Source organism: Tyto alba, unplaced genomic scaffold (genome assembly GCF_018691265.1).
Source record: "Tyto alba isolate M040663 unplaced genomic scaffold, T.alba_DEE_v4.0 Super-Scaffold_11, whole genome shotgun sequence".
NCBI lineage: Eukaryota > Metazoa > Chordata > Aves > Strigiformes > Tytonidae > Tyto > Tyto alba.
Window position 1 is genome coordinate 6,393 of NW_024881273.1, and position 121,896 is coordinate 128,288.

At 40.6% G+C, this 121,896-nt stretch overlaps 5 protein-coding genes across 21 annotated transcripts; 2 read left to right on the forward strand and 3 right to left on the reverse strand.

The window, feature by feature from the left end:
- Positions 1 to 17,732: 17,732 nt before the first annotated feature.
- On the forward strand, positions 17,733 to 74,928 carry GARNL3 (GTPase activating Rap/RanGAP domain like 3). Of its 8 annotated transcripts, none has more exons than XM_042786773.1 (29): positions 17,733 to 17,847; positions 32,069 to 32,138; positions 34,514 to 34,588; positions 36,075 to 36,174; positions 36,634 to 36,752; positions 37,583 to 37,647; positions 40,106 to 40,169; positions 40,440 to 40,466; positions 40,871 to 40,946; positions 41,561 to 41,659; positions 42,218 to 42,321; positions 43,515 to 43,623; positions 45,610 to 45,655; positions 48,478 to 48,584; positions 49,395 to 49,516; positions 50,308 to 50,412; positions 52,908 to 52,982; positions 53,924 to 54,035; positions 54,745 to 54,843; positions 59,682 to 59,798; positions 60,493 to 60,665; positions 60,987 to 61,145; positions 63,150 to 63,216; positions 65,137 to 65,244; positions 65,706 to 65,824; positions 66,237 to 66,372; positions 67,477 to 67,686; positions 68,000 to 68,111; positions 68,843 to 74,928. In XM_042786773.1, exons 1-29 carry the CDS (start codon positions 17,774 to 17,776, stop codon positions 68,997 to 68,999), a joined length of 3,006 nt encoding a protein of 1,001 aa, XP_042642707.1. In that variant the 5' UTR covers positions 17,733 to 17,773; the 3' UTR covers positions 69,000 to 74,928. The 8 variants fall into 8 exon arrangements, with proteins under 8 accessions (XP_042642707.1, XP_042642708.1, XP_032838878.1 ...); XM_042786774.1 differs by having other exon boundaries at positions 49,395 to 49,510; XM_032982987.2 differs by lacking the exon at positions 17,733 to 17,847 and adding an exon at positions 24,826 to 25,039.
- Positions 74,929 to 75,745: 817 nt separating this feature from the next.
- SLC2A8 (solute carrier family 2 member 8) lies at positions 75,746 to 83,645 on the reverse strand. Of its 4 annotated transcripts, none has more exons than XM_042786778.1 (10): positions 83,356 to 83,645; positions 82,985 to 83,144; positions 81,909 to 82,115; positions 80,057 to 80,156; positions 79,702 to 79,913; positions 78,822 to 78,965; positions 78,125 to 78,233; positions 77,189 to 77,362; positions 76,405 to 76,550; positions 75,746 to 76,242 (listed from the first exon to the last, which is right to left on the reverse strand). In XM_042786778.1, the coding sequence occupies exons 1-10, from the start codon at positions 83,412 to 83,414 to the stop codon at positions 76,105 to 76,107; spliced, it is 1,449 nt and encodes a 482-aa protein (XP_042642712.1). In that variant the 5' UTR covers positions 83,415 to 83,645; the 3' UTR covers positions 75,746 to 76,104. The 4 variants fall into 4 exon arrangements, with proteins under 4 accessions (XP_042642712.1, XP_042642711.1, XP_042642714.1 ...); XM_042786777.1 differs by having other exon boundaries at positions 78,813 to 78,965; XM_042786780.1 differs by lacking the exon at positions 77,189 to 77,362.
- A 60-nt stretch (positions 83,646 to 83,705) lies between these two features.
- On the forward strand, positions 83,706 to 93,063 carry FBXW2 (F-box and WD repeat domain containing 2). 5 transcript variants are annotated; one of them, XM_009964513.3, is made up of 7 exons: positions 83,706 to 84,138; positions 85,577 to 86,086; positions 87,559 to 87,753; positions 88,547 to 88,680; positions 89,218 to 89,304; positions 89,931 to 90,100; positions 91,567 to 93,063. In XM_009964513.3, exons 2-7 carry the CDS (start codon positions 85,597 to 85,599, stop codon positions 91,853 to 91,855), a joined length of 1,365 nt encoding a protein of 454 aa, XP_009962815.1. In that variant the 5' UTR covers positions 83,706 to 84,138; positions 85,577 to 85,596; the 3' UTR covers positions 91,856 to 93,063. The 5 variants fall into 5 exon arrangements, with proteins under 5 accessions (XP_009962815.1, XP_032838995.1, XP_042642715.1 ...); XM_032983104.2 differs by having other exon boundaries at positions 83,706 to 84,119; XM_042786781.1 differs by having other exon boundaries at positions 83,706 to 84,036.
- Positions 91,952 to 105,363, reverse strand: LOC116959169. 3 transcript variants are annotated; one of them, XM_032983116.2, is made up of 2 exons: positions 104,512 to 105,363; positions 91,952 to 98,410 (listed from the first exon to the last, which is right to left on the reverse strand). In XM_032983116.2, the coding sequence occupies exon 2, from the start codon at positions 98,408 to 98,410 to the stop codon at positions 97,055 to 97,057; it is 1,356 nt and encodes a 451-aa protein (XP_032839007.2). In that variant the 5' UTR covers positions 104,512 to 105,363; the 3' UTR covers positions 91,952 to 97,054. The 3 variants fall into 3 exon arrangements, with proteins under 3 accessions (XP_032839007.2, XP_032839016.2, XP_042642719.1); XM_032983125.2 differs by lacking the exon at positions 104,512 to 105,363 and adding an exon at positions 100,900 to 101,038; XM_042786785.1 differs by lacking the exon at positions 104,512 to 105,363 and adding an exon at positions 98,564 to 98,985.
- A 466-nt stretch (positions 105,364 to 105,829) lies between these two features.
- Positions 105,830 to 111,955, reverse strand: LOC104367279. Its single transcript, XM_009974373.3, has 2 exons — positions 111,848 to 111,955; positions 105,830 to 107,875 (listed from the first exon to the last, which is right to left on the reverse strand). The coding sequence occupies exon 2, from the start codon at positions 107,812 to 107,814 to the stop codon at positions 106,495 to 106,497; it is 1,320 nt and encodes a 439-aa protein (XP_009972675.3). The 5' UTR covers positions 107,815 to 107,875; positions 111,848 to 111,955; the 3' UTR covers positions 105,830 to 106,494.
- Between the last annotated feature and the right edge of the window lie 9,941 nt (positions 111,956 to 121,896).

Below are 121,896 nucleotides of genomic sequence, written 5' to 3' on the forward strand. Positions count from 1 at the left end.
AGACACATCACCAATTGCCTTCGTACTTTACCATCATCCAGACCCGTGCATCAGCTGGGGAGTCCCGTCGCAGCGAAGGATCGGAGAGCCTTTCCCGGCAATTGGGAAGTCCCACGCAGTGCGTCCACTCGTAGGTAAGGTCTCCGTCTTTGCTGCGAGAGGGTCCGGCTTTTATACAGTTTAACGAGCAAGTCTATACAAAATGCACAGGAGATATCTGGGAGGTTGATACGCCTCACTCGGGCACGTCCAGATCTGGCCAGGATCCGGGCATGTCTGAGGAGTTACTCTTTTTCTGTACATTTGGGATTTATAGTTACTTCCTGTCGTTTACTGATTGTTCCCAGGGATCCTTCCCAGGGGTGCATTTTCACGCTGATAAGACGCTGGTTGCTGGTCGGGGGATTCACTCACAAGTCAACCTTGGTTTGAGGCCCATTGTTCGGCCCTTTTTTGTTTCACTGCCTTAAAAACACCAGCCTGAGACAGACCTGCGCCCAAACATAGGCGACAACAGTCGCCTCGCACACCGGCCGGGACCGGGGAGTAAAAACCCAGCCAGGGGACAGGAAAAGAAAAAATTTTTTGTCCCCCAGCCGTTTTGGGTTTTTTGCATTTTTGGTTTTGTGTGGTTTGGTTTTTCCTTTGGTTTTGGGTTGGTTTTTTTTTTTTTTAATTTCTATTTTGTCTGTCTACTGCCTCTAAACAAAGCTACACAACCTACAGCCCATAAGGAAAAAACAAAACATCAACCATTCAGGCACTGCAACACACATTTTAAACACCACAGAGCCAGCTACCACTCAAACCACCACGTGCTCTCCCCTCGGCCACCCTACCACCAAAACCGCCACAAGCCATCACCCTCCGTGATCCTCAGAAACACCAGGTACGGGGGGCCTCAAAAAATCATCCTCCCTGAAAAAACTCCAGCCTGAGCCTGACCTGCACCCAAATCCCGATAACGATCCTTGCATCGCACACCGGCCGGGACCAGGGAAAAACTACCCAGCCAGGAGACGGGAAAAACAGAAGTTTATTCCCCTGACAGAGGTTTTCATTAAATCCAGTCTACGTAGTCAAATTGAGCCCCGCCTACATCCTGCAAGAAAAGAGACGACAAATACTCTTACACAGCTAGACACCTTCTAAACGTGCCGCTATTCCACCTACCGCCAAAACCAACCCCCACTCTCCACCGGCCCATCCTTCCGCCCAACCGTCACGACGGGCAGTCACCCCCCGAATACTGTTCCTGGGGGACTCGAGCGCCGAGCCTGAGGAAATCCCGGCCCAAACCTGACCTTCACCCAGACGCCGACTGTGACCGTCACCCTCAGAGAGCATCTGCGACCGGGTGAAAATAAACCCCACCGGGGAGACAAAGATGTCGCCCGGTTGGAGGATTTGTTTTCTTATTTAAAACAAACCCATACAGTATACCCGTGAACTCTATTCCACCTAGCCCTGACTCCACACCCCCGGGCAGAGCAGCTCCGAGCCACACAGACACACACAAAGTACTACAAATGACGCGATTCAAAGAGGACTAAACGCTAAGCGATAAGGACACCCGGAAGGGTATGCCATAAGGCGAGAAGACTCGGAGGGCCACGACTGGTGACGCGAGGAGGCTATACGGCAGCCTACAAGAAGCACTAAGTGGAACGGCCCCTTACGAGAAGCTACCTTCAAAACGGAGACGATGGGTACGCAAGAAGACGGGCTTCAAGACCTAAGAATGTCAGGATACGGGAAAGAAGTCACCGGCAGGAACAACGGATGCCTAAATAGCAGAGCTGACGCCAGAGCCTGCGACGACGCTGCGTAAAAGACTCCCGACCGGAAACTTCCAAGACCTACCCACGCTTCAAGCTTATAACGCAAGAATAAAAAGCACCCGATCGGCAGCGTGCCGATGAAGATGGGCGTTCGATACCCTAGGGATGGCGCCTCAGGCACGAGCCGTGCTCCTCGAGCACAAAAGACACGCGAGGACATTTAGAGCCGAGGAAGGGCAAAGACACCGTAGACAGAAGAAACAAAACTACACGTTGACACACGCAGAGGCGGGAACTGCCCTGCCCGGGACACGCTAACATCGAGGGGAAAAGTAATCCGTTCCCTTTACCTGACCTTAGGGCCCCGCTCCCGTACAGCCTTCTCCCCCATGCTAACTTTCAAACACTTCCCTGCAATTCCCAACCTCGGCCCCTCCTCTCGGCCCCGTTCGCTCGACTTAGCTTTCACAGGGCCGGAGGTCCGATTCCATCCTCCACAAAAGCAGCACGGCAGCTAACTAGCACGTTCCTGCAGTTGACGCCTTCCTCTTCACCTGCAAGAAAACACCAACGGGAGAAAACACAACCGGCCGTTGCCATCGCGCTGCTCCGTGCCTACCTCTTCCACGACACCCGCCTATACTCAGAAGCGTCGCGGGGTTCCGCTCACCGGCTCTTTGCAGAGTCAGATGCTGCAGCCGTCGTCGCTGGCGTTACCTAAGATACCGAGAGACAAAGTTTCCCTTGCGCTTCTAACGAGTCACCCACGATCCTCCTTGCGACTACCCCGGCTCGCTTCAAACGCTCATCCGATCCCAAAGGCGACTCCCAAAGCACCTGCAAAAACAAGGCGAGCGCTCAACGGAGCGGTCCTACGATACTTCCGTATTAGACACCGACCTGGCTGACAACCGCCTCACCTTCTCAGACTGTCGGTCTGCGTGCGGCTCGGCCCCTCCGCGGCACCTGCAAAAAACTCAAGGAAAAGACACGTGCCGAGTTACCGCCTGAAACTGGGGTCTGCCCGCACGGATCCCCATCTCCCGCTCCCTTACCTCGGCCCTTCACCTGCCCAGCCGCTGCTGTTTCCAGTTGTCACGTCAAGGCTCGTGTGCCACCTGTAACACACTTACAACAAGGGATGCTTCTACTTTCACCGACAATTGGATGCCTAAAATAAGAACTGCTACTTTAACCCCCCTAGTCGTGGCTCACCTCGCCCAAGCTGCCTCCGGTGCCGAAATCCTACTTTGCTTGTGGCTCTCCATCTAAAAAACAAAAACAACAAACAAAAACACCACACACCGCTATCATCCCCTCAGATAGCACCGGTGCCATCTTCCCTGCCGCAGCGCTCAGTGACCCACCTTCTCACAGCCCTCCGCTCACCTCCTCCGTCACTCTTTGGTGCGCATCTCATCCATCTGCATGTCAAAACAGTCATGCGAGTCACCCGGATGCTTAACAAATCCGGAGGTGTCACTTCCGGCTAGGGATACTAGCCGGCATCCAACTACAGCCTGTTGTTAAAAAGAAAACCACGCGCCTCCCCGCAGAGAGTACGCTCCCACACCTACGAGCCTTAACACCTTTGAGATTCCATCTCATTTGCTTACTGCTGGACAGCCGCTCCCACACCGCTCCAACAGTCTCCATAAAACGCCCTAGAAATGACCGGCCGCACAGCCTGTGGTGGCTACTTCGAGGTGAACGTACGTCTGTCGCCTAGGCGGTCTAAGCGTATCAACATTTAAACCGTTGACTTCTACCGCTGTTCTACTTACTCCTGACCCTACACCCCCCAGGCAGGGCAGCTCTGAGCCAAACAGGCACACGCATACGGTAATGCTAAACGCTACAAAAGGTTTGATTCCAAGATAAACCCTAAGCGATAAGGACTCTCAGACAAGATACCATGTCAGGCGAGAAGACCTAGAGGGCCACAACCGGGAGGCGAGGAGGCTATACGGCAGCCCCAGGAAGAGTCACCCGTTATGGCCCGTTATAAGAACCTACCGTCAAAACCGAGACGGTGGATGAGAAGTAGGAGTCCGAATCCTAGGACGGAGGGATGCAGGGGAGACGTCGCAGTCCGTGAAAACGGATGCCTAAGGAGCAGAGCTGATGCCGCAGCCGGCGACGATGCTGCGCAAAAGACTCCCGACCGGAAACTTCCAAGACCTACCCACGCTTTAAGCTGATAACGCAAGAATAAAAAAGCACCCGATCGGCAGCGTGCCGATGAAGATGGGCGTTCGATAACCTTAGGGATGTCCCCTGAGACGCGTGCCGTGCTCCTCGAGCCCAAAGAGAAGTGAGGACATTTAGAGCCGAGGAAGGGCAAAGACACGGCAGACAGAAGAAACAAACTACACGATGACACACGCAGAGGCGGGAACTGCCCTGCCCGGGACACGCTAACATCGAGGGGAAAAGTAATCCGTTCCCTTTACCTGACCGGAGGGCCCCGCTCCCGTACAGCCTTCTCCCCCGTGCTAACTTTCAAACCCTTCCCTGCAATTCCCAACCTCGGCCCCTCCTCTCGGCCCCGTTCGCTCGACTCAGCTTTCAGAGGGCCGGAGGTCCGATTCCATCCTCGACAAAAGCAGCGCGGCAACTAACTAGCACCTTCCTGCAGTTGACGCCTTCCTCTTCACCTGCAAGAAAAAAAAACAAACGGGAGAAAACACAACCGGCTGTTCCCGGGGAGGCCACACCAAAAAATTTCTGCCTGCCTGTTTTGCCAATTGACGCGGTTAACACAAAGGACACATCACCAAGCTAAAGAAATAGGCTTATTTTACTTTGCTTTAAAGCAGCAGAAAGAATAAGCGAGGTAACGCAGCTAGTCATTACCACATAAAGCTAGCTCTAGGGATTAAGAAAGACACATCACCAATTGCCTTCGTACTTTACCATCATCCAGACCCGTGCATCAGCTGGGGAGTCCCCGTCGCAGCGAAGGATCGGAGAGCCTTTCCCGGCAATTGGGAAGTCCCACGCAGTGCGTCCACTCGTAGGTAAGGTCTCCGTCTTCGCTGCGAGAGGGTCCGGCTTTTATACAGTTTAACGAGCAAGTCTATACAAAATGCACAGGAGATATCTGAGAGGTTGATACGCCTCACTCGGGCACGTCCAGATCTGGCCAGGATCCGGGCATGTCTGAGGAGTTACTCTTTTTCTGTACATTTGGGATTTATAGTTACTTCCTGTCGTTTACTGATTGTTCCCAGGGATCCTTCCCAGGGGTGCATTTTCACGCTGATAAGACGCTGGTTGCTGGTCGGGGGATTCACTCACAAGTCAACCTTGGTTTGAGGCCCATTGTTCGGCCCTTTTTTGTTTCACTGCCTTAAAAACACCAGCCTGAGACAGACCTGCGCCCAAACATAGGCGACAACAGTCGCCTCGCACACCGGACGGGACCGGGGAGTAAAAACCCAGCCAGGGGACAGGAAAAGAAAAAATTTTTTGTCCCCCAGCCGTTTTGGGTTTTTTGCATTTTTGGTTTTGTGTGGTTTGGTTTTTCCTTTGGTTTTGGGTTGGTTTTTTTTTTTTTAATTTCTATTTTGTCTGTCTACTGCCTCTAAACAAAGCTACACAACCTACAGCCCGTAAGGAAAAAACAAAACATCAACCATTCAGGCACTGCTACACACATTTTAAACACCACACAGCCAGCTACCACTCAAACCACCACGTGCTCTCCCCTCGGCCACCCTACCACCAAAACCGCCACAAGCCATCACCCTCCGTGATCCTCAGAAACACCAGGTACGGGGGCCTCAAAAAATCATCCTCCCTGAAAAAACTCCATGCCTGAGCCTGACCTGCACCCAAATCCCGATAACGATCCTTGCATCGCACACCGGCCGGGACCAGGGAAAAACTACCCAGCCAGGAGACTGGGAAAAACAGAAGTTTATTCCCCTGACAGAGGTTTTCATTCAATCCAGTCTACGTAGTCAAATTGAGCCCCGCCTACATCCTGCAAGAAAAGAGACGACAAATACTCTTACACAGCTAGACACGTTCTAATCATGCCGCTATTCCACCTACCGCCAAAACCAACCCCCACTCTCCACCGGCCCGTCTTCCGCCCAACCGTCACGACGGGCAGTCACCCCCTGAATACTGTTCCTGGGGGAATCGAGCGCCTGAGCCTGAGGAAATCCCGGCCCAAACCTGACCTTCACCCAGACGCTGACCTGTGACCGTCACCCTCAGAGAGCATCTGCGACCTGGGTGAAAATAAACCCCACCGGGGAGACAAAGATGTCGCCCAGTTGGAGGATTTGTTTTCTTATTTAAAACAAACCCATACAGTATACCCGTGAACTCTATTCCACCTAGCCCTGACTCCACACCCCCGGGCAGAGCAGCTCCGAGCCACACAGACACACACAAAGTACTACAAATGACGCGATTCAAAGAGGACTAAACGCTAAGCGATAAGGACACCCGGAAGGGTATGCCGTAAGGCGAGAAGACTCGGAGGGCCACGACTGGTGACGCGAGGAGGCTATACGGCAGCCTACAAGAAGCACTAAGTGGAACGGCCCCTTACGAGAAGCTACCTTCAAAACGGAGACGATGGGTATGCAAGAAGACTGGGCTTCAAGACCTAAGAACGTCAGGATACGGGAAAGAAGTCACCGGCAGGAACAACGGATGCCTAAATAGCAGAGCTGACGCCAGAGCCTGCGACGACGCTGCGTAAAAGACTCCCGACCGGAAACTTCCAAGACCTACCCACGCTTCAAGCTTATAACGCAAGAATAAAAAGCACCCGATCGGCAGCGTGCCGATGAAGATGGGCGTTCGATACCCTAGGGATGGCGCCTCAGGCACGAGCCGTGCTCCTCGAGCACAAAAGACACGCGAGGACATTTAGAGCCGAGGAAGGGCAAAGACACCGTAGACAGAAGAAACAAAACTACACGTTGACACACGCAGAGGCGGGAACTGCCCTGCCCGGGACACGCTAACATCGAGGGGAAAAGTAATCCGTTCCCTTTACCTGACCTCAGGGCCCCGCTCCCGTACAGCCTTCTCCCCCGTGCTAACTTTCAAACACTTCCCTGCAATTCCCAACCTCGGCCCCTCCTCTCGGCCCCGTTCGCTCGACTTAGCTTTCAGAGGGCCGGAGGTCCGATTCCATCCTCGACAAAAGCAGCAGCGGCAGCTAACTAGCACGTTCCTGCAGTTGACGCCTTCCTCTTCACCTGCAAGAAAACACCAACGGGAGAAAACACAACCGGCCGTTGCCATCGCGCTGCTGCCGTGCCTACCTCTTCCACGACACCCGCCTATACTCAGAAGCGTCGCGGGGTTCCGCTCACCGGCTCTTTGCAGAGTCAGATGCTGCAGGCGTCGTCGCTGGCGTTACCTAAGATACCGAGAGACAAAGTTACCCTTGCGCTTCTAACGAGTCACCCACGATCCTCCTTGCGACTACCCCGGCTCGCTTCAAACGCTCATCCGATCCCAAAGGCGACTCCCAAAGCACCTGCAAAAACAAGGCGAGCGCTCAACGGAGCGGTCCTACGATACTTCCGTATTAGACACCGACCTGGCTGACAACCGCCTCACCTTCTCAGACTGTCGGTCTGCGTGCGGCTCGGCCCCTCCGCGGCACCTGCAAAAAACTCAAGGAAAAGACACGTGCCGAGTTACCGCCTGAAACTGGGGTCTGCCCGCACGGATCCCCATCTCCCGCTCCCTTACCTCGGCCCTTCACCTGCCCTGCCGCTGCTGTTTCCAGTTGTCACGTCAAGGCTCGTGTGCCACCTGTAACACACGCTACCACAAGGGATGCTTCTACTTTCACCGACAATTGGATGCTTAAAATAAGAACTGCTACTTTAACCCCCCTAGTCGTGGCTCACCTCGCCCAAGCTGCCTCCGGTGCCGAAATCCTACTTTGCTTGTGGCTCTCCATCTAAAAAACAAAAACAACAACAAAAACACCACAAACACACCACACACCGCTATCATCCCCTCAGATAGCACCGGTGCCATCTTCCCTGCCGCAGCGCTCAGTGACCCACCTTCTCACAGCCCTCCGCTCACCTCCTCCGTCACTCTTCGGTGCGCATCTCATCCGATCTGCATGTGCAAAACAGTTAGGCGAGTCACCCGGATGCTTAACAAATCCGGAGGTGTCACTTCCGGCTAGGGATACTAGCAGGCATCCAACTACAGCCTGTTGTTAAAAAGAAAACCACGCGCCTCCCCGCAAAGAGTACGCTCCCACACCTACGAGCCTTAACACCTTTGAGATTCCATCTCATTTGCTACTGCTGGACAGCCGCTCCCACACCGCTCCAACAGTCTCCATAAAACGCCCTAGAAACGACCGTCCGCAAAGCCTGTGGCGGCTACTGTCGAGGTGACCGTACGTCTGTCGCCTAGGCGGTCCTAAGCGTATCAACATTTAAACCGTTGACTTCTACTGCTGTTCTACTTACTCCTGACTCTACACCCCCAGGCAGGGCAGCTCTGAGCCAAACAGGCACACGCATACGGTAATGCTAAACGCTACAAAAGGTTTGATTCCAAGATAAACTCTAAGCGATAAGGACTCTCAGACAAGATACCATGTCAGGCGAGAAGACCTGGACGGCCACAACCGGGAGGCGAGGAGGCTATACGGCAGCCCACAGAAGAGTCACACGTTATGGCCCGTTGTAAGAAGCTACCGTCAAAACCGAGACGGTGGATGAGAAGTAGGAGTCCCGAATCCTAGGACGGAGGGATGCAGGGGAGACGTCGCGGTCCGTGAAAACGGATGCCTAAGGAGCAGAGCTGATGCCGCAGCCGGCGACGATGCTGCGCGAAAGACTCCCGACTGGAAACTTCCAAGACCTACCCACGCTTTAAGCTGATAACGCAAGAATAAAAAAGCACCCGATCGGCAGCGTGCCGATGAAGATGGGCGTTCGATACCCTAGGGACGGCCCCTGAGACGCGTGCCGTGCTCCTCGAGCCCAAAGAGAAGCGAGGACATTTAGAGCCGAGGAAGGGCAAAGACACGGCAGACAGAAGAAACAAACCACACCATGACACACGCAGAGGCTGGAACTGCCCTGCCCGGGACACGCTAACATCGAGGGGCAAAACTAATCCGTTCCCTTTACCTGACCGGAGGGCCCCGCTCCCGTACAGCCTTCTCCCCCGTGCTAACTTTCAAACACTTCCCTGCAATTCCCAACCTCGGCCCCTCCTCTCGGCCCCGTTCGCTCGACTCAGCTTTCAGAGGGCCGGAGGTCCGATTCCATCCTCGACAAAAGCAGCGCGGCAACTAACTAGCACGTTCCTGCAGTTGACACCTTCCTCTTCACCTGCAAGAAAAAACAGACGGGAGAAAACACAACCGGCTGTTCCCGGGGAGGCCGCACCCAAAAAATTTCTGCCTGCCTGTTCTGCCAGTTGACGGGGTTAACAAAAAGGACACATCACCAAGCTAAAGAAATAGGCTTATTTTACTTTCGTTTAAAGCAGCAGAAAGAATAAGCGAGGTAACGCATCTAGTCGTTACTACATAAAGCTAGCTCTAGGGATTAAGAAAGATACATCACCAATTGCCTTCGTACTTTACCATCATCCAGATCCGTGCATCAGCTGGGGAGTCCCGTCGCAGCGAAGGATCGGAGAGCCTTTCCCGGCAATTGGGAAGTCCCACGCAGTGCGTCCACTCGTAGGTAAGGTCTCCGTCTTTGCTGCGAGAGGGTCCGGCTTTTATACAGTTTAACGAGCAAGTCTATACAAAATGCACAGGAGATATCTGGGAGTTTGATATGCCTCACTCGGGCACGTCCAGATCTGGCCAGGATCCGGGCATGTCTGACGAGTTACTCTTTTTCTGTACATTTGGGATTTATAGTTACTTCCTGTCGTTTACTCATTGTTCCCAGGGATCGTTCCCAGGGGTGCATTTTCACGCGGATAAGATGCTGGTTGCTGGTCGGGGGATTCACTCAGAAGTCAACCTTGGTTTGAGGCCGATTGTTTGGCCCTTTCTTGTTTCACTGCCTTAAAAACGCCAGCCTGAGACAGACCTGCGCCCAAACATAGGCGACAACCGTCGCCTCGCACACCGGACGGGACAAGGGAGTAAAAACCCAGCCAGGGGACAGGAAACGAAAAACTTTTTTGTCCCCCAGCTGTTTTGGGTTTTTTGGATTTTTGGTTTTGTGTGGTTTTTTTTCTTTGTTTGTTTGGTTTTTTGTTTTTTTTTTTTGTTTTGTTTTTTTTTTAATTTCTATTTTGTCTGTCTACTGCCTCTAAACAAAGCTACACAACCTACAGCCCGTAAGGAAAAAAACAAAACATCAACCATTCAGGCACCGCTACACACATTTTAAACGCCACACAGCCAGCTGCCACTCAAACCACCACCTGCTCTCCCCTTCGCCACCCTACCACCAAAACCGCCACAAGCCATCACCCTCCGTGATCCTCAGAAACACCAGGTACGGGGGCCTCAAAAAATCATCCTGCCCGAAAAAAATCCAGCCTGAGCCTGACCCGCACCCAAATCTAGATAACGATCCTTGCATCACACACCGGCCGGGACCAGGGAAAAACTACCCAGCCAGGAGACGGGGAAATAAAGAAGAAGTTTATTCCCCTGACAGAGGTTTTCATTCAATCCAGTCTACGTAGTCAAATGGAGCCCCGCCTACATCCTGCAAGAAAAGAGACGACAAATACTCTTACACAGCTAGACACCTTCTAAACGTGCCGCTATTCCACCTACCGCCAAAACCAACCCCCGCTCTCCACCGGCCCGTCCTTCCGCCCAACCGTCACGACGGGCAGTCACCCCCTGAAGACTGTTCCTGGGGGACTCGAGCGCCTAGCCTGAGGAAATCCCGGCCCAAACCTGACCTTCACCCAGACGCCGACTGTGACCGTCACCCTCAGAGAGCATCTGCGACTGGGTGAAAATAAACCCCACCGGGGAGACAAAGATGTCGCCTGGTTGGAGGATTTGTTTTGTTATTTAAAACAAACCCATACGGTATACCCGTGAACTCTATTCCACCTAGCCCGGACTCCTCAGACCCAGGCAGAGCAGCTCCAAGCCACACAGACACACACAAAATACTACAAATGACACCGTTCAAAGATGACTAAACGCTAAGCGATAAGGACACCCAGAAGGGTATGCCATAAGGCGAGAAGACTCGGAGGGCCACGATGGTGACGCGAGGAGGCTATATGGCAGCCTACGAGAAGCACTAAGTGGAACGGCCCCTTACGAGAAGCTACCGTCAAAACAGAGACGATGGGTATGCAAGAAGATGGGCTTCAAGACCTAAGAATGTCAGGATACGGGAAAGAAGTCACCGGCAGGAACAACGGATGCCTAAATAGCAGAGCTGATGCCAGACCCTGCGACGACGCTGCGCAGAAGACTCCCGACTGGAAACTTCCAAGACCTACCCACGCTTCAAGCTTATTACGCAAGAATAAAAAAGCACCCGATCGGCAGTGTGCCGATGAAGATGGGCGTTCGATACCCTAGGGATGGCGCCTCAGGCACGTGCCGTGCTCCTCGAGCCCAAAGAGATGTGAGGACATTTAGAGCCGAGGAAGGGCAAAGACACGGCAGACAGAAGAAACAAAACTACACGATGACACATGCAGAGGCTGGAACTGCCCTGCCCGGGACACGCTAACATCGAGGGGCAAAGCAATCTGTTCCCTTTACCTGACCAGAGGGCCCTGCTCCTGTACAGCCTTGCTCCCCTATGCTAACTTTCAAACACTTCCCTGCAATTCCCAACCTCGGCCCCTCCTCTCGGCCCCATTTGCTCGACAGCCTTCAGAGGGCCGGAGGTCCGATTCCATCCTCGACAAAAGCAGCACGGCAGCTAACTAGCACGTTCCTGCAGTGGCCAGATTCCTTTATTGCCTGCAAGAAAGCACAGAAGAGCACAACTGCTGGTCAGTTTCACGCTGCTCCCTGCTTACCTCTTCCGCAACACCCCCCCCCCCCCCCATCCTCAGAAGCATTGCAGTGTTCCTCTCACCTGCTCCTTTTGGATTCAGGTGCTGCAGCCTTGCGGTTGTCGCTTGTGGTACCTAACTTATCGAGAGACAAAGTTTCCCTTATGCTTGTGAGTAGTCGCCGACCCCGTGCTCGTCCTTGCTACTACTCCGGCTGCTTTTCAATGCTCATATGATCCCAAAGGTGGCTCACTTGGCACCTGCAAAACCAAGGTTAGTGCTTAACTGAGTGGACATATAAGACTACGCTATTAAACTCGGACCTCGCTGACGACTGCCTCACCTTCTCAGATTGGTCATCGGTACGCTCCTTCACCATTCCGAGGCTACGTGCGTCACCTGCAAAAAAACAAATTAGCAGCACTTGCCAAGATGCTGCCCAAAACTGCACCCCACCCATACCAATAACCGTCTCCCTCGGTTTACATGCTCACCCGCTCCACCTCTACTGTTTACAGGTTGTCACGTTGAGGCTAGGGTACCGCTTGCAAGACGAGCAACAAGGCTTGCGTTACCTTCACCGATAGGACACCTGAAAAGTAGCTGCTGCTTCAGCCCGCTAGTCACATCTCTCCTCGCCCACATCCCCTTCGGTGCCGATACCTCGCTTTGCTCGACGCTTTGCACCTTCCAAGTAAAACGCACCGATCGGCTAGTCATATAGCCACCGGTCGTATCCTCCCCCGACGCTGCACGCCAACCTACCTTCTTAGACTGCTCCGTTCGTCTCCTCTGTTGCCGTTCGGTGAGCGAGTCATCCCTCTTCATCTGCAAAAGAGATATTGAGTGAGTCGCCTGGATGCGGAGCGATAGCTTAACTGTTCCAGAGATACCATTTTCATTTAGGTATACCATCCCAATTCTCTCTACAGCCTCCTGTCAATAAAACTCTGTGCATCCCCTGCGTGTCTGCGTAGTGCTATAGAAAGAACTCTCCTTGCCTGTTGGCTACATAATTAGTTGCTCTGAAATGGACGGTACACCCTTTCCCTACAAAGTCTAGGCTTATTGACATAGAACCTTACTGTATTTATTTGGCTGACTGTCACCTCTACGCACCCAGGCAGAGCAGCTCCGACAGAGACAAACACGCACAGACCGACACGGCACACAAACAAGACGAGAGACATAAAATAAGCTCTTTAAGAGGAAAGACTCAGATCGAAGAGGCTATCGGACAAGAAGACCTATGGGGCCGTGAGGAAGAATGGACGGCAGGCCGAGAACAGTCAAGTGTTGTGGCCTGAGAGAAAACCTTATAGCCTCCACAGGGATAAGGCATGCGCAAGTAACGTTGCTTCAAGACCTAAGAACATCAAGATGTGGGGAAGAACTCCCAGAAGAGATATTTGTGAAGATGGATCTCTCTAGATCAGAGATACTACCGCAGCCCGGAACGACGTTGCAAATGCAGCCTGACCAGAAACTTCTGACACCTAGCCACGCTTTAGGCTAGTAAAGCAAAAACAAGAACTGCCTGGTTGGCACCGTGCCGATGAGGGTGGGTGTTCCGGGCCCAAGGGAAGATGTCCGAGGCAACTACTGTGCTCCTTGAGCTCAAAGAGCCACGAGGATGTCGAGACCCAAGAAAGGTCTAAAGACACATGAGACAGACAACACAAACTACATGACAAGAAACACGGGCCGGAACTGTGCTGCCTGGCACGTGCTAACCTCGTGCTGAAAAGAAATGCCTTCCACCCCCGCTTCAGCCACCTAAAGAGCACTGTTCCTGGACAGCCCTCTCCCGTAAATTAACTTTAAAAGTTCTCCCTGCAATTCCCAACCTTGGGCTGCCCCCCAGAGCCTTCTCCCAAGCACCGGTCCCTCAACTTATCTTTTACGGTGGCGGGAGTCTGAATCCATTCTTGAAAAACAACACGCTGGGTAACCAGGTTATTTAGACAGTTGCTAGATTCCTCTTTGCCATCTGCATAAAACCAGGGTGAGCCGTAAGGACCTTACCGATTGATTTGCACCTCATCTGCAACACCCTCCTCCTCAAAAACAACATAGCTTTCCTCTCACCCCATCTCAAAACCATACAAAATCCTCCTCTCCTCAATTGACAACAAAGGAACCATGCTCCTTCCTAGAATTAAAATTAAACAATACGCTTTATTAAACTATCTTGCCCTCCCAAACAAAATTACTAATGTAAACTAAAAAAAAAAAAAAAAAAAAAACAACAACAACAAACCTACATATAAACATTCTATCTCCTATATTCGATGCTGAACCTTGACCGGTCCAGAAAATCTTACCTGAAATGGCTCTGTTCCTCTAGAGATCAAAACACATCTGTCTCAAAAGCTTAAATGGCTCAAAAGCTGACTGAAGGACTGAGAGAGTACTGACACCTGAGAAACCCAGGAGTGGAATGAGCTCCCTGTTGAGTGGCTGGAGCTCATATACCCCGGGCCCCGCCCACCAGCCTGCCCACAATCCCCTGGGAAAGGGGCGGGGCCAGCCCCCCACAGGTATAAAGTCAGCCAGAGGAGCAGAGGGGAATTTTCTCCTCTGCCTGAAGTTTGCAACATGTGTAGCGCTCTGTGGAGAAAGCGACTCTTACCAAAAATGACAATACCCGCTCTTTTACTGGACCTGTTGTGTCGGCGATGCGACCCGGTAGGGAGTTCTGCTTAATTTTTCCAGGGTATACATAGAAAAAGATGGATATTTTATTAGACTCTGTAACAAAAGAGTTGAATAAAGGCAATAGCGATACTCTTATCGACAACGATGTACTTTATTTTCCAAGAAAACAACCAAAATGCTATAGGGTTACGCTTCCTTTCTACCAAGAGTGCGCACGCTAGCTAGCTTTTACTGGAATTATGCTATGGATGGAACTAAATGACAAAGTGGGGGTAGATCCTACGAGAATCCCTCCTCTGGGAAGTCTGGAGGGGATCTGAATGGATTGCGCGTGCTCGCTGAGCACCAGGGATGGAACGGACGCGTCCTAGCTACCGTAGAGGAAGACGTGAACTTTCTGCAGACAAACTATAGCGTCCGGAAAGGTCCTCTTGGCACGCGGAGGGCACAAAGCGCGCCGCCGTTTTGCCAATCGATGGGGTTAACGCAAAGGGCGCAAGAGCTGAGTTAAAGAGATAGGCTTATTTTGCTGGCTGTCTCGAGGTAATAAGCGATAGGTAAGAAACGAGGTGCTTAAAAAAGAAGGCAATGTGTCCAGTCCTTACTATACCAGATGAGTCATAGCGATTAAGAAAGATACATTACCGATCGTCCTCGTGCTTTACCATCGCCTGGATCCGTGCTTCAGCCGGGGAGTCCCATCACAACAAAGGATCGGAGAGACTTTCCCGGCAACTGGCAAGTCCTACACGGTGCATCCACTCGTGGACGTGGTCTCCGTCTTTGCTGCGTGAGGGTTCTGGTTTTAGATGGGTTAACAAACAAATCTGTAAACGTGTAGAACTGACAAAATGCATGTAAGACATCAGGTGGAATGAGTCGCCTCGTCGTCCTCCTTTGAGATTCTTTCCCGAGCCTGGCCGAGGCTCGAGGAGGAACCGAGGGAGTTTGCGTATTCGACCTCGATAATGGGCTTCTAAACTAGGAAATGTCAACATAAGAGGAACCGAGGGAGTTTGCGTAATCAACCTCAATAATTGGCTCCTAAACTAGGAAATGTCGGTATATTCATGTATTGTTTTATCTAAGTTACTTATCTCGATAATGAGATGTTCTATCCAAGCTATGTATGTCACTAATGATTGGATACAGTCAGTATATAACGTTTGGTCATGAGATTCGTCTAGAGGGTGACTTTGGCTCGAGACCTGTCGTTCAGGCCTCGGTACTTTGACGGCAGAGCCGATAAAGGGCGGCGGAGCACGAGGATGGCCTCGGGAGGCACGCTGACATCGGGAGAAGAGCAAAACATAAAAGATGGCTCTCGCACGGGATGCTTAACTAGAGAAGGCATCCCCACGACGTACGGATGTTCTCGGGGGACGACCGACCAAACAGATGCATCCGAAATGGTGGTGATTAAGACGGCTCTGGGGTGTGGACAAAGCCTGAGGAAGGGATCTGTCCGCGTAAGAGATGTACGCAGAGAGCCGTGGAGCTCAAACGATGCTCTCAGATACGAGGATTGTCTCGAGAGACATCGTGACGAGAATGAGAGGGCTCCGAGGAGCAGAGGGAACGTGGGCGTGGAGACAAACAAAGGACAAAAAATAATTTGAAAAAAACGCGAACGGAATACAGGTAGCCAGGGTACATTAAAAGCGATGGTTAATAAAGAAATAATGAAATAAATAAGAAATATTGATGGCAAATTACAGGGGAGATGTAGAAATAAAATTTTAGGGGTCAGCAACGAGGAAAACTGAGACAGAATAATTTAAACACAAATGCGGTGACCGAGATACAAGCCAATTGTAAAAGCCCAGGGATGAAGAGACAAAAGAACTTTAAAATACTGACGGCAAACCGAAACACCGCTGTTGCAAAATAGCCAAGCAAAAATAATTGCATATCGTAGCGTAAAAACTTAAGCGATCGGTCAAACGCCTATGACGTGTCATCTGTCACACGGAGATCCATCAGCTAGGTGAGCGTAATAAACGCCTCCCCGGAAATGCGTATGTGGAGAGGCTCCATGTCAAATTGAGAGACTCCTAATCGGAAGCCCTCGTCCTTCAATATCAAGGCCCTCTGAAAAACAACAAACTAGCTGAAGGTAGGCGGGATGTAAGAAAGCACAGACGTAAACCGAAGAAAGGCCCATTCTAAAACCTAGACAAAGTTCGAGAAAGGATCCTCTCCAGAAACTGCTATAGACTGCCAAGGACCTCCGTGGAAGCCCCTCAAGGACCTAAATCGCACAGGTAATAGTTATATAACTATGATAATCAGTTAATGAATGGGCACATAAGGGTATGATACTTTGGGCGGGGCCAAGGGGTCTTTGGGCGGGGCCAAGAGGGGTGTTGGCAGGGCCAAGGGGTCTGTGGGTGGGGCCAGTGGCAGTATGGGGAGGCCAAGAGGAGTGTGGGATGGGCCAAGAGTGGGGGGGGGGTCAACAGGGCTGTGGGCATGGCCAAAGGGGCCGAGGGGCGGGGCCAATGGACGAGGGGCGGGGCCAAGGGACGGAGGTGCCAAATAAGGAGTGGGCGGGGCCAATAGGGGTTTGGGCGGGGCCAAGTGGGCTGTGGGCAGGGCCAGTGGCTGTATGGAGGGGCCAAGAGGGGTGTGGGAGTGGCCAAGAGCAGTGTGGAAGGGGCCAAGAGTTGTATGGGGGGGCCAAGAGGGGTGTGGGAGGGGCCAACAGCAGTGTGGGAGAGGCCAAGAGGGGTGTTGGCAGGGCCAAGGGTGCTGTGGGCGGGGCCAGTGGCGGTATGGGGGGGCCAAGAGCGGTAAGCAGCCTGGTGAGCTGCGTCTGGAATAGCCCCGTGTTCATGTCCACATCTCCCCATACAGTGCACACAAATCAGGCTTCTAGCCTGACAGCGAGGATTCTGGTAGTGAGTCTACCACCTAAGCATTACTGCCCATAAGGGCCTTTTAAAGTGCAGCCCTAAATGTTGGTCGATGAAGACGAGAGTAACTGGAATGACATTTCTAATTGTTTCCACAGTACTGCTCAAGGTTGTCACGGCTGTTCCTCATGTCACATTTAACATGGATCAGCCTCGCATTTTTTCCTTTGTTTAAATTACATTCTGCCTAACAATCAGCGCTTGCGTCCTCCCCGCCTACGGCGCCGCAGACTTGCGGGCTCTAGGACCCGGCGACCGGCGCGGGACGGGGCTCCGCGGCCTGCGCCCTGGTCTCTGCCGAGGGCCCCCGTGCTGCCGAGGCGCCGCGCTGCAGCGGAGGGGGCGAGGAGGCGGGAGAGCCGCCGCGCACTCCCAGCCACCGTGCGCTCGCCTGGACCGCGTCAGCAGGAGAGCGCCGAAACCGACGGGAGCGTGTGGGCGCCGCGGCGGGAGGGCGTCCCGATGCCCTTCTCAGGTGCGCCGGGCAGCTTCACCGCTAGCTGCTGCTGGTGCCCGGCGCCTCTGAGAGTCCTCTGGTAACTACCTGGCTCGGGAGCGTCCGAGAGACGCGGGCGCTCGGCCGGCGGGGTGGTGCTCGGAACCACCGCCGCTCCGGGAGCGCGGGCGGCAGGCGGGCCGCGGGCGTGGCGGTGCCGGGCGGCCCCTCAGCCGGGCGTCCTGAGGGGCAGCGAGGCTGGCTGGTGCCGAACCCGCCAGTCTGGGCGGGGCAAATGAGGTGCACGTTCTCCTCGTCCTTCGGCAGCGGCCTGCCCGACCTGATGGTGACCCTGAAACGTGAGAAAGCAGAGAAAAATGCCTTCAGAGACTTGTCTTAAATAAACCTACAGTCTCTGAAGAACTCTTCCCAGTGAGGTCTGGGTGAACCTCCAACCCTTGCTAAGGCTACATTTTCTTTTGTTGACATCTGTGTTTATATATATTCAGTGGTACTTATGTCTTTGTGTGTATGTACAGATAGGCATGCGCATGTATTCTCAGAAACATAAAGTCTTGCCAATGGGAAAAGAAATTCTTGTCCTTTGACTTAAAAATCACTCAAAACTGTACTAAAGAGCTGTAGAGATGAATTGTTACACTTGGGATTTAGAATTTTTAAAAAAGCATGGCAGTCTATTGTTTTCTTAAAAAGTGGTATCTTTTTTCTTGGTCCACTGCTTTGCTGAGGTATTTAAAATATTTTAATTACTGAGAATAGTTGCTTATATGGAAATGGCTGGCTCAAACAGTTACATGCAAAAATATCTAGAGTCTACTCAGTGACACTTTCAGTGCATTTAAAAAGATAATTACTTTATTTCTAGGTATGTAATACACCTTTTTTTCCCTCCAGAAGAAATACAGTTTAATGGTCATGGGGTTTTTTCTCCATGTTACACATTTTGTGCATTAGCCTTCTGAAACATCACTGAAGTTTTATCCCCATATTGGAGTTGCCTTTGGTTGTTGTTGTTTTTTTCCTAACAGCATTCTGGCTTGGGATATATTTGCTTTACTGGATTTGATTTGGGTTTTCACCCCTCTTTTGCTCAGCTATGCAACTGCAAGAACTTCTTCCTCATTTCTAGTAAGCCAGAACTGTCATTCATATACCAAATTATCCACTGCACACTGAGATTCTGCCTGTCTGCTTGGTGTCGAATGTGATGCTGACTACGCTTCAGAGAATGCTATTGTGAGACTTATAATTTCTTACTTATACGTAAAATTTTTATTTTTTCATCTGTGCACAAACCGTGATGACTGGCTTTTCGTGAATATTCAGTACAGTGCTGACTAGAGGTGTCATGAATTCCACTGCTTTTCATCTGGCAGGCAAGTCCCCATGTGAACCTACTATTCTAGTTGCATAGTGTGAATGGAAGTCATTCTGGTGTGGTATCTTGAGAGCAGCATTCCACAGCAAATCTCACCTATGTGCTTGGCTGTCTTGGAACTAACTAGTTTCTGCCACTTGCAGGCATGCTGAATTCAGGTGTACTTTCCACAGAAAACTCTCTGCAGATGGCTGAAATTATGTTATATCTTTACAATCCATTAAATGATGAGCACACAGCAAGGTAGTAAGAAGCAGCTGAGGGTCTGCACCTTCTGGGTCTCTTGCCTTGCTAGTACTGTAGGTTTTTATGGAAGTCTCTTCTGCTACCTCTGCATTGTAATTTTTAAGGTCTTTGTCCATTATTCCACCAAGCGAATATATATTTTTATATATATATATAGTTACAGAAAACTAGTTTAAGAGCTTACATGAAGTACTTTGTCTCTCATTCTGTGTGATTGTTTTGTAAGCAGGCTGAACTTTGGCGTTGTGAAAGCCTTCAGAGATGGCAAGTATGCTACACTGAGTGTAGAATCTCAGACTTGTACAAGTAGTGGCCAATCTGTGCCACTTCAGGTCTGCACAGATCCATTGAATGCACAGTGTGAAGGGGGAAATTTGGAAGTAGTAATGGTGAGTAAAGTTTGGCTGTGCACTAAAAATGTTTCGGTCTGGATGGAAGGTAATGCAGACATTCTGGTTGAGATTTGAGTGGTCTGAATTCTACCTATGTCCCTAACTAGCTAAATACATTTGAAGATTCAAAACCAGTGAGATGATAGAAAATGCAGGCTATGTGGACTTAAGTAGAATTTGAGCCGTCTTACCCTAGTCCTGTATGTGCCCAGAGTTTTCATGACCTCATTACTTCCTTCGCAAACATTAAAAACAAACAAACAAAAACAAACACAGAAAACCCTTTATTTTTTGTGGCTTTAGTCTGCTTTTGAGAATTTTGCTTCTAGACTTATCTTTTTTTTTTTTTTTTTTTTGGTAGCTATCCAGTTATGAAAAAGATAAGTGGCTTTGATTTTGTCTAATAAAAGGAAATCAAACATATATTTTCTTTTTGGATCATTGTATGCTATGTAAATACTTCATGCTTCAGAAGAATGTAAGAGATATACATCACCAATGGAGAGTTACAAAATGGTTTTGAGAGAAAGGGAAGGTTCATCCTTTTGAATTATCTCTAAAAGTGGGTTTGTGGTCTTTTGGGAAAGTCAATAAGATAAAATGAATGATAGAGTTATTTTGAAATCTTAACTGTAGTGTTATATGTCAGGATGAAATAGACCGGCTATATTCCTGTCTAAGAGTCTGCGATCATTTTCAAAGTATATTCCTTGTCTGCAAGGTGCTGAGGATCTCAGCTGTCCTGAAGTTTATTGGAAAGTAAACTTGTTTTACAATGCCTTAACAAAAGTAATGATGAAGAGTCCTTGTTTTGAGAGAAGAATAGGCCTATTTGAAATCACTGACAGGACAGATATCACAAATCTGGTGAATTGAGCTCTTCATAGGTCTTTATCCGTACAAAATGGACTTGAATGACCCATGCTGTTATAAAGGTGGAAGCAGATTAAGGGAGACGTAATTCTGGAAATTAAAGAAAGTAGAGGTTCATTTCGATGACCCTTCAGGTTTATTACCATCCTGTATCTTTTCCAGTGAATAAGTTCTTTTTCTTAATATTCCCGTAACTCTCTTTCTTGAACTTTCGTCTTTATTAATTCATAGGCTGTTGGCTTTTTTGTCTGTCCCTTTCTTTAAATATGCTCTGTTTTCAGTACATATGATTATAAAATTCATTTTTATATATTGAGTTTTTTTTCTTTTGAGGGAAGTATGGAACTTGACGTATAATCAGCAGTAATTACAAATAAAGCTAAGGCAGTTGTGCCTCTGCCAGCCTCTTACTGCAGAGATATGCTGCATCCTGCAACAGAATGCTAGAAACATCTATCATTGCTAAAAGCAATCCCAAGTTTTAGCTAGGCAGCATCCAAAGCCAATGGTTTGCAGCATACCTCTTTAGACACTGTTTTCTTCATTTGCTACTACCTGTCTCATTTCCATCTTTGTGTGTTTGTTGTTTGAGAAAATGGGAAAATAATTGCTGACAGCATGTTGTAAGGGAGGCAGCCCTTTGTGTAAAGAATATTGTGGGGTTTATCATGTTCAAGATTTATTGCAGCATTGAAATTATAGCATACTACAGAAATTGGGGGGAGGGGGGTGTGTGTGTGCAAACATTTTAAAAAAGCTCCTAAACTTCAGACTTCCATTTTTGTGGCTCTTTTTCATTCAGAGTCTTGGTGTTTGCATTCCACCCTGGTTGGAATTTTAGCACACTGTTAGACTTCAGTATGGTATAAGACAGGCCCAGAACTTTTTCAGGCTTTCCATTTCAGGAGGTATACTTAGAAATAAATTGACCGAGAAGAAGCTTTGTTGCAATTGCTAAGATCTGTGCAGAAGCAGGGTGTATTTCTTTGCTGTTTGAAAGAATGATTGTGTTTTAAATGTTGGTATTCTTCAGGATGACAGAGGGGCACCACAGAGCAAATACTTATGTTTGAGTAAATGTGTGTATTCATATTAACTGTTTTATACCTAGTGCACAGAAGGGAATGGGGTGAATGACAACTGCATTAAAGTGGAAATTAAGTACTTCAAGTGGAAGGTTCTTTCTGTTTCATTATTTCCATGGAAATAGGATCCTCTGAAGGAACAAGAGAAATGAGGTCTCATTTTGGTCAATCTTGTAAAGCGATCCAGACATTTAGAAAGATGGAAATTTGTGGTTGAGTGCAAAATACTGAGTAGGGGTTATTGTTGATATTTCTTTCAATAAATATTTTTATTTGTTTAATATAGAAGTTTGTTTTAAGTTATTTTACTCGGTATGAATACTTACGTTCATTAGGGTACTTCTTGATATGCAAGCAGTCGACTTTGAGTTTACAGTGTTTTTAGTTGACATGTACTTTCAAGTGGCACATGGTTGGATTTGTGTTCAGACATTTAAGTTATGATGTAAGGAGTTCTATACAGGTAGCCTACAAACAAGTAACATAAGTAAAATAACAATGTGTTATCTTACAGGGCTAAAATCAGTTATTTCCATTGATTTCCAAAACTGTAAGATCTTTTCCATGGATGGGAGATAATCCTTCAAAACCACAAACAGTATTTAGTGATACAGTTAACTGGTACAAAGCATTGTTTGTAGTAATTAACTAGTTATCATCTTGGAGTTTCTTGCCTGTAGACATAGGGTTTTTTAGATTTAATTTTTAAAAACAAGGGTGTGGTAGCTAAGGTACAGATTCCTATTTCCTGTCATCTTTGAGGATTTGCCAGGGGACAGACTATAGAGAATTGACCCGTGTCCATACATTTAAAGCACAATAGTACAGTTAATGAAGGAAGATTATTCTAAAAATTGTTGAATGTTTCTGATTTAAATTTGATGGCATTGTTTCTAGCTGGAAGATCTATGAAATGCTACAGTTACCTGTATGAGGAAAAAGGCAGTGTGCAGGAGAAAGCATGAAGAGGTGTTACTCCAGGAATGCCCCATGTGTGGAATTCTCACTGTATTTTATCACTGGGGGTAAACGCTTTTTTTAATAAAAAGAAGCATATTTAAATTTTGCTCATTGAGCATTATGTTACAGACTTAGATGTGGCCATCAACAGCCTGTGGACAGAGATACGCTTCTCTAGGAATTATAGCCAGTTTTTAGTGAGAGTCTGGGTACGATTTTTTGATTTGGACCTGACACACTATTGCCAAACTGAGCAGCTTTGTGACATGTAGGCGATCCTATGTGATTACATGGGTTCCAGATGCATTTTATCACTTCACTTATGCTTGCACTTTGCTCAAATCAATCTATCATGAAATTCACAATCCAACTGTATCCTGTATATTCCCTGGTTAACCAAAAAGTCTCTTCCTACCATCTCTGAGAATTTTTTTTCTTTTTTTTTACCCCCCAGTTACTTTATCGAGCAGCTCATACTGTGAGTCCTCAGACTGTCAGAATTGACAGCAAAGGGTGATGCTGTGACATAGAAGGAGGAATAACTGGTATAGGATGCAGACGGACTTAGAAATGCTGCCAGCGACATCATTGTGAAGCTATCTCCAGGTGTCAATATGTAGGAAATTTCACTTACAGAGGGTCCAAATTGGTCTTAACTCTTATAAGCTTTAGCATTCTGTGTTGTCTGAATTCTTTAAGGCAAGGCTAATGCTTGACAGGATTACTCAGCCGTGCTTCACCATCTAGAGTCCAGCCCAGATAAGCAGAGTTGCTCTTTGGTGGCTTCTACTGCATAATGGGTGTCCTTTGCCCTCTTGTGTCACTCCTCATTTTCTAGTGGCTGACAGAATAAGCAGAGACCCAGAATTCAATAAATTCTTAAAGTTGAACTGTCTTTTAACACCAAGGACTCTTTTAATTAAATTCAAACCTCAAAGTAGTGTTTTAGTGTATTACCTGAAGTTATTATTTTGTAATAATTATTGTAAAGAAAGATAAGAATATAGAAACAATCACATCATGTAGTAACTGGTTACTTTACTACATGGATGGCTGCAGTAATTAATAATACACAGTAATGCAGTGCAGCTCATTACCAAACATACAAGCAATTGAAATTACCAAATTTATATTTGTCTAAACAGAATACAGTCATCTCAGTTATGATTACCCAAGATACAAATTATTACGCTAGCAAAATATTGGTTCCTTTTAGTCAGAATAGTTGATTGCAATATTGGTTTCAACTCCTACTGAAAAGCTTTAAAGTAAGTCCTTACATAGTCAAAATACTTTGTCACCTTAGCATGCTTTAGTTCCCAGTGTGGGGGCTCAAACCTAACTCGAGGGTTTGTATGACATGATAAGCACAGACTATGTTTACCTCCTGAAAAGGTAGAGAACAATAGCGTGTATCTGTGTAAAAGGTGAAAGCAGAAAGACGACCTTCACACAGTTGAAATCGCTGCTGTTTTGTTCTGGGTTAGACTTTTAAAGTCACACAGATGTAGGTCGTTTAAGGCTCAATTGCGATTAAGTGGGCTGGTGCCAGCTAGAAAGACAAAGACTCTGCCCACCTGCTGTCTGATTTTTCCCCTTAGTTAAAGAAATAGTATTGAATTGAGATGTCATTCCTTCCCCGGTAAGTTTCCACTCTGCCGGCCAGTTGCGATTGAACATGAGAGAGACTTATCAGTCTGTGAGACGACTGCACTTCTAAAGATCCTGAGCTGTAGCTGAGCGGGTTGAGAAAACATTTTATGTGCCTTTACTGATGCAACAGTAGTAGCATTAAGCCTGACTTCTAGAATGCAGCAGAGACCACAGGTGGATGGAGAGCTGGCAAGGGGGTTTGCTCCTATTAAATAGCAAGCAGCTCCGAGAGAACGGCTCCACGGAAGCCAGCTTCCCTACTCTCCCCTCCCGCGTTTACCAAGCCGGCGTTCACGAGAGGCGGTGCCGCGGACCTGGCCCCTCGGGGCGGTGCCGACTAAGGCCCCTCGTTGCGTGGACGTAGGACCTGTGCGGTCCCTTGGCGGAGCTTTCCTTCCCGGCTTCGAAGGACGGGCCGCTCGCTCGCAGCCCGAGACTACAGCTCCCGGCGGGCCCTGGCGGCGGCCGGCGCGGCGTCTGAGTGGCTCGCGGGCCGGAGCGGGAGGCCACGCGGCGGCCGTGCGCCGGGGTAGCGGGATGTGCGCGCGGACCTCCCGTCGCCTCTCCCGCGCGGGATGGAGCCTCGGGAGCGCCGCTGAAGGGGTGAGGCCTCCGGCTGGCCGCCCTCATGGAGCTGAACAGCGCAGAGGCGGCCTCCACCCGGTTCCTCGGCCTCACTCAGCGGTACCGGAGGCGGGGAGGCGGGGGCCGAGCTTGGGCGGGGCGCGGCGCGATGCGGTGCGGGCCCGCGCGGTCGATGGCGGAGAGGCGGTGCTGCGCCTTCCCCGGCCAGGGTGTTGGAGGGGCCGCCGGCCCGGGCGGTGCTGGAGGGGCCGCCGGCCCGGGCGGTGCTGGAGGCTCCCGAGTGGGGGGGGCGGCTGGCCCTCGGGCAGCGGAGCGGTAGGAGTCTCGGAGCTGCAGGTGGCGTGAACGGAGCCAGACCGGCGTCTTCAGAGTCGATTTCGCAGCTTGTTCAGCGTTACGCTCGTGCAGACAGATACCGCTGGGATAGTAACTGCAATAACCTGATGGCTGAGCGCGCTTGTACTCGTGCCTGCCCCTTCAATGAAAATGCGTGAACGGCTACTGGCAAGTAAAGACCTAGGTGATAAGGGGAGCGGAGAGCACAAGAGGCGTGCGGGCTATGTCATTGTGATCACACAGGTGCAATCTGCAAATTCACCCCCTTCAGCCACGACGTCCCCACCCCCCAAGTAACGTGCTTTCCAGTGTCAAACTCCTAAAAGATAAAACTTGCGATTTGACACTAGGATCCTAAACAATGCATGCCCAAGTTTAGATTAGCAAATATGTTTAAACTTGTTCAACTTTCAGGACTGTTAAAGTTTGTAGGAGCGTCTGTTGAAATGAGAGGAAGCTGGCCCTCTCTCCTCTACCTTGTTACTGTACGTTTATACAACAGCACCTGTGCTCCCAAAGAAATGGGAGAGGGAGGTGGAGTGTACTGTGGGTGCTGTACAGATGTGTATGAGCTGGATTTTTTTCATGTGAATAAAAGCTCATCTGTATTAAAACACTTTGCAATATAAGTAAATTCTAAATTATTAAGCCAAACTGGTCTGAGTTACTGGTAAACTGACCTAAGTACTTCAGTGCTGGCAGTTCATTTTAATAGGATGAAAACTATTTTAAAACTGGCATAACTGGAGCAACAGTGTTTTTCTGATGTAGATGAGGTCAGGACTGAGGAATGATGAAATCCAGTGAAGAAAATTAATAAGAAAAGGTAATGTTAATCACATCATATTTTTTAAATTAGATGATGTAATAAGTCTGAGAGTTGATGAGTACAAATTTTACTGGTAACCAAGAATAGAAAGACAAAGAGGTATGTGGGCTAGAATTAATTGGGGAATATGGGCACTTATGCAAATAGTGTGATAATGTAATTCTTACCTAGGCATAAATTGAGGTTAAGAAGCTTAACTTTCACGAGGTTGTCTGTGTAGCATTTATGTTGCTGTGAGATTCTGCTTGAAGTGTTTCATATAAAGTAGATGACAAGTATGATATGAAGTAGTTAGATTGTGAAGAAGCGGAGATTAGCTGTTGGGTATAAATCTGATTTTTAAAAGGACTGATAGTGTGTTTGAAAGTTAGATATGTTTTAGGTACTTTGAACTGGGATGCAAATGGATAAGAATATTAATCTTAAAACACTGTTGTTTTAATCAGCATTTTCCTCAGATATACACCTGATTTTTAAATAGCAAGAGCAGTGTCAGAAAAACACTTTTGATACCAAAAGGTGTGGTTTGTTGTGAGACAATATATTTCCCTAAATTATTTGAATGTAATTTGTGGAGCGAATGGGAGCATAACCCCTTCAGGCATACAAATTGTTCTTTACGCTTTTTTTCTGAGCTTGTCTCTGTTTCCCATCTATATTGCACAGTCTAAGAAAACATTATGTCTCCTACTAAGCTTGCTTGCTCTTGGTGTTCTCCTCTACATCATTTCATTAATATACCCTGTCTTGCTGCATCTGTGAATCTCTGTACCCTTAGTAGAGATAGATCTTGGGTATTCGGGCTGGAATTGAATCCTGTGGGTTCACCTTACAAGGTGTGCACGGATATCACGTCTTTCTTTTTCATCTGTGTCACCATAGGTGTCTTTGACTGTGGGATTACACTGGAGGCTGGCTGTGGTATTGCAGTAACTCTTCTCAAGACACAATGAACAGTGGTGCAAGGCCTCTGCCAGATTCCCAGAATGTGACAGTGCTGTCCTCTTGTTATTTTATGTATACTGCTGTTGGCTACTGTCTGTATGCTTATCACTGTGTTTGTTGTGCACTGATAGAATGCTGAAACGTCCCTGTTCCCCGTCATTCTGTGGCCAGCAAAACTGATGAAGTGTGAAATGTTGAAGTATGTTGGAGTGCCTCCTAAAGGCAACTATTTTGTGGCTTGTTGTTGTGGAAATGCTAGAAAAATATAAATCTAATAACCATACTGGGATTGTTTAGATCAAAAGGTTTTTTGGAAAATCTGGAATAGAGGATATATTCTTGTGATGGAGACTGTAGTTTCATAGACACCACACCAATTGTGAAGAACTTTGTATATCCAAGTGTTGGTACACTGTAAGTTTGTGGATCCAGATGGTCTCCTTCAACATCCTCTCTCTTGTGGACCTCGGGGAGTCTTTTTGGTGGACCTTTTTTTGGCCTAATCAGCTTCAAGAACTTTGTTAGGAGCAATGCTGAGTATACCTGAGAGGGTGTGAAGGACAATCATCTTTTCCATGTTGAGGAAAAAAAAAAAAAAAAAAGATTGATATGGCAGAATGCAAACATAACTCTGCACCTTTCTGCAGTACTCATTGTTGGGAAGTATCTTAATGATCTTAATCTTAATTAAGATCAGACCAGTGTATCTTGTCTGCTTTTAATTCTGTCACCATGTTTTAGACATTACTTTCCAGGCTCTTTGGGCTGCCAGGCACATACCTTAATACACATTTTGCCTTTTTGTATTTCTAAATTAATGGCTTCCATGTGGTGTCCTCTTTGAACTCGATAACTGATATATTAGCATGTTCATGTGTTGTATACCTGTATCCATTTCTTAGTTACACAATGTTTTGTTTTGAATACTCTTTTCATATTTTTAGAGCTTTTTGTTACCTACTGACTTTGATATCACTGCATCATTAATGTGCTCAGATCTTGGCATGCTTTTCCTGTTAGAGTTTGACTTTCACTCGGCTGAAATATCACCAAATTAAGGTATAGGAGTTAAGGTACTTAGTTTGTGTGCATGCAGCTGGTTCTCACATGCCTTCATAACTCCCTGGATATATCATGCAGGTAATTAATGAGATGGCATTTTCCTATAGTTTCATGTATTTTGAGGTTAGCTTTGTCACAAGGCAGAAAGTACTTTGGTTTTATAAACCTCAGCTTGCATTTTCTCCTGCTTTGTGGAGCTATCGCATGACCGATGAAAGTTTATAAAAATTATCCAGGAGAAGATGGTTTGTTCAAAGCACAGTAGGCCAGATGCATTTTGTGGTGACTTTCTAATTTGTATTATATTTGTATTTGGGGTTGTCCAGATGTCAGACACACAAAGCAGTGACCTGGCTTTCTCTTTAAAAGATTTATTGTACTAGTGACTGCTGTTGGATTTACTATTTGTTTATTTCTTTATTACCCACTCCTTGAATTGTCATCTTACATACATTCTTTATTTGATCAAAGACTGAATCTCAGAGCTCAGTGGCAGCAAAATCTCTCTTGACTGCTGTTTCCATAACATGCTGCCACCAGTACTGATAGTGACAAGTGTTCATTGATTGGAATTGCTTTTGCTGTGGTTTCTAAGGTAACTAGCACACCTAGCCATAAAAACTAATTTTATAGAGCAAAAGTAGCACACAAAGAAAATGCTAGCACTACCATGATTACGTGATTTTTCTGTAAAAGTAAAAAAAATAATAGAAACCCCAGAATGCCTTAAAATAGATTGCAAATGAGGCATTCCACTTGTTCCGTGAAGCATCTGCCAAATTTCATGTGTTTCTCAAAATACAGGAACTCTGCAAATTGCACTCGATGCGTTACTACTTTTTAGGTTTCATCTGAACTTTCCAGATTCTTTCTGAGGTGTGTAAAGGATCGCTTTCAGCCTGTACAAAACTAAACTTAGGAACTCTTTGTTCTATCTGGAAGAAAAAAGAAAATCTGATGTCTTTATTTTTGTCTGTGTAGATGCTAATCTTGAAATACTTTTATGTCACCATGTCTTAATAACTGCAGAGAAAATTTGTTAGCCAGATTTATGTGTGTTTCCTTCTGAAAGAAAAGATGAGAACTCAGGAGTAATAGCTTCAAAATTTTTCTTTACTGCAAACCATTTTTACTGAAGTAAAGTTTAGGGATTTTTTTATACTTTCCGTCAGATGATGGAAAGATGGAGGAAGATGATGAATTTGCAATAAAATGTAAAGCATGCATGATTTCCTTGTAAATGGCATGTAGGAGTAGGATGAAAAGGGACTGTCCAAATACACTTTCAATGAGCATGTTGATTATTGCTACAAAACCATGTAAAGTAGAAGGTAACTGTAACAGAAATTTGAGATGTGCGGTGCACGGGTACATTCAGTCTTTTCACTACTCTGGGCCACCTTCTCTGTGTTGCAGGCTCAGAGGGAGCTCTAAGTGTTGTGGCGTGCTACAACTTGTATGCAACAACGTGGCAATATTGCATGGCAAGGTTCACTCAAAGGTCCAACAGCAGTAGTGGTAGGTGCATAAAAGTATTGGACATTAAGTCCTCGTGGTGTGTGATAGCTTAAGATATGAACCTACTTCTGGATGCTGAGACTTCTTAAGAACAGGTTCTGCTGTTTGTTGCCATTAAGATTGTTTCATCTTTGCCTGGTTGACAAGGCTCTGAAAATTCTCATTGTAACAAATGTGAAACAATAGAGATGTACTGCTGCAGACTTTGAAAATTCCATCTTTGAGGCATCCTTTTTTCAGGTAGCAACCTGAAGTAGCCTTACTCACTGGAACTGACTCTTGTTGTGGCTCATTTTTAATTTATATATCTCTTAAGTTTTTAATACTGTTTCTCTTCTAATTTTGTCTCTGTCTACTTTCTATCATGTTGTGGGGGGGAAAAGGAGTTATTCTTGTTACTCTAAATTAGAATATGAGCTGTTAGAACTGCAGGCTTTGACATATTTTTTTTTTCACCTCAAGTATGGTAAGGTTCTGAAATACTTACATCTACAAACAGCACATCATAAGTAATATCAAATTGTAGCTGCTTTGACAAGGACACTTAGATCAGGACCCAATCCCAATTTCTTCCTGTATCACAGACTTTTTCCATCTCTGCTGTGCAGATTCCCAATATGGGAATTACTGTTTTTCTGGAAGGTATTTCGTGCCAGTTCTAAGGAATGTTAAGATTAATAATTGTCTGCAGTCAAACATAAATTCATTGTGCAGGCAGCCACAAGCTGAAATCTTAAATCATTGTATTTGTGTTTAGGTCATAATACTTCCAAATGAGTGATTGTTTTGGAGCTTGTAAAAATTGCAAGTGTGGATTAACCTCAGTTCTTGTAGGCAGTTTTCCACAAGTCTCTCCTATTACTGCTGCTGTGGCATGTATCTGTGTGCCCCCGTAGGTGTCAGAACACAGGCTATGGCTTCACTGCCTTCAGGGGCCAAACTAGCTGTATACGGTCATTTTTGCTTAGGAAGCAGTTTAGATATGTTTTTGTGACAAGGGGTCTGGTTGAGAAGTACAGGCTATATGTTATCAGAAGCAATAGCGTCATCAGAAGGTTTCACGTGAAGTTAGAAAGGCAGGTCTGTTGTGGCATGCAGCTAACATTCCTACTTCAGTGTGTGGGTCATTTAAAATTACTATTATTGCCATGTTCTTATCCTTCCCCCGTAATTTATGTACTGGAAGCAAATATTAGAATTATTTTGGTGAGTTTTAAATTTTTATTAATATGCCTTGTTTTTATTGCTTCTCATTGGGTAAAGACATGGAATCCAAGTAGACAGAACTCATAAATATGAATTGTGTTTAATAAACTTTAAGTACTTATAAATACAAATCCAAATAGAAAAGCTGTCTGAAAAGTAAAATGTTTCGGAGTCCACTGCCACAGTATCTCCTACAGTCAAGTATGAGGATGTTGCATTTAAATTTTGATATTTCTTCTGTTTATTGAAGTAACATTGCAATTTACAGTGCTGATAATTCTCAGGAAATGTAATCTCTTATTGCTGGATGGAGGGTTTCTTGTTGTTTTGGATTTTTTTTTTCCCCATTAATATTAAATTACTTTATTTTTGCTACTGCTGATGGAAGGGTGAGCTGTAAATTTGGATTATGATGGAGGATGAGTGAGCTGCTAGTGTTGATACAGATTCAGTAATCAAGGTTTATGTTAAATTTGCATCTAAATCTTTATTTAAGTTATGTTTGTGACGTATATTCCCATTGCAAAGGCAGGAAGCTTAGTATTTAGTGTTAGAGGAGGTGTTTGCCATGTGTTTTGACCTCATGAAGCACATAGTGATTGATGTGCTTGATGTGCCATGGTATTAGATTATATGTGATAATGAATGTAGATTTTGAATTTAGCATTCTAGGGTTACTTTTGTTTGACAATTTTATCTTTGTTAAGGTTGATGGGGGGAAGCCTATGAAATACTGTTCTTTACTTATGGTTTTGAATTAAAATAATTGTTTAATTTATCTTTGAGTAGGCTAAAAAAAGACACTGGAAAAAAAAAACAGTATCAACATACTAAGCGTGAGTTTATTGAGCATAGTACAGCTGTCCTATTCGAGGCATTAAGTTTACTGTAGGTTTTCCTTCCCTTAGATTAAATGCATGTTTCAAACATGATTATAAGCCACCACCCGCTTTGGAACTCCAATCACATCATGACTAAATTTTTAATTTAATCATAGCTTTTGCTTCCAGTCAGGACACGGACATTTCTTTTCCTCTGGGGGTAATGTGAAAGCCAGACTGCAATGGCTGCTAGAGATTGTACAAATTGTAAGGAGTATTCCCTCCAGTAATGAGTTTATGCACTGCAAGCCTTGTTCAGCAGGAATGATATTTGTTAATGACAGGGCATAGTGTTGCAGGAGATCTAAGGCTAGCTGACTTGTGTACACTGATGAAGCATTTCTATTCCAGCTCTGTCTCTGAAGATCTGGGTTGCAGACGTGGAGAGTTTAGCAGAAAGCATTATGGATCTGTGGAGCTTGTAAGTTTGCATAGCCTGTCCTTTGATTTTAGCAGCTTATAATGCAGAGCTCAAATCCTTTTCATTTCCAGGGAAAAGGTTGGATCTAGTTAGGAAAATGTGCTTTCTAAGCTGGACTTGAAAGTTAGAGGGTAATAAAAAGAGGCTTCAGAATAGATATATTGGACCTGTGGTAGAAAATATTTTTAGTACCTTATTTATTAATATTTCATCATAATGGGACAGGAAGTGTACATATATATAAATATTGTGGTTACCCCCAGATGGAAATTGAGTCTTTTTTCCTCTTATAAGCTGAAGATTGCAAAATATTGGGTAGTATTTGATGAAGTACTTGTAATCATGTGAGTTAAAAACTGTGTGCGTGCTTGTCTGTGTACATATATATGTGTTTGTGATTGTATGTGTACATGCCTCAGAGTAGCGGGAGGAGGTTTAAAATGAGAACTAGTCAGAATAAGGATATTGAAAACTGTTCCCTAAAGTCTGTCAATTATTCTGCATTTTCTTCAAATACAAAGATTAAGTTGGCACTTCATTTTTCTCATATGTGAATTTCTTCTCTGTTGTGAAAATAGTGGTATATCTACAGTTAAAATAATGTCATTCTGTATATGAGGCTGTAATTAAATTACTTAAACTTACTACATGAAAACAGAAGTGGGGAGTGGTAAAGAAACTGTACTTCAGCTTTCTTACTGTGGGAAGAAATCACTAATCTTCTACTAGCTATAGTTGTAATTTAAAGTTCTTGGATAGAATATTTATTAATATGTATGTAAATTGGGTGTAAATTGGTGGCTTAGTTGCTGGAAGTTGTACTGCTAGAACACCAGGTATCTATCTTTTCTTTCTATCCATTCCACATTAGATGTGGTGTTTTAATCAAAAAAGCAAGTGAACTGCTTTCTGCTAAGAGGGTCTTCCATTACTAGTACTTAGATTCTTCTGTTGAAAAAGGAAAAATTATTGGTATTTACAAATTTACAGTAAGGTCACACAAATGTTCTTGTCTTTTGGTTTTCTTAAAATTCTGCTAGTATTTTATGAAACTGTGCCTTTTTATTGTTTGAAGTACAAACGTATAAAGGTGCTTGTTGCCCTTTCAGATTTCTAAATGTTTAATATTGAACCTTTCTTGCTTAATATTTTCCACAGCAGCATCTCAATTGTTCAATTATTTTCACCTTTTATTTGTTACAACACAATGATTTTGTCTCTGCCCCAAACAATTTTTCCTGTGTCTTTTCCACTGGTGCGATATGACCAGTTGTCCATATAATTTTTCTTACAGTTTATACAAGGCACCAAGATATGTTGGAGTTCTTGCCATGTTAATTTATTGCTGACATAGCCTCAGATTACTTCAAAGCAAGGAGCACAGAGAACTTCAAAATGTTGTGATTGCTATTCCATCAAGTAAAGGGAGAAAGTATTATCCTAGAATAATGTGGATTGCTAGAGGGAAGCAAGGAATGATACACCATTGCATTATTGGTCAGATCTTGTTTCATAAGTTTGGTATGATATGTGACAACCTATTTTTACAGTTTTGAGAGCAGTAACATGCGGCATCATTGGCTGCATTCTCCTCCTCTTCTCTCCTCCTCCTCACTGTGTAGGGATCCTACACAGTGTTGCTGAACACATCAGATTTGTCATGTTATCCTATGTTTTACTGACTTCTCAAAGGCCTTATTAACAGCAAAGAGAGATTCAGTCTTCTGGGAATCCCTGAATTCCCTTATAAAATGACCAGACAGTCTTTCCAGAGTACTTATGAAACTGTTGAAGTCTTCAGATGGAAAGAAGCTGTATTTTCTGATGTTAATGCTGGAAGCAGACTAGGACATCTCCTGTACCTTGTGTTGTTCGGTGTCATCACTGAGTATTATGTTTGGAGATTCTTGCTGCTCTCCGTCTCTGAAAACATCAATAAATAAAATGCAGTAAAAGACTGCTAGTCCCAGCAATATTGCCAACAAGTAGAGTCTTAGGCCTTAGCAAGGCTGAGAAGACAAGAATCATCATGTTTGTGAGACCCATTGTTTTGAGAGGAGCAAGCTTCAAGGTCAATTTCTGGAAAGCGGAAGTCCCTCTGTAGTCATTCTGTGTGTTGGTGCAGCCAAAATCTGAGACAGGAGAATTTCTGATGATTATTGAGATCTACCAAAAGAGCGAACGGCTCTCCGGCTTATGTTTCCTTAGAGTTATAAATGGGTCATTCCAAATCTGTAGTCAGTAATAGCTATGCTGATACCTTCTCTGTGGGTGGTCATACGATGCATGGGAGAAGAAAAAAACGTAGTAAGCTTTGATTGCTGATCATATGGCTATTTTTGGAACTAGAACCTTTATCTTAAACTCTCTTATAGCTTATATCTAGTGATGCTGATGGAGCCATTCAAAGAGCTGGACGGTTCCGTGTGGAAAATGGCTCTTCTGGTGAGGTAAGTGGCTAAAGATACTCACAGAAAGCTGAAAAAATAGTTCAGCTTCAGTTATTCTTCACCACTGAAAGATGTATTTGCAGCCAATTACTAAGAAAAAGGACTGGAAAAATGCTAAATAATAGAAGAATATAAGATTCTAAGAGGAAGCAGATCGTGGCTTTTTTTCCCCAAAAGTCTAGCTAAGCTCCTCTTCTAAGAGCATGCAATCTCAACAATTGAATTTTTTAAGGGAAAAGCTAGTATTTTGTTTAGTTTTGGTAACATTTTGCTCACCTGATCATGTTAGAAGAAAAATACCTATCTTATCAAATGAATAACGCTTTGCAGTCTCTAGGTCATCACTTTAGGTTGGTGTCCTGGTGATACTACTATGGTCAAACTGACCTTTGTGCGTTTAAATTTATTCTTCAGTGTGATGAGGTTATAGCTTCATTTTTTCCACCTTGGTTGTCTTTTGGCAGCTATGCTTATCTTTAAATAAGAGTTAAAGAAGCTGAGTGGAGTCTGAGAGTCACCCCCTCCAGATTCCTGTGTTGTTAAACTTGTGTGTCCCTGCAACTGCTTCACTGACACTTAAGTTTCTACTTATCTTCATTTTTAAATTTCCTTTACAAAACTTTTTCAGCTGTAAATATCATCTTAATATGAAAGAAAGAAGACCTTATATTTTTGAAATATAGATAAGGTCTTGGTAAGCTTATATTGAACTAATACAAGTTAACAGTAAGCTGTTACTGATCGTGTTTGCATCAGCACTGGGTGCAGAGCTTAAAGCAACCGAACCATTCTGCATTGATTCTCTGTGGGATCGTGTTCTTTACACTGCCTTTTAAGTTCAGCTTCATGCACTTCAAAAACTGATTAGTTTGCATCACAGAAAGATTCTCTGAGTGGGTGATGAATGGCCACGTAGTGAATGGATACGAAGAATGGCTTTTTCTCTGCACATGTTAATTCTTAGTGGAAAAGGACTCCGGGGATGCTTGGGAATTTACCTTGGCTGACTAATCTGGAAACAACACTGAAGAACTTTCAGAGCATGCTCTGGTTTAGCAAGGAGTCCTTATGTATTACTTTGGGAAAAACTGAGAAAATGAAACCTGGAGGCAGAATTCTGTTCATTAATTTTTATATTTTTAAGTTTTAAAAACACTGGTCTTCGAATTCCACATGGAAATAGCTTATTTTCAGTGGAATACTAAGCTATTACCCCTAATGGTGATACAATAAGAAAAGACTGTAGTGACTTAGAAAGAAAAGAGAAAAAACAGAAGAGAGGGAGAGACTTTAATTTCAGCTGTACAACAACTGACTTCAGAATAATTCTTTGCTTTTTAAAAAACTGTATACAGCTAAAACTCTTCTGGTGAATCAGCCACTCTTGATTGCCTTTTGCCTATATTATATACTCTTTTTTTGTTTTGTTTTGTTTTGTTTTTTTCCACTCAGCATTTGATCTAACAGTCTCCCAATTCCATTTCAGAATACAGACTACACTCCGGGTACCTGGCACAGAACAGACGTGCATTTGGAAAACCCAGAGTATCATACGAGATGGTATTTCAGATATTTTTTAGGGAAAGGTAATGATCTTTTTGCGAATGGATTGAAGCTTTGATCAGTGAAAATGCAAGGTAGCTTTGAATTGCTATTATTTAAATATGGAAAAAAAGTATGGTATTATTTTAGTATTAATACATTTTCTGTCCTATATAGAAAAGAAGTTATTTTTCCATGCGTTTTTAACCTGAAGACAGAGGATGGCTTTCTGTAAGCAGCAGAACCCTTGCTAGCAAAAAGGAATGTTCTGAAACCCTTTTTGGCCTTGAAGGCTGTAGATATCTGTTGGTTTTTTTGGTTTTGTTTTTTTTTTTTTTTTTTACACATCTGCATATAAATACACATTTATGTAGATAAGTATGTATTTTTACATGTGAATGCATATATTTACACATTTATTCATGTTTCTCTGTGTGTGCCCATGAGCAGGTGTGTCTGTGTCATCTTTATGGTTGATAATGCTTCTTGGTTTTTCCTAACAGTTCATCAGAATTATATAGGTACAGATGCAGAGAAGAACCCTTTCTTTCTGTCGGTTGTACTGTCTGACGAAAATAATCAGCGTGTCCCTCAATACCATTCAATACTTTGGAGAAAAACAGTAAGAAACAAATACTTAACTGCTGCTCTGACTTGTTTTATGTTTCCTTGTTTGTTTTGGATATGTTTATCATACACTTTTTGGCTTGCTTCAGGATTTCAGTATTTAATACATGTTTTCCATTTTATACAATAAGAACATAATTCGACCATAGTAGATAAACTAAAATAGCTTCATAGATAACATTATACTAAACTTTCCAACAGAAATCTGTGATACCGGATATTGTTCTTACCTGCAACTCTGTTATTTTTAGAAATGTTGCCTAAATTGTTCTTGATTATGTCCTGCATTCAGTTTAGGCAATGCCTTTATGCTGCTTTTGGGATTTTCGTTAAGAAAATAGGCAGGTGCGATACTGGTTTCACTAATATTGCTTAATGATTATTTTTTTTTTTTACTTTAGGTTCTGTAAGAGCCTTTTATCCAAGCAATTGATTTAACTCTCCTGTATGCATACATGGTTGACTTTTTTTTTTTTTTTTTTAAAGTAGTAGTTTGTAATGTCTTCTAGTTTCAGCAGCCCTCATACCACATGCCAAGTAAAAAATAATTTTGCTTCATCCATGACTCTTCACATTCAGGTTTTTTTGTGTGGGTTTTTTTTTTGGTTTGTTTGCTTGTTTTGTTTTTTTTTTTCTTTTTTTTTCCAAACCAGTATTAAATATGGCTATGTAAAAACTAGAATGGTTTTGTTCCTTGTTTTTTTTTACCTAATTTTTGTTATTATATGAATGTACAGAATTTAAATTTTAATTTTATTAAATTTATTTGAATGTACAGAAAGAGTCAGTATGTCCTGTAATATCTCTTAGCTTTTTTCTTTATAGGGTACTCAGAAAATATGTCTCCCTTACAGTCCCACAAAAACATTATCAGTGAAATCTATATTAAGGTATGTATTTACGAATCAGTTATTAAGATATTTGTCTGTATGCCTTTACTGTAATTCAGACCTTGTGTTCCATGGTTTTCATAATAGACTTATAAAACCAGTAAAACCAGGTTTGCAAATCTTGATCGCTGAAGGCAGCAGAAAGTGGTTTTAAAAGCCTGTGCTGGAATAGACAAAGCGACAACTTTAAATGTAGAAAAATTCTCAGCACTTTTTCTTCAGCAGAGGGACTGTTTTCAGGTTGATTGGAAAAGAGGTGCTAAGTGGAACTGCAGTGACTGAGAAGAAATATCTTTTTTAATTAGATAGACAATAAACAGACCTAAGGAACAGCAGATTTTGCCTTGAGAGGTGGTTATTATGTGGCCCTAGCAGGAGGAAACAGACAGGGAAGAAACCAAGAATTGTTTCTTCAGTTGATTGTCTCCGTGTCTCACTATGGAAGTGTTATAGGCACTGGCAGTGAAGCCAAGAAAATTCCTTTCCTCAGCCAGAGTCCATATGACATGCTCGTACTCTCTTGCCTCTTCTGTGGCAGAAGAGAATACAAAATGATCAAGCCCAACACCATTTCTATGGCTTTTAACATTATAATCGGCTGAAATGTCAGAGCGCCTATTTGCAAAGTGTTCATTCAAATTTAATCTGCAGTTTTTACCACCTAGTCACGTGGTGTGTTTTCTCAAATCCATCACTGACATTGTCTTCAGATGCATCTCCTGTAAGGATTTTACCTCCTCTAGAAACCCATAAAATGTATCTTCATTTACTGAACAGGTAGTGTGTAACAGATAAATAGGCAGTCTGCAGGTCTTCAACACCTTTGATCTGTATAGAGTATGAGCACATGTCTCTTGCTTGGTTGAATCTGGTCCACTGGATAACACTGCCAGTGCTGATGTGAGAGGAGAATTCTGGGAATGGGACATGTGTTGTGATGTGGTCAGTACCACCAGATCTGGATTCCTCTACAACTGTACAAGATTTCTGAGGGGCCACAAACTACTGAATTTGCCAGAGAGGCTAGCAGGCCATTGAGCCTCACTTCTTAATTCTTATTTCCTGGGCTGTGGCTCTAGTTTGGAGTTTCAAGATAGTGAGTTGAAAACACTTCAGATCATCTTCATCAAGATGAGCTGTTCTCACCTCTTCTAACTCCTACAGCACTGGTTTGAACAGTGTTCCTAGTTCGTCCGTACTGCATGCTGTACCTGCATAAGCACCTGATCTTCCACGTCTGACCACCAATCGCTGAAGTATCTCTTCCTAACATCCCTTCCTAACCCAGCCTCTCCCTCCACTCTCACCCGCTTACACGTTTTGGGTCAGGCATCCCAGAGCGGAGAAACTTTGTCTTCTGTTAGCTAGGGTCAGAACTTTTTAACTGAAACACCCTCGTATGTTCCATCCTGTGATGCTTCAGTATTTGACAGAGGAAAAAGCAGGCTTGTTTCAGACTTTGTTCCCCACTTCTCCCAGGATCTGTGCCACCTGCAGTCAGCTGGATAAATGTAATCTCCTTTTGCCCGCTTGGGCTAAAATCTTTCCTGACTATTCTTTTGCTTTTAGAATCCTCCAGTCTTCCCTCAGGCCTGATTGATATTCCTTTGACATTTCATCCTGTTCACAGCAGGTGTGAATCTAGGTACAGACTGTGTCAAAGAATTTCAGTTACAGTAATCAGCCTGTTTTTTCTAATTTAATTGGAACATTTTAATCCCTTTCAAAATGAACTAAAGCAAATCCTGTCTGCATTGTGATCTAGCATAAGCAATGATGGAAACTTGCATCAGATTTTACCTCGCTGTTAGTTCACTGTGCCCCAGACAGACTGCATTTGGCACTCTGTGACATGCTCTGCAGTTCTAGAAATTAATGCTGGGGCAAAAAAATGGGCAAAAATAACAGTAAATAGAGGAATATGAGTTAGGGAAAAATGCGATTAATTAGATATTTCTGTTTATTGAGGCAGTTGAGCTAGCTTCCTATTTAAATACTTTTTTATTTTCTGTTTGTGGATCTTTGGCGTGTGAATTCAATGATGAACTGCTCATTCTTCATTTGACTTCCCTTGAATTATTTTATAAGAGAGAGAAGAAAAGCTTACAAAATAGAAGAGGTTATTGAGTCCTCCTAAAATGCTCACAATGGTTATGTATAAAGCCAAAGTGAAGGGTGATGGAATAAAGCACTGTGTGTTATAAGTATATACAGTCAATTTAAACCTAATCTTCATGCAAGGTCTTACTAATTTCTGTTTTTAAAATACCAAAGAAGTTTAGGAAATCTTGGAGGTTAGTATTGTGAGGAAGAAATGACTATTCCACAAAACATTCCATGTAACAGAGGCTCTTTGAGCAATTCCTTTTGCAACCAGTTCTAACTGCAGCCAGTTAGTGGTTTAATGTTGAAATATAGACTTGCTATTCTATAAAGCAATATTTCATTTTCTTTTCAGTGCTATGAGTCTTGACAAATTTGAGAAGAGCCCAAGGGAAATTTTTCATCCTGAGATACAGAAGGTAGGAGGTGACTTCTTTTTTTCTTTTTTTTTTTTTTTCCCCTTTATTATTTTCTGGAGAAGGAAGTCATTAAGTATAAATGCTACTAGTTTGTTTCGTTCAGTAACAAGATAATAATGATGAGTAGGGTTACAGGATGCTACAAAGTAAACTGTCTTTATCAGTTGAACTGGCCACTTCAAAACAAAACTTATATATATACAGAGATGTTATAGTTTTATTTGTGTTATCTTTAATACCTGTGTGCTAAAGCTATTGTTTTGTTTACAGGATTTATTGGTTCTTGAAGAGCAAGAGGTAAATGTAAATTTACCACTCCTAGCTCACAGACCTGTTCAACGAATACAGCCGTGTATTTGCACTGCCATGCTTGTGACAACTTAGAAATCAATTGCTTATTGGAGTTAATAAAAAAATCTATTTATTTGCAATGTATGAGATGAAAAATAATTTTAAGCACCAACTTAATATATCATATTATTAGATCACCAAGTTAGTATCATAAAATCCATAATCTATGATCAAAGGTAAATTATTAGGTATCTGCCAATTGAGCACATACTGGAGTTGGTATGAAATGTATATTCCCATGTATAGGATGTATACAAAGGTATGTATATAGAAGTCCTTAGACAAAACAGTATTTTAGGTCTTTTGTTTGATTGCCTGTTTATCATATAATATTTGGGTTTATTTCTAAGGGATCTGTGAATTTTAAATTTGGAGTCCTTTATGCTAAGGATGGGCAGCTTACAGATGATGAAATGTTCAGCAATGGTGAGTTTTTCACCTTTTTCTTGATTGTTTTATTCATCTGAATAAAAAAATATAGGGTAGTGCCTACATGTGGAAGCCAGAACGGAGGTGATGGTTATGCAAGCAGTAGTTCTGTTATGTTTTCATGTTTGTGTTGGGTGAAAAATTGTAGTGTAGAGCCTTCTATTTCTATAAAAGGTTACTGTAGGAAACCTACTATTACAACTTGGATGATACTGAAATTTCTTTTCTAGAAATAGAATATAAAACATAAGATTTAGAAAAAGGAGGCAGTTGAAGGAGGTGACTCATGTTACCTTCAAAAAGTCATTGTTTCTAGTTCTTTTACATTTTTGCAGCATGATCGCATTCTTCTATGCGCTTGAACAGTGTCTTGGAGTTAGCAAAAGAGGTGACTGTCTAATGTCACATGATGATTCCTGTTCTACAAGGCAGGGATGCTGTTTCTGTAAATGTAGAAGGCTTGGATGACATGAGGAGAAACTAATTCAGCTGAAACTTTGATCCTGGTGTCCTGGACGCAGGACCTGTTCCTGTATTTTCATTATTTTTTTATAGGTATTCTATTATCACATGTGCTTTTCTGTTGTAATGTTTCTCCCCTCCACATGTAGAAACTGGAAGTGAAACCTTTCAAAGATTTTTGCATCTTTTGGGTGATACAATTACATTGAAAGGCTGGACAGGCTACAGAGGAGGACTGGACACTAAAAGTAAGAACTCATCTGAATCAAAAAAGGCGGGAGAGGGAGGCTGCAATATAAACATTTTTGCTTGTTGCATGCACATATTTTATATATTGTAGAAGTAATACAGTGCCAAAACAGACTTCCTTATGTGCATGCTAAATGCTTTGCTTCACCGGAAAAAAGTCAGGTTAGCTTACATCATTGGGATGGAATGCGGTTGAAGAAAAGTATTTATATGACCTGTATTTTCAAGGCGAATGGTTTCATTTTATATTGGAATGGGGTGAAGGTTAATCTGACATGTGACTTGCTTCATGATAGTAGGGCATCATGGCTTGAAGAAGAGTGTGTGATTTCAGGAGGCTAGGTGAAGGACATCATAGGTTTTAAGTGTGTAAAAATGCAGATTAGGTTGCAAACTTACATTTGGAGCCACATAAAACATATAGCGTGAACATTTTCTAAAATGGATCAGAAAAAAGGATGACTAAAGAAGGTTTGGTAGAAGGACCTGAAATATCTTTTGATCTTTAGAAAACCTAAAGGACATATTCCTGCTGAGAATGTTGTCTTCCCTTGCAGATGATACAACAGGAACCTGTTCCATCTATACAGTTTTTCAAGGGCATGAAATTATGTTCCATGTTTCAACCATGCTACCGTATTCTAGAGAGAACAAGCAGCAGGTACATGGAAATAAAAGTCTTAAGACTTTTGCTGTATTTTTTATCTCAATATTATGCCTAATGCTGAAAAATTCATGATGTTGGTTAGAAGATAATGCATCATGTTATCTCTAAGGTACAAAAGACACTTGCAAAGGTCAAAATTGATTGAGACATGATTGAGTATTCTGTTATTCAGATGACTTGTAGAGCTTCATTGCTGCATTTACAATTGGAAGGATGGAAATTAGACTTATGTGTCAATTGTCAGAATACTCACATATGTAACACACAACTTGTACTCAGGTAGCAATTCATGTAGCTTGAAAGAAAATCCCCTTGTGAGCATGTTAATGGGAAGCCTTGTGCATTTCCTCTACAGCACTGCCATTGCCCTCTCATAGATTGACTAGGTGGGTTCTTGGGTACTTGTTCAAATGTGCTGTCATCCATTGCTTGAACCTTCCTTGAATGAAAAATATACTTTATAAGCACATGTATTTACCTATACATCACACATTCATAATGATTTACCTAAAATTACTCACAAATTACTTGTTTTACTATTTTCTTATTTAAACAATAATTATACATTATGTATTATTATAATAATATAATTAGATGCTGCATTGTGGTTGGCTGCCAATCAGGCCTAAACCACGACATAATTATATTGTCCTTTTTTTATTTCCATGTCAGTTTTCTTATGCTTTTGCCTTGGATTGATGACAAGATCACAGCAGAAACCAGAGGCCAATCAGGACATTTATTGTTCTTAAAGAATAACTCAGTGTCAGGGTTTTTTTCCTTTTATTTCAAGTAGTGGATTTGCTTTTTTGGTGTGCTAGGTGTTCTGTGCCCAATTTGTGAATATTAATTATGGAAAATACAGGAATTATGAGTGCTTTGCTAACTTAAAGATATGCAGTAGCTGCTGTTCTAGCAGCTGCCTTGTGTGTGTACCATGGCATTGCTAGGTTTACTTGCTTAGAGTTAAGTAATAATTGTAAATTGGCTGGAATCATGTTGACCGTAATTTTTTTGTTTGCAGTTTAGGAATATTGTTTTACCATTCTCTCACAGAATTGTTAAGGTGTTTGTTTATGTCTTTTAAGTCATTGTGTCTGTTCTTTTTCTCTCTCTCTCTCTCCTTCCTTCTTTTTCTCTCTCTCTCCTTCCTTCGTTTTCTCTCTTATTCTCTCTTCTTCTTCCAGGTAGAAAGGAAGCGACATATTGGAAATGACATTGTCACTATCGTATTTCAGGAAGGAGAAGAGTCTTCTCCAGCATTCAAGCCATCCATGATTCGCTCTCATTTTACACGTATCTTTTTCCTTACTTTTTCTAGTGATTTTATTTTTTTTAAGATTAATATTACTTTTGATTATACCCTAAGACCTTCCTGCATGCTGATTATGGAGGTGAGAAGTATTTTAGAAAGACAGCTGCATTCTTGCGTTCTTTACCTTCACCTACTTGACTAGGAGTTTCTGTCTGCCTCATAAAACAATTTTTATGTTGAACCACTTAAAAGATAAAGTCAAAGCGAAAATGTGAATAAATTGTATTTTTATTGAAGGTATTTATTTGGATCACTTCACAAATTAAATTTCATACATTCTCATAAAATAGAAATGAAAATATTTCTGTTAGTGATGTGAATTAATTTGGCATTAGCTACTGAATATTTCATTTTAATGTTTAGATGCTGTTTATTTCAGATTAGTATTTCTCAAATCTTTCAGACCATAAACCACATATTCTCCAGATTTTCGGCAGTCTGTGTTTTTCAAACTTTTGCTTGAAAACATTGTAAAGACAATATGATTCCAAAAACCAGCTGCCAATCACTAAGCACTATTATGGGGTCACAGCGGTGATCCATAGATCCCAGTCTGGCATCTCCTAGGCTAGATTGAATGGAATGAAGAAAAACGGATGGAAAGAAGAAAACTCTTATTTCTATCTGTGCTCTGTTGCTGAGTTTTTAAAAATTGTCACAAAACTTACAAAAACATAATGAGTTGGAGGGGCAGATGTGCCCTAAATCCATAAGGATATGTAATCATTTAGGTAATTTTAAGTAATCTGCAGCTGGTTGATGGAGTAACATCACCTTCCTGATGTTTTCACTTGACAGTAGTTAGGGTTAAAGGTGTCCACAAGAAAACTGGGGGTTGACACTGATCTGTGTCAGATGTGATAAATCTCAAAGCACATTGGATCTGTACTAGCGCTTCATACTCACTTTCTACATACTAGATAACACCCCTTTTTTGTTACTTCTACCAGGGGACAAATTAGCATACAGGTATCCCACTGTGCTGTCCTACATAGCAGTGATAGCTGCTGTAAGGGTTTGCCATGTGTCATCTGTGGGGTAGGATTGAGTTACCCAAATAAAAGCATCCAGCACCAATTTAGATCTTCTAGCATATCTGAAATATCTGTGCAGGCCTGGTAGATACGACTCAGGGCCTACAGGTGATCTGTGCCCCTTTTGAAATAGCAGCTGGAGGCTGGGCAAGGTACTCTCAAGCATCTTAAACAGCTCTGGATGCTTACATTGAAATAATTGAATCCCATCATAAACCTTTTTTATTCTGCAGTCTCTGATAGTGCTGATCCACAGCTATGGGCAAGGATCTCTTTATTCTATCTGGAACAAACTCATACAACTAGTGAAGTTATTCAGACTTACACTTTCTTTGAGGACTGAAAACTTAGAGACAGTGTTAAGGAAATCTGTCAAAGCAAGAAGCCTCTAACTGATTCCATAAAAATATCTTGCAAGTCAACCATAAGGATTTCTTTGATTTTTCTACCCACATTTGCGCTAATTTATGAATTAAGTCTAATAATACATTTTTGTGTACTTGCACCTAAAATCATCCTCTCTTTTTCTTCTAATTGTGTTAGATAATTTATTTCATTGGAATTTTCTTCAGTGGAATAATCAAAGTTAAGAATCAGTATTTTGTTACCAACTAAAAGAATTTTTAATCACAAGTCTATGAAACACACAAAATACAAAACCTATGTAGTATCTTTTATGCTTCATGTAAGGACAAGAAAGTCTGTATTTGTGGTACTAGCTCAATTTTTGAAACTTGATCAAACACAAGAAAATTTTGTATGGGACCTCCTTTGTAAACAATATAATGTGTATAGTCTAGAATATTTTATATATTTACATTAATGAATATGTTTTACCTTTATTAAATCTGCAATCTGCTTCAGGAAAAAAAGTATATTAAACTACATATGAGCTTCATTAGTACTGGATTAACTTCCTTAACTGTATGGCAGATATTTTTGCCTTAGTGAGATATAATAAGCAGAATGATAGTTACAGGTAGGTGCTGATTGTAACAAGTAATTCACACTGAATTTCTGATTATTTAGAGATAATGGGAAAAGATTTTGTATTGTCCGTCTGTCTGTATGCCCGGAAGCCAGATGAATTTATGACGTTGAAGAGCAATATGGACCTGGATGTAAACTGGCTATGAATAAGTTGCATGTTTCTAACTATCAGAAGAAAGAAATTCTGGAACAGGCATAAACTAATGGGGCAAAACAAAACTACTTTTTAGATTAAATGTAGCAAAATGATGGAAGATATGCCTGGAACATTCATATCTGGTTAGATCAATGACATAGTGAACTACATGTGTGGTGAAAGTTAATTAGGTATAATGTTGTGAAAGCCATGGACTCTCGATCCTTACAGGTCTGGGTTTGGTTGTAGCTAAGTAAGCCAGTTCATTTTTAGGGATCTTAATAGAGTACGTGTACAGTTGGACATCACATGCATAAAACCTAGTGGAATTTTACTGGTAAATAATGTGTTCTTCATCTGGTTTCCACTTAGCCATGAGACCCTCACACTCGGAGGCATATGCTGTCCAACTCTGAGTCTGTTGGTTCTCACCAAAATCTGAAAAGCAAACATTTCTGCAGCCTCGTGCCATAGGCTTTGATGAACAAAGTGGCTTTAACTGAATAGTTAATCCCAACTATCATTTTGAGATTACTGGTGAGATGCCAGGGATATCTGTCAGTCTTGAAAAAGCAGAATGGCAATCGAATGTCATTGTCCAAGCCCGTGGGAGGGATTCACCTTGGGTTGAACCAAATAAGCAATAAAGAGAAATAAAAGAGCCACCATTTAGTGTGTGCTGCAGTTCTCAGTATGCGTAGACTTGCCACTGTTGTTTCTCCTGTACAAAGTACTAGCCATGTCTGTAATGATCCCTCTTCTATTGAAAGTATGCTAAGTCATTTACTATTAACTCAAAGTCAAAAGAAGGTCAAAAAGATATGGGAGAATTGTGTTCTCTTTTGGATATGTGTCTGAGGAGAGGATTGGTTAGGTTTGAAATTGCTGCCAGTTCAGATGCTGAAGTCTGTCATGGCTAAATAACTTATATTAGGAAACCAAAATGTTTGGTTTATCCAGCCCTAGAAAGGAAATGTCAGGGCATGAAACTAAAATTATACTTCAAACTGGAATATGCGTGTGTATCTACCACACTCAAAGCTTAAAAACTTAGCAAGAAGGAAGGGTGAAGTCTATGTGTTAGACTTTGAATGCAACTTTCTAATGGCTGTGTGAGGCTACATGACATCAGTTACTGTTTTGCAAAATTTCAAACTGTTTGCAAATCATTCTACACCACATTTGCAGGACGAAGCTGAAGGTTGGCAGCATTAGGTCTGTTCCTTTGAGGTAAACTACTAGTTAGCTTGCAGTGGAAAGAAAGGAACTTGGAAATGGCTTCCAGGAATAAAGAGTCCTTAGGTAGATTAGTTTTGCTTCCTCCTTGCTTGACAATTCCATAACTCTGAGGACTCAGGCAAATTGTGAAAGAGACCTGCAATACCCCGGAACTGATAATATGTCACTAGTGCTTTTTTTTTTTTTTTTTTTTTTGAATAACCTGTAATTGCATTTCTTTCTGTCCCTTCACCTTAGTCCTGCATGGGACTCTTGTTTCTTCTATTATTTTTTTTGTTACAACATTCTTCCAAGCAGCCAAAATTTCAGTCAAAAGAAACAGGGGATACTCTAGGCTTTTGAGACAAATTTTCCTTGTCTCATATGCAATGCCACTGTGAGGTCTGACACGGAATTTCTTCTTAGAATTAGTTTATATTTTATGTATGTTAATTATTTTCAGGTTTGTTGTAGTTTTCCCCATCCTAACTCATTCTGCTCTAGCCAAGGAACACTTCACACCCAGTGTAGTGATAAATGATTATTTTTTACCTGCATGGAATAACGTAGACGTAGGGCATCTCTGAAATTGTGTATTGAACCTGTGAAAACAGTATTAGAATGATCAATATTCATGCAAATGTAATACTGCACTTCAGATTGTATGTGCAGTTTCTAGACTTTCATGAAAAAAGACTGGATGAATCCATGAGAATCCATGTGACTCAATACCAGTCAATCACTGCTGTTTTTTTGAGCAAGCGAATTCTGTCTGGTTTGTATAACGGTAGAGATGGGTTGAATCTATAATTTTACCACTTAACTTGCTGTGACCTGTGTCAGCTGCACGTGCCACTTGGAAGATCTTTCTCTGACTGCTATCTTACAGTGAAGAAAATTGTGCAGACTATCATTTGAAATACTGAGGAATGATTACTTACCTTAAAGAAACTATGGCTTGCTTAGCATGTTGTATGCACAGTTTTTGTAGCTGCCATTTGTTCTTACTATGCTGGATTCCGTATGGGTCAAAAGAACCATTCCGTATGGGTCAAAAGTAAACCGTTGTTATTTGGAAAGAATCAAATATTTCATGCGTGTGGTGAATGAATAGGTAAGGTGAAAATCTAAAAGGAAAACATATTTTGTAGGCAAAGAACTGTTCTTTTACAGCTTTTTTGAAAAGGGCTAGATTTTGCTAGTGCCACTAAAAGCATTGTCAGTAGAATTGCAAAGTTCTATTGTAATTGTTAGTGTCCCAGTGTTTGTGTAAAGAAAGCAGAATTTTGCTTTAATGAATAATTCCAAGTGAATGTTTTGTTAGACCTGTGGGAGTTCTTACCTGAGACATACCTAGATAAGTTTCCAGTTCTTTCTTCTGTTTTGAATAGTGTCTATAAAAATGGTGGGGTTTGAATGTAACTTTCAATATAGATAAAGATTTGTTCTTTCAATAGGCTGAAAATATTTTCAGAAGAAAGTGTTCCTCTTTTTGGGCCTCCCCTTCCATCCCCACCTGTGTTTACAAATCACCAGGAATTCAGAGATTTTGTGTTGGTGAAATGTAAGTCAGTCTTTCTTTTGCTAGAAGCACTTTTAATAAGTTGAAATTCATGATGCTTAAAATGCAAGCACATTTTCTTGTGTATGCTGCTGTTCTGTATAGATTTTTTTTCTCCCCAAATCTGTAGCATAGATGGGATGTCAGTTTCATCAAATTGTTCCAGTCAGATTTACAAACAACTGAATTTCTATGCAATTATGCTTTTCAGGCTACTAGATACAAAGCGACTTTTACATTTGCAGAATGGGCAGCCATATTTAGCTTTGCATTTTCTTAAAGGACTTGGAGATCTGAAAATCTATAATGCTGTTTGATATTTAGTAGTAGGTGTTAGGTTAGCAGCCTGAAAATACAAGCTTTTCTGAATGCATGCTCCATAGGTGCCTTTCAGCACCTTTGAGAACTTTTTAATTCTGTAATGATTCAGTTCCAGTTTTCATTGACCCTTACTCGCCCTTCTAAATCAGTAAAAAAGAAATCTCAGAACTGATCATGATGATTACAATTAGATGCTTACCTGACAGGAACTTGACTAATAACTCATTTTGCATATTTAAATTGGTTTAGTACTTAGATTGATTAGCAGTTTGTCTTTACTTTTTTTATTAGTTAGGAGCTTATTGCAATGCCTTGTAGAATTCTCCTATTTTAGGCTTGAAGGACTATTCTCTAAAAAACATTCAGAAAGGAGGCAGCTCTGAATTACTAAGGGGAAAATAGGTATTTTTGTACAGAGGCAAACTAGAGTCAGTGGAAGTTGTAAGACAAAGTTCATGTAGGTAATGTATCTTCTTTTCCATAAAATTTTAGTAATAAATGGAGAAAAGGCCACTTTGGAAACCCCAACATTTTCTCAGAAACGTCAACGCACTCTAGACATGCTGATCCGCTCTTTATACCAAGACCTGATGCCGGATCTACATAAGGTAAATGTAAGTCAGAAGTCTCTGCATCCCTCACATTGGCTCTCCTGTTCTCACTAGTAGGTTGAATGTTCTGTTGCTCTAAAAGACTGTAGTCCTAATGAGCACTGAATTGCATACGCTAGGCTAAACACCTATTGTCATATAACTTGTTTTACAGTTATATAAAAGCTGACAGACAGTCCTTTCAGGATAGGACTCTTCGTGCATTTGTTTAAACCAGGTGTGAGGAGAAGCATAACATTGTCATGCTTTGTATAAGCTTACCTGGAGCAAGGGAATAAGAAAATTAGGCTCTACAAATACAGGTATTACTCTTGTCACCATAAAACCAGCACTTACTCATTCTATTATGTGGAAATTTGGATCCCTTTTACCCTTGGGTAACTGAGATAACTTTATTTTAGATGATGAAGTCATTCTTAAGGTAATTCTTAACTAACTAAAAAAAATTCAGTACTTCTAAAATTAGTGAGGTGCTGGTTTCTTCCTGCTGTTTATTTATCTTAGCTAAATAGATCTGCTTAAATTTTTGTCCATGTATTCATGTCCGTGGTCTTTGTTATGATTGTATAGAACACGACAGTGATAAACTATGACAAGTTGGAAAGTAAAGCGCTCAAAGATTGGAAGAGTTGCCATTTCTGTTCTGTGAGAAGCTGTACAGTTAGATTCATCGCCACAGTAAAATATCCCCCAAAAAGATAGAAAATTTAAATGATACCACATTAAATTAACTCAGATTAACAGATTATGAAAACTTTTGGTTCAGTTTAAAAAAGAAATGTTATCTGTTTTAGAACATGCTCAATAGAAGGTCATTCAGTGATGTGTTACCAGAATCCCCAAAATCAACACGGAAAAAAGAGGAAGCTCGGCAAGCAGAGTTTGTCCGACTTGGTCAGGTAGGATCAATTTAGGAGGTATGCACCTATATTTACAAAGACTGTGTCACTCCTTTTCTTAGAATTTGATTAGCTTGCAGAGTTGTCAGGACTTAATGCAGTTCTCTGTGGTCAGAAATAGTTTTGTTGTATTGTATTAGTTTAAGCCATGTTAAGGTAGAATATGAATAAAAATATTTAACTGTAATACCTGAGGTACACAATACAAATATTTATAAAATACATACGCTGAAGGAAGTTTGGAAAAATCACACTTTAGGATCAAACCTAAAAGGTCTTTCCCTACTTTGTACAGCAGATGTTTTCTGCTTCTAAGCAGAATAGTGCTTAGTGTTTCTGTGCTTTGGAGAAACATAAGGTTTCATGGATTTTCTCTATATGTTTTATTTATATTGAACTACTTAGAAATTATTTACACTGTTTTAGCCAGGAAGAAGTCTTGACAGTCTTTCTGCTAAATCGGAGGTTGCCATAGATCTTTGAACACACCAGCCACTGACTCCAATCTTCTGTGGACTTACTGACATTTTGATTCAGTGAGGAGTAAAACTTCCTGATGATTTAGGTAGTCTGGTTTGATCTGACAGTTCATTGCAGCAGAAAAAAAGGCAGTGTCTGTGCTCATTAGTTCCCTTGTCCCTTCCTGCTTGTCTCTACTTGATCCTGGACTGGTGATGTGGTCCTGCTGCATATGTTAAGAATACCTCTTTTCTGAGCTGATTTAACTCAGCAGGAGTTAACAGAGTGGGAAACCAAAAAAATGAAACAAAACAAAGAGAATAACCCACACCACGAACAAAACCCAAGCCTCCTCCCTTCCCTCCATTTTTTTTTTATCTGAGTTAGTTAGCTAAAGAGTGGAAGAGTCTGAGAAGTTTCAGATCTGGTTAAAGGTAGAGAATAGATCCAGGTGGTTGAGAGCTGGTGCAAAAGAATCTGAGGGCTGTTAAACCTTGCATTGGCAGGGCTGCAAAGTCTACTCCTCTGTTTTGCCCACCCTTTCCCCAGCCACCTTGAAATAGCTAGTCACTCTGGGTATGTGTTAAAAAAGTGAACGCATTTGTAATATTCAGACAGAAGTAACAAATTATTTGTTCCCCAAGTTTACTAATTACTTTACAGAAGTTAAAGAAAAAACATGGTTATTGAAAGTATAGAAACCTGTAAGCTTGATTCTCTCGGCTTCCCTTAAGGTAAATGGTGATAAGATACTCACATAACAAATCAAGTTGGGATCCATTTCTTAAACAAGACTTCCATCCCCGGCATGATCTTCATTGAAGGGAAATGTGTAATATCTGGGTTAAAAATTCATAAATACCTATTTGTTTGTGTTTTTCTTTAAGGTTCTTTTAACTTTTAAATCCTTCCCTTCCTTAAAATAACTTTCCTCTAAATTACAAATTGTAGGCTTGAACACATTTCAACATGTCTTCCAGGGCATTCTTGCCAAACTCTGTGAATGCGTCTGTCCCTTAGTTCTAGTCCACTGAGTTTTTAAACTGTAAACAAGACTCATTGATGACTGGCTCAGCACTATATTTAAATAATTTCTTTATTGTCAGGGTGATCTCTATTGACTGGTGGGATAAAATTAAAATGTTAATGCAATGAAGTATTTAATGTATCTCTGTAAGCTGACAGCCATGATTAATGCAAAGGTGGAAATGGTGCATGCAGCTGATTACTGCCACTTCACAGGGACCGTGCATGATGGTAGGCAAACTTTAGGACAGCTAAATTGATTTAGGAAATTTCTAAACTTTGCATTAAAGAATGCTGTGACAATTCCATGTGTCATCACTTTATAGGAACGCTGCTGTGAAGGTTAGCAATGAAGGTATATAAGATACCGTAAACGGAGTTATTGTATATCTCACTGGAACTATGTTTTTACAGTATTTCTCTGGAGTCCTTAGCCCTTTCAGAATCAGCTCGCTTCTAGTTACCTCTAGTTGAAAAATTTGTGATACTGTGACTGTATCCTTAGCACCCTTGGCAATGTGTATATTTATATATATATAGTTTGACTTAGTGGTTTGTTAGGAAGTTTTGCAAGTGAAAGGCCAGCTTGTATAATGGATAAAAGGATCCTCTATCCAGGTAGCTTATAGAATTAATTGTGTAGATGAGTAGTCTGTATGATTTGGGGTAGAGGCTTTGTTATTATGTTTGACACTTCTTTTCTGATTTGAGTTTCCATTTCAAAAACACACACCCCCACTGCACCCTATACACCCGCACCCCCCAAAAAAACCCCAAAGCTGACCCAGCCAACATACATTTTGGCTGAGAATATACCTGTCAGCCCTGTAGTGATTCATGCCGACTTTGTTCAGGATATACAGAATTTCTTTTCTTTCCTAATTACTTTAAATGTGATAGGATTTCCAAAGTGGAGTTACCTTCTAGTCCTAAATTGTCCTTTCTTTATAGTCTTTAGCTTGACTATTTCTGACAAAACTCAATTTACATAAAACATCTGTTTGTATCAGGCATTGAAGTTGAAAACCACTGTGAAAGGGGATGCCACAGCTAACTTGGCAACCACAAGCTTTTGTAAAAAGGAGGTGAGTGAACTGGTCTGTCTGAGGAGAGTTATGAGAAAATTAAACACTATCAAGTATGCCATTACATATCAGTTCTGCATACTGTTTATTTACTTTTATAATTAGATGCTGTAGCAGCAAAGATGAAATGTATAATATCAAAGTGATTGTGCAGCTGATATCAAATTAATAAAGGATGAGCCTGAAGGCAGGAGCACTTCTCAAATTAAAGCAAGTGTGGAGATTTTTGTATCTGAGAATATTTGATAAAAATGTTATTTTCTGTACGCAATCATCTTTTATTTTAACTTCTGCATCAAGTTTAAAACAAAATTCAGTTGTGTTTTTACTTTATGTAGTATGAGATTTTGTTCAAGGGCATTAGGGAGTGAAAGATGCGAACAACACTCTTCTGCATGCATCATACACAGAAGCTTCAGAAGCGCTTCTAGCATTTCAGAGACTTCAACTAATACTTAAATTGGGGGAGGAGGGGCAGACTCTGTGAGGTAAGTACAGAGAACACATGACGAAAGAACAATCTGGCAGAAAGGCAGTTTTAATTTATACCATGTGCTAGTGACTAAACATCACACTGAGCCATAAAATGTAAGCAAGTTGCGTATGCATGGTGGTACATACATTTTAAGTCTATAGGGCTTTTTTTAATAACATACATATTGAGTATTTACAGGGTTGCACTGAGTATCAGCTTTGTGTGTTTTAAATCCACTGTTTCAGAAATGTGTCTTGCACTTTCTAGTCTCCAAACCCAATTAATGTGGAAAGGAAAGTAAAGTAATTAAATTTTGATATTTCAAATTAAAAAAAATAAACTGTTTGGAAATGTATCCTGCTAAAAGCATTTGTATGTTGTTACTTGCCATTGTCAATTACATTCTGTGTCTGTATGATCTGTATTCTTAGTGTACTTAATATGTATCCCTTACGTTACTTCATAGCCTTGGGAATCTCAATCTTTCTGCAGTAATTTTCCTCATGAGGTTGTCTGCGCAGATTCTTGGGGCCAGTCCTTGCTGGTTTCTACAGATGCTGGCATCTTGCTAATAGATGGTTAGTAAATGATCCAGTGTTTTTGTGTCAATTTTATGTATCTGGCCATTTTCTTGAAAATGTATGTTTATAAGGTCTGTTCAGATTTGGTATGTCTTTACCTTCAGGGATAGTTACCAGCCCAAGTGAATTTATTACATTTATGTAACCTAGTTGCAAAAATTCTCTGTGCACCAGAATCAAGCCATATTGGGGAGCCAACGTTAATTCAGGTTTTGAAATGTTTTGTTATTTCAGATGTTTTCTTGGCCATCTGGAAAGACTTATGAAGTCACATCCAAGCTCAAGAAGTGTTTCAATGGCTTGTCTGGGTATCTTAGCCCTTGATGATAGTGACCATGAAGCCAAAGGCTCATGTGACAGTGAAAGCTTGCTTCTTCCATAATGATGATATTGCTAGTTTGATCTCCTGTTTGCCACACAATGCCAGCAGGATTGAGGGAATGAAGTTAGTTCTCAGTGATAATTCCCAGACTTTCCAAAGGAAAGGTCACTTTTAGGCTTCATTTGCATAATCTGATCCATGACAATGATAAAACTCTCCCATGAGGAAGCATTGGCTATGATGCTGAGGTATGTGTAGCAGCTTTGTGCAGGTATTTTCATTTTCTTAAGAATACGAGGCTTTTATTACAAGAAAGAAATAGGTCAAAACCAGTGATTAGCGAGTTTTAGCAGGATTTTGAATAAATATGTGCTTCTTTTTTAGATGGTCAGCCGTCAGTGCAAGTATTTGATAAAACTCTCCAAATAAAGCAGATGCATGTGTTGGAAGCTCTGGATCTTTTGATTGCCCGAACAGACAAAGGTAGGAGAGGTCCTTGTTCTTTGATTCTCATATGAATGTGGCTGGTGCTGGGTGTGTATGCCTCATGAGGCAAATGTGTCTATCAGTGATAAGTATATTAGATGCCTCATTTAGAGTAAGGGAGCACATACAGCAACTGCTAGTATTTTCTGAAAGGCTGAGGGGAGGGCGTGGAAATCCCCAAATGATCTTTCATGCTTCCTTCAAGGTAAGCCTGAAACTGGTTAAATGATCTTTCTTCAGCCATTGTTGGAACTTGACACTCTTTGGAAATCACTTTGACTGAATTATACGTTTATTCAGTTGTGCAAAAATGTGAGGGAAATTACTTATGCTGTCACTGTTTTACCAAATGTGTTTTATTGGTATTTATTCTGTTAACTGTCACCACATCCTAGTGCTATAGAATGTATTTTCTCAAAGGTTCTGGTATAAAAGAACTTAAATGCTGTTTGGACTGACAACGTTTCCTTTTCAGCCTCATCTGGAAGCATTAAATGTGCATAAACTGTGTCCTTTTTTCAGTGAGGTGCTTTTTGCCCAGTAGTCTGAGATTTGAATTTCACAAAGTCAACATATGCAAAGCAATACCCAAATCCTTGAATGTAACACAAAGAATTGTAAATTACTGTTTTATGGTTTTTTACCACATTATGTCTATTTCCTCAGTATTGTCTGAAGTTACGTTTAGGGTAAAACATGGTTCCTTTTGTATCACTGGGAGTTGCCCAGTTTGGCTACACCTGATGAAATTTACCCTGAGACCTTACAGAACTGGCTCAAACTGAGAGCCATTTGCGGTTGTCTCTCCAGACACCTGGAGGGTGGGCGACATTTCTGAAGATCTGAAAAGGGTAGTTGTATTTGAAGCTTAGCTTGTGAAGCTTCTAGAAAAGATGATTACATTTAATTGCCAAAACATTGTACTGTTTGATTAAACCTGAAGAGAGAGACATAAGCAGGCATTTTGAAGTAACAGAACAAGCATTACTGGCATCAATTCATGACACTTCAAACATCGTCTGATAAAGTCTTACTCATGTAAAAACCTGCAGAGATTTTTAACTCTTGATACGGGTGCTTTCTGAAGCATTTCATACTCACTAGAATTCTGGCCTATTTTGTACTTGCATGCCCTATTGCAAGTAAGACCTGGGATGGAAGAAAAATCATACTTGCCTTTCATTTTCAGGTTACACCTCAGCAGCAAGAATTAAACAAATGATGAGATAGATGGCCAAAAGCATGCTCATACTGGGCTTGTAAACTAGGTTCAGAAACTGTGTGAGTTTTTGGGATAAAATGTTATATACTACAAGGTTAACTTCTTAAGCTTAACTATCAGCAAGAGCTTATTCAGATCAACATACCAAGAGAAGGCACTGAAGACACCAATACAGCATTTATCAATGACAGCAGCACAAATTGCTGTGGTAGCAATGGCCTCTGTTCTAATGCAGACACAGTTAAATTTAACACTACAGGAGGATTTTTTGGGACATAGGCTGGTTAATTTTTTCCTAGTAACGAGAGGCAAGGCACAGAAATGGATCTATTTTGTCCTCCAAACATGTATTTTTTTTGTTCCAGCTTCATTTTGTAAAATGCCTAGACACGAGGGCGAGGGAGGGATGAGGAAATGCTGCTTTGCTCGAAAGAATCAAGTCTGTACAAGGTTAAATAAAACTGAAAAATCTTGGATGATGGTCACTTTTATAGGCAGACATAGATAAATCTAACACTACAGAGGGTTGTGCGGAACATCTGCAAAAGAACTAGTATTATGAAAGAGGAGTGATGGATCTTAGAGGACACACTGATCGAAGAGCCAAAGCTAATTTAAACAACAAGGAAAAGTGAACATTTATGTCTGCTGAAAGGCAGGCTTGCTGTCAACCTGTGGGGTGCACATCTTATGGCCTATGTGGGATTTAAACCCCAATTCCTTTTTTAAAGCATATAAAACCATTTTCAGTGGAAGTAGTGGTCATTGCTCTGCCTTCATAATGAAGTGCCTGCCCAGGAAAGAAGTTATCATACATGTTATTCCTTGCTGCACACACAGAGCATCTTTACAGAGGTAAATATGGCATGTTTGATGGAAGCATAAAAGGGCTTCTGAAGTTTGGCGTAGCCCCCAAAAGTAACACTGCTTAATTTAGGTGGCAATACTTGCTCTCCCCTTTGTCTGCCTGTTGACAACTGTTTCTTGATTTGAAGACTGCAGACATTCAGATTGGCCAGAAGAAGTTCTTGAGTTTTGCTATGGGTACACAGCTGTAGCATTTTGGAATTGTTTGCATCACCCAGAATGTTTGTAAAATATGTAGCAGAAGTAGCAGCTCAGTTACTTAAGACTGAACACTACAGTTATGGCCGGTAGGAACAACTACTTAAAGGTAGAATCTAGGAGAAAACTGTAATAAATGTAGAATAAACTTTTTTCAGTCTAGCATGGCTGCACTAAAAACCATCTCTGATCTCGGTGCAGTTGATGGTAGTCACAAGAATTACAACTGATTCTACATCAGGAAAGATGGCCTTCCTTCAGGTCATGTCCTTAGCTACTTTAGCTTAAAATCAAAGTTGATAGAAATGGAAGAGCATTTTAAGGTGTTTGGTCATGTGTAGGTTTTTATGTATGTGATGATGTTTGAAAACACATGCAGCACCAAGAATTGTGCTGTAGGTGTAAAACAGTGGGTGAACATGCAAGTCCTTGATTATATTTCTCATTTCATAGCATTAAAATATTTCATGAATTTGAGAGCCACTCTTGATTCCCTTCGTATATAAAGATGCCACAAACTTGTTAGGGACTTTAAATTGACAAAAACTATCAGTTAGTTAGTAGGCAGCAACCACAGCCATTCAGTTTTGGGCATGGGATTGTAATTTGCCCTTTTCAAGAGTTGGCAACAAGCTGTGAGTCTTCCTGAGCAGATATCACATAATCATAAGCAGTTATTGCAAAGGTTGATGACAGGGCTAGTACTCAGTTAACAGAAAATTCTCACGATACGATGTTCACTAAGTGTCGTTATTTCTAATACTGACTCTGCCTTATGCCTTTTCTGAAGTAAAATCAGAGCCTCCTATATCTTTTGTTGGTTTCCCTAGTCCTGTGGGATGCTATCAAAAGTTGCTGTAGTTTACTGAGAAAATGTTGGTGTACAGACTGCTATAGAGCCCCATTCAGTTGCCTCCACAGCTACCTAGCTCATTTCAGATGATCATTGCTAGCCAGGCCCCAAATTATCACACCTAGCATAGAAGTTGATAGCTGATCAAGTGCTAGGGGCAAGGATGGTTTCAGAGAAGTCATGGAGGTTCTTGGATAGAGTGGGAAACACCTTATAGGCAGACTTACTCATCAAAAAGGGAAAGGCTTTGGAAAAGAGCAGACTAGTATTGCCAGGACTTGAAGTATGGACTAGTTGATCCACTGTAAATCTACAGCATAGTTTTATCTTTTGGCAACTTGTTTGACGTTACAAACATAACGTGCATTTTCTATGCATTGGTGGTTGTCTGACTAATAAGATTTCTCCCTACCACAGAAAACTATATTTACAGTCTTTGCTTGTTTGAGGAATTTACCGGATTCTGATGCCAGATTCTTCAGGTTGTTATGTTAGGAATAACTGACTGAACACCAAAGGCAGGACTAAGTCCGAAGAGAGACTGAATTGATGAGAGCAGTAATGTTGTCCTTGAACATTTGTCTTAGCTCATGTTTTTTTACCTTCCCTCCAAAAGGCTGCGAATGTTACTTGCCATTCTTCTTCCATGAACTCCTTCATAGATTCTTGTGTGCACACATTCTTGAAATGAGAAGGATTGAATATGTTTTATTTTCCTTTTGTCAGTAAGAATTTTCTCCCTGAGTCAGATTACTCAATGGTTCAAATTGTGGAAGACTTAGGGAAGCATTGCATCTTCTCTTCCACTTGCTATGGGAAAAGAAGGTTATGCAGGGGCCAGCTGGCCTGATTTATGTTGCTGTTCTCAGAATTGAAGGCAACACCCATGATTTTGCTTTTGCTGTTATGGTGGGATCCACACCAACCATATATTAAGGAAGCATGCTTAATTTTTCTAGCCATACAAGCTAGTCTAGTAAAAGAGACCACCTTTGTCAGAAAATCTTGCCTTGCTTGCATTTTAAGAAACTTGGTTTCTTAGATAAGAAACTACTCTTAAGTCACTCATTTCCCAACTGCAAATAGTAGTGCATCATTTATTTGTTTTAAATTTAGGGGTTGTGGATTCTGCTTGTATCTATCATTGTGGGAAACAAATTTAGCCATGGAAGTAGATACTGTATTATTTTTGCAAATGGAATATGCCTTGAACCTAACTTGCCTACCTTTGAAGAATTGGTAAGCAAAACTAGTCTGCATCCCAAAGGATTTCAAACTCTGTTATAGATTCAGGTATCAGCTGCTCAGATGAGTGGTTCCAGCTTTTAAAGTTTAACCCTTTTATTCTTGCCCTGCAGTTTTTATCTATTATATTTTTGCTACTTTGTGAAATTTTGTGTACTTGCAAAATAGTGTACATTTCATTGTTCTGAAGCTCTTTTCACTATTTGCTGCAGCACCACCTAATGGGAAACTCAGCTACTGAGCTGAAGGGATTGCTTACTAGAATTGTAAAGCCTAGAGAGTTAATGAGCAGTTTTGTATGACGTTGCAGCTTATCCCCAGAGAAGCAGCGTGTTTTATCTTTGCTCTGTTAGGTGCTGCTTCTCTTTGGAAGTATTGATTTCAAACTACCACCATCTCCATTTTTTTTTTTTTTTTTTTTTTTATTTCCTGGCTCTCTTCATCCTCCAGGGAAAGATTCTCGTCTCCTTGTCTTCAGACTCAGTGCTGTCCAAAAAGATATAGAAACAAAGCAAATGATAAGAAGCAAATATGACTGCAGAGAAAATAAACTGGAGAGAACAAAAGGTGATTTTATTATCCTGTGTTAAAAACATCCACTGTGGTATGATACCTGTAGTTGCCAGGGGCTTATTAGCTCCCTTGAGGCAGTTTTTAGGTGTTCACCTTTCAGTTTTATCTCTGGACACTCAATTCAAACTTTAAGTTTATATGTGAAAATAAGTCTGGTAAAGTCCAGCATGACATTTTAGAACTTTGTAAAAATACCGCATTACTTCGCATTATCTGCTGATGAAAAGCTCTAGAGAAAAACAGTTATGTTGCTTTCAGGATTGAGGGGTGTATGAGAATTATACAGGGATGTGAAACTGAAATAAAGCACTTGAAGTTGGAGGAACAGTGGCAAATCTCCATTAAATAGTAGTGCTTAGGTTAGTCTGGGTGTTGCCAATTATTTTAGTAGTCATAAGCATTTTCTGGTGTTCAGAAGCTGCTGTGGAAAACTGGAACCTGCAGAATAGTGAAAATCCATGTATTTAGTCTTTATTTTCAAAAAGATCAGAGTGAAAAATAGGTTTCAGAAGAGTCATAGCCTTTTGTATTTTCCTAGAAGTTATTGTTATCCTATTGGGAGGTTTGTAATTCTGTATTGGCGAAGTCACGCATCAGAGCCCCATTGTAATAATCATCATACAAATACAGGAGAAAAAAAAGCAGACCCTACCCCAAACACTTACAATCTAGAGCATTATTTCCTCAGGCTGCCATTTGTACGCCATTAATACTCACCATGGCAGTGAACTGAGGATTGTTGTGGCTATTCGGAACAAACTACTTCTCGTCACAAAGAAATATAATCCACGCAAGAGTTTAATCAGCAGCTCTCTGCTGTCGTCATCTGAATCTCCAGTAGAGGAGTTCCAGTACATCCGGGTACGTGTAATCTAATCAGTAATTACCTTAACAGACTGGGAAGTGCTCAGCTGGGGTGGGGGGTGCTGGGGGAGGGAGGGGAAGACAGAGAGCATGCATTTTTATCTTCCTGAACCTACAGACAAATAAAAGTGAGAAGCCATATAATGGAGTTTTATCATATATATGCCAAAGAAATCTTTCAGGTTTTTTTATTTAAGTTTCTGCTTGTTCTTGATCATGTTTCTGTGCTTAGAGCACATCCCTTTAAATTCATGGAATACCTGTAGCACCCACAGTAGCTGTTTGAAAAAGAGAATAATTCTGTTATTTACATTATAGGAAATATGCCTTTCTGACCCTCCAGTGGTTATGACGCTGGTGGATGGACCTACTGGAGACAGTGACAATATGATCTGTGTAGCATATCGGCATCAGTTTGATTTAGTTAATGAGAGTACCGGGGAGTCCTATAGATTGCATCATGTTGAAACAAACAAGGTAAGTTTTCATCATGATAATTATTTTCTTGCAGAACCATGCTGAACATAAATTCTTGCAGTCTCAGTACATCCTGTGCTGACCTCCTGGGAGTGTTAATTTATAGAGATCCTCATGTCTCTCTACTTCTATAACTTCTGCTTTAGGGCACCCTGAGACGTGTTCCTTTCAGGATATGTGATAATATTCACTCCCAGGACAGATAGTTACAAGGTATGACAAGCTAGGAAAGAGCCTGTGTTTCAGGCGCTGTAATATTGCTGTCAGCATACATTATTTTTTCTCCTTTTGTAGTCAGTAGTTTGCTATTTGCTTTTTCTTGGTGGTCTCACTGTTTTATTGTTTAATAAATTACAGCAAAATAACTTCAGTTGTTGGCCACTGGTATCTCATTCAAATTTGCCTGTTTGCATGTACTAAGGCTAAAATATTTACACGTAGCTTTTAGTTCTAGTTAAGAAACTGCTGCCCAGTCAACTAGAAAATTAACTGAATCTTTCTAACTAGGACATAGGCTTGGGGTTTAAGCAAATGTCTTGATTTTTTAAAAAGAGCTCTGGTATTTCCTGCTGCTGGGAGGATAATGATCTTCATCTCTGAAAATCAAATAATTTTAATTGTTTCTAAATATGGATGTGGACATACAGCTTCAGACAGGAAAAAAAAAAAAAAAAAAAAAAAAAGGAAGATTTTGCACAGTTAATCTTGTTGTTGTTTTTAACTGACTCTTTTCCTCATAATAGGGACTACTCTTTTCATTTGATGGTTCTTGTTGATAGGTTATTTTCATTTTAAATCATCTGTATTTTTATTCAGATCTAATGATGAAGAGGTTTGGTACTCCTACCATGGGTGATATTGTGTAAGATTCTCCACAGCACTGGAAATCTGTCTTAATCTGGATGAGGAGGAACTACAAGTAAAGAATGGGGATGGAGAAGTACAGCCCTCCCCACCCCCCCGTTCCTCTTCTCCCCAGGAATCCTTATTTCCTTTGAGAACGTAAATAAAATAGACAATTAATATGAGCTGAGCCAAGGATTTTTGTGATGTTGAAGTGAGACACCAAATTATTTCCATGGGTAACAGCAGAAATGGCTTTCAGTCACTACAAAGGATGGGTCAAAATGTATTTGGTATAAATATATAAACTTCAAGATCTGTGTAACAATTCTTGACCCATATAGTAATGTTAAATCAATAGGTGAACACCTAGCTTATTGTAAAAAGAAAAGTCAAAGAACTGCTGTTCGTGGAATCAGTCTCCAGCCCTTCTCCCTGCCCAAGTATTAAATGCTGTGGTCTGGGAAGCATTTGTATAATGTAATCTTACATATTTCACTAGTAAGTTCTCATTTCCTGAGCATATACCCTACTTTCTATAGCTGTTCTGGGTCTTTTAATCTAACTGTAGAAGACAAATACAGAGCTGAAATATGAGAATTTATGTAACCTATGCTATGTAAAAAATACTGTGGATTATCCAGAACTGGTTCTCAGTTTCTAAATTCAGCCAATTCAGTACATCCCTATTAAACTCCCTAAGCATTAGTGGTTTTGAACCAGTAATGGGTGCATCTGATCTTTCTGCCAGTCATGATGAGCAAAGGAGCTTTTTGGATTTCACTTTTTGAAAATAATTTTTATTTTTAGCCTATCATATTGATTCACAGCTGTCCTGAAATCACCCGATTTCCCAAAATTTGTATTGCCAAATAAGTTATGTAAGATTTTATTGCTTTATACTGTGGTCGTGGTATTGAATATTCAGCACTGTACAGAACTGAATACAAAATAAATTGATTTCTGTCCTGAGAGCATCCTGAAAGTTAATCACAAAAGAGGCTGCATTTGAAAAATTGCCTTTTTTTTTTTTCTTTTTTTTTCTTGTATCTGTAGTTGTGCACTCCCCCCAACTGATTGTGTTGCTTGTTAGTTGAAACCTGGTTCTAATAACCTCAGTATCCTCTACCTATTCATTAGCCTTTCCCATTATTATTGCAGGTTAATTTTGTTGCAGCTATTGATGTATATGAAGATGGTGAAGCTGGTCTACTGTTGTGTTATAATTGTAAGTATTTAGGGTAGACCAAAAATGGTAATACCTCGCTCTGTATATGTAATTATTGTTTCATTGGAGTCTAGATCTGTATTTTAAAATAAATTTCAGTGTTTCATGGAAAGTTTTTCAATATGTGTTCTTTTGAATTTAAATGTGTATTAGAGACTAGGAATCAAAGTATTATTTCATTGCAGGGTGTTTTGAATTTAGGCATACTAGCTGTTAGCTTTTAATTTCAGGTATATAGATGTGTATCTATATAGATGTTACCACCTTACAAAAATCCTATTTCTTATGATCTAGCTCATTCTTTTGGTAGTTGCACAGTTACTAGGTGTTTTCAAGACATGTACAATTTAACATTCCACCCCTTTTTCCTCTGTGTGCTGTCCCATTCAGTCTTTGTGCTTTTTCTTCTGCCTACTACTTGGCACTGTTGCATTATTTCATTGTAATTTTCTCAATCTCCTGTCATAAACTGGCTTTGGATATAACACACATATGCTCTGCTCTGCACTACACAGGTACTTTTCCTTCTGATCCTTGTGAAAATAGAAGCTCTTAGCATGAAGCAACCTTTATGGGGCAGTGCTGAAGGACAAGGCGCAGCTTTGTTGCAGAGGGCCTTTCCTGTTTGCCTGTCCAAAGTGAACACAGGTGGAGACAGGATAAATACACCCGTGTTCAGCACTGGCTGTCAGATTGGTACCACAGAGCAAGTTTCAGGTGTCTCTAAACTGTATCTTTCTATGCTCTGTGAGGTCTTATTGATTCTGGTAGCTTGCCCAGATCCTACCTGGTTCCGGTTCACTTAACAATGCTTCAGAACTACAAAGCCATCTGACGGAGCGTAATGAATTCCCACCTGTATGTCTGCATGAAATCAGTTCCGCTTGCTGAGTCAAAGCTAACAAACTTAGCTGATCTTAAAGTTACAAAAACAGCGCTGCATTTTTATTGCTGAAAGTATCATCATGGAACAGATATGAAAACACAGGATATGGCAGTCTACTAAGTTTTTATTTAGAAAAAGACCTGTAATACATTTCTGCATATAAACTTTGATGCAGTCTAAGGACATCAATTACATCAATTAAGGAAAAAAATAGAATTTTGCCTAAAAAAATAGAAAAGAGCTGGAAGCAGCACGTATTTGAGTGGGTCACAGATGTTTACCTGGAGCCCCCAATACACTCATATGAGTTTGTCAAGGAAAAAAGATTACTGCAATTGCATCTCATCTTTAAGCTTTCTTTTGTTTGCCGATACGACTTCTTAAGTCCTGAATTTTTAATAGATGTTTGATCAGCACTAGTGCGTGTGTTTCAAGAAAAATCTATTGATAGTGGGTTACGTTTCTATTATCTAGATCTAGCAAATTAAAAATTCAGAATTGCGATGCCAATAAGAAGCTGTATAAGCCAGCTGACTCATACAAAGACTGTTAATTTCAGAATCAGTGGACTTCAGCAGCTAAGAAGTAGATTCACGGGTTATATGATTTACAAAGTCTTTGTGTCTGTAATGTCCTGTGTGTCTAACAGGCTTCAAGGAATGTAAACTGTGCTAGCATATGGCTGCTTGAAGGGCAGAGAGGTACAGTTCTGTTGACACTGCTTTCTGAATTTTTCTTGCATGTTCCTTTATCCATAGACAAGGTAAGGAACTGGTAACTGTTGAAACGGAGTAATACTTACTTTGTGAAATATGATAACTTATTAAAAGGTAGGTCTTTTTATTTTGATCTTTCAAATGCTGTGTTCACAGGGGAAGCACATTTCCCTTATCAGTTTAAATATAGAGGGACTTCTACATAAATTCTTGATTATGTATGTAATGCCCACATTTCTACAAAATCTGCCTATAAAGCTGGTGTTTGTCACTTGCAGGGTAAGGTGATGAATATTTCTTTCTTCTTTTTACCTACAGATGTTTGCCAATACCGAAAGGTATATCCTTTCAATGGAGGTTCTCCACTGATCCAGCCGTCAGCTTATGACTTCCACTTCAGCTGGAATCAAGTTCCTTATGCTGTTGGTAAGAAAATAACTCTTTTACTAGATGGCTGTTTTTTTCATTACTATTTAGGCTTGCACTTGGCTGTGAGTGGAATTACAGTATGTGTGCTAGGAATAAGCATGTTACATTCATGATGCTACTTTGGCTAGGTTTTTGCATATGATAATTTTAAAAAGTGGAGCCTTGATGCTAAGTTCTTCCTTTGATTAACTTTTTTTCCCTTTTTTTTTTTTTTTTTTTTTTTTTTTTTTTTTCCGGTTCTTCATTTTCCATTCAGTCTACATTCTGACAGGTGTGGAGAATTAAGTTTTCTTCAGGCTTGATGTAGCTCAATGTCCATCAGTATGTTAGACAACCTTTTTCATAGGAAAGGGAGATACCAGAAGAGGTCAGATGCTCAGGAACAGTTTTCATGGAGCATCCAAGAAACTTTTACACTAGCCATTTTTCCTTGCCAAATAATTTTTGTTTCATTACAGTCTGTGCTTTCCCTTATATCCTTGCCTTCACAACCGATTCCATTGAGATCCGATTAGTAGTGAATGGGAACTTAGTCCACACAGCAGTCGTGCCTGACCTTCAACTTGTAGCATCAAGGGTAAGACACAGCAAAATCACGTTTGACTATTTCTGTGATATGTTGGGATCTAATTCACATAAAAAGTTGCTGCACTGAAAAACAAACCAAAACTGAAACATGTGCTATTTAATTGATAGTAGCTGTTCATCTGTGTGCTCTTAGTTTATATTAAGTACAAAGAGTCAGAATTGGTCTCACTGTCCTTTATTACTCACAGTAATGCAGATCAGAGATGTTTATGGGGCAGATACTATCCTCAGAATCACAGATGTTCACTTACAGTGGACTAACCTTTCCATGACCAACCCTAGTTGACTTAGCAATACAGCAGTAGTGACAATAGAACATAATGGACAAACATTTGAGCTCTTACTCAGAAGACGACTAGGAAAGTCTCACTGTAGTAATGTTGAGTTATTTGTCGTTTCAGTCAGATATTTATTTTAAAGCTACTGCTGCAGTAAGTGGATCATCTGACAGCAGCTCTAAGGAAATGAGTTCAAGGAGTTCTCCTCAAACACCAACAGCTTATGAAATGCCAGAATGTCCTCTTTCTTCTCTAGAAGGTAACATGCTTTTCAGGCAGCTTGAATAATGATCTCTGATTATGCCAACATCTATCACATATCAATAAAGCTGATCTTTAGTAAGATGAAATCGATCAGGTAGATGTTGAGTTCCTAGCTGAGAGTCTGGAAGATAGAGATCTTCTATTTATCCACAGGTATGAAGCACCTGGCTGAGCTTTTGCCCTGTAGTATCTCTTCTGAATGCATTAGTAGCACTGTTTTGAAGAAATCCTTTCTGTAGGAGGGGAGGAATTAAGTTTCAGTAGTTTGATGAATCTTTGGAAATATGGCTGAGACTAACAATGCAAAAAAGAACTCATGGGAAAACTTGAGATTTCACATACACTGTTCCTTTCATCTAAAAAAAGCTAAACTACCACTGGATAGTTAAAGCTCCTTTGCGAACTGAGAGTAAGAAGTAGTTCTAGCCTTGAAAGAGTTTGCACAGTCGATTTAGTATAACATGATCTGTGAACAGTTTATAGGGGAACAATAACAGAGAAACAAGGGAACATCAACTAGATAATGCAAGATGCATGTATATCTTCCTCACTTAAATCTGCTGCTGCACTGTTGGCAGAAGGGGAAAGGAGAAAAGAATCACAATTTCAGTTTTTAAAAGGCCGTGTTATTTGATGGCAGGTTGTTGGGTTTTTTTCCATGAACTAGGAAAACACACGGTGTTTTATGTCACCTAAGATGAGAAGTCATAATATAAATCACTTGGGATCCAGGCTTCAATATACTTGCAACATATCAAAATACATGGGAAATATTACACAGTGCAGAGTCATGGTATAATAGTCAGAATACCCGCATCAGGGACATACAAATTCACTTCCTGGTTCCATGGTTCCATTGCTGATTTATCACATTGCCAACAGTCAGTCGTCTTTTTCTCTCAGTCAAATTGCAAGTCTGCATAATGTGATTGTATTTCTTCCTCCTCCTAGCCTATTTATATTGAAAGATCTCTGGGGAAAGAAAGGTCTTTGTTATTTGGGTTAAAAAGCACCCAGCAAAACGAGTATAACTTTTCTGTATAACTTTTTGTTTGGAAGTATTAAGAACTGACATTCTTTTTTTCCTTCTGTGTTTCAGGTGAAGTTCCATGCAAAAACTTGTATAAAATTCCTCTCAGTAATCTGGTTGGGCGAAGTGTTGAACGACCTCTGAAGTCACCTTTGGCTCCCAAGGTCATCACTACTGCAACATCCGGTGGCATTGCCTCACTTCCAGTTACTCACTCACTATCCTTATCTCGTATGGAAATTAAAGAAATTGCAAGCAGAACACGTAAAGAATTGCTGGGTAAACTCTCCTCATTCTTCAGTGTACTTAGCAATTGCTAAGTGTGCAATTTTTGATCTTTGGACCCTCACAGTCTGATTTGTAACATGCAGCCAGTATTCATGAATAAATAGTATAAACAAACAAATGAAACTGAGAAAAGATTATTTGCAAATAGCCTAGCCAGCATCTGATCACATATAAGGTGACAATATTCTAAGCCAAGCAGAAGCTATTTAGTTAACGGTGGAAACCAGTGACAAGATACCTTAACGTTTTCATGAATGCTTTATTTTCTGTTGAGAGTATTAAGTCTTTTATTCCTTTTATTGAGGCCTCTTGGATGAGCCTATACCCAAGACAGAAAGTGCACAGAAGCAGAAAAAGGTTCCTCGAAGACAGTCAGACCCCAGGCAGAGAGCAGTAAGATCAACTAGTAGTGACAGGTAAATATACTGGCTTTAGAAAAGGACCTAAGTTAGACTGTAAATGTTTTCAGAATTGCTCATGCTTATCTATGTTAGCATGGGGATGACTGAGACCTTTGTATACCAATGTGAATTTCATGCTAATGTGTTCACTGGAGTATCTGAATACTGTAAGTACTGAGATTATTATACTCTTTTCTAAAGACATGTTAATGAGCAAAGCAAGACTATGTGGGATTCTGTGGACACCTGCTGCTGCTGAGTCTGTCGTTAGGATTTGGACTACTAGATCTGGACTGTGCAGGCTTGCTTGCTGTTTTCTTCATATGATTTTGTGTTGCTAATTCCAGAATAAATTTTGCAAAGAAGCACGTAGCATTTGTCAGTTTGACTCTGCTTACCTGACCCCACTGCCATTCTCTTCTTTTCACTGCTTCATAACCTATGTTTATGTAGAGTAGCGGCAGAATTTGGCTGAGATACAGTAGACTGAGATCAACAAAACAAAACATCTGCTGCAGTGTAAAACCATATTTTATTTATTTTGTTATTTGGAAATTATTTGGATGAGGGTCTTCATTAACATTGCCTTTTGATGATTTTCAGTAGTGTAAAACAGAGAGAAACACACTTTTAATGGTCTGTCTCTGTCTTTAGGGTAATTTACTTGAATCTAGAAATAGCAATTGATCGTCCTTGCCCTGACCTGTCTATTTTTTTTTTAGTAACTTTTGTCTTCCTCTTTGCAGGTTAATCTCAAGCTCTTTTGAAACCTATTCTGAAGGACATCATCTTTCCACTAGTTCAGATCCCGATACTTTAGCAAACAGGGAGGAGAGCCCACCATCTAGCAATCCATTTCAGCTGATTTCTTTATATGATGAAGACATCATTGACTTGAAGTGAAGACAGTCTTAAAACCTTTCTTCCTTACTTCACATTTTCTTACAACTCTGTGAGCTCTATAGGAATGTCACAAACACTGCTTCTAGTAGTAAAATGTGGCTGGAAGTATTGGTGATTAATCTTTATAGAACCTATGTTCTGGCTAGCTCAGCCTGGTTTGGTGATGCTTATATCTTTGACATAGGTATGTTTTCTTTTTTCAGTTAATGAACCATTACTTTTTGTGGCATTCTAACAGTAGGTAATCAATGAGAAATCTAAGCTGAAACTGAAGTAAATAAGAGGTATTACTTGTTCTCAGTTTCTTCTAATTTGAAGTACCTGAATGACATTCAGCTAAGTTAATTGCTCTTACTACTATCATGAGTTGTTTTACAACAGTGTATGTCATGTGGGAAGAGGAATTTTATAACATAAATCACTCATTTTGTTTTTTCAGTCTTTAAAAAAACAAGCAAAACAAAACAACCACAAACAAACAAAACAAAACAAAACAAAAAGACTTGCAGGCAAGGTCTTTCCAAACGGTCCGGTCTGTCCCTGAAATGATGCAGCCGTGGTATGTTCACTGAAGAATCAGGGATGTTCTGTGAAGAGCAGGTAAGATATGAAGATGCCGCTTTCTTTGCTCTGGCCTGTCCATGCACATTTTCTAGAGAAACCTGAAAACTGTTTTGGCATTAAGAATCCTTGAGCAGAGAGACTTTTTATAGAAAACAAAAAACTTTCAAACTTTCAAAATATTTCTTAAGAATTGGAAATAAAAACAAACAAACAAACAAACAAACAAACAACCCCCCAAAAAAAACAAACCAAAACAAAAAACCGGTCAACTGTGTTTCTCCATCTACTGGAAAACTGTTATTGTAGTGTACCTACAGATTTTCCCATGACAGGCAGAAAAGCTAACCCCTGATTTTTCTTTCTGACTACACAAAGATTCCTATGCAGGCATAAGCGTTAGCTGTTGTCTGCTCTGGCACCAACCATGTAAGTCATTATTCCAGATAATCATATTTTTCTGCCTGGATCCAGACTGAAATTTCACTGCTAAGAAGCTAGTTTTCTATGATGAAATAGTCATCTTAGATTTTTTTTTTTGTTATGTTAAAGGACAAGGTTTAATGTTTGAAGCTTGATTATTTTTTAACACTTTCCTCTAGGCCAAAAACACATTTTAAACTATTCTGAAAGGGGTTTGGTTTGTTTGGGCTTTTTTGTTTTGTTGTTTTTTTTTTTTTTCATGAAAGCGTGATGCTTCCAGGCTTTTTATATATGAAGATTTTAGCTTTATTAGCAAGTATTTCTTGTTCTACATGTAGAATACTTCTGTATCTTTGCTTTTATTTAATAATACTGTCCACGTGTCATGATTTCACTTTCTGTCCAAGTATGACCATCTGGAGATGTGTGCCTTTTGCTTTGGTCTGTCTGAATGTAAAACTGTTTTTGCAAAGTGTTTTTTGCTCTGTTTATTGTATATAATGGCTTAATTGCTCCACCTAAGAAAATATGCAAGGCCTTATCTGAAAGGATAATTTATTACTCTCAACTGGAGTAGGCGATCAAGGAATGAAGCAATATTTTCAACAGTGATCAGTCTAGGAGCAGAAGCAGTATTAACCGGTGGCTACTATTATTTTAGTATTTTTGCACCCATGGATGTGTGGGGTGAACCTTAATAAGCAGCTAAAAGGAAGTGCCAGCTCAGTCTTTGCAAGAGCTTGTAATTCTTTTTGAGAATATTATTTCCACAGACTGTGTTAATTTACCCTGGTTTATTCATCTGGGCAGCTAAGCTTTACAAAAAATCAGTCTGAAAGTATCATGTGGTGTTTATTCTCCTGGAAGTTGTAAACACTTCTGTGAACTAACTGAATCCACTTTAAGGAGCACTGCTTACACTTAGATATTTTTAGAAAGCAAAAGCACCACCTTTTTCCATGAACAGGTTTCTTGATGTAGTATTTAATTTCTGTTATGTGGGTGTTTTTGACGACTGTACCGATCTGTTACAAAACTGGAGCTTTAGTTAAAATACAACTTTAATGGGAAACTTTGCAATGTTAGGATATCAGATTTTAAATATATTGCAGATGTTCACCTGTGCAATTCTAACATGATTTAACATGATTAAACCATAGCTCGATAGCAATTGAAGCAATATATGGAGATTTTAAAACTTGAAGAACCTGAACACACATTTAGGTACCCTGAAAGACAAGCCTTAGAGATGGAGCACTAGGGAGATGAAGAAGAATGAGGAAAGCTTGACAGAAAACTTGACCGCTGGCTATGATGGCAGTCGGAATGCATGTAGATGTGGCATTTGCGTCACAACCAAGATACAATTATAGAAAGAGGGGCCATAAAGCAAGAGTGGGTTACTTCAACCAGAACCACATCAGTGGCTATAAAGTATTGCTGTAAAGTAAGAGCGCGCGTGTGTGTGAGAACCTTTGGATGTCTACCTGCAAGCACAGCATGGATGACATCTAGCAAATACTAACAAACAGCAAAAGGACTGTAAGGAGTACAGATTAACTTTGATTCCTCTAGCTAGACAAAACCAGATCCAACTAGCTTCATGGTACTTATCTGGAACAGGATGTTGGTTGTTGGTATAGTTTGGAGAGAGAAGCCCAGCAACCGTCCTCACCCGCCACCTCTGACCTGAATTTTATGCTATAGCTTGACTTAATGAGTCAAGTGCAAGCTGTTACACCTCACAGTGGGAACTACCAGACTATTACTTGTATAGGACAGGAAGGATCTGAACTGTGGAAAAAAATTACCTGTCTTAATTCCTAATGTATGCAGTAAGTGCCTTAACAAGGCTGCCACTTACTGAGTTTTTGCTTCTGTAATTAATCAGCATGGCTTGCAGAGATGTAGGGATGATACTAGACCTAGCAAAAGAAGTTGGTAGGGATCAGGCAACATTAGTTTGATTTATATGACACCTAGAGATGGTAGCTGAGGCTTTAGGTCATGTGATGTAGTTTACTACCTACTTACTGTATGAGAGAAGCCCAGAGTATACGTAGAAGGCAGAGAACATGGTAGTAATGTTTTGATTTTGTTTGACAGAAGCCACAAGAACCAAATTCTTGAAGGTCTTTATCACGTTTGCTGTATCAAAAACAAAATATCACATAATAATGTGAAATTGCTGGCACAACTGGACAAATACCCACTGTACAAGAATGTAGTTTCTGTGGGCTCTTAAGTCTCATCAGGCCGCCATGAGTTACATGCCTCTTAGTGTGCTGAGTTGGCATCCTCTGAACCAGCTTCTAGCCACTGTTTCTCTCAAAATAATCTTAGATCTATACCATTCAGCCTGCTAATTAAAATCAAAACAAAGGACCAATGGTGGTATTGATCTATAAGCTCTTGTGTGTCACTTACAAAGGGCAAGGTTTTTATACAGCTCTACAACCTCTCCTACTTCAGACCAGTGTCAGATGACAAGGCCCGTTGATAGGTTACTGGGATGGACAGCTATATTGTCGTTCACTCCAGCCTTAGAGCCATGTTGTTTCCCCTCTACCTTGCCAGCATGTGCATGCATCTACTCATTAAAACTTAGAAAGTAGTCTTGGGCACAGATTGTAGCCATGTCCACCCTAAGCACAACCCTTCCTACTTTAACTTCTTATGTTAAAGCTGCCTTTAGCCTGCATTCTTGGTGTTGGCTGACCATCTCACGGTTGAGAGAAAAGATAATCTTTGAATCTACAGCTATATAAGATGGTGTTTTAATAGAGAGGAATACTGAAAAATCTTGCTGCAGATGAAAGAAATTCGTTTTGAGAAGGAAGAATTGTTGCTAAGTTGAGCACTTGCTATCAAGCCAAGCTCAACTGAAGGCCCGTTCTGGACTCTTATAACAGGTAAGTTTCTGCAAGAAATTTTTTCTATCACAACATGCTGGATTTGTTGGAGGAGGCAGGGCTCTTAACCCCTTCTGACTAATAGTATTGTCACCACTTCAGCACTGTGCCTTAGTCTGACTAAATCATAGGAATGTCATTTACTTTGGTGCATCAGATTGTACAGGCAATTAATTTAGAATGCACTCATGCCTTCTCTCCAGCATGGGTGACAATGCATGGAATAGTTGAGGTTGTACCACTGCAGATCATCTAGTCCAGTACCCACACCCATGTACCTCCATTCAAAATAGCGTTAAGTGCCATGTTGTTGCATTTTGAGTCTGTTCAAAATGGGATGCAACGCTTTGAGCTACCCATCATCTTTGTCCTACATTTGCAGTACAGCATGCATATAAACCATCACCACAGCTTTGAAGTGTCACTAGGACTCAGGAGCCCTGAGATGCAGGAGCTACGTTAATTCTTTCATGTACACATAATATGCAGCTCCTAAGGCTGAGGCTTTGAAGAGCCCTTCCCAAGGTCTATACAGTTTGGACTTTAAGAACTGTTGCAGACTAACAATCATTTTTGTCTAGCTTTGTTCTTCTAGTGGTAGAGCAGTACACCTCAATTTTATAAATGTTTAAAAGCAAGGAAACACTTCCTTCTAAGGAGAGATAAAGATGCACTTGCAATTTGAAAGGGCTAGGTGCTATTCATGGTAATGAGAGCTCTGGACTGTAGGTTGAATGGATGTATGGATACCTTCAGTTCTGATTACAATCCTTCTCTGGCTTGAGGCTGTTTTTTGTTTGGTTTGGCTTGGTTGATTAGGTTTTTTGGGGTTGGGGTCATTTTGGTTGGGGATGCAAGTGGCACCCATAATGGACAGAAGGTTTGCTGTCTGCTTTCACAGGACTCTTTCTGTACAAGTGCAAGCATTTGTAATTGATTGGTAGATTCAAGTTAAAATATGTATTGTATTTTCTTTTTTTTTTTTTTTTTTTTCTTAATACTAGGCCAGTCAATTGAATAAATTTAAGCAGTTCTTAATAGGGCAGGGGACAGGTAGCACCCACATAAAGTGTAACACTATTACATAAACAGTTACATGTGGTCAGGGTTGCTGCTTCTGACATTTACTTTCAGCTGCTCTATGTATATTTGACCATGCCACAGATTCAAGCTCATGCACGTTTTTGTAAAGGTGTGGGTCTGTAATTTGTGCTTGCAGATGCAGCAGCTTTCCCAGAGCTCTTGGCTTAGCCTGCATTTGACATATATAATCCTTTGGGCTTGGATTTGATTTTTAATATATATGCATATGTATGTATATACATATATATGTGTATATATATTTACCTTCTACCAAAAGTTATAAGGGATTAAAAGCCCTAAGCATATATAGGAATCTAAACTAATGTGATCTTTTGAGTGTGGGGGGGGAAATTCCATCTGCAAGTGACAAGGTAATTCAGAATCATTTTTTGTTGCCTTCTGTGTATGGAAATGAATACCATAGTATTGTTATTATTAACAATTCAATGTCATGGTTCATATGCACAGTGCTTGTTAATTCTGTTAAAGCAGTATTTTCTCAGATAGGCTTAGTGTGTTCTTGTAGCAGAACAAATTATACCCTGAGAACCTAATATTAACACTAGGGGAAAGCTCGTATGACAGTATGCAGAAACAACTGTACTTGCATGCAGGTTAGAAAGTCTTGTATACTGCCTAGCTGCTTCACTTTGTTGCTGACATGCAACTGACTTATTCCTGTTTGTTACTGGAAATAAGGATATTAGCACATGATTTGAAGAGAAAATTTAAAATATTATTTTCAGCATATTTGTAGCTCCATTAGGTATTTCTTTGGTTGAATGGAAAATGTTATGTCTCTAAAGGTTTATGCAAAAAGCGTTATCAACCTGAAATGTCAGTTTTAGCTGTCTTTGAATGTTAGCAGACTGCTTTTGTAATGTAATAATTGCATCTTGTAAGACTGTGGCTACATTTGTGCTCAAAAACTCTTTACCACTTGTCTTAAATGCTGGTGTATTAACATTGGTTTTAATGTCGTGATAGTGTGTACAGTTTGTGGATTAGATAATGACATCCAAATAGAAACAGTCCTGTCACAGCTAGAACTGTTTTAAGTGCCATTTATCACCCTTGTGAAGGAGTAACAGATGACTTACTTATTCCTTCATATGTAATAAACCATAAATTTGACCTCACATCTTTTACACATGGCTTTTCCAAATTCGGTTCATCAGACAAATTGAAAAGGAGGAGGTAATACACTATTGCAGACAGCTCTGAATTACTGTTTCCATTTGAGTTGTCTAAAAATTTTGTTTCAAAGATATCATTCATTTAGTGCTACATCATACTTGTGAGATTGGTGGTTTTTGTCTTAAGCGTTACCCATCTTTGACAGGAACTATAACCCAGCATTGGTTTGTGGTTCCAGGTATCTTTTAGACTTTCATAGACCTGCTCCCATTGGAACACCTTAAATTAAAACTACAAGAGAGAGCTTTTCTCCTTTTCTGGCCAAGAGTATATCCCTGCTGCCTCCAGGACTCTAATTCCTTTTGGAAAAGCAATGCTCTTGCATTGCTTTTAAAATACATTCTCCTAAGAGCTACAATCCTTCTTGTGATTGAAATGCATTCCTATCCAACTTAACACTAGCATCCATGAAAGCCAAGCATTCATCTCCAGTAGGGACCAAGACTTATTCCACAGTCAGGTATCCCGGAAATAGTAGCAGCAACACAAAGGTAAAGTACTGCAGTCTAACATTAGCCAGGCTACATCACTCATTCACTGTAACAGAAGGGAAAAGTAAAGTGGGGCAAGGAAGTTTAAATTTATTTATTTACAAAATTAAATCTTAATTTACAATTTAGAAAAAAGATACTGGCCAATACATTTAACATTCTTTGCCATTATAGTCAGTCTGCACCTGGTGTAAAAGAACACAGGAATCTAAGAAAAAGAGTATGTCCAAGATCTGCACATGGGAGATTTACTACAGGGAGTGTGCAAAAGTATGCAGATTCCCACAGATAGTTTTTTAAAAAACAGAATTCAGATTTTACAAAATTCATTAGCAAGTTTAGTAACTGAGATTTCTGCCACATGATGTAGTTAGTTTCAACCATAGCATCATAATTCATGATATGAAGGTTTACATATCAATATAAAAAGCTTTAGGCTTAAGATCTTCTGAAGTAGGCCTCAATTTGTTCCAGGGTCTGTCCTTTTGTTTCAGGAACATAAAAGGCTGTAAATGTTACATTGAGGCAGCAGAAGGCGGAGAAGAGCCAGAACGTGCCATAGGATGTTAAGAAACCCTGAGGGAAGGGAAACAACAAAAACCACATTATTACAGCTCACTATCATACAACTACAGCCCTGTATTGCCAGAGAAGACTGTGGCTCAAGGGTCTCTTAGGAGCATATTTAATAAATTTCCCTATGAAAAGAAACTTCAGATTGTAATTTACAATGCTTACTATTAAATCATTAAATTCTTTGGTTACCAAGAAGGCCATAAACCAGTTTGTTAACACACAAGCACCACTTGATATGCCTCTAGCTTTAAGTGGGAAGATTTCAGATATCACCAGCCATGGAACAGGACCCCAGCCAAGGGCAAAACCTGCAATTACAAACAGAAGACAATAAATGCAAGTAAAGTACATAGTAAAGGGAACACTGAATGATGCCCAAATTAGTCAAGTAAGGGGGATGGAGTTTTCACTTCAGATTCTTGGATGATTCCAGTAAAACAGTACCTCAGAAAGAAAGAAAATGTTATTTTAGGGCAGCATGATAAACACTAGCACATTTTACATTAGGTTAATTACAAAAATATTCTTGATAAGCAGAACTTCTTGCCACAAAGTCTCTGAAGCAGTAAGTTTAGAAGCTGACCTTGTTTCTAACTGCTGCTGCTGCCTTATACCATCACAGAATTCAGTGTGGCCCAGGCACTAACAAAGATTGTTTTTTCCATTAATGACTGTAAAGCAGTTTAACTTGAGCAATTACTACTTATTATTAGCACAAGGAGGTATAAATCCATTTTCCAGGTAATTCGCTTAACTAAACTTCTAGCTCTATCACTGAGGTTGTGAATGCACAGCCCAGCTTTGCACTGTACACTGAAAAGGTCTGTCAAAGTCAGAACTCCTTTCCATTCGTCAATAATGTGACAAAATGGAACAGAAGTGTCACAGCATTGATCAGAAAGTTTGAGATTTGTGTAATGGCTGCTTTAAAGCCTGTTCCACTTACCAGCAACGAAGAGCCCTAGGCTCACAACTGCAAGCCAGGATAGGCTGCTTTCTGTGCCTGGGGATGCTGAATTTAGACTGAACCATGTATCAGGATTTGATGAGTTGTTTTGTTTTGGAAGGACCATTTTAAAGTAAAGCCCAAACAATGCAGTGCTGAGAGCCATGATTATCCCTGAAAAGTAAGCAATAACCAATTTGTCACTAGTTTCCGTTTGGGTATTCTTCAGAGACACAGAACATAGTTGGTCATCCAAATGTAATGTAGGCTGGCCCCCACAGAAGTGTTTCTTAAATGATACTGTTCTTGGAAATAAATACTGGCCTTAACAGGAGTGAAAGATGCTAGACAAGCATTCAGAATGCTAGCCAAACAGTATAGTCTTGACAGCAGTCATTACTACTGAGTGTGCAGCACAGCAACTCTATAAAACAGGTTTATATTTAGTACATGTACTTGAAGATTTTTAACTATAGTCTTGTGTAATGCAACACTAAAATGCGCCATGAAAGTAGCAACAGCAGACACAGAGAAATTACTTTGAAATAACCATTTGTTAACAACTTGGGTATGAAAACGTCTCATGACACTAAATCTTACTAAGCAGAAAAATTATCACAGTAGTAAGAACTGTCTCAGTGACAGCTGTTTCAAAATAAAAATTGGCCTGATAAGGGGACAAAAAGATAGCCAAATGTAGTTTCAAGGGGTTTTACCTACAGTGTATATAAAACATGATAGTTTCCTCTTACGAGTTTAAGTCTATAGTTATACCAAATTGTAACTATAAAGCAAAACACTTAAAAATGCAGAAATTGCAATACTTCATTCCCCCACCAGTTAAGACACTTTTTGGTTCTCTCTCTCTCTCTCTCTATATATATATATATATATAAAAATTTTTCTTACTGAACAAACTTCAGTAACATGTCTTACCAGATATGTAAAGCAGCACTTTTCGTCCAGTTTTATCTATGATAAGTGCAGCCACAGCAGTGAAACATACTTGTATGGAACCCACAACAACAGAAGCCATTCTGCTATCCTGAAATAAATTTGGGAGAATTTGCTGTTTCAGGCTGATAAGAAGATCACTTATCAAGCATTACAAATTAATCTGTTTCTTGAATCTGAAAGAAGACAAACTATGTCACAGAAATTAATGGTAAGGGGAAGGCAATAGGGAAAAAAAAAAAAAAAAAAAAGACATCACCAATTAACACAACATATTCTTAATAAACTTTTAAACAAAACAACTTATTCCTAGAGCTTCACTTTCTCTGAAATGCTGCATTTGCAACTCTAAAAAAAATGTACATAGAAAAATGACTGTAATAGGAATTCCTATCAAAGTTTCCAACAAAACACAACATACTTCCCCCACACACACACAAAAAAAAAAAAAAAAAAAAAAGGAACTCGCAGGTATGCCAGAGTAACACAGTCAAGAGGGTACACAGAATCCAAGAAAAAAAAAAAAAAAAAAAAAAAGTCCACTAAACCCCAAACACTGTTATTTATGACACAGGCAGGATCATTATCAAGTCAGTTTGTTACGTGTTTTAGTTTCAGCTTAGTGCTATAATGAAGTCTATTATAGACATTTGACAGTTTGGAAACACACCCTGATTACCTTGAAGTTTGCATCTTCAAAAATAGTTTCTGCATAAAACATAATTGCATTAATGCCTGTTACTTGCTGGAAGAACATTAGAGCCACACCAATAAGAAGTGGCCTGTATATTGAAGGGTTCTTAAATTCAGAGAGGTTCAGTCCCTGTTAAAAAGATTAAGCAATGCTTTGGTGAAAAATTTCATCTTTTAAATCACACAACAAAGCAACCCACAACAAAAAAAAAACCCTCCTCAGAGCCATTTTAACCTGTTCAAACTGTTTGCCACCCTGCCCTTTAGCAAAACTAAGTGCCTTAGCAGTAAAAATGTTTACATCTGAGGTATCTGAGAACTCCAAAAAAGCATTTTTTTTCCCCCTTTTCTCAGGTTCTGGAGACAGAAATTGACAGTACTTTGTAGAGAAAGTTAGCGTGAATGAATCCACAGTTTGCAGTAAACCAAATTTTAAGACCTGCCTATTAAGCACGTATCTCACAAGAGGTTAAACGATGCTTTTAGAGACACAAGAGAAAATGCATTCATACAGCACAAACAGTGGGAAATTAGTATTAGAGGTGTTGAACAATCCCAGAGAGTTGCTAAACAAAGCAAAAAACTAAATAGCCATCATATAATTAACAAGGTCATGAGCCCAATTGGTACTCATGTACACCGACGTTAGCCAACAGTGATAGCAGTTGCAGCTGAAAGGTAGAGGAAAAAGGTTCAAAGAATCTCACTTGCTTCCTGGGTATCATTTTTGTGAGGGAACACATTTGGACCACCATTTGCAGGAAAAGCTATTAACTAAGATCTGGTAAAACCCTTTTAATTACAGAATATGCTTTCAGATGTCACCACACAATAAGTTTTTTAAGAGTAAATCAGATTCTCATCACCTCTTCCCAAACACTAGCTTCAATCTGCGTACACTCCCATTCATGGTCCACATGCGGTCCCCGCAGAAAGCGCAAGGAAGCTATGGCTTCTGAACGTTTGTTCCGATTCAACAGAAATCTCGGTGTCTCAGGCATGAAGGACATGAAAAATAGCATTATGCAAGATGGAAAAGAACACAACACTGCCAGCCAGCGCCATTTTAGTGTTATTCCTGGGTAACAAAAATGAAAAATGAGGACTATGAACATCACTTAGTTGTACAAACAAATTAATATTTACTTTCAGTTCTTCAGTGTAGTTCTTTCATTACATGTACCATTTCCTTTTTGTAACCTAGAGCCCTAACCCCAATACCTGCAATGTAGGCTCCCACTATGCCAGTCACCACCATCAACTGAACACAAGAGCCAAGCATACCACGGACTTTAGGATGAGAAACTTCAGATATATACACCTAAAACATAGGGAGAAAACAGCTAGTAATTACTTACATCCAATTTTGGATTACGGACTTGATAACTAATTAATTTCTGAAAAAAACACAGGTGTATTTCCTAGTAACCCCCCTCCTTAGAAAAAAAGCCTCAGTAAAATGGAGTAGAAAAGTACCATCTCAGAAACGTATACTGGCATTATGAAAAACCCTGGAAAAAAGGCAGGATCTAAGCCAGGAGAATGCTGACACAGTACCAGTATTCCAAAGGTGAATAAACTTGTATTAGTAAGAGTTTCTTTTATTAACCATATTCAACAAGAAACGCATCATCACAAAGCAGTCTAGAGCTTGGAACAGTCTTTGCATATACATGTAGCGTAAAACTGCTTGCAATTAAAGTTTTAGATTTTTAATTCAACATAAAGAGTGCAAATTATTTAATTCTTCATGAGGTTCAAAATTGACAGCTCATCTTAACACAGACTATATGAACAGCATGCCACCTCATCCAATATTTGGGATCAACTTAAACTTTTCAGCTATTTTTTAATATACTGACCCCAAGTCAACAGCTACAGTTTAGCTGTATGCATAAAAAAGAAATCCCTCATATTTATATAAACAATTATTTCTACAGTCACAGTTCATACTTTTTCTGGAAGTAATCCATCCTTATTGCGAGAATAATTTAGAGCTATAAAAACCTGGTATTACATATGACACTCCTCCCTCATCATTGCAGTCACACAGGACTGTTGTGAGTTAAGGCCTTTACATAGGGGAACTTAGAGCTCCGTTGGTGAAACAAAGAGAAAACAGCCATTTGTAAAGCAGACAGAATTCCTCCAAAACCATTAACACAACACACTAAGCAACCAAGCTTCCAACAACAGAGAAGTTGCACAAGATTATCATTTAGACCCTACCACCCCGAATAATTTTTAGATTTTATTTTTATAACCTTCTAGATTGATAAAGAAAGAGCATTTATTCAATACTTCATTAGAAGTACTTCCTATCCTTTGATTTCTAGTTTGCATCTCACTTCAAAAGCTAGAAGTGCTGGAACCACCAGAAAAGAAGCAAGCTTGAATTCTAGGTGGTTTATTTCACACTGCTTCCTTATTCAGCTAGATCCAAAAGGTCAAATAATACCAGAGACGAAGACAGACAACAACAGAATGAATTCTCTCCATTTCCTTAATGCACATATATTCCTGAATGCACAGGGAAAGTTAATATTCAGAAGGTAATAGGTGAATGGAATCAGAAGGTACTATTTGGCATTGCTACAGGATGACTGAGCAGCCATAGTTTCTTAGGAAAAACAAAAAAATTGGTGAAATACAAGACAAGCGTCTGGTAATAGGAAAAAAAAAAAAAAAAAAACCCACACTCCTCCCCTAATGTTATATATGAGGTATTTTAAGATAAATATTACTAGACTACAGTAGAACATAAACAGAAGCAATCAAATAAAGGACTAAACTGAAAAATCACATCCCTGTTAGGAATGCACAGTACAGAAGTGACACTAGAAGAAACAAGTTTTGTTTTATTTCTATTTTCTTAATGATTGAAACCAAGCAAAATATGATTCTATAAAAATAGTTTCTTCGAAATCCACAAACTGCCATGGCTACAGTCATTCAGTTACTTCACCCAAGCCACCTATCATATTGCTTTGGAAAAAGAAACAAAAAAAAAAAAAAAAACCCACAAAAAAAATAGCAACATGTGCATGCACACCCAGAAAAACATCTTACTTACCGGAACAACAAGTGAAGTAATTCCACTAGCTAAGCCTGTTAGCATTCGTCCAAAATAAAGCATCCAAACATTCTGAGCAGATATAATAACTACATATCCAAAAACATATGGTATTGAGCACAGCATTAGACTCAGCTTTCTCCCAACTTTATCCACAAGATAGCCTCCTAGTATTCCTCCAGCAGCAGCTCCTAATGTTATTACTGACTTCAAAAACAAATAAAAAAAAAACATTATTATACATATATATGAATAAATATAAAAATAAACGACAGCAATTTATTTTATAATCTTGAAAAATAAATAGCAGATTGCTGTGGTTTGAAGCCACCGGCAGCCAAACACTACCCAGCTGTCCACTCATCCTCCTGAGAGATGGGAGAAGAAATTGGAGGGGTAAAGGAAGACTCGTAGGTTGAGATAAAAACAGTTTAATAATCGTAATAAAACAAAACAAGTGTGCAAGAGTATGCAGGTGATTTGAAAATCAAAATAAACATTAACTTCTTAATGAAAACATAGTCAAGACTCATCACAATTGAACAGCAAGTAATTTTCATATTGCACACAAAGCTCTTTCAGTAAAGAAAAAAAGCTGCAATAACTGTTTCTCAATCTGTCTACAAAGCTGTGCAATCACAAACAGGCCTTTCGAACTGTTTTAAAGCCCTAAAGAATTTGTTATCTTGACTAACCTGAAGTCCAGCCTGTATCCAAAAAGCAAATATTGCCCATGTTGATGGATTGCACTAATTTCTTAAAAAGTTTGTTTTTTGTTATCCCTTAACAGGTTCAACTGAGAAACACAAGAATGGTTAGAAGACATTTCAGCACCAAAAATAAGTTCAAATAATAGGAGCATTTATTAATATACGCTGAGAGCTATTGGAGCATAACAGCACTGTTACTCAGGAAACATTTGAATCACTGATTTTAGAAACAAAAAAAAGGATTTCATTATTAAGATCTGCATTTACCCTCATTCTTAAGAGGACTAAGACCCCATCACATAAGCAACATCCTGATCTATGCTTTCAAGTGAAATCACATAATGGTAATGCATCATAGAGACTTACCCCAAACCACGAGGCTTGACTGTTGTCCAACCTTAATTCAGGATCATTGATTTTCCTCAACTCTGGAATAACAGGTGAGCTATAGCCTAGCACGAAGCCAAAGCTAAGCGGTCCCAGGACAGCAGCAAACGTTGCCAGGTACAGCTTCTTGTTCTGCACTCTGAGGCAGAAGAGGCCGACAAGGATCACGACGCTCCCATCTCCCGCTTCCGACCCCTTACTAGGGCCGGTAATGGTCGGGCGGGCCTGGCAGAGGGCTCGACCCAGAGGTCGCCTCAGCCGCCACCCGCTATCTGCCGCGGCCGAGCTCCACGGCAGTCAGCGGGGCCCCTGAGCCCGCCAAAGCGGCGGGTCGCGGCGTCTGCGCTCACCTCCGGTACGAGTCCGAAGCGGGGTAACCCAGAAGGCAGCGAGACTCCTCTGCAGCCATGCCCGCCTGCGGGGAGCGCCTCAGCGCGGCCAGACCCAGCCACTTCTCCACCGGCCGCCGCTACAGGCCGCCGCTACAGGCCGCGTGCCCAGCCGCGGCCTCCGTCCGGGCTGTGCGGGCAGCGGCAGCGGACCGGGACCGGGACCGGGACCGGGACCGGGACCGGGACCGGGACCGGGACCGGGACCGGGACCAACCCTCGACCACGGCGTCTGGCGCGACGCTCTCCGCCCCCAGCCCCGACGGAAATGGCTAGCGTGGCAGCGGGGAGTGATGACGTCTAGGGGGCGCGCCGGAAGCTGCCTGATACGGAGAGCAGCAGGATCTGGGGAGCGCTCTTCCCCAGGGTGCTGGCCAGGTCGCCCGGCGCAGGGGCCGCGGCGCGGGGCTCGCCCCGCCCCTCCCGCGCCGGGCGTGGCGGAGGCGCCCGGTCCTGTCTGAGGGCGATCTCGTGCCGCGGGTGTCCGCGGGTTGTGGTGTGGGCCGCGGAAGTGCGGGGAGCCTGTCCTGCTGTGGGAGCGATGGCCGCAGGGAAGCCCCAGCCCGTGCCGGGCTCTGGGGCGCCGCGCGAGCCGTGGCGGCTGCCTGCCGAAGGACGCTTCGCGCCTGGACGCTACCTGAGGTGAGCGCCGCGGCCCACGGGACTCGGGCGAGCGGCGCGACGGCTGTCGGCAGCAGCGGCGCTGAAAGTCTGCAGTCCTCGCCGTGCGTTTTGCGTGCGGAGGTACATGGGAGCGGGCGGCGGGAGCGGAACAGGCTTGCCGAGTGACACCTCAGAAAGAGCCTCGTGCACGTAGCTCAGAGCACCGGTTTCGGGGCCTCACAGCAGCTCTTGATTTCAGTATTAGATTCATGTATTGAATACAACAAATGCCTTAGAGCTCACCTATTTTTTATTCATAAAGAGCCTTTTAGAAATTGTTGTTTGTTTTAAAGAGAACACATGCCTGTTAGAACAGCATGTATATTCACTGGCATATGTGCTGAGGAAAGCTGGTAAGTGCTGTCAGCAGTAAAGGTTACTGTATGAACTCGTGACTTGGTAGGAGGAGCTGTTTCTGTGTGTCTGACACCAGCACCTTCTTGTGTTTTTATCAGTAATTGCATGCCATGTACAGCCTTTCATAGTGAAGACTGTACTTTTCTGTACTACTATGCATGTTAAGAGGTGTACTGTAAGATCTTCCTCTATGAAGGTAAAATGTCTGTATAGGAATAAACACGTTATTGACTCCCACTCAGATTCCTCAATTCTTTTGGTTTGGGAGCTTCTATGAATTAAATTCAGCCAGTTGTCTATTGAATGGAATTAGATCTTCCAGAGAAAATAAATAATTATGGCTTTTTAACTGTTTGCCTGACGTTTATCTTGTTAATCACTTGTCCAAGCTTATTGTAGGAACTTGAGATGCCACAGGATAGTATAAATGCATACAGATTGCATAGTTCAGGAGGTAGTATTTCAAACTTTCAATTTCACAGTTACTTTTTTTTCATTGGAAATAAACTGAGAAAATAGGGAAAAAAACCCAGAAATTAAAAAAAAAAAAAAAAAAAAAAGAAAAAAAGTGTTTTGGTCAAAGCACGCAAACATGTCAAAACTGATACTAGACCAGCACAATCTATAGTCTTTACATGAGCCAAATAGAAGGATGGCTAACATATCCTTCAACATAATTTTTCAGACATCTCTGTATCTTATTTAAAAAAACCTACAGTAACCTGCTTTGTGTTTAAAATAGTTCAGGACAAAGGTGTAAGTTCTGTCAGTAACTAGTTTATCACTCTGCTTAGATGCTTTGCTTTCTTCCCTTTATCAGTATAATCCATGAGTATTTGCTATAATAAGTTTAAAACTTTAACCCTTAATTTACTGGATTCAGAATTTAAAGTGTTACCCTAGGACAAGATGTTAACGTTCATAATGAAAGCCAACATTCGCTAGCTCCACACAATTCACTTTTAAGTCTGATGCAGGACAAATGATAGTTCAAAGTGCATGCAAATGCTTAGTTCTAACCTAATGAATATTTGAAAATGCATTTGGTCACTTCAGTCTATGTGTTAACGTGCCATTTGGAATACTGATGTACCAGTAATAAAGATGTGATGCTTACCTTGTTTTCTGAACGGAACTAATACAGTATTTTGATGTATCACAGGTAAATTTTTCCATAACCTTATGGAGAAAAAGGACTTTGAAGCATGGCTTGATAACATTTCTATTACATTTCTTTCTCTGACGGACTTGCAGAAAAATGAAACTCTGGATCACCTGATTAGCTTGAGTGGAGCAGTCCAGCTCAGGCACCTCTCCAATAATCTAGAGATTCTCCTCAAGAGGGACTTCCTCAAACTTCTTCCACTGGAACTTAGTTTTTATCTGTTAAAATGGCTTGATCCTCAGACCTTACTCACATGTTGCCTCGTCTCTAAACAGTGGAATAAGGTTATAAGTGCCTGTACAGAGGTGTGGCAGACTGCCTGTAAGAATTTGGGTTGGCAAATAGATGACTCTGTTCAGGATCCTCTGCATTGGAAGAAGGTTTACCTAAAGGCTATTTTAAGGATGAAGCAACTGAAGGACCATGAAGCCTTTGAGACATCCTCTCTAATTGGACACAGTGCCAGAGTATATGCACTTTACTATAAAGATGGACTTCTGTGTACAGGTAGGAAGGACAGAAAACTTGGAGTCTCACAATTCTTTGTTTTCTCCCTGCCCCTACTCCCATTATGATTAATGGCAATTTGTTTTTCCTTTACCAGACATACTATTTTCATAGTGCTAATGCAGTTTAAGATGATTCGAAATTACTTTTTTTTTTTTTTTTTCTGAAACATGTGGCACACTAATAAACTCATTAGTCATTTTAATAGGAAAACACAGAGACCGTTTTCTTTGTTAGTTAAAAGACCTGTAACAGTAGCTTTCATGCTTCAGGTTAGGAAGCCCATTTGAGAAGTACAGATAGGTTAGTTATCCTCTTAAGAGGATCTCTGCTGTCCTTCCAGATTTGGTGGACTCCTTTCCTACCTGAAACAAACTAAAGCTTGCAGTATAGTCAGTGGCTCTGCAAACCTCTGAGTGATGTATCATGTAAAACTTCCATGCATCTGTTTCAGTAGACAATCAGAGGCAGTGCTGGCATCTATGGAAGGTGCTAAAAGGATATAAGGAAACTGGAAGGCCAGACATCTAGTAGCTTAATTAAAACAAGAGGCTTTGCTGTAGTGCTGCGACTTAAAACTAGGGCTTATTCCCCATTTATGCAGCTTGAAATTACTATTCAAAGAGAAAAAGTTCAACAAAGAGAAACACAAAGCCCTGCACCGGAGGAGGAACAACTCCGTGGCACCAATATATGCTGGGGGCCACCCAGCTGGATAGCAGCTTGGCAGAAAAGGACCTGGAGACACCAACTTGAACATGAGCCACCAACATGCCCTTGCTGCAAAGAAGACTTAACAGTATCTTTGGCTGCTTTAGGAGGAGTGTTGCCAGTAGGTTGATGGAGGTGGTTCTTCCCCTCCACTCAGCACTGGTGTGGCCACATCTGGAGTGCTGTCTCCAGGTCTGGTCTCCTCGGTACAAGACACAGACATACTGGAGAGTCCAGTGAAGGGCCATGAAGACGATGAAGGAACTGGAGCATTTAATATGAAGAAACACTGAGAGAGCTGGGACTTCTTATCCTAAAGAAGAGAGAGCTCAGGGAGGATCTTATCTGTGTATATAAATACTTGAAGTGAGGGAGCAAAGAAGATGGAGCCAGGCTCTTTTCAGTGGTGCCCAGTGACAGGACGAGAGGCAGTGGACACTCACTGAAACACAGGTGGTTCCCTCTAAAACACTTTTTTACAGTGAGAGTGACTGAGCAGTGAGGCTGCCCAGGGAGACTGTGGAGTGTCCATCCTTGGACATATTCAAAAGCCATCTGGTCATGATCCTGGGCAACAGGCTCTAGGTGGCCCTGCGTGAGTAGGGGGTTTGGAAGAGTTGACCTCCAGTGCTCCCTTCCAACCATAAACATTCTGTGATTCTGTGGAAATACTGTATTTAAGACAAAGATGGAAGACGAGTATTGGTCCAGAAATGTTATTTACTATTTGCTTCCAATTACCTTGTTCTTTTATATTCTAGGATCAGATGACTTGTCTGCAAAACTGTGGGATGTAAGCACAGGTCAGTGCATATACGGCATCCAGACACACACTTGTGCTGCAGTGAAGTTTGATGAACAAAAGCTTGTAACGGGATCTTTTGATAACACAGTGGCCTGTTGGGAATGGAGCTCTGGAGCAAAGACACAACATTTTAGAGGACATACTGGTGCAGGTACATTGAACTTTTCAATTTGTAATTTCACCAGTCAAGTAACATACATCATCATCAAACAAATTATAATTTAAGTTAGATCTCTGTACTGTAGCTTTTTTTTTTTTCTTATGGCTCTGGCCCAGGTCACATTTGCAGGGGGTGGGAGAAGGAGCAGCCAGAGCAGATCTAGATGTATCTGCATTTGAATAATGCCAAAGCTTAGCCATGTAGTATTTTGCAGTTGTATGGAAATAATACTAAATGCCATGGTTATTCAGTACTTTCAAGACTACCAAAAAGGTGCAAAGCCTAGGTAGCAGCGAGCACATGGCAATGGTAGTTCTTTATATCCCCAGAATGGAGATGAGCAGAGCACGATAGGACCTGGGAATCTGTATTTGCATTTCCCTCATAATTAACTTCTCTGTCCTCTACTGCAAAATATCCTCAATTCAGCTGTAGGTCTGTTCCCCTGTGAGTAATAAGATATATCAAATGTACTAATCCTGCTGGAACTGACTTAATAGAACTCTTAAAATAGGAACTAGCTTAAGTTAGGCTTTGCGATAATCCAACCATAAAGGAACCACTGATGTACATGCTCTTAATTTGGACAAAAATCAGTAATTTTGCAATTTAAGTTTAGGAATCCAGAGCAACAATTCACATACACAGTTCAAGAACAGCAGTTAAAACTGTAGTAGCATATTAATTCAGAGGCTACTAAGTTCGCTGCTAGTAGTTAGTGTCTTACAGAAAAATGCATGCATAGAGAGTGGTATTCCTTATTTAGTACTTTCTTTGCTTGTAGTTTTTAGTGTGGATTACAATGATGACCTTGATATTCTGGTCAGTGGCTCTGCAGACTTCACTGTGAAAGTATGGGCCTTATCAACAGGAACGTGCCTGAATACCCTTACTGGACACACAGAATGGGTCACTAAGGTGGGAATACTGATTTTTAATTAATCTTGAAAAACACGTACTTGCACTAACTTTCTAATATGTGTTCTAGATTTCGATTTCCTAATGCTAACCCTACACCTAGATGCAGAATCTGAAGGACATCAGGAAATACTGCAAAATAACATTTCAGCAGAAAAAATACTTAAAGAAGATACCATTAAACCTTTCAGACCATTAAAGATATTTCTATTCCAAAGCAGCTGGAACAATATTAGGAATCAGTGTTTGATTTAAAGCCTGAATAAAACAATGGTTCTGAAAGAAAGCTACTTTAAAAATTATGTAGAAAAACTAATGATCTTGATGATAACCAAAATCTGAGCGTGAAAAGTGTTCTGAAGACAAGAAACAGTATTTTTCTTCTGAGTATTTCAGAACTTGAAAGGGGGGGGGGGCTGATTCTAGAAGTGAAGTACATGTGTTTGCTTATTAATACAGGTTGTCAGTTAAATGAAAAATGCAAATGAAAGTTTGGTTAACAGCATCAACATAAATCATTACATTCTTCAATTACAGGTAGTTTTGCAGAAGTGCAAAGTCAAATCTCTTATGCATAGTCCTGGGGATTATATTCTTCTAAGTGCAGATAAGTATGAAATCAAGGTATGTACCATGTATCATATACATATATCATTTCAGTACCCAGGAAAATAAAATGCTTGAGTGCTTTGCTGAAGTTTACAAATAATATAAGACTTTATTTTGTCCCATATTCCCTGTTTACTGCGTTCAAGACATGCAACTTTGGAAGCTAACTTTTCAAAGCTTTCCTTCATGTTTAGATTTAAATGATAGCTCTACATGAATGGTAAGGGAAAAAAGTAAGTCCTTTCAGTGCATGCCTAATGTGCTAACTTGACAGTGAAGCACTGAACTGCAACTGTTACTGTTGGGGACTTTTGGATTGGAGGGTGCTGTAAATAATTTGTGGCTATGCAAGTGCTTCATGACTGAAACACTGTTACATTTCTGTCCAAATGGATGGTTGATTTTTTTTTTTGCTGTTCTTTAAAGCAGCCATTTTCACTGGGATTTTTTACAACACACGCTACAACAATACTGTAAGACAAGTCACTTAGTTTCTACCTAAAGGATAAATATTTCTGAAAAAACATGCACACATTTACCTGATGCTTAAAGAGAGACTGTGACTCTTACTCCATTTGTGTAATGGTTTAATGGTTTATAATGTGAATGTTTTATGGTTGTAAACTGTGTTTTAATTGTAGATTTGGCCTATTGGAAGGGAAATAAACTGCAAGTGCTTAAAAACACTGTCAGTTTCTGAAGATCGCAGCATCTCCCTACAGCCCAGACTGCACTTTGATGGTAAATACATAGTGTGCAGCTCAGCACTAGGATTATACCAGTGGGACTTTGCCAGCTATGATATTCTCAGGTAAATCTTTCAGTTTAAGTCTTAAGTCTTTAAATAATTAAGAAGCAGAACATATTAGTTTTAATAACTTCCTTTAGATATAGGCAAAAAGAATCTTTATAAAAATTCTGTAAACATCTTACTTTAGACATATTGCCAGGTTTAATTCTAATTTATCATCTATTAATACAAATCATTTGATTGCTGTTTTGTTTTCTCGCCACGGGCTAGTCCTCTTTCTTATTTTCATTCCATAAGCTGAATGGTTTCAATATAGATTTAAATCAGACTGCAGTGCTGTAGTTGTGAATGTGAAACTATAGTGACTAGAAGTTAATGTTGCCACGGAAACTGCTCTACAGAGAACCGGGCAACCATTTCTGGGGGTCCTTTGACAGGACAAGAAATTTAAAAGACTCTTTTTCCTTATACCACTACTGATTTCTCACGCTCAATAACACTGCAGAATGACAGTGAAATCTATCAGACTTCAGTAAGGCATCAAACAGAATGGTATTCTGTTTCCATAACAAGAACGAGTCCGTATCTGTTAGAAATGGTGGCATCAATGATTGTAACTTCTTAAATAAAAAACTGCGTTTTAGAACTGTTAGCAGACACTTCATTGAAATGGCCCCAATACTTATAGAGTATCTACCATAGGAAGATTACTCTAAAAGAAGTGATTCTTACCAGTAAGAATAGCCGAGTAATTTCACCTTAGTTTACCCTCCCGTTTTTCAAGAGAAAGATTTCTCTTACTACTGAGAACAGATTTTTCATCTCCATACATTTTTATGCCTCAGTTCTGTGCTTTATGTAATGCTATGATGAAATGCTCAGTCAGTTGTGGAAAACTTACTCTCTTCAATTTCTGTTCCAAGTTTTATTTATTAAGGCAAAAATATCCTAAAAGTGTAGGGGAACTGACAAATACTTCTATTTCTCCCTAAGATGAAAATGTGTAACTTCTGCTAAGCATCAGTAAAACAGCATTCTGTTAAGGACCAATCTTGAATGATTTATCTTCTTATCACAAGAAAGCATTTCTGTGTTTTATTTCCAGCTTTTAAGAGTGGTGGAAAGAATAATAAGAGGTTCTACCTCTAAACTTAAAGATATTGAGGCATGAAATCCCTATGGAAACTTCCTGTAAAACACAAGTACATCTGTTCTTTCATGTGTATCTGGAAACAAGAATTTTTTCTTCCTTGTGCTGTGCAGAATCCCTTTCAAACTCTAACCTTTACTTATGTTCAGAAGGGTCTGTCCTGAATGCACAAAGCTAGAACTGAGACCACGCACCTGACTGCAGCTAAGTCTTCAGTTGCTTAATTTGAAAAATTTGTATCCAGTTCTTTCTAAATCCTTTCAGAATTCTGAGTTTAAACGCTTATTTTCTATAGACACATAAGAGTTTGTTTTTGTAATGCTGGTTGATGACTATATCGTGACAGAGTTTCTAACAATGTTGTTTTGTCTTCTAGGGTTATCAAACCTCCTGACTTCTCAAATGTGTCCTTGCTGGGCTTTGGAGAGATATTTGCTTTACTGTTTGATAACAGATACTTGTATATAATGGACTTGAGGACAGAAAAACTGATAAGCCGCTGGCCTCTCCCAGAGTATAGAAAGTCAAAGAGAGGTTCAAGCTTTTTGGCTGGTGATATGTCTTGGTTAAATGGACTAAATGGCCAAAATGATATGGGCTTGGTTTTTGCCACCAGTATGCCAGACCATAGTATCCATCTGGTGTTATGGAAAGAACATGGCTGAAAAGCTCACATATGCAGAATCTTCAGGAATATATGGACTATCAGCAGCGTGTCCATAAAATAAGACTTTGCATGAACCAAAGTTGCACATCTAATGGTATCATCATGCAATGCACAATCATTTACTTTTATTTGGGCATTCGGGAATGGGTTGTTTCGGACATAATGCAATACAGCATGCTAACAGTATTCACCACAAAAATTTGTCTGTACTCATGTTTAAGCATACCTATTTGGTCTCTGAAGCATAGCTTGTAACATTTAAACCATTCAAATCCACCATCAAGTCTGAAAAGAATTAGTGCTTGACCTGACTTCTGACTTATTTTTTTGTTGTTGAAACAGAAGGTGAAGCTATTATTTTAGAACCACAGGCTTTTGTACATGTAACAGCAAATAGTCGTTACAGTGCATGGCTGCTTAACTCAAATGAGAAGATAGCAAACCATTTCTCCATTATCGTTCTCTTAAAAATATTTTTTCCTTATGATAGCTTTAAATACTTAGCCTTTGAAATAGAAGAATCAAATGAGTCCCAAATGAGGATCAGATGCTAACAACCATAGTTTAAGTATGGGAACGTGTCAATATGAACCCTCCTCAGCAAAAATGAGTCGACTTTTCATCAATCTGATACAGCCTGACAGTGCAATTAATCTCAGAGAACCTCTGACAGTATTCATTGTATTTGCTGATGGTAACTGAGGATGGCTTGATCAGTATTTTATAGTCCGTATTTCCTATTGTTTGTGTGAGAATATGACTTAGTTCATAGGTAGGTAGAAATACAATGAATGGGAAGATGATATTCAGTTCTCTACAGCAAGAGTCACTCTTACATTAAATGATGTCTAGCAGCCATTCACTTTCCAAAAGTTGCAGTTAATATAAATGTGCACTTAAAGTAGTTGCTACATCTAGATTTGGAAAGCAGGGGCAAATAACACTGAGAACGTCACATCTCTGGGGAGAAAAAAAAAAAAATCAAATGTCTGAAGAAAAGCCTATGAGTAGAAAAAGGTCTTTTGTTGTGACCATCATAGGAGACCTGATGTACATGAGTTAATTACTGAGTAACAAGTACCTATCCACATACTTTTGTGGTATTTGACATGTACGTAAAAGCTGTATCTAATGACATCACATGCTTTAGAAATGCTTTAGGTTGGTTTCCCCTCCTCCCTTACAATAAAATCTCCCCTTAATGGCTTTTTTTTTTTTTTACACAACTTGAAAACAGGAGTTTTCATGAAGATTGGCTCATGTCCTTGAAAAGATAAAACTGACTAGCATTACTATTGTTAGTATGTTGGCTTTTTAATTCCCACTATCCAAGGAGACCTAATTTCATACTTTGTACTGAACAAAGGCCAAGGTTCCCAGATGTATGCAGTATGAATTACACCAAAGGAAGGGGAGTTTTCATATACAAGAATCAGTATTTGAGTGATGTGGTAGGAATTGCATTAAGTCACAGTGGAGCAGTACCTCTTGAATACAAGGCTAGAATTTAAGTACTGTTTTCCACCTTTAGTCACACAAACTTACTTTGAAAATGTTTGTAGTCAAGGATTTTATCAATTGGATGCCAAATTCACAGCTTCTGATGCAAACTGGGGCACAAATGATGATCTCCTGGAGGTTTTGTTGTCTCACTCAAAAGTAAAGAAAACTTATATGAACCTGAAAGCTTTCCGTAACCTGTCTTGAAACCCAGTTCACATCATTCTTAATGTGGGAGTAACTATACTGCATATGATGTGTGCATTAACTCTTAGCTTACTCTAAAGAAGCCATGTGATGATGGGCCACCTAGAAAACATTGCATTAGCTTTAAAAGATTACTTCACAGCAGGAATTTAGACAGGAACATGCCAAAAATGTCCTTGTACCCAAATCAATGAACTATGGAGTGAATACCTGGACTGCTAGATGAGTGGAAAATGGGCTGGCCTGCCAAGCTCAGAGACTGGTCATCAGTGATACAAAATCTAACTGGTAACCAGTTAACAGAAGTATTCTTCATGGGCTAGAATTGGTTAACTACTTTATTAGTGGTCTTTATTATGCAGAGTCCACTCTCAGCAAGCTTTCAACAATACTAATTTGGACAGGAAGGGGAAACAGCCAATATGCATGAGAATAGGGAATGCTATTTTGAGGGTCCTCAACAAACCACACAGGTGGGCTGACAGAAACCTCATGAAGTTTAACGAAAGCAAATGCACCATCCTGCACCTGAGACAATCACCCCACACAGCAGGCAGGTTGGAGGCAACTAGATGGAGAGCAGCTTTATAGGACCTGGGAATGCTGTTGCACAGCAAATTTAACACAATTCAGCAACAGCCCTTGTGACAAAGGCAGCCAACTGTATACTGAGCTGCACTAACAGGTACATAGCTAGGACTTCAAGGGAAGGGATTCTTCACCTCTGTTCTTCACTCAAGGCCTCATCTGAGTCCAGTGTTGAGTTTCCCAATACAAAACAGACTGGAGCAAGTCCTGTGAGAGGACACAGAGAAGGACAGAGAAGTAGAGCACAAGATGTCTGAGAAACAGAGCATTCAAGAGAGAATGGTAGGGGAAGGGAAGGTGGCAGTGGGCATAGGGTAGGGAGCTACTGCTACTGTCTCCAGCTACTTAAGAAGGAATAGAGAAGTCAAAGTCAGACTCCTCTCAGCATTGTGCAGCAGGACAAGGGCAAATGGTCACAAATTTTAAACTACCCACTGTGAGCGTAGTTTAAAACTGGAACAGGTTGCCCAGAGAACCAGTGTGCCCAGCTTACCTAGACAAAGTCCTGAGCAAACCATGCTACCTTACTCTGCTTTGACCAGACAGTTGAACTTCCAGATGCACCTTTTAAACTACATGAGTCTAAAATTCTAAAGGGACCTCTTGCCAAGCAAGATAATACCACTCCAGCAGGCACCTTTGATGTTAATACAGCTACAAGAGTTTCTTGATACAGACTCTGAGAGATGCTGCTGCCCCTGTGAAGCAAATACTATGGTTTGTTAAAAGCTGTGAAGTGGTAGTTGGAAAGGAATTCTGCCACAAGTATTTCACAAGTTTCAGAAAACTTTAAAGAAATTAAGAACTCTGAATTCTCCTTTCCTGCATTGTCCGAGAGCATGCAAGCAGAAAAGCACGATGAGAAGCATCCAACACACACTACACTGTTCTACCCTTTTAGTTTTATAATTGATATTTTAGCCTGTTACATAGCAGCTGATGATTATTACAAACACAATTAGCAGTTATTTACAGACTGTCTCTTGAAGACTTCCAAGTAAAAGTTCCAACTGGACATTTCCTAGCTAATGATACTAATCCACTAATGACAGAGCTCTTTAAGGACATAGGTATGTGCCACCACAAAACAGATGAAGGAATGAAAACATGACACTGGTGTAGAAATTTAAATAAGCATACCTGCTCTCACACACAGATACACCTCTCTCAAACACCAAAGTGTCAGACTAACACTGCCCTCACATGTCCCTTCACAGGAAGGTTCAAACATATTGCCACGTCAGTACAATGCACATAGCTTTGGGGGTTTAGCAAACAGAAAAAATAAAACTGAAACTGTGAAACAGCAAATGTTTCTTGTTTGCTTTGCTTTCCATCTGACCCTTCAGCAGAAGTTAATAACTACTTGGCACTATTTTTAGATAGAGGTTGGAAAAGATGCAGCTTCTGTACCCTTACAGGTGTACATAAAGAAACAGCATAATTCAACTTACGCATCACATAAAGGACTAAAATCAATCTGATGTCTAATTTTCACAAATTAAAACAATATTTTATGAGGGTTCAAGGTCCTAGGAAAAAAAAAAAATAATAAAAAAATATGTATCCGAAGTAGTTGTTCAACCATCCATCTTTCCACCTGTAAATAGCATTCTTTTCATTTCACAATAGACTTTTTCTTCAATATCAATCTGTATCCCTTGCCTCTGTTTTAAAGCTTTCCAACATGCCTCAGCACTTGCCACTTAAGTAATTCAGAACAGCTGTGGGTAACAAAAGAGATATCACACTTCTTAACCTTAAATGTCTCAAAATTCCAGTTGAATAGTCATTTGGATCAGCAAAACTCTAACAGCTGTGTTTAGTGTTACAATACATCACCACTTTACAAAGGGTTCAACTTTTTTACGATTGAAACTGGTAGATTTTGCTCAATAATTTTTACAATGTGTTTGCTTACCTTTCACTCAACTTGGTACATACAAATTTTGTACCCAGTGACACATAAACTGCAAGATTTAAGCAACATTACCTTTAATACTAATGACTGTAGTTGTATTTTTGTGCATAGGTTGAAAAGAGTGTATAGCCTTTTGCTTTATTTGAATCACTTAAAAAAAAAAAAAATCATTATTTCTCAATTGGAAACAGATTAATGTTACATCTTCCAGAAGTAGTAATACCATCTGCACTGATCCTTGGTATCATTAAATGGCTTACGGCTCTGCTACAAATTCCCATTTGCCTTAAGAAGAAATACCTCTAACAGGTGACAGTTTCGGTGTTAAAGCTGGTGCGTTTTCACATCCTGCTGCTGTGATTATAATGAGCTACAGTGTTAATGCCAATGCAGATCTTCATCTGGAAGGTGCTGGCCCCAGCCATCTTTTAATAGGCATCTCTAAGCATAGATGTATTTTTTTTAACCATCAAGTACTTCAGAGATACAAATAACCAGAAATCAGTAATTCTTTCCTCAGGAGGTTTACAGGTTCATTGTACTAGCTAAAACATATCTGCAGATGAATAAAGGAAAACAGAGAAAGCTAGAAATCGGTACATTAACTAATTTCTGCATAGCCACCTCCTAGGCCTTGAAGAACACCCCTTCATAGTCACAAGTATGTAAAAGACCTATCTTCTCACTGTGCCTCAGCTCTCACATCTGACAAAGTTGCAGTAGAGACTTTACCTGAGGAACCCAATTCTTAACCACTACTCGATCACAGTGGTTTCTTACAAGGTTCCTTCATACAGTTTACAAATCACGTGGATTTCTCATTGTACATTACCTAAAAAGGCTGTTCTCCGAAATCTCTGTAAGATGTAAACTTCATGCGGCAGTGATTTCAATATGACCTCTAAATTACATCCTCTGCCTCCCCACGATATGGGTGGCTCTCCACTTTCCCACCTTACAACCAAGGTTTCACTTTTGAGCTTACAGGACAGTTTGATACAGCGCCTTGTTAACGTTCATGATTAATGATGAATTATATCTCCACAGTGTTGTATCCCTGATGAGGGACTCCCTGGGAAGGTTTCCCTGAAGGGGTACCCGACAGTGATAAATGAGGGCAACATCCATGGGAACATTCACACTGTTCCCATAAGCACGAAGGACAGAGTGGACTGAAGTCTGAATCACCTTTCGTGGATCAATTATCATCTTCCTGGGATTGATTACATCTTTCCTGTCAGGCTCTCTGTGAACATGCTGTAATATGTTAACACCCGGCACAGTGTTCCAGGATGAAATGTTGAACACTTGAGTAGATACGGTTTCTGGGAAAATATGGTTCTCAAAGAGGAAAATGCCAGTCCCCGGGTTTTGCTCCTGAAGGCTGCTCATCATTGCTTTCCAGTCTGGGTGCTTAAGGGGAAGAATTATTTCATCAGCATCATTAAGAACCACAAACTTGCTCCTCTGCATGTTACGGTATATACAGTCATTTAGAGCTGTGATTTGTCCATAGTAGCCAATGTGTGTTCCGTCTTGCATGAAGTGCCACTTAGAAGAAACCTTGAGGTGTGAGTTTATTGGCCAGGGAATTACTTCTACAGTTCCTTCTTCCATATAAAACTTCAAGACTTTCTCCATCAGCTGGCTGCAGTTGTTCTTATAGATCACCACTTTCTGTACCCCAAGAATCTTGTACATTTCCACACTCTGTATAAATTGCAAGACATTGTTGTAATTTCCAAACATGGCAGAGATGCATACAGTGAAGTCAACAGAAAAAGTCTCAGCCTTGCGGTTTTTAATTTCAAACCTTGGCAGCTGGTCAATATTTCCATGTGGAGACTGATGAATTGATACATGTGTTGGATCACAGTTTTCAGGTTCCAAACAAACTATATCTGCTGCACCATAAGGGAACCCAAATCTGTCTGAGTGAACATCAATTTTTGCTTTTGATACGTATATCTTTCCGTCAGGCTGACAGCAGAACCAACAGTAGAGTTGCTTTACATCTTCATGGTGAACAATACCAATCACACGAGTGACTTTGCTTTCTCTGTCATCAAAATATGGGGATATAATAAAAGTTCTGTTATCTTTTAACGGTGTTATTGTGCTATTGGTAATTTTCCCTCTACATCTGCTACGTTCTTGAATTATTTTTGGCAGGTGAGAAAGCCTTTGTAACCTAAGGTAAGAAAGCGTGACCATTGAAGTTAGAGCAATGACGCACACAGCAGCAGCAAAGTAAGATTTTTTCCCACCACACAACATTTTGAATGTATCTAAATGCTGATGGAAATGTCTTTGTTCTTGCACTTTATGCTGCTGCATCTGCAGAAGAGAAAATATGTAGTATGAGATAATATCGACTCATTGACTCAAGAATGTCAGCAACAAGATGGGGGCAAATCTCTATCACTGTGCACTACCTTAATCAGAGACCCAGATACTGTGCTTTTATGAAAAAACAATCACAGAACACACCTTTAAAGGGATGGACAATGCTGTATGTGGCACTGAATGTCTCTATATGTCAGATGTATGGAACAGTTTCTGTACATGGAAGGTTCTGCGAGAGAATATTCATTCCATTATTCATTATTTTCTATAATCTGAATTTTAGAACATCCAATTATGTAATTAGGCAGTAATTTTTAAAGCAAAACAAAAACTTTTTTTTTTTCCCTTACACAATGTATATGTAAATTATACATGAAAAAAACCTCTACCAGTCTTCTCACGGACAAGTTAGGGGCAGATACATAAATTACAGATATACAGAAATAATCAAGTTTGGGGGTTGTACATGATGATCCAGATACAATCTCTGATGTATAAATTCCCTAAACTGGAGCTCACCACAGATGAGACAATACATACAGAGGAAGGTCAATTTATACATTACAGCAGAAGACGAGTGAAACCTATGCAAATACAAATCTTCCCAGTTTATCAGCTCTACCCTACTTAGCACTGTACAAGGCAGGGCTTGCAGAGAAGGTCGCCTCATATTATGCTTGCTAGAGATCTGGGCCTCTTCACATTGCATCAATGCTGGCTCAGCTCCTGGCATGGTTTGGGGGTCAGGTCTTAAACTCTTGTCGCTGCAGGAACAGATAGGCATTCCTGAGTACTTGGAGAGCCAGCCTTCAGCAGCACTCACGGGCCAGCAAATGTTAATGCCTGACAGGGAGCTCATGGCACTCTCAAGCAGCAATTCCTACAAGTGGAACTCAGATTAAAGTTTCCTCTACAAATTCATCTTTAGGCATCCAGATAAGATCCATAAACAGTAAGGTGACGGCAAGTCTCCGTAAAGGCCTGCTTTTACCACAGAGATTCTTGGAAGAAGAGTGCCCCAAATTAATCAAATTCATGTTAGATGAGAAAACTGGACTTTTAGAAGGGAGTATCCCTGACTGCCAGCAAGAAGTGTGGGGTAAAATGCAATCATGAAATAAACTGATTCTATGGCACAAGATGAAGAAAATGTTTCCAGTAGACATGTCATTGATGCATAAAGCCAGCTGCTGAGAAAAAAAAAAAAAAAAAATCATACCATTAAAAGATCCAGATTTCTAGGTAGATATTTTATCGCTGAAACAGGTAGCAATGCCATAGGTATAGCAGATATTGGATGATTCACGCATTTCTTGTCCTTTCATTTACTTCTAAAGATTTTTTTAACAAAATCACTTGCCTAATTACTTAGTAATCTAAGTATCCTCTGAGAGTATGCCCATGCTAAATATCTAACACTATTTTTTCAAAAGTATATTACTCATTCTATTCTAAAATATTAAGCAAACTTAATATTTCATACTCTTTTTTTTTTCAGATTTCACACATTGTGTAAAGCTATTTTGAGAGTATCTTGATATTGTTTTGTGATGGAACAGAAAACTAGCATTTTCAAAGAAAAGTAAGAAAGAAACAAACTAAATAGAACCTAAATCGATAGTTTTGATCCAGATATACTCCACAGCTTCCTAACTTTGGCAGTGTTTAAATTCACTGGCAACTTCACTGCTTGGCTTGAAACATTCCTCTAGGGTCTGGTTTTCCACTTAATACAGTATTCTCCAATCAGCAAGATCTAGCTTCTGAATACAGCCATCTAGTTTCTGAATCTCAACTGATTTGAGGCAAAAAATAATTGCCCATGCCTTCAGAATAATTTTAAATATGTTCACTATTGCTTTTTCCTGAAAAAGGAAAGTAAGAAGAACTATGATCACAACATACCCCTTAAAATGCCCCATTTGCCATGGCTGATAGGATTTACAGCAGCCTTTCCTAGCTACCAAGAAATGGCAGTCATAGGATACCAGAAATCTCATTACATCACACAAGGCACAAAGCCGAACAGCAGCAGCAGACTGCCCTGACCCTTCTGTCTCTACAATTTAAAGCAAATACATGGTAAGAGCCTGATACTGTCATACAACTTTCTGCTGAAGATCTGTCACTGAGAACAACTCAAATTTTCTAAATCTTTTTATTAAACGTTCTAAAGTCAGACAAAGTTTCCTCCGAGCATTCCTATTCCCAGATTGTTATGTATCTTAGCATTCTTACAACATAGAGTAAGTCACATTTAACATTTTTTCCTCTGTCTTATCTATTTATGACATAAAATACAGTTCAGTCTTATAAATAGTTTTTACTAAACAAATATCAGAACATGTCAACATTAAATGCTACAGTTAATTTATTATCTGTTAGTTCTTCTGCTTTTGCTAGCTATTAATAATGAACAATAAAAAAAAAAATCTTTTCAACTGTGTTTTGAACAGTGAACGTGAGAAAGGAAAAAGTACCTTTTAAAGCAGGTAAGTTGAGTGAAGTTCTGTTCAGTCCTTCATTTATCTTTTGCTAAGGTATAATCTATAAATTGTTTATTCTAACCAGATAAAACCAAATATTTTTAATATAAATTGCAAGAGTGGTTCAATACAAAACAATAAAGAGGAAAGAAAATGCTGGTATAACACCTAAGACACTTGCTGACACATTCTATTGCAGATGGTTGGTATTCTTTAATGTCAGTAACAGCAGCCACACCTACCGGAAAAACAAGTTTTCCCTCTCTTGAGCAAAGCACACAGTTGCCTCCCAAGAACTTAATTTAAATTACAAACTTGAGTGTGCAGTTGTTGAAGCAAATTAAACCTAGGTGCTCAGGTGATTTTTTTTTTAAGGCTACTTAAGCTTCCTTCTGGAAATTAATCCTGCATGTTGATATATCCACAGTTTGCACACATACTTAAGGAGAACTAGAAAAATATAGTATATATCTGTATTTCTTGGGCAATCGTTTTTTTTTGGTAACACTATAGGCCTAACTAATTAGGTAAATACAGATACAGACAAGGAACTGTGAAAGAGATCTGAAACAACAGCAGGTTCCGGAAGTGGAAGAAAAGAGCGAAATACAGAACTCAAGACACACCAGAACATAGAATCTTAAAGAAAATAAATAAGTAATTATTTGAGGAGTGAAATTCATGGTTTTCCCAACACAACTCATGAATTTTGCTCCTCGGAAATCAACATCACAGATATGCAGTTGTAAAATATATAAAGTCAGATTAATTAGGAACATTACATTTATACTTCCTCACTATAGAGAGTACTTGGCAAATTTTAACTTCAAAAATATGCTTCCAGCATACTTAGAAGAGTTTATTTTATAACAAGAACAATTATACATTCCAGTTTTGTGTCTTTAATTTCCAATTACTATTCAAATAGAACATGATACAAATTATGCAGATTTGCTTTAGTACTAAATTTAGCTAATGGCATCAACAGCTACTTTGCACCAGTTGGCTCTTTTTCAGTATTCCCCTTAACAGTAAATAGCCTTTCTTCCTCCCTATTGCACATATGGACTGCAGTCATATCACCTCCTAGTCTTCATATTTGCTACTTTTTCATTAACTAAGACATGTTGTTCTAATACCATCTCGTAAGAAACACTCTTCCTTGATCAGCTGCTGCTGTGCAGTTGGCTCATTTTCAATTAATTTCTATCACAGGAGATCATGATTTTCTGTTTCTTGTCCATTTGTACGTGACAGTGATAAGTCCTCATCCTTGCTGGAAATTCTCTTAACATATGCTAGGATTGTATTTTTTGCAGATGCATTACACCGCACATATGCATCTGAGCTTGTCCTCACTGGAAGATTAACACATCTATATAGTCTTTCAGCCAAGTGCTGTTACACAGTTCTGCTGCAGAATTCTGTTTTCTTCTGCAGCAAGGTCATAATAAAATGCTCTTATCCTAGTTGGAATCATAGAATCATTGAATGGTTTAGGTTGGACAGGACCTTTAAAGATCATCTAGTTCCAACCTTGCTGCTGCGGACAGGGACACCTTTCACTAGATCCGGTTGCTCAACTTAATCATACTTCACCTTATTTAGAAGGACTATGACAAAATAAAATCTACTCCAAAACCTTATATGTGACCAAGAATGCATCTACAAACTTGCGTATGCTTAAATCATCTTTCTCTTCCTAAACCACGGAACTGCTCATGCTTTCTTTTGCCACATTGTACTACTATGCTCACAACACATTTATTAAACACCCTTTATAAGGTCGTCAGTAGCTTGCCTGTCTTCTTAGGCTTTTGAAATGGAAATTACTTGGTATCATCTTCTAACTGGAATGTTGTTTTTACCTTTACTGTACAACTTCTATTTTCAGATCTTCTTTTCTGTCATCTTTCTTTAACCCTCCACAATTAGCACTGTCCTTACTAAAAGGTGGAACAAAATGCTAATTTAGTTCAAGAGCCATTCCTAGGTCATTCTTAATCTCCCTCACATTTTCTCTGCACTGTGGCCTTCCTTTGTAAGTTGTTTTCTTTGCCTTGAGACAGCTAAAGACCTTTTATGCTGCTCATTTCAGTATCGTCACAATGTCTGTATTGAGTTTAATTTTTGATAACTCTCAGTTTATTACTTTATATCCCAATCTAGGGGGAGGATAGGGGGCAAGTGACAAGAGGCGACTGTAAAGTTTCAGTCACTAATATGGAATATTGTATTCAGTAGTATAGGAGCAATAAACAGTCTAATCCTTCATTTACCCAGGGTCTAACTAAAAAGGTACCACTAAGAAATAGCCTTATTATTTTTGGAGAAAGTTATTCTCTATCATCTGCTTTATGGTTTTCGCTAAAAGTAACTACAGAAACCACTGGTGCTTAAATAAAAATTCCAAAGACTAACATTGAACATCTTCATCTAGATTGTCTTTTGCTAATCTTTTGATAGCTTATCTTTTTCAGAAAGACTCTGTGAAACATCAGTGTCCTTTCTCTCTTATAGGAGCCAAAGTCAGAAGCACATTGTTGAAGAATTAAACTGAGGGCAGTATTATTCCATTATTCGTAAAATATTGCTCTACAAAACTAAGCTTGCCATTTCTATTCTAAATACAAAGAAGGTAAGCCAGACCAATATAAAGTGTTGCTATATACTTAACTTCAGTCATTTGAACTGACAAACCACGTTTCCCTGTACAGTCATAAACTTCCCCATTACAATCTGCTGTGCATCCCTAGGCCAAGTTTCTCCTATTGTAAACAATTAGACTCTGCGTCCTTTGAAAATAAATAGATCAGGCAAAATAAAAATTGCGCGACGACATTTAAAAGACTGTTATTTCAACTTTTTGTCTTTCACACTGTACTTGTTTTAGCTGGGACTGAGTTAGTTTTCTTCATAGCAGCTGGTGGGTTGCTGAGTTATGGGTTTGTAACCAAAAGTGTTTAAAACACACTGATGTTTTAGCTACCATTGAACAGTGCTTACACAGCATGAAGGCCATTTCTGTTCCTCATGCTGCTCTGCCCACCCCATCCCAGGAGTAGAGTGGCACAAGAAGTTTTCAGGGGACACAGCTTGGACCGTTGAAGCAAACTGACCAAAGGCCTATTCCATACCATATGACACCATGCTCAGCAATAAAAGCTCAGGGAAGGAGGAAGAAAGGGTAGACATGCAGCATTATGACACCCATCTTCTGAAGTCACCGTCACGTGTTGAAGCCCTGCTTTCCTGTACACGGCTTAAAAACCTGCGTGTCTATGGGAAATGGTGAATAAATTCCTTATTTCGCTTTGCTTGCACACATAACTTTACATCTTAAATTGTCTTCATCACAACCCGTATATTTTCTCAGTTTTGCCTTCCAGCTTCTCTTCCCCATCCCACTGCTGGGGCAGGGGGGAGTGAGTGAGCGGCTGTGTAGTGCTTTGCCTACCAGGGTTAACCCACAGCACATGCTGAAACCACTCTTTCAAGGAGTTATGCATTTTTTTTAAATCTAAAATTAAACTCCAGTCCTGGAATGTGTTCAGATGGAAACTTCAAAAAATTGGGATGCACAATTAATATATACCTTTAACTTACCGTTAAGTGGCTCGCACCAGTACTCAAAAACAATGCTACAGCTGACCACCATCTTATTTCCTATTTCTTGAACGGAAACAAAGTCCCGAGCCCGTCGAGCCTCTTCTGCAAGTGATGCTAGTTACAGGACGCTGAGCAGGAGCCGCAGTCCGACGCCCTGCCCGGTCCCAGCAGTCTGACTAGACAAACATGCCGACAGCAGCGCGCCTGCCTCCCTGCTTCCCTCGGTCCTCCGCCCCGTCGCTTCGCCTCTCCCGGCGCGGGGGGAGCTTCTGCCGCCGGAGCCCCGCGCAGGCAGGCTGATAACGCTGCTAACGCTGCCGCCGGAGCCCTCGCGCGACCTCCCCGGCCCCTTCCGCGGCAGGGAAGCCAGCAGCCGCCAGACCGCCTCCGAGCCGGCTACTGCGGGCCCCCTGCCGCTGCGGCCCAGGGAGAGGCGGGGACGCCCGACCCCTTCACCTGCCGCCCAGAAAGGCTGCGGCAGCTGCGGGCGGGAGCGCCAGGAGACCCTGCGGGCCCCCGCCCACGCCGTGCCTCCGGAAGAGCGCCCACCCGCCGCCGAACCGGGTGGAGTCGTTCGCACACACCCACGCTCCGCGCGCGCGGGGCCGGAGCGTCGGCGCACTGGGCCGTTCGGGCGCTGCCCCGTGCGGCTCCGGTGCGGGTGGCCCGCGAGGGCCAGCAGGCAGTGGCTCCGCCAGAGCGCGGCCCCAGGAGGCCGTCCGGCAAGCCGCGGGCAGCGGGCTGGCGTCGGCGGGAAGCCCGCGGCGGCCCGTGCTCCCCGGCACCGGCCGCTCTCCCGGGGCGCGCGGCCGCGGCCCGCCCCTCCCTGCCGCGCCGCCCGCGCCTCTGGCCGCTCCCACCGCTCCCGCAGCCGTCGCAGGTTCCCCGGGCCGCTCGTCGGGGCCGCCCCGCGCAAGGCCGCGAGGTGGGGCGACACAGCGGCCGGTCCCGGGACGCTGCTGCGGGCGCGGCGCGGCGCGGGCTCGCCGGCCCGCCCCGGGGGGCCCGCGGAGCCGTCTGGGGAGCAGGGCCTGACCCGGACCCCGGCGGCGCCGGGAGCGCCGTTCACCCCGGTCCGGGTGCCGTGCCTGCCACACACCCCGTCCCTGGAACGGACAGCACAGCCCGCACAAGCGCAAAGGAGAGGCCGCAGCTGTGCCGTGCCTCGCGGGAGGAGGCCTCTGGCCTCGGCACGAGCGTTGCACCGTCAGTTTCTCTACTTGTGTAAAATGGAGAAACACGAGCCGTTATATTTCCAAAATGCAAGTCAATTTTTAAAAAGTAAAGGGAAAGTTTACATAATGATAAAATCCAGTCGTTTACACCACTGCTTTTACTTTTTAGAGACAACAAGTAGTTGGATCATTCTTACAACAAATACAACGTTAGGATTTGTACGAGTGGTGGGAATTTTTCTAGTGGTGAAAGCCATGAATTAACATTGTTCCTGTGAGTAAAAGATGATCTTAAATACACAGTGCATTTGTTGCTGGGGAGAACGCAGCATTAAGTGCCTATTGCAACATCATTAAGTTTCATTAATGCACTTAGAATTGTAGCATACACAACATAGTTAACTTTCAGAGCAAAAGACATACATATATATTGAAAAGGATTTGTGCCTGATATGTGCCTGGTACGTCACACCTATTTCCTGCGAAGACAACAATTTCATCAGGCGCTTACCAAACATGTAAACATCTCTAGAAAGCAGTAGACTGAGGCCTCAACTGCCCTTCTTGGATCAAATAAGTTTTTCAGTTTTGAAAATCTCTTCCCTAGATACCTTGATTCAGTTCACAAATCAAATGCATTTATCGTTGTACATTACCTAAAAAGGCCGTTCTCCGAAATCTCTGTAAGATGTAAACTTCATGTGGCAGTGATTTCAATATGACCTCTAAATTACATCCTCTGCCTCCCCACGATATGGGTGGCTCTCCACTTTCCCTCCTTACAACCAAGGTTTCACTTTTAAGGTTACAGGACAGTTTGATACAGCACCTTGTTAACGTTCATGATTAATGATGAATTATATCTCCACAGTGTTGTATCCCTGATGAGGGACTCCCTGGGAAGGTTTCCCTGAAGGGGTACCCGACAGTGATAAATGAGGGCAACATCCATGGGAACATTCACACTGTTCCCATAAGCACGAAGGACAGAGTGGACTGAAGTCTGAATCACCTTTCGTGGATCAATTATCATCTTCCTGGGATTGAAAACCTCTTTCCTGTCAGGCTCTCTGTGAACATGCTGTAATATGTTAACACCCGGCACAGTGTTCCAGGATGAAATGTTGAACACTTGAGTAGATACGGTTTCTGGGAAAATATGGTTCTCAAAGAGGAAAATGCCAGTCCCCGGGTTTTGCTCCTGAAGGCTGCTCATCATTGCTTTCCAGTCTGGGTGCTTAAGGGGAAGAATTATTTCATCAGCATCATTAAGAACCACAAACTTGCTCCTCTGCATGTTACGGTATATACAGTCATTTAGAGCTGTGATTTGTCCATAGTAGCCAATGTCTTTTGCATCCATAGAAAAATGCCACTTAGAAGAAACCTTGAGGTGTGAGTTTATTGGCCAGGGAATTACTTCTACAGTTCCTTCTTCCATATAAAACTTCAAGACTTTCTCCATCAGCTGGCTGCAGTTGTTCTTATAGATCACCACTTTCTGTACCCCAAGAATCTTGTACATTTCCACACTCTGTATAAATTGCAAGACATTGTTGTAATTTCCAAACATGGCAGAGATGCATACAGTGAAGTCAACAGAAAAAGTCTCAGCCTTGCGGTTTTTAATTTCAAACCTTGGCAGCTGGTCAATATTTCCATGTGGAGACTGATGAATTGATACATGTGTTGGATCACAGTTTTCAGGTTCCAAACAAACTATATCTGCTGCACCATAAGGGAACCCAAATCTGTCTGAGTGAACATCAATTTTTGCTTTTGATACGTATATCTTTCCGTCAGGCTGACAGCAGAACCAACAGTAGAGTTGCTTTACATCTTCATGGTGAACAATACCAATCACACGAGTGACTTTGCTTTCTCTGTCATCAAAATATGGGGATATAATAAAAGTTCTGTTATCTTTTAACGGTGTTATTATGTTTTGAGCAGGTTTTCCTCTACAAAGCTCACCTGCTGGACTGGAAGTTGTTGCCTGGCGGAAGATTTTTCTAGTTATGTTATTCTGCAGCTGAGGATCTTTCCAGGAGCAGATTAAAATGCTTGCAAAAATAAGAATACATGCAACAACAGCACAAATATGTTTTTTTCCACAGTGTATCATTGCTGAATTTCACAGTTTGGAACTTAACAGGCTTTTACACTCAGTCTTCTGTGCACTTTCTCTAAAACAAAACAGACACAAAAAAAAGCACACTTTCAGTGATTTGCCAAAACGAGGCAATGTTTTGTCTTGAACTGTATTCTCTTAAAGGCAACAGGTACTGGTTTGATACTTGGAACTTTAGTATGAAGACCTGCCTTTTCATACAGCTTTGGAAAAAAAAAGAGAGATGCTCTTACTCTGAGCTCTCTCTGTGCTCTTTACATCTTCTTATTCAGAACTTTGTTACATTTTACTCTACAGCTGGGCCCAGTGCAACAGTTTGAGCTGTTTTGGTATACAGTTATGGTAATACAATGTGATTTGAATCACTCTGATGCCTGGAAGAAATTTTATGTTACTGAACCCCCATATTCTTTATCTTTTGGTATTCTGCGAAGATTGTAAAGCTATATACTTCTCCTTTCCCCTCTTTCTCTTTAAAAAAGGTACTGTGAACAAAAATTCAAACTGTATTCTTTTGATTTGTCTAGGAGTAATCCCATCATAGTCTCTCAAGTGTCCTGATTCCTGAGTCACAGTGAAAATGTTTTCAGAGGCTAGTGTTTTCAGAGTTTAGTAGGTTCCTATGGTATTCAACATTATCTAGTAAAAGACGTTTGAAAAGAATGATATTTTCACTTGTTCAGGTGGCTGAGATTACCTTAAATGTAAATTGCTTTTGCCACTAAAGATTACAAGTTTCAGACCACAGTTCTAAATCAGCAGTTGATTTCAGTCAGACTTTGTGTGAATTTTGTGACCATTCATTGGGACCACATGCACTACTGAAATTTTTAACCTTGCCATGGAAACTTCAAATTCTCCAAGATACTACCAAACCAGACTACAAAGTGAAGATTTTCAATATGCAATCACAGCTCAGTATTTACACATGCTTAAACCATCAAGCAGATGGAAGGCAAATTAAACCAAAACCAAACAAAATCAAACCTTGCTTTATTCTGTGAGCAGCCATGAGGGCATGGTATAATGTGACACATCACAACAACATATCAGAACAATTCACCAGTGCCTGTACCATTTGTAGGTGTTCTGTCCTTTTTTGTATACACTCAATCTCAGCTGAATAACAACTGCTTTCTAATTATGCACAAAATTGCCACTTAAGTTACAGCCCTATTCTGACTCCAGAGTACTAGGTTTGAAGAACATGATGAAAGCACTGCTGCCTGGTGTTATCTGCAAATTTAAGATGTTGCTCAACTGCTCTTTTTCATTTTTTGGCCTCAAAAAATGTAAGAAGTTATTTTGAATGATGTATAATGACCCATTCTCTAAAGTGAAAATTTTGTGTTGCTCTCTGCAAATTGTTATGCAAACTGTACATCTTCCCCTTTCATGCAAGTATTGGTATTCACCGATTTTAAGATTACCCTGCCTGTGCAGAATAGTTTTTCTAATACGATCACAAAGTTTAAAGTTACTCATTTCTGCAAAAGATGTCTCCTTATCTGCTTTAAATAATTCTAATATTGCCTCCTCAACTAACCAAAAAAATTCAAATATGCTTTTTGTCATTGGCTCACTGGTAGCTAAGCAGAACCTTGCAAGTGATATTTGCATGGAAAAGATGACAATATATAGAAAACTAGGGCTGCATCATCAGTTACCAGCTTACATCATTCTTCAAAAACTTAATCCTACTTTTTGGATTGGAAACCATTTACAATTACTGACATGCTGTCTATTAGAAAACTATGAGACTATTTTAGAGTGAAATGGGTTTTTTCTTTAAGAGTATTCATTGGGAAGTGGGATTGAAAATTACAGAAAACTTCAGGAGAAAAAAAAACCACACACACACACAAAAAAAGCCAATAACAACATGGAAAAATAGTAATTTCAAGTTCTAGTTCTTGTTTTTTACCCACAATTGCTTTTATTTTCCTTTTTTTTTTTTTTTTTTTGTCTCTTCCCACTTCAGAGGTGGGATTTAGCTGTCTGTTCTCTTGGAGGAAATCAACAGAATGCTTCAGAGATGGGAGTAGGTCTGAAGATCAAGAGGCATGTAACAAGGACAGAGGACTGGAAGTTGTAAAAGTAGAGTAGTTTATGGGTCCAATCTTGACATCGAAGGGAACAATAAAGTGACTGAGGAAGGTAGAGAAAATCAGAGAATCCTGATATAAACTATTCTGGGGAGGATGATTTACTGCATAAGAGATAGGACAAATTTACTAAGGGGTGAGATGAATCAAAGCACTAATAAAGTGCCTCATCATTAATGTCTGTTACATTTATTTACAGGAATAGAGTTCAGGTTGGTTTTTTTTTTTTGATACAGATGCTAAGTGCAAAAATCATTACACTGTTCTGGTGAAATACGTTTACAATTGTCAATTTTACACCAAGCAGCAATACACCTTAAAAATTACATGTTAAATTAGGCTTGGGAAATTTACATGCAAATTGCATTTTTAAGATTTAAGAAATATTAGAAAACTAGTGATCTCTTCCTGCAATAAGGAATCCACTCATGGCAAGTACTCTCATTTACCTGTTCCTTTTGGAACACCACTACTTTCTAGCCAATGTGAAAAGAGAGCAATTCCTGTACATCCTGCTGCATAGAAGACTCCATCTTAGTTTTACGCGCAAGTTACACAAAGCAGGAAGTTCACTCACATGTTCCCTTGCATCTCACGTCTTCTGGATGAAACAATCTCTTGTCCATTTTTAACTATGTGCAAACAAACTTTTGATATAATTTCTCTTCACAAATTTTGTGTGCATACGTTACCCAATTTGGGCAATGCAAATTCATCCTAATAGCTTATTTTTTAGACTAACAATGAGTAGTTTTAGCATGCCAAAAGCATTATTAACCATTTGATCCAGGTAAAAAGTAAACTAGCATTTGTATTAGAAACCAGAGGCCTCCTGTGCCATGAATGGTGACTGTGAGTAAAACTTTACAGACGGGGGACAATAAAGAAACAGGTAAGTCCCTTTTGCATAAAGAAGTCTATAAAAACTGTAGAGACCCATAGAGATCTATATAGTCCATTTAAATAACCTACTGTCTTCTCCTCAAAGAATTGTTTAGTTTCTGTAAACCTCCAGTGCCTGCTAACTTTCATCCCATTTCTGTCTTTCATCTTGACCTGCTCATGATCTTGACCTGATACATGATTTTTTTCAAGAAAGGGATGACATCAGTTCCTAAATATGAAATATGATTTTGTATTCAAGCTTGTGCCACCTCTTTTGGAATCCACAGGCTGCAACCATTAGCTGTGTCCACTGAATTAGGTGACTAAAACCACCAAGTTTCTCTTTATCTAGCTGGGATGGGATCATTAAAAAAATGCAGCATCTCAACTATCGTCAGAACAGTAATTTCTGAACAGAAATAGCCAGTCATTCTGAAAAAGGACTATACACATGGAGTTATTAAAATATACTTATTGCACTGCTTTGTACTGTCCTTTGTTCAAATGAACATATGTTGGCAAAGCTTCATGTCATGTAAGACGATGTTCCAATGTTGAGCAAATGACCACTGTTTCACTGTGTCGGATATCACTATGGTCTCTGTTATTAAGGAAAATATTTAGTGTGCTCTGAAACTGAAAAATATCCTTGCCCTGTAAAACAGGAGTTTTAAAATATATTAACAACTCTGGACCTTCTCTGCCTGTTTTGGTTAATACCACAGTATTGCAGTACAGAGAAGTAATCAGAAGACGTTTTACAGCAAGGTATATAATGTCAACAAAGTTTAAGAAACTTATTCATACAAAACAATAACAGCCTTGCTTTTAATAACTGTTTTAGTGAAGCTTTATAAAACACTGTCACCCATTTTTCCTGGAATAGTTAGAAAACACCTCGGCATTTTTCAGTTGTCACGTGAAGAGAAAATAATGGAGTCCATGTTTGTTATGTGCAGCCTTGATATTTCACCAGAACGCGCAAAATCATGCCCTCCTGAACATAAAAGGAATCAAACGATAGTGTATTTACTCACAGTTTCAAGCCTCTCTGTCTAGCACTTCATGCTTTCCAGTGCTCCAATACTGCCTTATGCTCCCACTGAAATGAGAGACCTTGCAACCTTGCTTGTTCCCCAACATCTGCTTCCTCTACAATTATACTAGTACTTTTGACCGTCTGTGGGAAGTCCCGTGACTTGGTTAGCTTCCTGTACAGCAAATCAGCTTGCTTTCTGTTCTGTCATTTTCTCAGATAAACAACGTTGACTTAATTGAATGATTCTTCAATTGATGTTTATACAATCTCAGCCTCTCAATAGTCATATTTGTTAACTGGGAGAATGATAGATGACAATTTTCCTCTACTTATGGTGTCTGCGTGTATGTTCTAGAAGATTTATCTAGATCAGGATTTAAATACTTCCCATTAGATCAATCGTAACCTAATGTGTTTCAACAGTCTAATTTTAAATAGCCCCTTGTGTTTTTCAGAGGAGCTTTGGGGTAAGCTTAGTCCTCTGTTAAGATTATCTCCTTCACTTTATAATTACACAAAATAAATACAGTAATTGTGTGCACAGTTGTGAGACCAGAAAATAAAAGTCCGTATTTAATCACATCTACCTTTAATCTACAACAGCAGGTGTCTGAAATAGTAGGTGGATATAACTTGAGTCAACACTCGATTGGTTGGTGGAGCTGTATTAATAGCTAACATAAACACTAACTCAAATAGGAGGAGTAGCTTGGAGATATGCAAAAGAACAGAACAATTTATTTTGGGTTGGCAAACTGGATTTGCTTTCTTTAATAGCTATTTAGAGATAAAAACTCTCCCTTTCTCTTAATAGGAGTGAGGTGCTTGCAGTTTTTGTTTTAAATAACTTATTTCTATGGAAAGACACACATCTTCATCTGTCTTAGAGGGAAAAAGGGAAATTGCAGAGGTGGCTTGATTACAGCTGAAGTATTCTGAAGGGGAAATTCAAGTTGTAACCTCTCAGCAATGGTAATTTGTGACTAAGGAACGATCTGACATGGAGGGCAAGAAGGTTTAACTGCTGAGTGGATTAAGCTGTCTGAGAGCAAGAACACCAGAAACAGAATGACTCTGTGAAAGGGAGAAAACTCTCCCTTGCTGATAAGATAAGAAATGCCTTGGTAATTGTTGTGTACCATTTGATTGAGAGTGTTTTGGAGCCACCTTTGACCAGCAGAGCTGGCACTGGGGGATGGATTCAGTGCTGGGCTGAGGAGCCCATGCTGACACGCACAGGATCCGTGCTCTTGCAAGTGTATATAGGGAATTGGCTTGTGTTACATCTTTGCAGACTCCTTGTAGAACTGCTTAGGGCAGTAGGACGCTGTCCAATGCATTGTTCATTAAATCTCTCTATAATTAAGCACAAATGTGTGCTTAATTCAGCTCAAGGTGAACAATAAAAATTCCCCAACAATTTTTACTGTTATTTATGTTTGCTTGTTTCACTAGCATCATGTGTCGGCACAGTCATGGGAAAATAAATAAATAAAAATAAAGTAACAGAAGAAATATGCTGCTTTCACCTGTCTCAGGTCTTCAGCATTGTCTAGTAGTAGAATGACCAGAAAAAACTGTTCACCACTGATCCTGCCTTAAGTGAGGCTGCTTGTGTTACATGACTGTGCCCTTTAGGTAATGAGTCTCCATTTAACAGTACTGTTAACAAAGCTTTATACACATTTTTTTCAAGTAAAACAAGATAACAACAACTAAGCTAGCCTCAGGACTCCATCTGTAATTTTGATATGGAGCAGAACAGTTTATTATACAACTAATATCAATTTGCCTTTACTTACCACACATGGACTTAGCTTAGTTCAGTATTAGAAATTTTGATCCTCTTTAGCAGTACACTTTATCAGCTGAATCATTTGATCAGCATTTTCAAACATGTATGTTGTTAAATTTCCTTGAATTATTATTATTATTATTGTTATTAATATTATTGTTATCATTATCATTAGTGTTATTAGTGTTATTATTCAAGTCCTTGCTGGAGTTATTTCCAAAACGACTCTGAATTTATGCTTGCTTTTCACTAATAAGTAGTCTGGGGGGCAAGGGATGGGAGGAAGTAACCAGCACATAAGCTTTTCTGACTTGTTTATCTTTTCTCATTAAGGCATCTTCTATTGATGTGAACTGTAACACAGAAAAGCGACTGCCAGTTGACTCTTCTCAGAAAGCAGTTTTAAAGCTCTGACCTGAATCATACCCTTCATTATAAAAGCTTTTCAAAGGTTGAAGAAGGTTGCCAGTAACTCATTTATTTTATTTGAATGCTATTGTTATAACTGCAGTTATTGCTATGAAAGTGGCAAGTCATGACTTGCCTATTTAGTGCTTCTGAGAGAGAAGCCTGTACAGTAGCTGCAGTACATAATACTCAGTAGGGCTGAGGTTGTCATTCTGGTTCCACAGATTGTTCATGTGTGAGATACAAAGGCTGGAATAGGACAGGTTTAAGTGGTTAGCCTGTGCAAGCATGTGCATGCGAGTTGATGGAACCAATTGCTAATTCCTGGAAAAAGTGGTGGATTTACAAGTATTTAGTTAGCAGTGCAGCAAAATCTTCCCTGTATTCCGCTTCTTGGTACTGCTCAGCAGCATATGCAATAAATGTCACAAAGAAACTATCATGATCTGCGAATTTCTCATTTACAGAAAACAAACTTTTCAAAACCATGCCAATAAATAACACTTCTTTTCCTGGTGATTACTAAATGTAACTTCAGGTAACATTTTAATTTTTTAATTTTTTGTTTGTTTGCTTGCTTGTTTGTTTTTAAAAAGGTTTAGAGTAAATAATACTACAGCTACTTAGTATTATAATTGTCAGTAGACTAACATCAAGAAGGACCCAACCCTAGAAGCACTACAGTCTTCTTGTTTTTTTCTTCCTGAGTAGATGCATGCCGTTACACACTTGAGCAGCAAGGGCTGCAGTGTACACACAGATATTTCTACAGAACTTTCAGACAAACACTGTGGCCACATGACTGGAAATCTTAAACTCTCAACAACTCTCTTGGTTTTAGTGCGAGAACTAGAAAAGTCTTCGGTGACTGCAACCAATACCTATGAACTAGAGAGGAAACCCTGGCAGAAATTAAAATTAAATTAGTTTGTACTTATATTGTACAAAATTATCAAGATAAATGAAGTAACGCAGCTGGGCAGCAGCTCCATTCACATCTTGTTGTCTGGTATTCTTTTTGCCTTTTATTTAAACAAGAAAGTGTGATGTTTCTTGCTAAACAACCTGTTTCAGATAGTTAAGCAACCTCTTATCAGCATTCTGTCATTGTTTTCTTTTCCTGTACATAACAACAGCCCACTCTTTCCTCATTCTATCTCCCCACGCATCTGTTCTTGCAAAATCCTCCTGTGCCACTGTGCAGTTTCAGAAATGTTTAGTATTTTTGCTGGGGAGAAACACACATTTCTGCTTCCCTTCTCATTTATTTTCCCTTCAGAAAAGGCATAAAGTGGGCCTAGAACTCAGAGCATCTGTGAATGCCTCCGTTTCTCAGTGTGGAGACAATCACAAAGAACGTTACCAGAGAGCAGCAAGGGCTGGCAGCTCTGCAGTCAACCAGCAGCCAGGGCCTGAGGGGAGCAGGTCGCGCTGGGGTGCGGGCCTCGGCAGCCAGGCCCCGGTCCCTCCATTTCTGAGGCAAGCAGGGCTGGCCATGCGCAGGACCACAGGCTCACACCCACAGCCCCAAGTTCAGACCAGCCAGCAAGTCCATGGGACCAGACAGGTCTGGGGCCAAGCGGGGAAGCTGACCCACAAGTCAGGGCAGGTCCTGTGGCTGCTGGGTGGGACCATGGGGACAGGAGAGGGCCACAGCCAAGTCAGGAAGCCAGTCTGCTGGTCAGGGCCTGGATCCACAGGTTTTCTGGGGCACGAGCCCGAGCTTCGGATGGCACAGTTCAGGCAAGGGCTGCTGGGCCTGCGGGCAGGGGCTGGGCAGGGCCCTTAGGGCAATTCATTATTACCCACAGGGCTCTAACAGAATGCTTTAAAAAGGTGCTTCTTTTTTAATTGAAGTATGAGAACTCAGCATATATGCTCATGATATAAGTCAGTTACTTAAAAAAAAAACAAACAAACAAACAAAAAACAAACAAAAGCACACCAAACCCCCAACACAATGGCAAACTAAAAAATTATTAGAAAAAAAGTCTTTCACCTTTAAGACTTCACATTTACTTTCATGGAACTGTACTACACCACCAGAGCTGCATCCATGTGCCCTGGCCGCTGTGGAGTTTCCAAAGGGCTTGTGCTCATGCCTGGAATCCTCTTCTCCTTCTCTGATGTCACATCATAGATGGAGGTGACTACAAACTTCTATACTTACCTTTGACTTCTAGTTTCTTCAGAGAAATCTCCATTCTAGGAGGTCTCTTCTGCTGGCCCTGTCACGATGTCAGGAGATTACTAAACTGAAGGAAGAGTGGCAGTCAGCAAGAGGTGTGTCTCTCTGTCTGATCCTTTGTGACTTTGTGTAAATAACCAGCAGAAGGAACCAGGCCACTGTCAATTGGACTTTGCACTGATACGTCCCTCTTTCCTGGTGCAGCTTTCCTTTTTGGCTACATTAATTGTTAATTAACTAGAGAGAGAGGAATGTTTGAACACATTAAAGAACATTCTGAAATACACTGACAAGTTTCCAGTGTTTCTTTAGAAACAGAAAGTTCACTGAGAATTTATGTTTATTCTGCCTAGTAAAAGGTGAGAGAGAAACAATGAAGTTCAAAGAAAGGTAATAAGGGAGACTAAAGGGTTCACTTAAAGACACAAAGGAATTACTCAGCCCATTTACCTTAAAGCATAGGCAAAGAAGTTAGCTCATGAAAAAGATTTACAAAATAATAACTGGAGGAGAAAAATAATAATAAAACCCCCAACAACAAACCCCACCTTAAGGCCCTTTCTTCTCTTGTTCCCCCTTTTCTCAGTTCAAAAATTCAGAAAATTTAGAGAAGTTTTAAACTCAGACATAATCATCACTTGGTGATCTTTAGTGTTGATGGAAGCCCATGCCCCTCATAGTACACGCCAAAGTTGGAAGATGGGTGTAAGCCTGAATGTGAATTGTGTTCACTGTCTGTGTGTGCCCCACATCACTTCTCTCTTTCCATAAATATATTCAGGGGGAAAAAAAAAATAGCATATTTCTTTAGCAGACCACTGTGCTAGGCACTTAAAATAATTGCAACCAGAAGTTTAAAGTCCTGATATAAACTGTAAAATATACAAGGCACTGCAAAGTAACACTAACCTGCAGTGTGTTAAGACTCAGTGTGGATGTGTGTAACCAGAGAATATATATGGGTATTGTAATTGTAATCTGCACAGCAAAAGCTTGCTATAGACCACATGCTTGTCTCACAGCATACATATGTTCCTTTAAATATGAGTGGATATATGAATGCTAAAGAGTAGAAAGGTCAAGCAAAGAAACTTGACTGAAAGCCATGTACATACCCACAAATGCTTTGCTTGTAGAGTACATTCTTGCCTCATTTCTTGTTTTGCCTTATTGTTTATGGTTTGGTATGTCCAGTAGTTTTTGGATATAACACCTGAACACCTTGGAATGCTGCTATACATTATCTAAAACTCCTGCTGCCATTACAAAAATGTACAGAATGCTTGACCACAATATATCTTTGAGATTAAGTTATACTTTCATTAATAATTTATGTAACAAAGATAAATTATGAAAAAAATTCTTCAGTCTCATCAGTTGGACACCAGATAACAGGATAGGAGAGAATTATGTTGCAGTCTGAATAGTGCCTAATGGCAGGTACAGGCTCTCTTGCTGCTTCTTAGAAGGCAGCTAAACCCAGTCACTAGTGAAGATGGAGTCTCAGACAACACCAAGCTTGCTTTTCACCCAAACACTGTTATTGTCCACATTCTAAAAATGGGTACAGGACTTGCTGATTTTTTTTTTTTTTTTAAGAACCAGGACAGGATTTCCATGATCTTCCATATGTAATTATCTTAAGAAAACTTATAAGGTTTAGTGAATCAAGAACTGTGCTGCCACTCTACAATACTTTTGCATCAGAATTTTGGGTAAAAAAATCCTCATCTAATAATAAAGCTCAATCTATACAGCATATCACTGCTTGAACGGTAAGGAAAAGAAACAGAGAAAAGCAAGTTATTTTTTTGACCTTCAGCTCTATAAGAAAACAAAATGAGTCAGGAAAAGAATAATAATAATAATAAAAAAAAAGTACAAATACCAGCCTCTGTACGTTGTAAAGATTAAACAGAAACAAAACCATCTAGGGAAGCAGCTATCATCAGGAATCTAAGTAACAGCAAAAATTAAATAAATCTCAAGAGACATGAATGAAATCACAATAATTTAATAGAACAAAATTCACACAAGTCCAAACCCCATCTTCTCTAACTACTGTTCAGTTCTTCTTCAGACACAGAAGAAGTAGAAAAAAAAAATCAGTTTGCAAACACCTTAATCTAGGCTGCCTGTATATCATAGGGTTAAGTGATTACAGTGAAAATACATCTGTCCTAAAACAATTCATCACTGAGACAGAAGCTCAGCGAGCTTACATAGTTGCAGAGAAAACTGCAAGATATCAGCATGCTGATTTCAACCACCATTAGGATGATCCCAGTTTTATAGAGTAATCTTAAGTATTAACTGACAGCCTTGGCTTAATCAGCCATAATCTGAGTTCACCTTATGGCATACATACCCTACCTTAGCATCAATCCTTTTTTTATTTCCTACCTTTTATGATGTGGCAGCATGCTATGTTGTCCTCACTCCAAAGTGAAACATTTGATGGAGACACATGTGCTCCTGCCATACAGTAACCATGAGTCAGGTGTTGGTACAGAAGTTGGTATCCCTGACATTAAAAGATCTCCCCCTTTCTTTGCCTCCTCAGAGCACAGAGAGGGCAGCAAGAAAGAGGCAGCTTGATCTCAAAAGATGTCTAAAGAACTGAATAACCACATGTGCTCCACAGATACTTCCCCTAATGATTAATCAGCACATTCACGACTCAGGAGTTGCTAGATCTCCCTTTAACATTTCCTATTTTGCTGCTAAATGAATGTAATTATCTCATTGGATTCACAGTCCTTTGCACCTCTGGAGATGGAGCATACCCATAATATTACATGAGAGTGGAATCAGGCTAGGTATTAAGACAAGAGCAGTGCCAAGGGTAGCTTCAGGGCAGGCTATGCTATGCTGAGAACAGCCTCTTTGCTACCTGTAGGGCTTTTATTAACACTAGCAAGCCTCTGCCTCTAATCTTGGGGGAAGAAAACTGCATTGTTCCTGTAATACAAATTTAGAACTACTGTATGAATCTGCTCAACCTACTTTGTTAGAGGTAACCACTATCCTCTTCTAGTTGGAGACTGCCCCAGAAACTTAATTACTGAAAGAAGAATTTAATTGCATGTTACTTTAGTCTTTGTCATCTCATGTTAGTTCTTTAAAAAATTAATTACAAATATTAATTTTATTGTGAACATCCTTGTTTGTTTTGCTCTAGGACCTAGGAACTTCTTTCTGGTTGTGGAGGGGTTTAATACATGGGATCCTTCTGTAGAAAACAAACAATCTGTGAAAAACAGTATATTAACTCTTAGCTACAACATGTAAGGTGTTCAGCTTCACACAGTGATCCAAAAAATGGCTGCAAAAAATGGTGGTTTTAATGACTGACTAAATAACTCATAACTCAGTAGCTATGCTAAAACTTGGTTTTACTCTGCCACCTGCACTCACCCTCAGGGATCTGAAGATCAAGTCTCCTCAGCAGTTACAAATATACCCTCCTTGAGGCTAGCAGGTGAAATAAAAACTGTTCCCTCCCCCTTTTCCAATTGTTGAAAGAATTACAAGAATTGCACTACTAAAAAATGCAGAAAGGACTAGGTGGACTTTCAAGTATACTGGACTTGAAAGCAGCAAAGAACTTCTTGTAATCTAAAAGGAAGTGTTGATTTTTGTGGGGGTTCTTTGAATCTTCACCTACTCATTTCTGCACCAGCAAGTTGCCCCTTCCCTTGCTTTTAACTATTTTTTTGTCTCTTTGCCCCATGGAAGAGTATGACATTACTCTCTAAAAGATAAGGCATACATTCATGTTTGTGTCAAACAGGTTCACATCAATATTTTTGTATTATTACAAGAAATGGTAACCATTATTGTACAACTAACTTCCAGTGTTTCCAGGGTTCTAGGGTGTTCCTATGTGTTCAAAAATTACATTTACCATTTTATTAAGATAGTGGTATCAATTAACAAGTCACATGTAAAATAATTTATCTATCTAGCTGGTTGTTTACTTTTTTTTATTCTGCAGAATTGGATAGTCTTTGCTCTACATGTACACTAGGACAAATCTATTTGTTTTCTGACCTTGCTTATTTGTTTTATATTCAGTTACATCATGCCTGCAAACCCAAAGCATGGATCATGTGAAGCAGGTAATCACTTGGAACACAATCTACTCTTCCTTAAAGCTGAAAAGCTGATTTTTGGCAGTAAGAGCATGGCTACAGACGAAGTCCAGAAATAAAAAGGATACTTCCTCCAATTCATTGCTATCTGCAATTTCTTAAGCACAACTCTATTTTAGTTGACACAAAGTGGGTGTTTTCTTCCTTCCTAATATGCTTATCTGACTTGCTGTCACATCTGAAGTCTACTGAGACATGTAAATTTTGACTTCTTTTTTCTTTACCCTCCCCTCAAGGAAAGGTCTGGTACATTTTCAGAATTTAATAAACAAATGTTGTTCACAGTAATAGATCACAGCAGTGGAAATACCACAACAAACATTACTGATTTCAGAAGAAAAACTAATGCAATTTACCAGTGCTAGCACTTACATACCTAGCACAGCCTGCCGTCTAAAGTAGGAACAAACTTCTTAAAGATTTCAGTTTGTTTTTTCTCTCCCAGGTTATGAAACAAGAGACTTGGACATAATGAACATTTCATGAGCTCTTCAGTACTCATCTTTGGGTGTTGTATCACAAAAACATGTCACCTTATAGTGAAATTCTGCAATACAGAAAGTAGGTATTTTTCTCCTCTGCAGTTCGCCTTTATAACAATAATAGCAATCTGGAACATAGTGATTGTTGCTTTTCCTTCCTAATGTGCTCACTCTGTTTATTTTCTATCCTGTTGCCTATGGGGAGGAGAGTAATGAAAATCAGTTTTCCCATTTAAACTGATGATATCAGTGAAAACAACCATTTGGTAGATGCAAGAGACAATTACTGATGCTTCCTTTATAAAATATTTAGTGAAACACTGGACGTGACTCTGGAGGAAAACGGCATAGATCCAAGTGATTTCCAAGACTACAAAGTAATAAAAAAAGTCTTGAAACAGTCTTCCTGTTTAATTTCTGGGGGATAACAGGAAAAGGAGTCCTTTTCAGAAAAAGGGTATGCTCTTTTTCAGCTCTAAAAGTAGCCATTTTATATGAGCTTGTTTTGCTCTTACCTTCACATTAGTTAACATTTAATTGAGTGGGACTGAGTGCACCCTCAGCAAGCTCACAGATGACACCGAGCTGTGCGGTGCGGTGCCACGCTGGAGGGAAGGGATGCCATCCCGAGGGACCTGGACAGGCTGGAGAAGGGCACCCATGCAAACTTCATGAAATTCAACAAGGCCAAGTGTAAGGTCCTGCCCATGGGCCGGGGCAATCCCAAGCACAAATCCAGGCTGGGCGAGGAGTGGATGGAGAGCAGCCCTGGGGAGAAGGACTTGGGAGGATTAATGGGTAGAAAACTGACTGTGATCCAGCACCGTGCAATTGCAACCCAGAAAGCCAACTGTGTCCTGGGCTGCATCAGGAGAAGTGTGGCCAGCAGGTCATATATTCAGGTTCCTCAGGTGGTCTTGAACTCTATCTCTTACAGCGGGAGGGACTTTGTTCCCCCCCCCCCGCCTTGAGGTCCATCCACTCGAGAGGTGTAGGAAAAGGGATTGCCAGTGATGACTG

Bases quoted from the DNA above. Each gene is read 5' to 3' on its own strand.
- GARNL3 (XM_032982969.2), top strand. From the start codon at position 24,893: ATGTGCGCGCGGACCTCCCGTCGCCTCTCCCGCGCGGGATGGAGCCTC. The intron at 41,660-42,217 runs GTAAGAACTCAT...CTTCCCTTGCAG, and splicing joins AGGAGGACTGGACACTAAAA to ATGATACAACAGGAACCTGT. The intron at 48,585-49,394 runs GTAAGTCAGTCT...ATAAAATTTTAG, and splicing joins AGATTTTGTGTTGGTGAAAT to TAATAAATGGAGAAAAGGCC.
- SLC2A8 (XM_042786777.1), bottom strand. From the start codon at position 83,414: ATGGCTGCAGAGGAGTCTCGCTGCCTTCTGGGTTACCCCGCTTCGGAC. The intron at 82,116-82,984 runs GTAAGTCTCTAT...TTGTTTTTGAAG, and splicing joins GTCAAGCCTCGTGGTTTGGG to TCAGTAATAACATTAGGAGC. The intron at 79,914-80,056 runs GTATTGGGGTTA...TTTGTTACCCAG, and splicing joins AGTGGGAGCCTACATTGCAG to GAATAACACTAAAATGGCGC.
- FBXW2 (XM_009964513.3), top strand. From the start codon at position 85,597: ATGGAGAAAAAGGACTTTGAAGCATGGCTTGATAACATTTCTATTACA. The intron at 86,087-87,558 runs GTAGGAAGGACA...TTTATATTCTAG, and splicing joins AGATGGACTTCTGTGTACAG to GATCAGATGACTTGTCTGCA. The intron at 88,681-89,217 runs GTGGGAATACTG...CTTCAATTACAG, and splicing joins ACACAGAATGGGTCACTAAG to GTAGTTTTGCAGAAGTGCAA.
- LOC116959169 (XM_032983116.2), bottom strand. From the start codon at position 98,410: ATGCAGCAGCATAAAGTGCAAGAACAAAGACATTTCCATCAGCATTTA.
- LOC104367279 (XM_009974373.3), bottom strand. From the start codon at position 107,814: ATGATACACTGTGGAAAAAAACATATTTGTGCTGTTGTTGCATGTATT.